We start from the raw sequence: 144,179 nt of genomic DNA, 5'->3' as shown, positions 1-144,179 counted from the left end.
AGTCCAAGATCAAGGTGTCCGCAGGGTTGGTTTCTTCTGAGGCCTCTCTTTGGGCCGATGGGCGGCCACTTCCTGTGTTGTCACGTGGTCTTCCTCTGTGTGAGTCTGTCCTAATCTTTTCCTATAAGGACACCAGTCATGTTGGATTAGGACCAACCCATATGACCTCATTTTACCTTAATTACCACCTTAAAGATCCCATCTCCACATACAGTCACATTCTGAGGCAGTAGGGGTTAGGACTTCCACATCTGAATTCTAGGTGGATAGGATTAACAGGTGACTTGAAGTGAATCCTGGCTAGGAGGTAAGACTGCGTTCCATATTAATTTCTAGGACCCACTGGGTTCTGGCTTTGTGCCAGACACTGTTCTAAGACCTTTTCATGAAGTGACTAATTTTATCTTTGTAACAATCAATGAATTGAGATTTCCCAATAAAGTGCTTACCTCCATTACGAAACGAAGACAAAAAGCAAAACAAAGCAAAGGCCCAGATGGAGGGGGTGGTCTTGGAACAGAGCAGGAAAGATGTTGACTGACTCTTCTTTGCAACAGTCCCTATTCAGCCTGCACGTCACCGTCCTTAAAACACACTACAAAGTCATGTTCTTTCTTGCCCGATCTGTGTTACAATACCTACTAGTTAATTTCATCAACAGATATCTACTGAAGCCTTACTCAGTATTGGGCTCAGAGCAAGGCAGTTAGAAAACTTGCAGGTATGAGGCATATTCTTGTGGGGGGGAAATTTCTTGTATATGGATAAAAAAAAAAAAAAAAAAACCTCTGGAATGCTACAAAACAAACCAGTAGTAATGGTCGGCTGAGAGTGGGACTGGGAAGATAGGGACAGAAGAGTGGAGGATTGTCACTGTATGTCTTTTTGTATATTTTGATGTTTTTTAAAAGATTTATTTATTTATCGTAGTGGAGAGAGAACACGAGTGGGACAGGCAGAGGGAGAGGGAGAGAGAAATTCAAGCGGGCTCCGTGCTGAGTTTGAAGCACAACATGGGGCTCAGTCTCATGACCCCAGATCAGGACCCGTGCTGAAATCAAAATTCAGACACTTAACCAACAGTGTCACCCAGAGGCCTCTATTTTTATATTTTTTGAACCATGTATCTGTATGGCCTATTCACAAAAATTAAGTTTAAAAAAACTCAGACATGAACCACTCCTGCGCCCTGCCAAGGGGACCTGTCATTCATCAGGTTCATATCAGACTTTAATTTAAAAACAAGGTAAATGGAAAATTATCCCACCTTTACCTAACCTCCTCTAAGAATATGTGGGACTGGAAACACTACCGTTGCTCTGCAAGTGAAAAACAGAGGCCAAGAGAGAGTTTGTGGACTGATCACTCAACACACTAAGCCTGAATTGAGGGCCCGGTTCTCTGATTTCTAGTTGGAGGCCGTCATCACTACATACATGGTTGGGCCTTGGAGTCTGCAGATAATGGAAGTCACTATAGCATTCATTCTGCCCACCAACAGAAACCTCTTAATGGACAATGTAGGGAGACTACCATGCAGTCGGTGGGACCACAGCCCCAGAAGATGGGCTGAGGACAGGCATCTGATCTAGCTGCTGACATTACCCAACTACAAGCCTACAGAACCCCAGACTGGCCCCCTAACATCACAGGGACCAAACCCTGCCCATCAGGCCTACCAAAGGCAAGATAGGCCATTGAAAGTATTGGACTGAAGGCAAATGTGGCTACAACAGTAGTGTGCACTCAACCCACACAGGAGACACCCCTGAAGCATGCTGGTCTGTGACCAGGTGATAGTATGCTACAAGGGACAGGATCTCTTCTTCATAAGGCCACTACTTACAAGATCAAGAGACACAGCTGATTTTCCTAAAACATAGAAGTAAATACAAAAATTGGACAAAATGAGGAGACAAAGGAATGTGTCCCAAATGAAAGAGGAGGACAAAACCATAGCAAAAGAGCTAAATGAAACAAAGATAGGCACCATGCCTGATTAAGAATTCAAAGTAATGGTCATAAAGATACTCACTAGAAAGAAAAAAAAAAAGACACTCACTGGACTTGAGTAGAGAACCTCTGTAAGACTTAAACAAAGAAATAGAAAATACAAAAAGTGGGGCTCCTGGATGGCTCTGTAGGGTTAAGTGTCTGACTCATGATTTCAGCTCAGGTCATGATCTCAGTATCGTGAGATCAAGCTCCACCTTGGGCTCCATGTTGGGCAAGGAGCCTGCTTAAGATTCTCTCTCCCTCTCCCTCTGGCCTTCCCACCCCCAACTCATGCTTTCTTTCTCTCCCTCCCTCTCTCTCTCTAAAAAAAAAAAAAGAAAGAAAGAAAGAAAGAGAAAGAAAATATTAAAAAGAACAAATCAAAGATGGAAAAACTCAGAGACAAAACTAAAAATACATTAGAGAGAATCAAGCAGATTAGAGTAGGTGTAAGAACACATCAGTGAGCTGGAAGATAGGATAATGGAAAGAAAACAAGCTGAAGAGCAAAAAGAGAAAAGAATAACAATAAAAAATGAGAATAGGTTGAGAGAACTCAGTGGCATCATCATGCGTAATAACATTTGGATTGTAAGGATCCCAGGAGAAGAGAGAAAAGGGTGCAGAAAATTTATTTGAAGAAATAATAACTGAAAACTTCCTGAATCTGGCAAGGAAACAGACATCCAGATCCAGGACACACAGAGAACCCCCAACAAAATCAACCCAAGTGGATCCACACCAAGACACATAGTAATTAAAATGATGAGAAGTAGTGGTAGAGTTTCAAAAGCAGTAGGAAAAAAGAAAACAAATTACATAAAGGGAAACCCCATAAAGCTATCAGCAGAGTTTCAGCAGAAACTTTGCATGCTAGAAGAAAGTAGCATGATATATTCAAAGTGCTGAAAGAAAAGGAAAAAAAAAAAAAAAAACACAAACCCTGCAACCAAGAGTGCTCTATCTATAGCAAGGCAATTATTCAGAATAGAAAGAAAGACGAAGAGTTCTCCAGACAAACAAAAGTTAAAGGAGTTCATGACTACTATGCCAGCCATACAAAATGTTAAAGGGAATTCTTTGTGTGGACAAAAAAAAGACCATAATCAGGAGTAATAAAGTTAGGATAGGATAGGAAAAAATTCACAGATAAATGCAAACATAATAAAAGAGGTAGATGAATCATTTACAATACCACTTCAAAGGATGAAACACGAACGCAGTAAAACCAATTGTATCTATAAAATCAGTCAAGGGATTCACAGAATAAAAGAATGTAAAGTATGATACCATAAAAACATAAGAAGGGGAGTAAAAATGTAATGCTTTAAGAATGCGTTCGAACTTAAGTGACCATCAATGTCATATAGACTGTTAAATGCACAAGATGTTATATATGAACCTAATGGCAACCACAAACACCTGTAATATATGTACCAAAAAAATAAAGATCCTACCATATCACTGAAGAAAGCCATTAAATCACAAAGGAAAAGAATGAGAGGCGAAAGGAACAGAGAAGAACTCCAAAAACGATAGAGCAAGTTACAAAACAGCAGCAAGTACACACCAATCAACAATCACTGTGAATGTAAATGAACTAAATGCTTCAGTCCAAAGGCAGAGTGACTGAAAGTGAGACCCATCTACGTGCTGCCTACAGGAGACTCACTTCGACGTAAAGACACATGCATATTGAAAATGAAGGGATGAAAAAACCTTTATCATGAAAATGGAAGCAAAAAGAAAGCAATATTTATATCAGACAAAATAGACTTTAAAGTCGATTTGTCACAAGAGATAAAGGATGTTACATAACTACAGTCCAACAAGAAGATATAACAATTACAAAAATCTATGCACCCAACATGGGAGCACCTAAATATATAAAACAACTACTAACAGACATAAAGGAAGAAAATGATAGTAATATGTAATAACAGTAAGGGACTTTAACACCCCACTTACATCAATGGATAGATCATCCAGACTAAAAATCAGGAAGGCAAAAGTAGCTTTGCATTTGGACCAGATGGACCTAACAGATATATCCAGAATATTCCATCCAAAAATGGCAGAATACATATTCTTTTCAAGCACACATGGACCATTCTCCAGAACAGACCACATGTTAGGCAAAACAAGTCTTAATAAATTAAAAAAGATTGAAATTGCTTCTTTTCTGAACAAAATAGTATGAAACTAGAAATCAATTACAAGAAAAAAATCTGGACAGGACACCAATACATAGAGGCTAAAAAACATGCTGCTACTAAACAATTTCTTTCAACCAAGATATCAAAGAGGAAATAAAAAATACATGGAGACAGGTGCAAAAGAAAACACAACAGTCCAAAGTCTTTGGGATGCAGCAAAAACTAAGAGGGAAGATTATGGCAATACAAGCCTACCTCAAGAAGCAAGAAAAATCTCAAATAAACAACCTAACCTTACACCTAAAGGAGCTAGAAAAAGAAGAACAAACCAAACTCAAAGCCAGTAGAAGGAAAGATAAAGATTAGAGCAGAAAAAAAAATGAAATGAAGACTTAAAAAACAACACAACAGATCAATAAAACTAAGAACTAGTTCTTTGAAAAATTAAACAAAATTGATAGAACTGTAGCCAAATTCATCAAGAAAAAAAAAGAGGACTCAAATAAATAAAATCAGAAATGGAGAAATAAACACTCACACCACAGTAATACAAGATATTATAAGAATACTATGAAAAATTATATGCCAACAAATTGGACAACCTAGAAGAAAAGAATAAATTCCTAAAATCATACGACCTTCCAAATTGAGTTAGGAAGAAATAGAAAATTTAAACAGACCAATTATTAGCAAAGAAATTAAATCAGTAATCACAAAACTCCTAACAAATAAAAGTCCAGGACCCAATGGCTTCACAGGTGAATTCCACGAAACATTTAAAGAAGAGTTAATATCTATTCTTCTCAAACTATTCTGAAAACATAGAAGAAGAAAGAAAACTTTTAAATTCATTCTGAGGCCAGCATTACCCTGATAACAAACATACTACAAAAAATGATACTACAAGAAAAAGAGAACTACAAGCCAGTATCTCTGATGAACATAGATGCAAAAACCCTCAACAAAATATTAACAAACCAAACCAAGCAATACTTTTAAAAAATCACTCGATCAAGTGGAATTTATTCTAGGGATACAAGGGTGGTTCGATATTTGCAAATCAATCAACATGATACCATGTTACACCATACATGATACATCATAGTAATAAGAGAAAAGATAAAAACCATACGACTATCTCAATGGATGTAGAAAAAGCATTTGACAAAGTCCAACATCCACTCATGATAAAAACTCTTAACAAAGTAGGTTCAGAGAGACCACCTCAACATAATAAAGCCAGATATGAAAAATCCATAGCTAACTTGATATTCAATGGTGAAAAACTGAGAGCTTTCCTTCTAAGGTCAGAAACAGTCAAAGATGTCCACTTTCACATTTTATTCCTCATAACACTGGAAGCCCCAGCCACAGCAATCAGACAAGAAAAAGAAATAGGAAGCACTGGCAAGGATGTGAAGAAAAGGGAGCCTTCGTGCACTGTTGGTAGGAATGCAAATTGGTGTAGCCTCTGTGGAAGACAGTATGGAGGTTCCTCAAAAAAATTAAAAATAGAACTACCATATGACCTACTACTACTAATAAATAAGGATATTTACTGAAAGAAAATGAGAACACTAATTAGAAAGGATATATGCACCTCTGTATTTATCGCAGTGTTATTTACAATAACCAAGATATGGAAGCAACTTAAGTGTCCCTTGGTACATGAATGGATAAAGAAAAGTGGTGTTGTATACAGTGGAATATCACTCAGCCTTAGAAGAGAATGAAGTCTTGCCATTTGCAACAATATGGATGAAACTGGAAGCCTCTAGGATTCTAATACTAATGCTAAGTGAAATAAATCAGGAAGAGAAAAACAAATACATGTAATTTCATCCATGTGGAATTTAAGAAACAAAACCAATGAACAAACAAAGAAAAAAAGAGAAACAACAAAAACCAGACTCTTAAATACAAAGAACAAACAGTGGTGGCCAGAAGGGACTTGGGAGGGGCTATGGGTGAAATAGAGGAAGGGAATTAAAGGTACATTTATCTTGATTTGTCTTGATGAGCACTGAAAAATGTAGAGAATTATTCAATCAGTAAATATTGTACACCAGAAACTAATGTGACACTGGGTTAATTATACTTGAATAAAAAAAATAATTAAAAAAGAGATGCCATGAGAAAACAGCAAAGTAAATCTATGTCCAATGTAGTAATCTAGACGCAGGTCATGGTCACTGGTGAGTGGGGCATATTGATCTGTGACAACCGTTTCAAGGAAGAAACTTTTAGCATGTCAACAGACATGTGACAATTAATATGCCCGAACACCTATCTTTGGGAGACTTTTTTCCATGCAGAAAAAGTCAAAGATTTACTTTGTACTTATTAGAGATACTACAGTGGATGTAGACCCCAGCACTCTGAGACTGACCCCTATCAACACTAGAAAGAGAGGATGTTGTTACACCAGAGCCCATTTGACCAGGAGCTTATCAGGTAAACAAACACACACACACAATCAGGACTTACTGTAGGGGAAGAAAGAATTTTCTTCTACTCATCATAGACTCTCAGATGCCACTGTACAATAACAGACAGGTTTAACAAGGCAAAACAAACAAAAAAATACCCCAAAGCCCAAGTTTACTAACATACACATCTCACATCTCCATAGGAAAGAGTGATTCAAAGAGGTGGCTTAGAACTCTGGTTTATATAACTTAAAGAACAATACCTTTATAGAGAAATTAAAGAGAGAGAGACCATGAGAGGGAATAATCGAGGGTAACCCTTGAGATTGGGGTTATCAGGGAAGTCTCTGGAAGAATAACATTTCTGCTCTAAGAGGGTCTGTGAAATATGAGCATGATTGTAGGAAAGAAAGAGAAGAGTCATTCCACAAGTCAAAAATCCGTGGTCTTTGAACATGTCATTTGTGGATTTCTGTGGGACCCACTGACTATCAAGCATATAGTCATGTGCTCAGCTTGGTATCTAGTGGTTTGGATGAAAAACGAAGTAGGAAACATTCTCCTTGACCTCAAGAAATTACCGGGTGGTCAGTAACCCATGAAATAATCACAGAGTCAGAGAGACTCATGAGGTTTCGTAAGACGGAATGAGGGATGGACCTGGGTGTGATTTGTTTGGCAGATGGTAAGATCGAGAACGCCATTTGAAACAGGTGGATCTGGTTGTAAGAGAGGCAGAGCGTGGTCTTGGGGTCAGGCGTGGTTTTGGATACCCAGTTGCATAATATCTGGTGAGTCCTTTTTTTCTCTGACCCTCAGTTTCCTAAGCTGGAAATGAAATTTTATGTTTTCTGCTCCTTTTGTGGTTGTGAATATTAAATGAAATAAGATCTGTGTAGGACTTTGGAGAATGAAATGCCTCTGCCCATAGCCATCCAGGACATGGAAGTGGACCATCTCCCCAGGACAGCACTTGGTGAATCTCCAGTGTTTTTTTGCTCCTCCTGGTTAATAACCAGGTTGGGGGCTATAGACAGCAGTTCAGATCTTGCCCCCTAATTAAGAGTCTTGACTAAATGATAGGTGGATTTTGTGGAAACTCCTCACAACCTCTAAGGAAACCATCTGTGTTTGTAAAAGGAAATCTCCCTGTCTCTTTCTGTTTCTCTGTCTCTCCTTTCCATCCCAGCAGTGGCTCTGGCCAGACCTCTCATTCAGTAGCACCATCTTTCAAGAGCTCTGAGCAGGTTCTATCCCACCCAGATGAATCAAAAACATCATTTACCCCCAACTCATAACATAAGAAAATAGTTTAAACCAAGAGTGCAACTAAAGTTCCTTCTTTTTTTTAAAGATTTTATTTATTTATTTGACAGACAGAGATCACAAGTAGGCAGAGAGGCAGAGAGAGAGGAGGAAGCAGGCTCCCTGCTGAGGAGAGAGCCTGATCCGGGGCTCGATCCCAGGACCCTGAGATCATGACCTGAGTCAAAAGCAGAGTCTTAACGACTGAGCCACCCAGGCGCCCCAAGAAGCACTTTGAATAAATTGGGCATTTATATCAGTAACAGTAGTGGAGAAGCAAGGGATGGTGATGAGCACGTGAAGAAATCCTGCGACCACCTGCCCCAGGAGAGGATTCCGCCGTCACTCTGAAGCTCGGAAAATGTGGACCAGTTTAATCTCAAAAGTGTTGAACAATCTCTAACTGCAAATATTCTCCTCTTTCTGAGTTTCAGAGTTGAAACAGACCTAAATATCCCTTCCTTGGCCACATGGAGGAGGCTCTTGGGCATTATGAGATCATGTGGCCTAACGTGCCAGACCTAAAAGAAAACAGGACTCAAGGGCCCTGCGGGAGGCAAGATCTCTTTCAGCTGGACCTCGTGTGAGCTCGTTTGAATCAGCAAGCTCTTGTGCGCTGTTGCCAGGAGGTGAGCAGAGCCCCCTCCCCGGCCTGGGGGAGGACAGAGCAACACCACTGCCGTCCACACACTGTGAGCTCTTCTTCCAGAACGTACAGCGGGAAGCAGGAGAGGAGCTCCCGTCAGATGCCGAACTTCATTATTGCGGTGTGGTTCTATAGTACCAGCTATATTCCTCAGTTGGGTTGTTCGTAAAATGTCTGTCTACCCTCATCCAGGATTGTAACCCTTACTCTTTTTATTTTCCTAGGACCACAGAGTGACTGCATCCATTTCCCATCAGCATCTTGTCCCTGGACCTCCCAGGTCTCTCAGTTGTAAGAACGTGTGGGAAGGGACAGGAATTTTGAGGGCCTGGCTTTCAGTCCTAACTTTACTTCTTAATGATTCTGAGATCTCCATCAAGACATCAATCTACTTTCTGGAGCTGCTTACATTTATTAAAATATTGTCCAACTATAAGAGATATAAAGAGAGCAAGCAAGATAGATCCCAGCCCTCCAGGAAACTGCCCCTGTGGTAGGAAATAGGGAGCCACACAAACAATTACAACATTATGTTCTAAAATAGAACAACTACACGTATGCAGATGAACCAGTAGCCTGGTTCTCCAACACTGGAACTATGAATAGTTCTATACTGCAGACTTTAAAGGGCGACAGTGAGGATACTCTTAGAGATCACTGAGAGCCAGATTAGAAAGAGCATTTGATATCTAACTAAGGAGGTTAGACTTTATCCTGTCAATTCAGGCCACGCTTGTAGACTCGAGCCAGGATCCAATTTCCCTGTTAGAAAGATCATATCGGCTGGCAGGGCAGGTCCAGAGCAGGATAACCAGACAGGTGGTTCTGGGAGGGGAGGGGAGTTCCTGAGCCAGGATGGGGAGAAACCAGAAGAAAAGATCCAAGAGGGCAGAGGAAAGCCTGGAGAGAGGGCATTATAGGAATTTTGGAAGAGATTAGAAAAAAACAGGATTGTCCAATGCTGCAGACCAGGAGTAACAAGATCAGGTAGCAGCCCATGACACTGGGCCACAGGATGTGTGGACAGCCCCAGGCACCAGTTCCCTGGCAGTCATGGGCAGAAGCCAGATTGCAAGGGTTGAGTGAAAATGGGAAAGGCCAAGAGGGAAGGAAGAAAGTCTCAGTTTCTCTATCTGACCATTAGGACAGGAGTCAAATGTGGGATGAGAAATCCATTCACAATCACTTGAGAGGGATTGGATGAAAACGTCCTGGAGGTTGGGTTGGGAGGTGGCATCTGCTCGGAAGCCGCCCGGCTGTTCTCGCTCACGGACAGGCATGCGCAGTCTACTTCATGGCAGCTGTGACTCAAAGCTGCCTTGAAAGTAAGATAAAATGCATTTCTTTAAAAAATTTATATTGCTGTAACAGACACCTCAGTGAACACATCTGTATCTTTAAAGCGGGTCCTCAGGCTGGAATTCCAGCCTCCAGGGTTTCGGTCTCTCTGGGGAGTGGGCAGGGAGGGATTAGCATGAACTCCTGGAAGCTAAGTGCGTTTTTTCATGCATCAGACTGTTTGACAAGGGAACATGATCTTTTTTTCAACAAGTGCAAAAATGCTTTGAAATATATTTTGACTCCGTATTGAGTGATATTACAGAAGAGGGAGAGAAGGCAGAACCACGTGCACACAGGGCACAGAGAGGCCCTGCAACCATCCGGTCCCTCCGCCTGCGTGAGCCTCTCCTGGTGCTGGGGCGCACACGCACGCCTGCCAGACGGCGTTACAGGCCGGGAACGCTAGATCGCCTGCCTCCACCGGAAGCTGGGAGAGGCAAAAACGGTTCCTCCCTTAGGAGCGTGGCTGTGGACACCCTGATTTAAGATTTTCGGCCTCCAGACCACATCCCTGGCAAACTTACACACGGAGCACTTTTCCTCGCTTTCTTTCTTCACTTCTAACTAGAGCACGAGCTCTCCCCTGAAACACTTGTCACGTTTGTACTTTATGTATCAGTTTATGTATCATTTAACTGACCTCTGCCTTCCCCCTGCACCCCCGTTAGGCTATAAGCTCCATGAAGGCAGGGGCATCTTTCCCTCCCCAGGGCCTGGGGTGTAACACTGGAATCGTTGGGAATGAATCGGTCATGGGGCAGGTATCCTGGACCTGGCTACGGGCATGTGACGCAGGAAGCCCTGAACACTCGGCCATGTCACTGCTTTGGTGACAGTGACACCATCGGACATTCCTGATTCAGTCTTGGCGGGGTACCAGCTCCTCTGCTTAGCGCTTGGCCGGTATTGTTGCATTTACTCCTCCCGACAGCTCCATCGAGGTGGTCCCGGATAGTTTCCGCTCCACAGAAGCAGAAGCTGAGTCTTGGCGGAGGTGGCACAGCTAGAAAATAGCAAAGCCAGAACTCGAGCTTGGATTTGTCTGACCCCAAATCCCAGCATGAACACCAAGCACCTCCCAGAGTTCTTGCTTCATTCTGCGGACCGAGCAGGTCCTAACCTCTGGGGTTACCCTCTCTGGTTAGACTTGAAATTCAAATATACGAAAGAAATGTGCAAGTGGGGTTGTACCCAGGCTGGGTCATTTGTCCTCCATCCTGTGTCTAGGGTGTAGAGCCATATAAATCAAATCCCTTCATATCAACCACCTGCTTAAAGTCCCACAGCCCTTGGGGTACAATCCCTCGGTTCTGTGCCCATCACCGACTTCTCCTCTGTTCTCAACTCACATATCTGCCCTAGTACACGCGGGCCCTGTTCTAGCTACCCGGAGCCATCCGCAGTCCCTAAAGGGTCACCCTTGACACCTCCCCGCGGCCTCTCTCTTGGTTCCATCACCGTCAGCAGACTCAGGAGGTTTCAAGGAGCTGTCCCTAACCCAATTGGAGCTGGATGCTGTTTCATGGTGTCCCCACATTGGCCTTGAGCAATCTTACCATGCTTGCTTGTCTCCCACCAGACATCCAGGACATCTGCTAGGGGCACCTGGGCAGTTCAGTCAGTTAAGCCTCTTTCTTCAGCTCAGGTCATGATCTCAGGGTCCCAGGATCAAGATCAAGCCCTGGGAGTTTGCTCCCCGCCCTTTGACCCTCCCCAACACCCACCACCCCCATCCCCCGGCATTCGCTCTCACTCTCTATCAAACAAATAAATAAAATATTAAAAATAAAATAAAATGAAGCTGCTAAAATACCTTGGAATTACATATGTGGCCTACCTTTGTGGCTCGAATTATTTTTATTATTTCTACTTGACAGGGTTACCCTGGACTCACAGAGAAAACCTGGAAGGTTACATCAATTCATTTACTCTGTGTGTGTGTGTGTGTGTGTGTGTGTATTAAGTTTCACAACTGGCCACAGATAAGGGAACAATCAAACTGTAGCCATGGTTGCCCTGAGCAGGATAAGCCTGGAGGGACATCAGTCAGAGAAGAGGCTTTAGTTAAAAAGAAAAAAAAAGAAAGAAAGAAAGAAAGAAAGAAAGAAAGAAAGAAAGAAAGAAAGAAAGAAAGAAAAGAAAATGAAAAAGAAAAAGAAAAAAACTCAAATTCGCGCGCTCTAACATTTGGCTCTAGCCCTTTGGGCTTTCCACATGTCCAGTCCAGGGTCCACGTCCTGAGACACAGCCTTGATCCTGAGACACAGTCCTGAGAGAAGCCTTGGCTTCTCTCACAGCCTCTGGCTCAGATTCATTCACTCACATGAGATCCAACGTGCCGAGGGTCTATCGGTCACGGCTGGAAGGGCTTCAGGTTTTTCATGATGTTTTCGATAATAGTCATCTAGTGAGTTAAGCAAACATCTACTCAGCAGATAGAAACACTGAGCCCCAGAGAGCAAAACCTTTGTGTTAGATAATACTATACACTCTGTATGAAAAACTCTTACTTCAGCCGACATCAAGCAAGGAAAAAAATTATTCTGATTCCAGGAATTGTGGCTTTGAGGAATTATGATTCACCCTTGGAGATTTCTGAGAAAATTAGTTGGCAGAGACCAAAGAGCAAATGTGAGAAGAATATAATGAAGATGCCTACTGATTGGGATAAAAATGCTTATTTACCTCAAGAGTCTTTCAAAGACAAAGTCAAAGAATCTAAGCAGCCACTTGAACATTAAAAGAGAGAGAGAAAGTCAAAGAAAAACGAGCATATTAAGGTAATCATACACATCAAAAAGTCAGAAAGATACTTAAAGATGAGAATCTAGTCGCAGAGCACATAGATGTAGACTAATGATCAAGAGTCTGCAAACGCACTCGGAAGGAGGAAAGAGAACGTCAGATTTGGAAGTCCAACTAATTCAGGGACTTAATTTCTTTGGAACTCAGTTTCCTCATTGTAAAGATCTATAAGCTCCTTTCAAATCTAAATTTAAGATTTCATAAAATAAATCGATTCAGCTATTATAAATAGTAGCTACAATATTATACAATGATAATATTATAAATAGATTGAGCTAATTATTTTATGAAATCTTAAATTTACACAGGCAATATTTGTAGAAAAAGTAAAAACGTCTGAGCAAGAAAAATCAAAATCATCGACCTTACCATCTAGAGAAACCTACCGCAAGTATTTTAGTGTATGTGCTCTCAGATTCACTTATATACATGCGGAGATAATTCTGTACAAATCTGGTTATGACATGTTTCCAGTCAACGAAACATTCCGTGGGCGTTTTCTTGTCCCAGTTTTGTTTCCATCCCATCATTTGTGACGGCTGCCATGTATTACCGTTTAAACGGAGGCATCAGAGTACAATGAGTTGTAGGATGTATCACAGGGCAAATGTGAGTGTGTCCAGATTAGGAGGGCTGCAGAAAGTTGAGAAAAAGATACCAATGTGTGACGCCTTCCAATTTATAAAGGACTTTTGCACAAAAGCCTACAAGGCATTTTTACATCTTATGACTGCCCAGCTAACACAATGTCTAGCAGATAGGAAACCTCAATAAACATTATTGAATAAGCGAAAAAATATATATGATGTATTATCTTATGTATTCGTCATAAAACCAGGATGAGACACACATCATCATCATTTTACAAATTTTACAGGTTACTTCTGCACCTTGATGAAATCCATTATGATTTATGTAGCATTTTACACAAATCCATCTCATTAGAGCATGGGATTTCACTCCCATTAAAGAAAGATGGAAACTGAGCCTAGGGTCAGATGGTCATCATGTGGGAGAGCTTGACCTTGAATGCAAACCTGCAACACTCTCCATTGCTTCCCAGCCTTGAAATGTCCTGTCCCCTTTCACTGAAAGAGTTTGTGTTGTGAGACATATCATCCGTGTGCTGGTGAATGATTAACACTCACCTCTGGGGGACGGGGAGTCCTAACTTGTTAGCTGGCTCTAAGGTACTCCTGGACATGATAATCTTTCCTTCCACGGAGTTATTAATTCCTGGGGACTAGATCTCTTTTCCGTTTTCACAATGCCACATACCTAGACAGTCATTAATAGATGTTTAGGCTTAGGGTACCAGGGTGGCTCAGTCAGTTAAGCGTCTGACTTGATTTCAGCTCAGGTCATGATCTCTGGGTCGTGGGATCAAGCCCTGCACCGGGCTCTGCCCACAGGGGAGATTCTGTTTGAGGACTCCTTCTCTCCCTCAACCCCTCCCCCTCAACTTGGTTGCTCATTTCTCTCTCTCTTTCTTTCTAAAATAAATATATACATCTTTTTAAAAAAATAGATGTCTAGGCTTGGCATTGGGTGCCTGGGTGGCTCAGTGGGTTAAAGCCTCTGTCTTCGGCTCAGGTCATGATCCCGTCCTGGGATCGAGCCCCGCATCAGGCTCTCTGCTCAGCGGGGAGCCTGCTTCCTCCTCTCTCTCTCTCTCTCAAGCCTACTTGTGATCTCTGTCTGTCAAATAAATAAATAAAAATCTTTAAAAAAAAATAGGTGTTTAGGCTTGGCGTAAATGTTTAGCCTACCTTTGCAATTTCAGTTTCCCATTCTCTTTGATTTCCCCACCTCTACAGTCCTTTTCCCCAGACTTGGGAGAAGGCATAGAGACAATTCTGTCACTTAGATGGTTTCCCTTTCTTTAATCCCGACTTGTGTCTTTGTCATGGCCTGGGACACAGTCATGACCCTAAAGAGAGAAGCAGCAGCCATGGGAGTTCAGAATCTCCAGGTTTCTATTTCCAGTCTTTTAATACCGAGTTTAGAGTCTCATTCTGCCCTGGGGTCCCAGTCCCTCACGTTAACGAAAACACCTTGTTTGTTGCTTCAAAGAGAGCCGTGGGAGGTGGTGGTGGCAAACAGGAAGTGAGGCTGACCTCGCTGGTATATTGGTATATTTCTTCGAACCAAAATTGGTACAAAATCCATAAACAATTCAGAATCAGAATTCAGGATCCTGGACGTTGTTAATTACACCAACCAAGGCTACAGCTCTTGGGCTATTTCTTCCCCCTCAACATCTTACTGGTAATGTTTTGTTGTGCATCTTAACCGGGGTTGGTCTGTGCTGATACAGAAACTTAATTTTCTGAGAGTGAAACGTGCAGACTCTGGAAACACCAAGAATGAGGAGTGAAGTGGAGAAAAGACACATGTTAGCACCACCTTCTGGAAGCTTCTGGTTCTTACATGCCGTGTGTGAATTTAATAAAAATGAGATAGATATTTTGTACTCTGTTCTCTGATACACGGTCAATTTTGAAATTTTCTTAAAAGAAGAAATGTGGAAAACAAGTTTAATAAAACATTACTTAAATACTAACTTCTCCCGTACTAAAATATTTATCAAATCTGCTGTTAGACTAAATTTTAACTCTACGTTTTTTAATATTTTATTTTTAAGTAATCTCTGGGGTTTTTTTTACTTTTTTTTTTACTATATTACTACATTATTACTGGGGCTTGAACTCGCAATCCTGAGATCAAGAGTCATGTGCTCCACCAACTGAGCCAGACAGGTGTCCTCAATTTTTTAATTTAAATTTAATTGATGAACATACAATGTATTATTAGTTTCAGGAGTACAGATCTGTGATTCATCAGTCTTATATGATTACATCACGTGCCCTCCTTAATGTCCATCATCCAGTTACTCCATTCCCCAATGACCCTCCCCTCCAGCAACCCTCAGTTTGTTTCCTATGATTAAGAGTCTCTTATGGCTTGTCTCCCTCTCTAGTTTTGTCTTGTTATACTTTTCTCTCTCTTCTCCTATGATCCTCTGTTTTGTTTCTTAGATTCCACATATGAATGCGATCATATGATAATTGTCTTTCTCTGATTGACTTATTTTGCTTAGCATACTACCCTCTAGGTCCATCCATGTCTTTGCAAACAGCTAGATTTCATTTCTGATGGCTGAGTAGTATTCCCGTATATGTACACCACATCTCCTTTAGGCATTCATTTGTCGATGGACATCTGGGTTCTTTCCATAGTTTGGCTATTGTGGACATTACTGCTATAATATTGGGGTGTAGGTACCCCTTTGGATCACTACTCATATCTTTGGGGTAAATCCTTAGTAGTGCAATTGCTGAGTCATAGGGTAGCTCTATTTTCAACTTTTTGAGGAACCTCCATACTGTTCTCCACAGTGACTGACCAGCTTATATCCCCATCAGCAGTGTAAGAGGGTTCCCCTTTCTCCGCATCCTTGCCAACATCTGTCATTTCCTGACTTGTTAATGTTAGCCATTCTGACTGTGAGGAGGTATATCATCATGGGTTTTTCAAAAAGAATTTATTTATTTATTTGACAGAGAGAGACAGCAAGAGAGGGAGCACAGCAGGAGGAGTGTGAGAGGGAGAAGCAAGCTTCTGGTTGAGCAGGGAGCCCAATGCAGGGTTCATCTTGACGTGAGCCAACAGCAGACACTTAACTGCTGAGCCAACCGGGAACCCCTCATCATGGTTTGATTTGTATTTCCCTGATGCCAAGAGATGTTGAGTGCTTTTTTCAAGTCTATTGGCCATTTGTATGTCTTCTTGGAGAAATGTCTGTTCATGTCTTCTGTCCATTTCATGATTGGATTATTTGTTCTTTGGGTGTTGAGTTTGATAAGTTCTTGATAGATTTTGGATACTAGCCCTTTATCTGATATGTCATTTGCAAATATCTTCTCCCATACTGTTGGTTGTTTTTAGTTTTGTTTTTTTTTTAAAGTTGTTTTTTTTTTTTTTTTTTTTTAAAGAGAGGTCACTAGTAGGCAGAGAGGCAGGCAGAGAGAGAGGGGAAAGCAGGCTCCCTGCTGAGCAGTTAACCCGATGCGATCCCAGGACCCTGGGATCATGACCTGAGCCATCCAGGTGCCCCAGTTGCTTTTAGTTTTGTCTACTATTTCCTTCGCTGTGCAAAAGCATTTTATCTTGATGAAGTCCCAATAGTTCATTTTGCCTTTGTTTCCCTTGCCTTTGGAAACCTGTCTAACAAGAAGTTCTTGCAGACGAGATCATAGGGTTGCTGCCTGTGTTCTCCTTTAGGATTTTGATGGACTACCATCTCACATTTAGCTCTTACATCCATTTCTTTTTTTTTTTTAATTTTTAAAAAAAATTTTTTTAAAATTTATTTGACAGAGAGAGATCACAAGTAGACAGAGAGACAGGCAGAGAGAGAGAGAGGGAAGCAGGCTTAACCCCTGAGCAGAGAGCCCGATGCGGGACTCGATCCCAGGACCCTGAGATCATGACCTGAGCCGAAGGCAGTGGCTTAACCCACTGAGCCATCCAGGCGCCCCTCTTACATCCATTTCTTGAGTCCATTTTTGTGTATGGTGTAAGAAAATGGTCCAGCTTCATTCTCCTGCATGTGGCAGCCCAGTGTTCCCAACACCATTTATTGAAGAGGCTGTCTTTTTTCCATTGGATATTCTTTCCTGCTTCGTTGAAGATTAGTTGACCATAGAGTTGAGGGTCCATATCTGTGTCTCTACTCTGTTCCATTGATCTGTGTGTCTGTTTTTTTGCCAGTACCGTACTGTCTTGATGACTACAGCTTTGTAATAGAGCTTGAAGTCTGGAATCCTAATGCCACCAGTTTTTGTTTTCTTTTTTTCAACATTCCTTCAGCTATTTAGGGTCTTTTCTGGTGCCATACAAATTTTAGGATTCTTTGTTCCAGGTCTGTGAAAAAAGTTGATGATATTTTGATAGGGGTTTCACTGAATGTATAGATTGCTCTAGGGAGCATAGACATTTTAATAAGATTTGTTCTTCTAATCCATGAGCATGGAACGTTTTTCCATTTCTTTGTATCTTTCTTAATTTCTTTTATGAGCATTCTATCGTTTTCTCAGTACAGATACTTTGCTTCATTGCTTAGGTTTATTCCTTGGTATTGTATGGTTTTGGGTGCAGTTGTAAATGGGATCAACTCCTTAATTTCTCTTTCTTCTGTCTCATTGTTAGTGCCAGAAATGCAACTGCTTTCAGTGCATTGATTTTCTATCCTGCCATGTTGCTGAATTCCTGTGTGAATTCTAGCAATTTTGAGGTGGAGTCTTTTGGGTTCTCCTCATAGAGTATCATGTCATCTGCAAAGAGTGAGAGCTTGACTTCTCCTTTGCTGATTCAGATGCCTTTTTTTTTCTTTTTGTTGTCTGGTTGCTGAGGTTAAGACTTCTAGTACTATGTTGAACAGCAGTGGTGATAGTGGACATCCCTGTCATGTTCCTGACTTTAAGGGAAAGCTCTCAGCTTTTCCCCAGTTGAGAATGATATCTGCTGTGGGCTTTTGTATATGGATTTTACGATATTGAGGTATGTTCCCTCTATCCCTATACTCTGAAGAGTTTTAATCAAGAAAGGATGCTGTACTTTGTCAAATGCTTTTTCTACATCTATTGAAAGGATCTTATGGTTCTTGTCCCTTCTTTTATTAATGTACTGTATCACATTGATTTGGGGATGTTGAACCACCCTTGCAGCCCAGGAATAAATCCCACTCGGTCGTGGTGAACAATCCTTTTAATGTACCATTGCATCCTATTGGCTAGTATCTTGGTAAGAACTTTAGCATCCATGATCATCAGGGATATTGGTCTGTAATCCTCCTTTTTGGTGGGGTTTTTGTCTGGTTGGGGAGCAAGGTAATGCCAGCCTCACAGAAAGACTCTGGAAGTTTTCATTCCATTTCTATTTTTTGAAATAGTTTCTGAAGAATAGGTATTCATTCTTCTTTAAATGTTTGGTAGAATTCCCTGGGAAGCCAACCAGCCCTGGACTCTTGTTTGTTGGAAGATTTTGGATTACTGCTTCAATTTCCTGGCTGGTGTTGGGTCTGTTCAGGTTTTCTATTTCCTCCTGTTTCAGTTTTGGTAGTGGATACATCCCTAGGAATGCATCCATTTCTTCCAGATTGCCTAATTTGTTGGCATATAGTTGCTCATAATAAGTTCTTGTATTGTTGGTGTTCAGTGTTGGTTGTGATCTCTCATCTTTCATTCATGATTTTATTTATTTGGGTCCTTTCTCTTTTCTTTTTGATAAGTCTCACTAGGAGTTTCTTGATCTTGTTAATTCTTTCAAAGAACCAGCTGCTAGTTTCATTGGTCTGCTCTAATCTTTATGAATTCTCCTCTCCTGCTGGGTTTAGGCTTTATCTGCTGTTTTTTCTCCAGCTCCTTTAGGTAGAAGGTTAGGTTGTATATTTGAGACCTTTCTTGTTTCTTGAAAAGGCTTGTGGTACCTTATACTTCCCTTCTAGGACTGCCTTTGCTGCATCCCAAAGGTTTTGAGCAGTTGTGTTTTCATTTTCATTTGTTTCCATGATTTTTTAAATTCTTCTTTAATTTCCTGATTGACCCATTCATTCTGTAGTAGGACGCTTTTTAGCCTCCATGTATTTGAGTTCTTTCCAAATTTCCTCTTGTGATTGAGTTCCAGTTTCAAAGCACTGTGGTCTAAAACTGTAGAGGGAATGATCCTATTCTTTTGATACCAGTTGAGACCTGATTTGTAAACCAGCACGTGATCTGTTCTGGAGAATGTTCCATGCACACTCAAGTAGAATGTGTATTCTGCTGCTTTAGGATGATCTGATCCAGTGTGTCATTCAAAGCCCTTGTTTCCTTGTTGCTCTTCTGCTTAGATGATCTGTCCATTGCAGTGAGATGGGTGTTAAAGTCTCCTACTATTATTGTATTATTATTATTAATGTGCTTATTTAATTTTGTTATTAATTGGTATATATAATTGGCTACTGCCATGTTAGGGGCATAAATATTTATAATTGTGAGATCTTGTTGGATAAACCCTTTAGTTATGATATAGTATCCTTCCTCATCTTCTATTACAGTCTTTGGTTTAAAATCAATTTGTCTGATATAAGGATTGACAACCCAGCTTTCTTTTGATGTCCATTAGAATGATAAATGGTTTTCCATCCCCTCACTTTCAATCTAGAGGTGTCTATGGGTCTAAAATGAGTCTCTTGCAGACAGCATATCAATGGGTCTTATTTTTTTAATCCAATATGATACCCCATGTCTTTTGATTAGGGCATTTAGCCCATTTACATTCAGAGTAACTAGGGAAAGATATGAATTTAGTGCCATTGTATTATCTGTAAAGTCACTGTTTCTGTATATTGTCTCTGTTCCTTTCTGTTCTATGTTACTTTGGGCTCTCTCTTTGCTTTAGGATCCCCTTTAGTATTTCTTACAGGGCTGATTTAGTGATCACAAATTCTTTCATTTCTGCTTGTCCTGGAAGCTTTTTATCTCTCCTGCTTTGAATGACATCATAGCTGGATAAAGTGTTCTTGGTTGCATATTTTTCTTATTTAGCACCCTGAATATACTATACAGTATTTTCTGGCCTGCCAGGTCTCTGTGGATAGGTCTTTTGCCAATCTAATGTTTCTACCCTTGTATGTTTGGCTCCCTTGTTCTGAGCTAATTTCAAGATTTTCTATTTGTCTCTGAGATTTGCAAGCTTCACTATTGTATGTGAAGGTGATAACCTATCTTTATGGATTTCGAGGTGGGTTCTCTGTGCTTCCTGAACTTGGATGCCTTTCCTTTCCAGATTAGAACAGTTCTCCACTAAAATGTTCTCCAATATACCTCTGCCCTCTCTCTTTCCCCTCTTCTTATGAAATCCTAATTGTTTTAATATTGTTTCACTTTATGGTATCACTTATCTCTTGAATTCTCCCCTCATGATACAGTGGTTGTTTGTCTCTCTCAGCTCCTTTATTCTCTATCATTTTGTCTTCTACATCACTAATTCTCTCTTCTGCCTCATTTATCCTAGCAGTTAGAACTTCCATTTTTAATTTCTTTTTTTTTCTGGTTTTTTTTATTTCATCTCATTAATAGCCTTTTTGATTTTGATTGATTAGATCTCAGTTCTTTTATTTCTCCAGAAAGGGATTCTCTGGTGTCTTCTTCAAGTCAAGCTAGTGTCTTCGTAATCATTATTCTGAACTCTAGTACTGACATCTTACTCATTTCCACACTGATTAGGTCTCTGGCAGTCAGCATTGCCTCTTGTTCTCTTCTTTGAGATGAGTTTTTCCATCTTGTCGTTTGTGCAGAAAGTGGTTGCTTTTCTATTTGTAGAGTTGCAGCTATTGTTTTCTTAGATCTCCTACTGAATTCGCAGGTGTTCAGAATAATTTAATGGCTATCTAGCTGAATCCCTGGGATCAGACAAAACTAAGGTTTCCTACTCCTCTGCCACCTGGGACTACTCAGATTTCCTGAATTTTGACTGTACTTACTTTCCCCTTCCAATCTACTCTCCCTTCAAATACTAACATCTTGTAGAACAGCCAAAGGCTAGCGAAGGGAAAATAAGAAAAGCAAAGTCCACTGATCTGAAGAAATTGAGAGGTGATTCTACATGCAATTCAGGACAACCCTCTCCCTCAGGAGAGAAATGTACCTCCAGCAACTACTAAAATCAGATAACCACAGCAAAATGAAAACAAGAAAAGACATGCCAGCTGCATGCAGCAACAAGCCACACACCTAGCAGCAGCCCTGCTGGAAAGCTTCTTCCCACTGTAGTCTGGGCCTCCTGGGTTGGGGACAGAAGCCTTCGCAATTGCCCTGGGCAAGTTACACCTGTGGAGCCTGATTTGCCAACGCCAAGCCCCACAGCTTCATTTCCACCACACGGAGCAGCTTCAGAAAGGCTCAGAATACCTTCTCCTCTTCCTCTTTTGCGTTTTACTTCATTCACATTCATTTTTAATGGCTATTTGTAGGACACAGATAACAGTTTTCTCTCCCCAGAAAGACCAGACGTGTTTTCATAGCGGTATTCCTTGGTATTTGTACATCACTTTGTGCTTTTTGAAGGCCATCGTGGCTGTCAGCTCCCAACACGCTGTGAGGTGGGTAGAAAGGTGCCCCTCCTCATGCCACCAATGAGAAACTGAGGCTCCAGGAGAGCTGAGGTGCTGTTCAGAACCCAGACACCAGCACCTCTGGCCCCCAGGTTGTGCCTTCAGTCACTCTGTGGTGACTTGTAGGGACCCAGGGGCCAGGTGGGGCTTACACTGTGTGGAGTGGCAACAGAGTCCGCTGGGACAAAGCCTGGGTGAGCTGCCTGAGAGGTGCTCTGTGGAGCTGAAGGGAGGGATGAGGGAGAGAAAGCTCTCCAAGGACATACTAAAGGACACCTTGAGCTGAGCATGGGATTGGTTCAGATGTCATGAAATACTTGTCAAATACCCACTATGTGCTAAGAACGCTAAGCCAGACTGGCTCCTGTAGGCTCCTCAGGGGCCTTTCAGTCAGGTCAGTACAACTAATGACTACCGTACAACCGAGAAATAGTCATTATCATAAAGAAAGTGCGCTATGAGATGGCTCGGGTGGTTTTTCACAGGCCTCAGATGAGATAGCAGATGTGAGGAATGGTTTGAGATCAGAAATAGTTCATAACCACACACACACACACACACACACACACACACACACACACTGACAGAGACTCCCAGACCCTCTTTACCCCTCAGGCTTCGCAGGGCTGCCCCAGAGGCCTGCACCACCTAAAACCCTGAGGAGCAAGTCACACAGGTACTAAAGATGCCAAGATTCATGAAGGTTTTCTCCAAACCTGAGGGTTCCCAAAGGACTGTCTCTTCCCACTTTTGCACACTCTAAACTTGGTTTTAGCTTTGCTGGGACCAAGCTGTGGGAAGCCAGGGGCTGTACAGTGTCATTGGCTTGGGCCAGTGTGTCAACTTTCCCTGGTTTCTGGAACCATACCTAATGGTTAATTATCATCCTGGGAGCTAGTTCTGTTTTGTAGGGTCTCCCAGCCTTCCTGGAGATAGGACGGTGGTCACTGAAATTGTTCCATGTTAACGGCAGAAACTCTTCAACTGGCTCAGCTTAGAAGACACCCCGCCTGCGACCCACACTGTCCTCTCACATGCCCTTCTTTGTCCTCCGCCAATAATGACTGCTTAACAAGTCCCGTGGAGGTGCTCTGTGGAGCTGAAGGGAGAAGGGACAGAAGCCTTCCCGCAAATACCAATGAGTAATTCCTTTTGGTTTTCAGAACATGAGAACTAAGAAAGTAATTTCAAGGGTTTGGAAGTAAGCTATAGTTCCCATTTTTATGTTACAGGCTTCACTGAGTTTAATAAAATGTTCTATATAGGAGAAAGCAAAATCCTACCCGTCCATGGTCTGTGAACGTTCTATCAATTGGCATCATGATCACAATAATTTTATCTGGGCCTTAAGCCAGGGCCCTCTAAATAGATTATGGAGTCCACTGCTGCCCGCGGAGTGCTGGTTCCGAAAGTGTGCTTTGGGGTTTTGTAATTCTCTGAGGATGTTAGTTGGAAAGCAAGAGGTCGGGCTCTTGAGAGAGATTTTATCCTCACTCCTCGCTTCTAGTGTCAATCCAAAAATTAGACGAGAAGCAGAATTGAAGTTCATTCATTCACTTGACAAACATTTATTTTACACTTTACCTTATATTAGGCATGTGTGATTAGATGTGATTAGAACCTGGTCCCTGCCCTATGAGAAAAGATACATAATAATAAAAGTGCACTTAATGCGAGCTCAGAGCTCTTCAATGCATGGTTCCCTGTCTTACTATTTTCCATCCCTTGCACTTAGCACAGTATCTGAGATTTAAGAGAAGGAGCTCAGTAAGTGTTTGTTGAATGAGTAAGAGTCAATGATGAATCACCTGCTTGCAACAATGGCAACGTGTCCACTTCAGAACAACAACGGTATGTTGTCAGCAAGGACTCTATGGTAACATGCAAGTAAAGGAATTATTGCTACCGCTTATTAAAGAAATAAAAAAAGTAACACAGGCACAGAGGAAAGAACATTCAATTCTGCCTAAGAGGGCTGCAATGTTGAAAGGGGAAAACTCATCGTTTCTCTTTTATTGACCACTCTACTCTCAACATTTCTAGCAACAAATGTTGGAGGGAGGAGAGGGGTGGTTCGCACACCAAGCAACTGTCCAGCACCAGCTGGGTGTCCCACAACTCAACTCAATGCTGACACTGTCTACCTGGAGATAGTATCAGACCCCACAGGTTAAGGGCTCCGTCCCCCAGGACTGCCCTCACATCGGACATCGGTGGAAGCCCTCCTCATCAGCTGTACTACTGATCAACCATAAAATCAGAAGTTCCCACCGCCCCCTTCTCAAGTTTGATCATTTGCTAGGATAGCTTGAAGAATAGGAAAACTGGTCGCCTGTTATATTACTGCTTTATTATAATAGAATTCAACTCAGGAACAGCCAGATGAAAGAGAGGCACAGCACAAGGTATGGAAGAAGGGACACGGAGCTTCCAGGCCCTCTCTGAAAAGGCCACCCTCCCAACACCTCCAGCCCAGAAGCTCTCTAAATGCCTAATATAAGGCATGTTAAGGGCAAGTATTAAATAAACGTTTGTCAGATGAATGAAGGAACACTAATTTAGAAATTTTTAGGGAGGCTTCATTATGTTGACATGATTGATTAAATCACTGGCCACTGGTAATTAATTCAACCTCTAGCCCCACTCCCATCCCCAGAGGCCTGAAGTGGGGAGTGAAAGTTCCAGCTGTAGTTATAGTTGGTTGCCCTAGCATCCAGCCCCCAATCTAAGGTGCTTTCAAAAAGTCACTTTATTAACATAAACTCAGTGGAGTTCAGAGGAATTTATTATGACTAACAAAAGAGATCTTTATGGCTCTATCACCTAGGAAATTCCCAGGGTTTTAGGAGCTCTGTGCCAGGAACTGGACTTTTTCTGTGCCAGGAAAAGACCAAATCATATTTCTTATTATAAATCACAGCATCACAGATGTCTTCATAGGGAAGTTGCCATTTGAGGTGAATTTTAAGGGACAAGTAGAATTCACAAATGTCTAAGGTGGAAAGGCCAGTCCCCATTAAAGAACCACATGGACAAAGTCCCTAAGAAATGAAAGTTCATGACCCATCATGGGAGAGATGGATACAGGACACGTGTGCGCAAGCAGGGAGGTGATAGCAAGAATCTGGACGTAGGGTTTGGTTTTCCCTTTGCCATGCTTAGGAGGTTCGGCTTTCTCCTACAAACGATACCAAGCCATTGAACAGTTTTCAAACTCACTGTGCTAGCAACATGAAGATGCGGGCTAGAAGCCACAGACAGGAAGAGGGGGTAGCATTCGTCCATGTGAGAAATGACACAGTACCAAAAAGGCCAGTCCAGGACAGGGGGCTGGAAAGATGCAGAAGGGAGGAGTGTTTAAGACGTAGGATCAAAGGTGGCACTCAAAGAACTCAAGCTTTAGAATTTAACAGATCCAAGGTCCAGTTCCGCTATCTATTCACATATGATCTCGAGCAAGCAACATGGGCCTCGGTTTCTACATCTATAATCTATAAAACACTGCTAAGGGTACCTACCTCACACAGTTGTACATGAAATTAAAATATTAGGGATTAGTATAACGTCTGGCACATAGGACCTTCTAAACAAATGTTAGCTGTAATTACTACTACTGATTAGGCATGGGGTGGGGGAAGATGGAAAAAGGAGTCCGAGACGACTTGGGTTTCTAAACAAAGCAAGTAGGGAAAGTTGGTTTCATGGACATAGATAAGGAAGCAGGCGGAAGAGCACACGTGCAGGAAAGAATTTCGATTTCCCGTTTTGGAAATGCTGGATTTAAGATGTCTATGAGGGGCACCTGGGTGGCTTGGTGGGTTAGCATCTGCCTCAGCTTGGGTCATGATCCTGGGGTCCTGAGATTGAGCCCTGCATCAGGCTCCCCACTCAGCAGGAGGTCTGCTTCGTCTCTCTTTGCCCGTACCCCTGCTCTGCTGTCTCTCCCTCACTGTCTCTCAGGTAAATAAAATCTTAAAAAAAAAAAAAATGTCTATGGGACAGCAGTGGAAATGTCTATTGGGCACTCAGTAGAGGGATCTGGGCTGGAACTGGAGATTTGGGGGATTCACGGCACAAACAAGGACATTGAAACCAGTAGAGGACATGAAATCATTTGTAGGGAGAGGAAGAGAGAAGAGGAGAGACTCATTCGTAGGAAGAGGAGAGAACTCAGAGGATACCAGCAAGCAGAGGGGATACTAAGAAAAGCACCCGAAAAGGATCCTGGGGACTTTAGCAGATGGCAGAGGGAGGCTGTCCACTAACAAGGCTCCCACCAGAGGGAAGCGTTCATGCAGAACCCACTGGGTGCCTGCTTTCTGCGGAGGAGCTCACAAAGGTAAGTGAGATACCAGCTTGGCCCTCATGGAACTTACAAGAGAGCTCCAGGAGCTTCAAAACACAACCTGCAATGGACTACAATTCTGTCTTAGTGACCTCTTTCCTTTCTTCTTCTTTATGAATAAATAATTTTCACTTGTAATTCTTCTGCCCACCCCTGTCTTTGCTTACAGGGTAGAGGCTGTGCGCTCCCAGGGTTTCAAGCCCTGTGTAGACACAGGCCTGCTGAAACCGTTATTTTGGCCAGGCCAGGTCAGACCAGATGTCCTGTGTCGCAGTCCAGCGCTGCGGGGCTTCCTCCCAGGCTGCTGGGGCACCTCACTTGGGCCAGCCGGTCCTTTAAGACGTGAGTCAAACCCTCTGGCCAGGAAGGAAGGAAGTGTTGGAGGTTGCGGCTACTTTAACAATCTTGGGCCTTGCAAAAGATATGTGGATTTCAAGTTAACTTTAAAGCATGTCTTGTTTTGCAACAATGTGCTGTACACGTCAGGGTACACAAGAAGCTGTATCTGTGAAATTCCACGGATCAAACAGCGCCACATGTTGGAAGACTGAGTGGGAACTAGTGGACCGGAACACAGTATTTGTCCACACTCTCAGCTCAGGGTAGAGCTCTACCTCCACTGCCAAATCCTCCCCCGCTGTGATGAAAGGGCACAACCGTGCAAATCTGCAAACAATGCTCCCAACAGCTCCCTCTATGGATTAAACAACTTTGTCCCAGAATCAAAGGCCGGGGTAGTTGCCCTAGGATAGCTCTTCTCCCGGATTCTCCTGAGGCTACCTACTCTGTACATAATCAGGGCAGTTATTTTTGGCACTGGGCAAGAAAATCCGAGTGCCAGTGAAATCCAGTTTAGTTAACTTATAGGTACACAGTAATGAGCGATGGAGATGATTGTGAAGGGAGAGCAAACACAACCCAATACTCAACGGAGCGGGCATGGTTTTAAGTAGCTTACCTGCAGTAACTCAATCCTTGCAAAAACCACGGAAGGTAAGTGTTATTAGCCAACTTAACAAATGAGGAAACTGAGACAAAGAGGCTGAGTGGAAGACTGGATTGACTGTGGGAAAAAACCCCACAAAGGATCTTTTGGGAGTGTTGGAAATGGAAATATTCCGCAGCATCATTGTGATAGTGGTTACATGATTGTGTCCATTTGTTAAAATCTGCCAAATCGCATACTTAGGGTCGGTGAATTGTGCTGTATATAATATGTCAATAAAGTTAATGAAGAGGAGGAAAAATGAGGCACGCTTCCAAGAAGAGGCAGCAAAGAGAGGGGAACGAGGCCGTACTAGCTAGGTGAACTCAACAAAGCAGAGAAGAGCTCTACGCCTCTATTTCCGTACATGTAAGGTAAGAATGATAATACCTAATCTGCAATAAATACTGGGTTTCTTCTTTCTTTCTTTTGTCCCTGTTCCATACTCTCCGACTGAGCCAGCTATAAATGAAGCTTATCATTTATGGGTGAGACAGGGGTTCTTGCTACAACCCTTCTCCCGGAGGCTGTCAGACGGAAATTGTTTTCCCTACAAAGGAGAGTTTTCTCCTCTGTAGATAAGAAGACTGTCATACATGATTGAGGAAGCCCAAATGGACACAATGTTTCCAGAGTGGAATTTTATAGTATGTAACGAAGTTTAAACCCACCTGTCTTTCCTTAACAACTCACTTCTACAAACCTGTGTTACAGAAGCGTTGGCAAAAAATTGCAAACGTATCTCCATAGAAGCATGCACATGGAAGCTTTGTAAGAGCAAAAGCAAAAGCAATCTCAGGTTTCCTTCGGTGAGTTGTGAGACCTCCTTTCCCTGGAATACGAGGTGCTGACAGGCAATGTAAATGAGCTGTGTGTGTACTGACATAGGGCCACCTGCCCCACATGTTGCCCAGAGAAAGATCTCCGTGTAAAACAATATGCATGAAATGATACCATTAAAAAAAGAAAGTGTGAGGACGAGCTTGCCAGTTGTTTTTCAGTATCCCTGCTTTATTTCATTTGGTGATAGAATTCTGGCCTCCTGCCACTCCTGTCCATTCTAAGTGGGCACCTAACGACTACATTAGCTGGGGGGGGGGGTATGAAGACCCCAAGGGGCAACGTAGCTCAATCCTACATGTACATGGACAGCCAAAAGCTCCTTTGGCGAGCGTCCAAATTCTGGCCAATGGGATGTGAGCAGAAGCTACACATGCAACTAAATGGTCACATCCTTCAGAAGGAAGTTTGTTGTCATTCGCGTCCCCTGTTCCCTTCCTGCGCTGGACCCCAGAGATAACATTTTAATGCAGACAAGGACCCCTTCTAGGAAATGAAACTTTGTGGAACGAAGGTTACCTACCCAGTCCTCTCACTGCTTCTAGAAAAAGGAAGAAACTTCTATGCTGCTTGCGCCATTGTAGTCTGGAGTTCCTATTACAGCAGCTAATTCTAGATCCTAAGTAACACAGTATGGGCATATTGTCTTACCACTACTGATAATCATAATTATCACACATCTAGTGCTTATTATGTGCCAGTCACTGTTCCAGACACTTCACGTGCCATAACTCATTTAATCCTCACAACGACCCTATAACGTGAGTTCCATAATTGTCCCTATTAAGACACAGGAGGTCAAGGAACTTGCCCAAGGTCTTCCAATGAAAAGAGCAGAGTTGGGACGTGCACTCCAGAGGCTACGTTCCTAATGTGAATCCCAGATTACCTCTGGATATGGAATATACATATGGGGAAGGAGAAAGTTTCCTTTTTATATTATACATTTCTGAATGTTTGAAGTTTTTATAACAGTCAAGCATTATTTTTCTAACTTATAAAAGAAAGGATTTTTCCTAAATCTAGATATTTTGGTGAAAAATAACCACAATGAAGAGTGGCATCATTAACTTAAAGCACAACTTTAAAAAAAAAACAAAAAATTTGCACTTTTCAGGTCTAATTGCTCAGCCTCAGAGAGAGCCGGAAAGCTGCCTTGTGGTGAGCCCTACCATTGCAAGACAGGGGTAAAGAATGGGTCTGATGCAAAGATAGCAGAATAAGTCTGAAAATACTCTGCAGATGGGCCAAACTAGCCAGCTGACGCTGCTGTCCAAAAACCAGCTGGACACATTTCTCATTTTTCATCATTTGTTTTGCCGTAATATATCTTCAGTGTAAACCTAGAAAGGAAAAAAGACCCTCTCCTTCAACCACTCCTCCCTTGAGAGGGTCTCAGGCATATAGTCTCTCTTTACACTTGTAAATATTTAGCCCTCTATGTGCTGGAAGAAAATGAGTCTTGGCTTTCGTTAACCTTCCTGTGCTGCATAACAACCCTGTGGGGGGTTGTGCGCTGAGCCAAAATGTACCATGTTTGAACTGAAATGAGCAGGGTGCTGACTGTTTCAGTTTCCACTCTTGTAACTGGAATGAAGGGTATCAGGTCCACGCAATACAGGGTTTGCAAGACTAAAAGGACTCAGGAGTTTCTGTCCATTTATTTAACTGCAGAGATGCCAGGCTTAAAGGAAATGTGTGTGCATTACACAGAACCCCATGTAAGCCCCAAAGTCAGCAGATTTTAAGTGAAAAGTGCATTTTGCCCCTCAGGCCACTTATAGAAAAGTATTTTCTTCCATATTAGGTTAAAAAAAATTACCCCAAATCCAGCATCCGTTCCTGATTAAAACGCTTCAAAGCATAGGGATAGAGGGAACATTCCTGAACTTCATAAAATCTATCTATGAAAGACCCACAGCAAATATCATCCTCAATGGGAAAAAGCTTTCAGCCTTCCTGTTGAGATCAGGAACACAAGGATGCCCACTCCCACCACTCTTGTTCAACATAGTATTAGAAGTCCTAGCAACAGCAATCAGACAACAAAGAGAAATAAAAGGTATCCAAATTTGCAATGAAGACGTCAAACTCTCTCTCTTTGCAGATGACATGATTCTTTATATGGAAAACCCCAAAGACTCCACCCCCAAACTACTAGAACTCATACAGCAATTCAGTAATGTGGCAGGATACAAAGTCAATGTACAGGAATCAGTGGCTTTCTTATACACTAACAATGAAAATACAGAAAGGGAAATTAGAGAATCGATTCCATTTACTATAGCACCAAGAACCATAAGATACCTGGGAATAAACCTAACCAAAGAGGTAAAGGACCTGTACTCGAGGAACTACAGAACACTCATGAAAGAAATCGAAGAAGACACAAAAAGATGGAAGACTGTTCCATGCTCTTGGATTGGAAGAATAAACATTTTTAAAATGTCTATACTGCCTAGAGCAATCTATACTTTTAATGCCATTCCGATCAAAATTCCACTGGTATTTTTCAAATAATCCTCAAATTTGTATGGACTCAGAAGAGACCCCGAATTGCTAAGGAAATGTTGAAAAACAAAAACAAAACTGGCGGCATCACATTACCTGATTTCAAGCTTTACTGCAAAGCTGTGATCACCAAGACAGCATGGTACTGGCATAAAAACAGACACATAGACCAGTGGAACAGAGTAGAGGGCCCAGATATGGATCCTCAACTCTATGGTCAAATAATCTTCGACAAAACAGGAAAAAATATACAGTGGAAAAAATAAATGGTGCTGGGAAAACTGGACAGCGATATGTAGAAGAATGAAACTCAACCATTCTCTTACACCATACACAAAGATAAACTCGAAATGGATAGAAGACCTCAACATGAGACAGGAATCCATCAGAATCCTAGAGCAGAACATAGGCAGTAACCTCTTCGATATCAGCCACAGCAACTTCTTTCAAGATATGTCTCCAAAGGCAAAGGAAACAAAAGCGAAAATGAACTTTTGGGACTTAATCAAGATCAAAAGCTTCTGCACAGCAAAGGAAACAGTCAACAAAACAAAGAGGCAACCCACAGAATGGGAGAAGATATTTGCAAATGACAGTACAGACAAAAGGTTGATATCCAGGATCTATGAAGAACTCCTCAAACTCAACACACACAAAACAGATAATCATATCAAAAAATGGGCAGAAGATATGAACAGACACTTTTCCAATGAAGACATACAAATGGCTATCAGACACATGAAAAAATGTTCATCATCACTAGCCATCAGGGAGATTCAAATTAAAACCACATTGAAATATCACCTTACACCAGTTAGAATGGCCAAAATTAGCAAGACAGGAAACAACATGTGTTGGAGAGGATGTGGAGAAAGGGGAACACTCTTACACTGTTGGTGGGAATGCAAGTTGGTGCAGCCACTGTGGAGAACAGTGTGGAGATTCCTCAAAAAATTAAAAATAGAGCTTCCCTATGACCCTGCAATTGCACTACTGGGTATTTACCCCAAAGATACAGATGTAGTGAAAAGAAGGGACATCTGTACCCCAATGTTTATAGTAGCAATGGCCATGGTTGCCAAACTGTGGAAAGAACCAAGATGCCCTTCAGTGGACGAATGGATAAGGAAGATGTGGTCCATATACACGATGGAGGATTATGCCTCCCTCAGAAAGGATGAATACCCAACTTTTGTAGCAACATGGACGGGACTGGAAGAGATTATGCTGAGTGAAATAAGTCAAGCAGAGAGAGTCAAGTATCATATGGTTTCACTTATTTGTGGAGCATAACAAAGAACATGGAGGACATGGGGAGATGGAGAGGAGAAGGGAGTTGAGGGAAATTGGAAGGGGAGGTGAACCATGAGAGACTATGGACTCTGAAAAACAACCTGAGGGTTTTGAAGGGGGGAGGGTGGGAGGTTGGGGAACCAGGTAGTGGGTAGTAGGGGGGGCATGTATTGCATGGAGCACTGAGTGTGGTGCAAAAACAATGAATACTCTTAGGCTGAAAAGAAATTTTTTAAAAAGTGAAAAAAAAAGAAAAATAGAACAAAAATATCAGCAAATTAAAAAAATAAATAAAATAAAATAGCTGCAAAAAACAAATCTACCCATAATAGATTATGTCCCATTTTTATTTTTTCCATTTTTAAAGATAATATGTTATTAACAGTTTCATAACCTCAATATTTTACTCATTTGCTTTTTTTTTTCCTTTTAACAATATGACAATCAGCTGTGTTTTTTTCTTAGTATTATCTGTGGAATAATGTCTTCTGAATGAATGAAGACTCCATTTTGTGGGCAACCATGAAAAATTGTGCTTGTTTTAAACATGTGTCTGTAGCTATCATTTCCCTCCCAGGACCTTTCTGAAAACTGAGAATAATGATGTGATCTCCCATGTGGTATTTGATGCTAATATCCCAGGTTCTGTTATCTAGTTGGCTCATGTTCTCATTAAGGAGACTTTGCTTTGAACAGGATACCCTTTGCTCAGAATTGGCTAGTTTTCTAAGAATTTCACGAGCACCTACTATGTGCTTTGTTCTGTGGTAGGACCTAGAAGTAAACCAGGAATAGTGAGTCTAGTAAGGAAGAAGGACTCTCTTATTTTATCAACACAATGACGAAGATATAAAAGTGATACTATTCCAGGGCATGAGTGATAAAATCTATCTTTTCCCCCCATCTTTTAATTAGTTTATTCATATAATTTAAAATAGACATTGGGTTAAAGCCTCTGCCTTTGGCTCAGGTGATGACCCAGGGTCCTGGGATCAAGCCCCACATCGGGATCTCTGCTCAGTGGGGAGGCTGCTTCCTCCTCTCTCTGTGCCTACCTCTCTGCTTAGTTGTGATCTCTGTCTGTCAAATAAATAAATAAAATCTTAAAAAAAAAATAAAATAAAATAGACATTGATGGTTTCCAACTACTATCAAATTCAGATTTCTCTCATTACTTTTCAAAGAGTCATGTAACATTTTAGAATGCCAACACTTATGATACTCTGGATGTTACAAACTTTGTTACTATATACATTTGTTATCAAAGCTTTATGGTTTTTTCCTTTTGTTTTTACAGAGAAGATAAATTCGTATTTTATTTTGCCCAAAAGGGGAACAAGAATCACCTTAATATAACATTGCCTTTCCTGTCGTTGGAGTCACCGTCCATCAGCAGGCCAGAAAAGTCATCCCGCTCATGTGGTAGGCCCTTGTGAATGGGGAAAAGGGGCCAATCTTGTGGCCATAGCATCGAACAGCCTCTCTGATGTGGCAGGGCTGGATGACACCGCTGTTCAGCCTCGACACCATAGGCCACAGTGCTCTTTTTTCTTTTCCTTTGGTTGGTTTTAGCGGACTCTTGTCCAGTACTCCCATTCCCTAGGGATCCTGATGTGATTTTTTTTTTCTGAGTGCTGTGACCTGATGATGGAGCTGTTGGTGTAGGAGGAGGTATGTTCTCAGGAGACTCTAGGTAGGACTTCATACAAGACCCCTCAGCAGAGTTGTGATACTAAATGAGGGTTGCAGAATGGCATGTAAAGGAGTCTCCTGCCTTGGTTACCATGCACTGCCTCACAAGAATAGACAAGCCCACTTATTGTGCCACTGTTTCATTTGCAAAATACACCAAAAAAATGTGCAATGAGGTATGCAGTTTTGTATAATTGTTTTTTGAAGTATGCAGGCATACCATTACTTCCAGGTTGTGAAACACAATAGGTTCCAAACATGTATTTTTTTTTTAAGATTTTATTTATTTATTTGACAGAGAGAGATAGAGAGATCAGAAGTAGGTAGAGAAGCAGGCAGAGGCGGGGCGGGGGGCGGGGAAGCAGGCTCCCCGCTGAGCAGAGAGAAGCCTTTGGGGCTCTATCCCAGGACCCTGAGATCATGACCTGAGCCGAAGGCAGAGGCTTAACCCACTGAGCCACCCAGGCGCCCCGAAACATGCATATTTTAGATGATAAAGAAATGATACACGAAAACTCATCATATGGTTAAAAAAAAAAAAAGCTCTTTGTCCTAACATCTTAGAATAATGTTATACTCATATAAAAGTCTTAATGCCTGACTTAGACATAGGTTTCCACCCCTGGTTACACCTCGAGGTGTTCAAAAGCAGGAGGACAAACGTGGGAGGTGAGGAGTAGCCTTGTGTAGTCTTCAGCGGTTCCTCAGTTGATTTAAGGGTGTCAGGCTACTTTTCGTCCTCATTCGTATAAAACCTGCCAATGCCCACTTCACAGGGTTGTACCGCTAATGACAGAAGTTCACTCTGCGTTCTGCTTAAGGGTTTACTGTAAACTGTTCCCAAACTTCCGGCTGAAGGCAATGCTGATGAAGATCAAAATAGCTGTCCTTCTGGGGCACCTGGGTGGCTCAGTGGGTTAAGTCTTTGCCTTCGGCTCGGGTCATGATTTCAGGGTCCTGGGATCGAGCCCCGCATCGGGCTCTCTGCTCAGCGGGGAGCCTGCTTCCCCCTCTCTCTGCCTGCTTTTCTGCCTACTTGTGATCTTTCTCTGTTAAATGAATGAGTAAAATCTTTAAAAAAGAGAGAGAGAGAGACAAGAGGGAATCGGATTGTCCTTTCTGGAAGTTCACACTGGCAGTAGTTTGGAGGATGGGAGGTAGTAGGCCCACTGGAGAGAACTGGGGATCAAGACAGGACTTAAGGAGGCCTGCCTCCCAAAGTCAATTTCTATTTCTATTTCAGCACAGAATGCACCCTCTGCAGCCTGAATTTTGGCAATCCAAGTCACAGCTGACCTGGATATGCCTGAGGGTACCCTAGAACAGAGTCACCTGCATTCCCTTCCTCTTGATACGCACTGTTTGGGGAGGGTGGGGAGGAAGTGCTTTTTTTCCCTTCCTTTCCCAGGAAGTGCTTTATTTTCCCTCCTCCGGTAGAGATCCTGAAAACAACCATCCCAAACATCCAGCCCTTTCTGATGTGGTCCTTTCAAAGCCGGAACCATTCAACTCTAACAGGAAAGCCTTTATTTTTTTCCTTCATTTTAAATCTGAGAGGTTACCCAAATGTTCTAGCGGAGTTTTCAGTTCTCCTTAGAACCAAGGCCCTGAGCTGCTTATCAGCCTGTCACAGCAGTGACAGACAGACAGACAGCAGTGGCAGGCCAAGAATCAGGTGGAATGACTCTGGACAGGGGCTGATATCAGATCCTTTCTGGTTTTATTGGGAGGAACAGAATGGAATCAGGCTCAGGACATGAGACAAAGTTCAGGGACCAGGTGATGCCCCTGAACATTCCTTAGCAACAGCTGCTGCTTCCTCATATCCCAAGCACCACACAAGAGCACATACACATGCATATGTGCAACGTATAAGTACACACTGACTTATACAACATATAAGTACACATACCTACGACTCCCCTCTCTCACTGTCTGTAACCCCACTGGCCACTTCACATACAGGCATATTCTGACCTCAGGACCTTTGCACTCACTGACTGTTCCCTCTGCCTAGAATACTCTTCCTCTGTGCAGCGTCAGAGGAAGTCTTTTAGTCTTTCTCTTTCTTTTAGTCTTTGCTCAATTGACATCTTTTTCATCGATGCTTTCCCTTACCACTCCTCCTTCCCTCCCACCATGTCCCCACTTTCTTACATTTCCCCCACAACACTAAGCCTTTCTTACATATCATATAATTATATGTATTTTCTGTCTCCCTCAACCACAGTGTAAGTTCCATGACAGAAGGAATGTACATCTATTCCATTCAGTGCTGTATGCCCAATGCCTAAAACCAGGAGTCAGCAGACAATAGCCCAGGGCCAAATCCAGCTCAACCTTAGTATTCATACAGCCAACAAGCTAAGACTGTTTTGTACATTTTAAAATGTGAAAAAGCACCCAAAACCCAAAAATCATTGCTAGCTCTATGGTGAGAGAAGCTGCTTTAAGAGTTGAGGACCTTTCTAGGGCGCCTGGCTGGCTCAGTGGATACAGCATGTGACTTTTGATCTCGGGAACTGTAAATTCAAGCCCCACACTGGGTATAGAGATTACTTAAAAATAAAAATATTTTTTACAAAAAGAGTTGAGAACATTACTTCTTGGCCTACAAAGCCTAAAATATTTACTATTTGGCCCTTTACAGAAAGATTTTACCTATCCCTGCTCGAAACAATGTCCAGCACATGGTAGCTCCTGAAGGAATAAAGGAATGACAGAGTGGATGATCACTTTACTTTCAGTTGGAAGAACTCAAGTAGGAACTATGTGTCTGTGTTTAGGAAGAATTTAATTGTCAGTGTTACGTGGACTGAAGGGGAAGTACATGGGTTTTCTCTGGTTTATTACAGGATATAGGAGGAAAGAGAAGGTGTACACAGGACAAAGTAAAAGGAAAAATAAAATAGGGAATAAATAATAGTGATATTATCATTTATTGGCAAGAGGGCAAGGAAAAGTGAGAAGAAAGTATGAAACCAAGGCTTCACTATTCCTCATGGGGGCTGGGGTGAACAATTCCAGCAAAGAGAAGCATCTACTCTATTTGATCTAAAGACATTCATTCATCAACTAATGTGTGCAAGGCCCTACCCCAGGCTCTAGAGGAGAATTTAGAAATGATCGTCCAAACGCCATTTGACCAGAGTCTTATGGACATATGTAGGGGGTCTCGGACTCTGGCCAGCATCAGAATCCCTTGAGGGCTTGTTAAAACACAGATATGGGGCCCATTCCTAGGGTGTCTGTTTTGGTAGATCTGGGGTAGTCATGAGAATGTACATTTCAACAAGTTCCTAAATGCTGCTGATGCTGCTGGTCCCACATTTTCAGAGCCACTGGGCTAGTTTCCTGTCATTAGAGAGGTCTTCCTCAAGAGGTTATTATTATCATTTGGATGCAGAATGGGGCATCACAAGCAAATGAGGTAAATGAGAGTTATGTAACTGGTAGGGACTCCAACGGGAGTTTGTGTTGGCTATACCCTGCAATGGCCACACAAACTTGGATAGTTTCAAAGGAATCCATTTCTAGATCCTTAAGGTCTACTGCATTCCTTCTTTTTTTTCTTTTTAAGATTTTATTTATTATTTAGCAGAGAGAGAGAGATACAGTGAGAGAGGGACACAGCAGGGGGAGTGGGAGAGGGAGAAGCAGACTCCCCACTGTGCAGGGACCACCCCCCCCCAATGCGGGGCTAGATCCCAGGACCCTGGTATCATGACCCAATCCGAAGGCAGACACTTAATGCCTGAGCCACCCAGACGCCCCTATTGCATTCCTTCTTTAAAATGATCCACCTAGGAGGGCCTGGGTGGCTCAGTTAAGCACCCAACTCTGGGTTTCAGCTCAGGTTGTGATCTCATGCATCATGATCTCATGGGTCACATGGGGTGTGAGATCGAGCCCCGTGTCCGGCTTCACGCTTAGTGGGGAGTCTGCTAGATGATTTTCTCCCTCTGCCCCTCCTCCCACTCGATCTCTCTCACTCTCTCTCCAAAATAAATAAATACATCTTTTAAAAATAAATAAATAAAATAATCCACTTATTTCTTGTGTCTCACCTATTTCAAATAAAAGTTATTTTAAAAATGGGAAAAAGAATAGACCTATGTCACATTCTTAAAATAGAGGATACAAAAGTCATTTATGATAGAATCATCCTAATGCATGTATCGTTAGCATGTTGCTGAATTCCTTCCAGTCTTTTTTTGCCTGGGTGTATGTTCCTACAGAGTCATAAACATGATGCACAGACTTAAAAAGAAAAATGTGGCTGAGAAAACTCAGAAATCTGAGGCGTCCCACTGTGCCTTGGTCTGCTAGGGCTACGATAACAAAGTACCACACACTGGGCGGCCTAAACAGCAGACGTTTATGTCTCACAGCACTGGAGCCTGGATGCCCAAGTTCATGGCATCAGCGGGGCTTAGTTCCCCCGGAAGGTTTTCTCCTTGGCTCAAAGATGGCTGCTGCCCTGATGCCTTCCAACTTGGTCGTTTTTCCAGTGCATGTGCACCCCTGGTATTTCCTGTGTGTCCGGATTTCCCCCTCTTATAATGGTCTGTCCTAATGGCTACACTTCAGCTTATTTCTTTAAAGGTCCTGTTTCCAAATATAGTCACATCTGATGTACTGGGGCTTAGGACTTCAACACGTGATGTTCCGGGAAGATACATTTCAGTCCACACACACTGTTTTCCTTTTCTAGCAATCTTTTCAAAATTACCCCCCTCACACTTTACAAAAGAAATGCATTCCCCTCATCCAAACCAAACCCTGTTTTGGTGCATTGACTTGGAGCGTGAACACCTTCTGGGCACACCAGTGTGGTGTGGAGAAAGCCTGCAGCTTCCGCTACAGACAACAAACCCATTTGCCCACAAAACGGTTTCTGATTCTTCGGTAGAGGACGCGTTTCTGTGGTTCCCATGACATCTTTCTTCCTTCCCCTCCCATCACCGAAAAATACCTCTCTGCCCTCCGAACATCCTTAAGGCTCCCTTGTCTTTACGATTTTTTTTTTCTTTCAAAACTGCCCTTGAATTTCATATTAATCTGATTCAGTCTGTAGTCAGACAACGAAAAGAGGGCTCACAGATATGATTTGAGGAGCTTTACAATTAAAATTGTAACACATTTTAAAATGGGGAATGAGAACAATATAGACAGAAGCAGAGCATCTAAGAACGTCAGAGACTTGCTTTCCACTCCACTGCCTCCAACAAACTGGGGGAAATCAACCAGCGGTGACCTTTTCAAATGACTTACGTTTATACAAACATTGTTCAGGGCAAAAATTATCTAAAGTAGAATTATTTACTCTATCTAGGCTAGACATTTCAATTAATATACATATCACACCCATAAAATTCCTTGGGGTGTAAGTTAAAAGTCCATGCTACCCACTACTGAGTATTTACCCCAAAGATACAGATGTAGTGAAAAGAAGGGCCATCTGTACCCCAATGTTCATAGCAGCAATGGCCACGGTCGCCAAACCGTGGAAAGAACCAAGATGCCCTTCAACGGACGAATGGATAAGGAAGATGTGGTCCATATACACGATGGAGTATTATGCCTCCATCAGAAAGGATGAATACCCAACTTTTGTAGCAACATGGACGGGACTGGAAGAGATTATGCTGAGCGAAATAAGTCAAGCAGAGAGAGTCAAGTATCATATGGTTTCACTTATTTGTGGAGCATAACAAAGAACATGGAGGACATGGGGAGATGGAGAGGAGAGGGAGTTGAGGGAAACTGGAAGGGATATGAACCATGAGAGACTATGGACTCTGAAAAACAACCAGAGGGTTATGAAGGGGCGGGGATGGGAGGATGGGGAACCAGGTGGTGGGTAATAGGGAGGGCACGTACTGCATGGAGCACTGGGTATGGTGCAAAAACAATGAACACTGTTACGCTGAAAAGAAAAAAGAAAAAAAAGAGAAAAAAAATGAAATCTTACATTTGCAATGACATGGATGGAACTGGAGGGTATTATGCTAAGTGAAATAAGTCAATCAGAGAAAGGCAATTATCATATGATTTCACTGATGTGTGGAATTTCAGAAACAAGGCAGAGGATCATAGGGGAAGAGAGAGGAAAATGAAACAAGACGAAAACAGAGAGGGAGACAAACCATAAGAGACTCTTAATCTTAGGAAACAAACTGAGGGTTGTTTGGGTAGTTGGGGGGTTGAGGGATGAGGTAACTTGGTGATGCACATTGGGGAGGGTATATGTTGTAATGAGCAGTGGGTATTATATAAGACTCATGAATCACAGACCTGTACCCCTGAAACAAATAAAACATTTTATGCTAATTAATTAAATTTAAATTTAAAAAAATAAAATAAAACACATAAACACACACACACACACACACACACACACACACACACACACACTCTCACACACTTGAAGTTCTGTAGATAGGAAATCCCTATCCTGAATGGAAATTATCCTGAATGGAACCAGGAACCAGATGAGCAAACATGATCGCAGGAACAGTTGGCAAATCTTAAATTTTGATCAATGATTCTTTCTACCTAGGCAGTTTACCAGATTATCTTTTAAATTGCAAGCTGTACTTGCCTCCCCACCCCCTTCCCAGATACACACACACACACACACACACACACACACACACACCCCAGGGCTTATCAGAATCTGTGGAAGGCAATTCTGACTCTCCTTCCCTCCTCCCTGCCTCCCACCTCTAAGTCCTTCCTGTTGGGAATCACTGTTCTTGACCCTGTGGAGTTTCTGAAAGCTGAAGAGGCTGCCGGCCACTTAGGGAGGCTGTGCAAGAAAATCAGCATGATTTCAAAAGCCAAAATATATGCTGAGCGAAATAAGTCAAGCAGAGAGAGTCAAGTATCATATGGTCTCACTTATTTGTGGAGCATAACAAAGAACATGGAGGACATGGGGAGATGGAGAGGAGAGGGAGTTGAGGGAAACTGGAAGGGGAGATGAACTATGAGAGACTATGGACTCTGAAAAACAACCAGAGGGTTATGAAGGGGCGGCAGGGGGGTGGGGGGGGTTGGGAGGTTGAGGAACCAGGTGGTGGGTAATAGGGAGGGCACGTACTGCATGGAGCACTGGGTGTGATGCCAAAACAATGAACACTGTTATGCTGTAAATAAACAAATAAAAATTAAAAAAAAAAAGCCAAAATAAAAGGTTCACCATTGATGGGAGCTGTCCTTTTATATCTCTGTAACGGAGAGGACCCGTGTTTAAATACCTGGTCTTGCCTCCTGCTCTTTCAGTGTCCTTGGGCGAGGCATTTACTCTAAGTCTCAGTTTCCTTGTCTATAAAATGGGGATAAAAAATACCGCAGAATAAATGAGATTGTACATACACTTTGCAAACCAGACTTCTCAGTCTAGATGAGATGTTGTTAAAATCACTGACAAATTGGGTATAGGAAAGAGATGAGTTCTGCTGGGGGCATCTGGGAAGGATTTTTGTAGAAAGTCCATCAAAGCTGGATCTGTAGAAAGGTGAAAAGACGTGCATCTTATTCCTCCAGTCCTGGTGATTTTTGTCCACATCCTACCTCTCATCTCCCTTTGCCCTCACTCCCAACACTGACATACCAAGGACCATGAAAATGTTCACATCCTTATTACAGCTTATTACTTATAAAGTAATAATAATAAATTACATTTTAATAAATGTAATTCACATTTTAATAAAATTGATTTTTTAAAAATATTTTTATTTATTTGACAGAGAGAAATCACAACTAGGCAGAGAGGCAGGCAGAGAGAGAGGAGGAAGCAGGCTCCCCGCGGAACAGAGAGCCCGATGTGGGGCTCGATCCCGGGACCCTGGGATCATGACCTGAGCGGAAGGCAGAGACTTTAACACATTGAGCCACCCAGGCGCCCCAATAAAGTTGATTTTTAAAACAAAAGTTCATATCCTTTGACCCAGTGATCCCACTTTGGGGAAGAGGATTTCAGGAAATAATCCCCAGAGAGAAAGAGCAATATTTATTGCAGATGTGCAAATAGCCAAAAAAAATTTAGAAACAACCTAAAGGCTAACATTTGGGAAATGGTCAGATTAATTATGCTCTAACAGATGCGGTGCATAGGAAATAATTATGAAAGCTACGTCACAACATGGAAAATCATTATACTGGAAGGACCTATTTAGCAAGAGGCTTCTATTAAGGTTAAGCAATAACCTTGTTGTTTAACCCTTAAACTGTCCCTGCTCCCCTTCCCCCAGGGGACTTACTTAAAAACAAGTCCCGGAAACCAGCCCCAGATAACAAGCCCAGATACAAGGATGGGTCAGGCTAGGTAGACACATCCGATCAGTGGGGGGTTGCGTACTGTCTCCCTAGCTACCAAGGAGTATGGGCCCCGCCCTCTGGGAGCCCTTTGGGCGCCAATTCTGACCAAGGTGATAGGCTGGTTCGAATGTCTACTACAGGGTAAATTGTAACTCATTTGGTCACCTAGCATGACTGTGCAGCTTTCTCTGAGTGTTACAATTTCATTGGCTCCCTGTGCGTGGCCAGGCCCAACCGCATGGCCTTTGCCCTTAAAAGCTAGTCTGGGAAACAGGGAAGGGTCGCCCTCTCTGTAAGAGGCACGGCCCTGGCCGGTCAGTTTGATTCTTGATGCTTGGCTCAAAATAAACCTTTGCTTGACCTTCGCCTTATCTCAGTCTCGCTCCTTTATCACGGACCGCTTTTGGGGGGGCCATAACACTACCATAGCATCAACTGGAAAAAGGTGAATACAAAACAGTGTATGCGTACTTTAGGGGCAACACTGTATAGAAATTTGCATATTATAACAGCTTAGCGCATGTTAAATGCTGAGAAAGCACGTGCACCACAGCGTCTGTGGCACCTGCCCTTGAAAAACATCTGAAACGTCTGTGGGAGTGTGTGCCCTGCTCCCAGGCCCACTGCCAGGGTGTGAGAACACGAGAACAAAAAAGAGAAAAATGAAAGAAACTAGATAAAGGGAGGAAAAAAACAAAACAGAGAACAGAGGGAAAATACAAAGGAGGCCAGGTGGGAATTAAAGAGAGGATCACCGGACCAGAGGGCTAGGTCAGCCCTCGCGGAAGGGGCTGTTTGCAGGTTAGTGTAAGGGGCGGAAGAAGTATGTGAAATTGGACAGAAAGTCGTGTGAAACCTCGGACGGGGAAGGGCGCGGCCCATCGTCTGGGCGAGGGCTGAGCTTCTGTGCATCCTCCACATTCCTACGTGGCTCAGCTCAAGTGGGTGCAGTGCTTTGGGTTCATCTCGTGTTTCTCGAAGACAAAATTTTGCATGTGCAAATGCAAAACCGCGTTATGCTGAAATTGTTCGCTAATATTTCATGTTGGACAGTTCTGCGTTTTCGAAACAAGCATTACAGCAAAAGTGAGCATACCTAATTCGATGAGAAGACAACAGAATTTTTCTCTTTGTACTTATACCTTTCCAATGATGATATCTCATTTAGTCCCACACAGGAATCATTTTCCTTCTTGGCTCTCTTGTACTAGATTCATTGCATTTTCAATGTTTTCCAAAACCAGAGGCAAACTTCTAGTTCAATGATGGAAATATTCTGTTAATTTAGTTGGTTCCTTCCGGTTCTGATGAGCCTTCTGAATGACTTTCAGGTGCTTGCTAACTGTCAAAAGTACTTACTCTGGTCAGTAGGGGCAACAGGTCTACCCCTGCTCAGCCAGCTCTACCCACCCGACCCTGCTGGTCTTAAACAGAAGGAGCCCATTCTTGCTGAGGAACTTTATATCTTTGGTCCCCACACCCTGAATGCAGCCCCAGGGTTGACCAGACCTCTACTTATAATGCTCTTCTTCCTGTCCACATATGGTTCCCTCACTTCTTCAGGCCTCTGTTCCAGGGGAAAAGGCACTGATGAGGACTTCCCTGATCTTCTATAATAAATAGAATTATTAGGGTGCCTGGGTGGCTCAGTGGGATAAAGCCTCTGCTTTATCCTGCTTTATCCTGACCTTCAGCTCAGTTCATGATCCCAGGGTCCTGGGATCCAGCCCCGCATGAGGATCTCTGCTCAGCAGGGAGCCTGCTTCCCTTCCTCTCTCTGTGCCTGCCTACTTGTGATCTCTGTCTGTCAAAAAAATAAATAAAATCTTTTAAAAAAAATAAATAGAATTATTCTCACACCCATCCACATCACTCTACTCTTAAGTTTTTTCCTTTTTATTTTTATTCATTGCACTTTTACCCATCACCACTTCACACAATATCTAATTGCTATTCATTCCTTTATTGTCCATCTCCCCCCACTAGAAGATTTTGTTCTTGGGTGTGTCCCAATGCCTAGAACAGTGTCACGTACATAGTAGGTACTCAATAAATAGCAATTGATGAATGCATGATCAGTATAGGGTTACTGAAGGTATACATATAAATGACAGACAAAATTATTCAGGGGTCAATTAACCCACCAAAAAAGTCAAGCACCAGATATGTGCCCTGGCTTGGATACTTGAATGGGTGACCCCAGAGGGATTGTGAAGTGGACCAATTGTGTCTTAAGTATCCTGGTTTTCCCAATCTCTTGTAATTTTTCAGTCTTTAGTTGTATCCTTCTACCTCTTCTGTCTCCTGAAATTCTCTGCTACAGCAAAACATGCTTCTACGTAACTCACAAACTTAGGTGCCCTCTGATTTTAATTGGAAGAAAAACCTGAAGTTAAACAAAATTAAAACCAATGGGTAAATCAGGACTTGAAGAAGTCTTTTGTAACCTCTAAAATAACCCTCTAGAGGCAGTTGTCTAATCCACTTTACTGAAAGTTAAAGTATCCAGAGACACTATCTAATGCAACCTAGCCCCAGAAGGTACAGATTCTAAGCACAGCATTTAAGCACTAAGAGGTGACATGCAGCCTATTCCTCTGGCCTAGATTGTCTGAAAATGTTTTAGTTCAACATATTCACTTACTTTACCCTGCTAAGCCCACTTGATCTCAGAAAGATCTTGTAAGTAAATGTGTTACAATTTTTTTCTTAATTTTGGAAGATCTGGTCCTACCCACTTTGTTAAGTGGCTAGTGCATCTCAGCATCAAACAGAACCAGAAGCCAAATGAGGACTATTGCTCAATCACAGAACAACAACGAAATTTTTACAAATACAGTTTTGTAGATACTTGTGATCTAAGACAAAGTAATGAGTCATCATGGTCTAACAACCTTCTTGCTCTATGACTAAGTGCATTCAGTTATAGTAGTGTACATTACAATCAATCAGTTACCACAATTTATGCTGAATTTATTTATTTATGCAAATTTGACGTGTTCAAGTTTGGTTACACTGAATTTGCCATGTGGGAATAAGACTTGATGAAGATTTAATAACAAAATAAAATTAAGAAGGGTGCCTGGGTGACTCAGTCGGGGAAGCGTCCAACACTTGATCTCAGCTCAGGTCTTCATCTCAAGGTTGTGAGTTCAAGCCCTGTGTTGAGCTCCATGCTCGATGTGGAGCCTACTTAAAAAGAAAATTAAGAAGAAATAATACCTTTATTTACACTTGACTCAGATTGAATGCTATTTGACAATCTTAGGCCATGTGTATGACCCATCACAAATCTCTACTATTTTCCATTTATTTATTTGTTTGTTTATTGAGTATAGTTGACACACAATATTACATTTGTTTCAGGTGTACAGCTTAGTGATTTGACAAATTTATGCGTTATGCTGTGTTCATCACAAGTGCAGCTACCATCTGTCCTGTTAAATCACTATTACATATCATTGACTATGTTCCTTATATTATGCCTTTTATTTCCATGACTTATTCATTCCATAGACAGAAGCTGGTATCTCCCTCTTCTCTTCGCCCATTTTTCCCAACTCCCCATCCCTCTTCCCTCTGGCAACCATCAGTTTGTTTTCTGTACTTCTAGGTCTGATTCTGCTTTTGTTTGTTTATTCATTTGGTTTTTTTTTTTTTTTTAAGATACTACTTATATGCAGAATCATATGGTACTTGTCTTTCTCAGTCTGGCTTATTTCAGTTAGTATAACATCCTCTAAGTCCACCCATGTTGGCTCAAATGGCAGGATCTTGTCCTTTTTTATGACCATATAATATTCCAGCACATGCATGGGTGTTACAATTTCCTTATCCATTTGCCTATTGATGGACACTTGGGTTGCTTCCATATCTTGGCTATTATAAATAAGGCTGTATTAAACATAGGGGTACATATATCTTTTCAAATTAGTGTTTTTGTTTTCTTTGGATAAGTAGCCAGTAGTGGAATTACTAGATCATATGATAATTCTATGTTTAATTATTTGAGGAAACTCCATACTGTTTTCCACAGTGACTGTACCAGTTTACATTCCTATCAACAGTACACAAGGGTTTCTTTTTCTCCATATTTTCACCAACACTTGTTATTTCTTGTCATTTTGATATTAGCTTTTCTAACTGGCATAAGATGATATCTCATTGTGGTTTTATTTGCATTTCTCTCATGACTGGTGGTATCGAGCATCTTTTCACATGTCTTGACCATCTGTATGTCTTTGGAAAAGTGTCTATTCAGATTTTCTGCCCATTTTTAAATCAGTTGTTGTTGTGTTTTTGGTTTTTTTTTTGGTGTTGAGTTGTGTATGTTCTTTATGTACTTTGGATATTAACCCCTTTTCCAATATGACATTTGCAAGTATCTTTTCCTATTCAGTAGCTTGTCTTTTTGTTTTGTTGATTTTTCCTTTTGATGTGCAAAAGGCAAAAGCTTTTTATTCTGGTGTAGTCTTGACAGTTTAATTTTGCTTTTGTTTCCCTTGCTTTAGAAGACATATCTAGAAAAATATTGCCATGACTGATGTCAGAAATTGCTGCTTGTGTTCTCTTCCAGAGTTTTTATAGTTTCAGGTCTCACATTTAGATCTTTAATTCATCTTGAGTTTATTTTTGTGTGTGGTGTTTAGAAAGTGTTTCTATTTCATTCTTTTACACATAGCTATCCAGTTTTCCCAGCCCTATTTATCGAAGAGATTATATTTTCTCCGTTCTATATTCTTGACTCATTTGTCATAGATTAATTGTGATAATAATCACATAATTGTGGGATTTATTTCTGGGCTTTCTGTTCTGTCCCATTGATCTATACATCTATATTTGTGTCCACACCATCTTGTTTTCATTACTACAGCTTTGTAGTGTATGTTGAAACCTGGTATTGTGATACCTCCAGTTTCGTTTTTCTTTCTGAGGTGTTCTTGACTACTCAGGGTTTTTTGTGGTTCCATACAGGTTTAGGATTTTTTGTTGTTGTTGTTCTAATTCTGTGAAAAATGCTGTTGGTATTTTGATAGGGGTTGCTTTGAATCTGTAGATCACTTTGAGTAATATGGTCATTTTAACATTATTGAGTCTCCAGTCCACGAGTATGGAATATTTTTCCATTGTTTGTGTCATCTTCAATTTCTTTCATCAGTGTTTTATAATTTTCAGCATATAGGTCTTTCACCTCTGGGTAAGTTTATTCCTAGCTATTTTAATCCTTTTGGTGCAATTGTAAATGACATTGTTTTTAAATTCTTCTTTCTGCTACTGCATTATTAGTGTATAAAAATGCAACAGATTTCTGTATATTTATTTTATATCCTGTGACTTTACTGAATTAATTTATCAGTTCTAGTAGTTTTTTGGTGGAGTCTTCATGATCTTCTATATATAGTATCATGTTGTCTGCAAATAGTGGCAGTTTAACTTCCTTACCAATATGGATGCCTCTAATTTGTTTTTCTTGTCTGATTGCTGTGGCTAAATCAGTATTATTTTCAATGAAAATTCATGTGAGACCTCTAAAATGAATATGGGTACAATATAAAAAATCTTTGCTATTCTTTCATACAGGGAGAGTAGAATGGTGGTTGCCAAGGGCTGGAGAGTGGAGGAAATGGGAAAGTATTGGTCAAAAGGCACAAAATTTCAGTTTATAAGATAAATTCTGGGGATATAATGTACCGTATGGTGACAGGAGTTAATAATGCTGTATTGTATATGTGTGTGTGTGTGTGTGTGTGTAAGTAGGCTTCATGCTCGGCATGAAGGAGGCGTGAACTCAAGATGCTGAGACCAAGAGTCAGATGCTTAACCAACTGCCATCCAGGCAACTCACTAAGATAGTAGATTTTAAAAATTTTTTTTTTTAAGATTTTATTTATTTATTTGACAGACAGAGATCACAAGCAGGCAGAGAGGCAGGCAGAGAGAGAGGAGGAAGCAGGCTGTCCGCAGAGCAGAGAGCCCGACGCGGGGCTCGATCCCAGAACCCTGGGATCATGACCCGAGCCGAAGGCAGAGGCTTTAACCCACTGAGCCACCCAGGTGCCCCAAGATAGTAGATTTTAAGTGTTCTCATTGCACACACAAAAAAGGGTAACTGTGAAATGATAGATGTGTTAATTACCTCAGTTCAGGTAATCATTTCCCATATGTATGTCAAATCATTACATTGTACACCTTAAATGTATACAATTTTTATTTTCCAATTTTACCTCAATAAAGGTTGGGGAAAAGTGATTATCATATGAAAATCCATTGTTAGAAAGTGATAATTAAGAATCGGAGCTGAGAAGCCATAAATATAAACTTTTTGGATCAATCTCCTAATAGTTTCCTATGATATTGCCTTGCAATGTACATTGTTTTGGAACCTGATATAGTTACAGAAATATTCTCCCAAATAATTGTCTTCCTTTGTTAGAGGATGGTTATTTCATTTATATCGTCTTTATCTGAGATAAGAATTGAAGTTAAATTGTTTAAAATAGTGATCATCTTACTCACAAATTAGGTGAATTTCCCTGGAATTGGAACACTAACAAATTTATTTCTCCATAACATCTAGTAAATAAAGGAATCCTCCATGACCATATGTGGTCAGTGGCCAAACCTCACAGGAGAATGAGATTACAACAGATGTCTTTTTTAGTGAAATAGCTAATTGAGCTATTTCCCCACTCAGTTGCCTGGACTTTTGTCTGAATAAACCACATAGAAAGTTTAACTGGTTTCTTATAGATATGGCCTGCTTCCTGAATTTTGTCTTCCTGTCTCATCCGGAAGATAGTACTCAGTGAAAAAGTACAAGTCTCTAAAGTGCTGGGTTTAATAAAAGATAATTTAAAAAACCCTGGCATATTATGTCCTTGTGGGTACATATGCTATGCCAGATATCAAATGTCTCTTGAAAGTACTCCTGAGCTTTCAAACTATTAACTTTTATCGGTGTGAACACAGCATTAGATGAGGTTCTGCGAACTCTGGAAAAGAACAGAACACGTGAGCCTTCCCCCAAAGAGTTTATGGGGGGGGGGAGAACATGAAACAACTAGAGAAAAACATATAATTATTATATACACTTAGAAAATAACCAGGACACGACATAAAATTAAGTATTCTGTGATGAAGATTTTGTATTTAAGTGTATTTAAAACTAGAAATCCTAAAGGAGTGGCTGGCATCCAGCCCACATCGTCCCAGTCAGAGGCACAGTGTAGATGTCACATTCCGCAGTCCCCAGGGACTTGCAATGAGTGCAGGCTATAAATAGGAAAAGGCAGACAGTTTACAGTATCTACTAGACTTAGTGGAGCAAGACCATTCTGATGAAATAAACGAACATGTAAACGGAGCATGAACATAATGTAGAAACAACAAAGTCGATATAGCTTTGGATGGAAACTGAGGGAGAAACCTCTCCTTTTCTAGAAAGTCAGAAGGGCATAGCAGAAAGACTATTAGCTTTGGTTTCAGGTACAGTGAAATTTGAAAACTTTCAAATCCGGGCTCTTGCACTAACTACAAAACTGGGCGCATCATCTAACTTCTGCAAATCTCATCTCCCCACATCGGCTTGAGGCTACTAACCTCAGCAGCTGATCGAGCATGAATTCTGTTAAAACGAGTTAACATCTCACCGTGTTACTGTTAGTCTGTCTTCTTCAATAGACTGGGAGCTGCTCTCAAAAGGGATTTTGTCTTAATGGGCTTGGTGCCTTGAACAGGACACTGGAGAACCGCTCTCGCTCTTGCATGAACCGAGGAAAATTCCATGAGCCAATAGGAGCTTCGGAAGCTGTCTGAGCACCAAAAACGGAGAGAATTTGTGAGAGGGGTGAGAGCATTCCAGGCCCAAACAGCTTCTGCTTAGGCAGCTCTGAAGTGAGACAGAAGGTTGGGGTTTGAAGGAGGAGAGTCTGAGGCCCAGGACAGTAAAGGCTGGTGGGCTGTTCTGGGCCCGCTGTGTGCAGGTGAGCACAGAGGACGAGAGGAACCTCCAGACAGAGTCCTTGGCAATTTCAATGAGCGGTGCTGGGGCCTGGAAGCCCAGAAATGCAGCAGTTGAAGCTCAGGATGGCGTGGAGTACAGTCAGGAAGTGCTTCTGGGGCGGGCGACAGGGGCTCCCAACGCTACAGTTCCGGGAGGGAGTCAGGAGTAGAAGGAAACAGATTGTGAGCGGCATTAGTCACTTTTTAATGAGAGGAAAAAATGCAATACAAAAGCCATTGAATGTGGTGGTTAAGGTGGTCCTGGAGCTGAACCCTGTGGGTCACCCGCAGGCTTCAGCTGTGTGACCTTAGCAAAATGATTTAAACCTCTCTGAATCTCTATGCCCCTCTTCAGTCAAATGGGGATGGTCTCTGTCTCCTAAGGTTATTAAGGTTGCAAAACAAATTGATACCTGCAGAAACTTAATGTTTTCTGTACCGGCTAATGAATTTAAAAGAAAAAGACGTCCAGAGTCGATCAAAGACTTTATGTTTCAAGGGTGGATTTCATTTGCTTTTTATGTTTTGTTGTTGTTGTTGTTGTTTTGTTGTTTTGTTTTTTTTTTACTGGTTCGGGACTCATGCTCCTTAAGTATTATATTGAATTTGCTGTTTATTGGGAGACTTCTTTCAAATTGGGTCCTAGGTCCTTAATTTTAGATGGTGACAGGCAGCAAAAGTGTCCTGTTGACCTCTCCAGGTTAAGAGGTCTGGCAGCAAACGAATATCCAACTCCCACTGTTCCTGGTCATCCACCCTGACTTCAGAAGACAGGCCGGTGTTGCAATCCCGCAGGCTTAAAACCTTACACCCAATTCTAACTTCTCTCCCTAACCCCAATATCAAAATCATAATCAGGTCTCAGTCTTCCTTTCATTGTAATGGCCGTTAGGTTCAATATTTCTCAATTTCCACCTTTTCCTTTCTCAGTGCCCCCCACCACTGTTTCCCTTTCAACAGCCCTCTGATGACTTCCCAAAACCAAATTAATGATCTACCCATTAGTTAGGACACCACTGACAAGCCTTATCTCCCTTTGTCGGGAATTCTCCATAGTGGCTCTCTGAGTGTTAGAGCCAGTTCAGATTGCCAGGTTTGGTATTAAGGCTTCCCTTCCGACAGCCATTCTCCAAATTCTCAGATGGGGGATGGTGCCGTGAGTCAAGGCAAGCCACCCACAGCTCCACTTTCCAGAACGCCCCTTCCCCAGTCTTCTGATGAAATTTCACCCTTTCCAGAAGACCTGGTTTGATCCCCACATCCCTCAGGAAGCTCTCCTTGGCCCATTATTCCAGTCCTAATATCCCTTATTATTTGGGGACCCCACCCCACCTCACACCACATCATCTTACACACGCGTGACTTGGTCTCGGAGGGTGGGGCCCCATGTTTTGGCCGAACTTCCACGTCACCAAGCAGCGGTCTGGCGCTCGATAACGTTGAGAAACGGGATGAATAAAGGAACACGCTCCTGGTCCCGTCCCTCCTCACTCACTCCGGCACCTACTCCCTCTGCCCACCAGAGTCTGACCCAGCGAGTCCGACCTCCGGACGCCGCCAGCAGCACCGGGGGCGGCGGTGTTCCTGAATCCGGAGCATTTCCACGCAGCCCGCCGTCTGCCTTATCCCCGACCCGAGGACCGTGGCGCAAAGCCCCGCGCCCTGCTCTTCCGTGGCAACCGGGTAGGTTTCGGGAATCGCGGCCACCAGCGCCCGTGACCTCGGGGGGTGGAGGGCTACGCCACCCGAGCCGCAGGGGGATTCGGCGGCGCCCCTCGCCCTCCCCCTCGCGGCCATTGGGCAGCCTCGGCGGCGCGCCCTGTGGACGGGGCGGGGCGCGCCCCATCGCCCCTCGCTCCCCTCCCCTAGTTCCCGGGGTGGGGACTCTGGGAGGAGGGAGGCGCGTAGGGGCTGCCGAGGGGCGTCCTGTTACGTCTCCGCCTTCCTCAGACTGGCCCGCGGAGCCGCCAGGTTTGCAGGACTTCGGTTCGGGAACACGCTGGCCGCGATGCGCCGGAGCGGGGCTGCGTGGACGCGGGCGCTGCTCCTGCAGCTGCTGCTGGCGGGGCCCGGGAGCTGCCTGAGCCGCCAGGAGCTCTTCCCGTTCGGCCCGGGACACGGGGACCGGGAGCTGGAGGCGGGGGACGACCGCGTCTCCCCAGCCCTGGAGCTGAGGTGGCCGCTCCGCTTCTTCGACAAATCCGGCATCGACTCGGTCTATGTGAGTGCGACCTCGGGGCCGGCGGCGGGGGCGGCGGGGGAGGAAAGCGCAGGGCCGAGCCGCGGTCTGAAGGGAGCCGGGGGCCGACTGGGACGCCCGCGGGCCGGACGGTCGTGGGCGGGGGCGCGGGGTCTCCGGGCCCTCGCGGGCTCCCCGCCTCCCCGGGGCGGCCGACGTCTCCGCGCCGCTGTCGCCGGAGGAGCACGCGGGTGTGGGGAGCCCCGTCTGCGCGGCCTCGCGCGCGCCATGCCCGACCGGGAAGCGCAGGCATCGCGGGACCCCGGGACCCCGGGCGGAGTCTCCCCTCGGGCAGCTGTGGGCGGCACCGCCGCCGGGAAGTCGGGCCTCGTCTCGCCGCCGTCCTGGGCCTGCGGGGACCGGACGCGGTCCGGGGGGAGCCCGGCGCGGGCGCGGAGCCTTCGCAAGGCAGAGGCCGGAGCGGGGTCCCGGGCGCCGCGCGGGCCCGGGGACTTGCGTGGGTGCCGGGGCAGGGAAGGACCGCGGGAGCCGGCGTCTGCGCGCCGACCCCGAACCTGTCCTGGCAGTGAGTCTGCTCCCGGCTGAGCTCGTTTCCGTCCAGGGTTTCGGGCTGGGAAAGCAGGGCGACCCGGGGGTCCAGTCTCCTGTAGCAGAGTGTTGTCACCATGGGGGGCCCCGCCGGGGAGCGGGCCCGGGTGGCCTTTGGCTCTTTGGAGCCCTCTCGGGACTGGCCGGGCCCGGGGACGCTGTCACCTCGGTGAAGTCCTTCCGTGCCGCCGCCTTCCCCAGCCGCGCGCCATGTGGATTTCATAGAACGCGGTGCGCATTCCAGAGGGGGGCGCGGGGGGGCACAGACAGCGGCTGGAGTCTGTCCTGCCATTACATTTTTAATTACATAAACTAAAATCTGCAGGATTGCCCAGGAAGTCATTATGTTGAAATCCAGATAAAAATATTAAAACAAAAAGTGCCTGGAGTAATAATATATATGCTTACTTTAAAAAAAAGATTTTACTTTTTATTTGAGAGAATGAGCAAGACAGAGAGAGAGAGAGAGAGCGAGCGGGCAGTCAGGAGCGGAGGAGGAGCAAAGGGAGAACCAGCCTCCGCGCTGAGCAGGGAGCTAGACGCGGGACTCCATCCCAGGACTCCCAAGATCATGCCCCGGGCCCAAGGCAGACCCTTAACCAACTGTGCCACCCACGCACCCCATATGTGCTTATTTCTAACGTTATTAAATAGTTAGGTGTAACAAAGTGTCCAGTGGGGGGTCAGATAATTACTGAATTTTCAACATTGTCTGGACAGTAAACAATATTTGAAGACAACTGCTGTGACTAAAACGTGCCATGTGAATATCTGGGATTTCTCTTTGTGGTGAGGTCATTAAGAGTTACTGCTATACTTTGTTCCCTGCATTCATAATGGAAGGAAATGCTAAATACCAGTTAGGGGTTACTGAAAATAAAAATAATTTTTGGGGGGGCGCCTGGGTGGCTCAGTGGGTTAAAGCCTCTGCCTTCAGCTCAGGTCATGATCCCAGGGTCCTGGGATCAAGCCCCGCATCTGGCTTTCTGCTCATTGGGGAGCCTGCTTCTCCCTCTCTCTCTGCCTACTTGTGATCTCTGTCAAATAAATAAAATAAAATCTAAAAAAAAAAATAAAATTTTTTCCTTCATAACAGACTCACTGAATTCTTTTGTTAAATTTGGGACCTCCTCCCCCTTTATTTGTGGCATCAGACTAACCACATCCCATTCTAAAAACCTAGAAAAATCTATTGCTAAAAAAGGCTTTCTGGTCAAACCGTACCCTCCCAGTCCCGGTAGGTTTAATCTGCATTTCAATGAGAAAGAATCCCAGAGCTCTGTTGGATGTTGTCTGCCACAGGTTGGGTTGCCAGGAAACTGAGTCTGAAGTGGAGATCAGCAGGCAGGTTATTTCACTGGGAGGGGTGAGCACTTCACATCACACCTCTGGAGGGGAGGGAGGTGCAGAGGGACTGAGTAGAGGCTGACGCTGAGTGGCTGGCAGTCTAGGCACAGGGCTCAGCCAACCCCTGGGAGCTCTGAAGTGGGATGGCTTCCCCAAGCTTTTAGGTCTTAGAAGACTCACGGTGCCTCACAGTGATCGGTCGGTTGATCAGTTAGTCCTTGGGTAAGGGCTGCCCTGGAACAAAGTGTGGCCCCGGGTGAGGCAGTCCTCAAAGAGGGCTGACAAGGGAGGGCTGCATGTCCAAGAGTCCAGGGGGACCCAGTGTGATGGCCAGAGTGAACAGGGGAATGGATGGGAATGTGCACAGGAGCTATGTGGTCTGTGCCATCCCCGGCACCTGGCTGAGGGAATGAACGGTCCCCGAGAAGGAAAACAATTATTGGGTGAATGTATCTCCGTGTGTCAGGGACTTGCTAGTTTTAGGTTACTTACTCCTGAAAACAACCCTCCCTTCTTTTCAGATGAAGAAATAATTAATAAACACTGGTCCCAGAATTCCAAAACCCTACCAGATGTTTTCACCCAAATGCCTGTCTGGTCACTTGAGGTTCCACGTGGCAAACGGAGAAGTACTCACGTCCCTCCTCCCCTCAGCTACTTTCACTGCCACTTGCTTTTCCTTGCTTGTGGTGCCTTGTGAGGGTTCTTACATGGCTCGAGGCTACCTTATGCCATCCCTTTATCCATTGATTCTGCAAATACTTATCAAGAGCCAGGCACTATTTTAGGCATTTAAAATACAAGTGACCAAAACAAAGAATCCTATCCTCAAGTAGCTTACATTCTAGCAAGGGAATGGGACCAAGAAAATAACGAGCAAACACAATAAAGTAAATTATATAGGTGATATACCACAAATGTCAGGGGTCTGGGATGGAGTGGATAGTTGGGTAGGAGTCTGGAATTTAGAGGAGAATCCTAGACTTTGACTGTAAACTTGGAAGTCCTTGGCAGATAGATGGTATCTAAAACAAGAGAACTAAATGAACCCCACCACGGGAGTATATGTAGATAGAGGAGGTCCCAGGGGGCCTCCAACAGATCAGGGAGAAGAGGAGACAGCAATGGAGGCTGACAGGGCTACACAACGAGGAGGAGTCCTGGAAGCCAAGTGAGGAAAGTGTATCCAGGGGGAGAGAGTGAACCGTCATGTTAAATGGGCCCCAAAGGTGAAGACTGTGAGTTGCCCATTGGCTTGAATAACAAACATGGTGCTCGGTTCCCCGTGATGCCTTCACGTTCATGGCAGGCCCTCCCATCCGTATCTTTCTTGTCGTGTCGGCAGTGAAGCTTGCCAGCTTCTTTTCAGCTTCTTTAGTACCCTCCCCATGCCACTGTGGGCTCTTTGGCTTGGGTTCAGAGCCTCAGCCTACCATTGTGGCTTCATTTCTAGCTTTGTCTTAACTCTTTGCAGAGAGTAAATTATGCCTTACTTTTGCCCTTTGCTTATTCTTTAATTCTTCCACTTAATGTACCTCTTACCTCTCAGATTCTCTGCCCTTCTCTCAGAATCAACGTTAAGTCCTTCTTTCTTTCTACCTGACTCGTGCCAGCGACTGCATTCATCTCTCAGTCCTTAAACTCTCTGAACGCTGGCGCTGTCTGATTTGGAGCTTACCTCTTGACAGATGTTCGTCTGTCTTCATTTTCATTTTAGCTGTTCACCTGGACTATCAGTAAGTGATGCAGAAAAAGGGAGGTCTTTGCAGCCCGATATGTGTGGTCTGGACTCTCCCTTCTGCCACTGACTTGTGGATCCTGGATAAGTTACCCAACCTCTGAAAGTCGTGGTTTGTTCATCTGGAAAGCAGAGACATCACTGCCTTTCTCGTGGAGTTTTGAATATCCCTGAATTAACGTACTTAAACTGCTTATTGTGTGGTAATGTGCTCTCAAACTACGGGCTTTCTTCTTCATTGATAGCTGAGAGAGAGAGAGAGAGTGTGTGTGTGTTTAAAGTCAAAACCTTCATTCTCTATTTTATTCTTGTAGTACTTCGGTGCTATATATATATATATATATTTAAAGATTTTATTTATTTATTTGACAGACAGAGATCACAAGCAGGCAGAGAGGCAGGCAGAGAGGGAGGGGGAAGCAGGCTCCCCGCGGAGCAGAGAGCCCGATGCGGGGCTGGATCCCAGGACCCTGAGATCATGACCCGAGTGGAAGGCAGAGGCCTTAACCCACTGAGCCACCCAGGTGCCCCTCGGTGCTATATTTTTGATGTAACTTTTGAGAAGGACGTTTCATATGTAACAGGCTCATGCTAGCTCTGTCAGAGGCTTCTATGAAAACATGTCTTTTGTACTTTTACACACAAATGTGCAGAACCATAAAATCTGTGAAGGTGAATACTCCCTGGATTTTTTGGTTAAGATTTTATTTATTTATTTATTTATTTGAGAACTTGCCCGTGTGGGTGCCTGAAAGAGAGCACAAACATGGGGAGGGGCAGAGGCAGAAGGGGAAGCAGCCTCCCACTGAGCAAGGAGCCTGACATGGGACTCCATCGTAGGACCCTGAGCAGAGGCAGAGGCTTAACCAACTGAGCCCCCAGGCATCCCAGCTCCCTGGAATTTCTTAATGTATGGGGACGTAGAGCAAGGCAAGAGAAAGCATCCTGTACAAATAGTGTTTCAGCTTTCAGGCCATACGCTGTGTTCCTAGTGTAACTGGAGTGCAACTTACCTATATAAACACAGACCAGAAGCATCAGCTCTTTCAATTATTCTCGATCTCATAAATGAGCCAATCTGTTCCATGGAGGTAACGCCTTGAACCCCCAACCCCGAGATCAGGAGTCATGTGCTCTACCACCTGAGCCAGCCAGGCACCCCGTTGTTCAGCTTATAATTGAGGCCAAATCCCTTCATTTCTCACCCTCTTGTTGTTTCTGGCCTTGTTACTTATAAAATGAAGAGGCTTGACAAGATTAGCTCTGAGCCCCATCTAATTCTGGATTTTTAAAAAACATTTTACTTATTTTTTTGACAGCAAGAGGGGGAGCAGAAGCAGGGAGGGGGCACCTGAGTGGCTCAATGGGTTAAGCCTCTGTCTTCTCCTCAGGTCATGATCTCAGGGTCCTGGGATCAAGCCCACATGGGTTCTCTGCTCAGCGGGGAGCCTGCTTCCTCCTCTCTCTCTGGCTGCCTCTCTGCCTGCTTATGATCTCTGTCTGTCAAATGAATAAATAAAATCTTTTTTTTTTTAAGATTTTATTTATTTATTTGACAGACAGAGATTATAAGTAGGCAGAAGAGGCAGGCAGAGTGAGAGAAGGAAGCAGGCTCTCTGCTGAGCAGAGAGCCTGATGCAGGGCTCGATCCCAGGACCCTGAGATCATGACCTGAGCCAAAGGCAGAGGCTTTAACCCATGGAGCCACCCAGGCGCCCCGAATAAATAAAATCTTAAAAAAAAAAAAATAGAAGCAGGGGGATTTGGAGAGGGAAAAGCAGGCTTCCTGCTGAGCAGGGAGCCCAGTGCCAGGCTCCATCCCAGGATCTGGGATCATTCCGCTCAGGTCATGACCTTCCGCTCAGGTCAGGCAGATGCTTAATGACTGAGACACCCAGGTGCCCCAGATTTTGGATTTTTAATATTCTTTGAGTGACCCGGTGTTGAATAGTTACAGGCACTATTTCAGACACTGGATATTATTTCTCGGAAGATGCGGTGCGGTGTTAGGTAGGATAGGCTCTCTATTCATGCAGCAAGCACTCCATCTGCTGCCTGCTGTTCCAGGCACCATGCGAGGCTTCAGAGATACAGACCGAAACAACATCAGCTTGTTTCTGCGCTCACGGAGTTTTCAGCCCGCTGGGGAAGACGGACATTAAACCGATAATTGGCCAATTGCCCCTGTGAGGTGTGCTACAAGGGAGACGTCTGTCCTTATGTTGTGGTGGTACCTGAGCTAGCTGGAGGGAAGAACTTTCCCAGCCCAGCTGGAACTACAGGATGAGTAAAGCTGAGCCCTGGGAAGAAGGCAGGCCCAGGACTGTGGTTCAAACGGAGGAAACGTAACCGTGTATGAGATTGTGAGTGTCGAGAGAAGGCGCTTGTGACATCACAGGAATGACACAAAGTCCAGAATGTGAGAGGGCGGTCCTGCAGAAGGACCCGGCAGAGCTAAATGAGACTTTGTCACCCCGGTCGGAGCCCTCCCCCAGGGGCACTGCGCAGGGCAGGGCTTCCGAACTTCCCACCGCGCCCCCAGAGCTTCACGTGGCCCCACCCAGCTGGTGTCCGGCCCCCACCCCTCTTGGTTCTCCACACCAGCCAGGCTCCAGTTGCACCCGCTTGCCTTCTCTGCCCCCACCACGCAGCCAGCTTGTCCCATCGGGGTCTTGGTACTCGGCTTCCCTCTGCCTGGGACAGATGGCCCTGATGTCCCGTGGCCGCACCTTCCTCTTGTGTGGGCTCTGCTCACACGCAGATCCCCTTTGTGATTGTTTTCCCGTCCTGCCTTATTTTCATCATGGCTTGCATCCCTGTCTAACAACCAGGCCGTTCATTTATTCGCTTACCTGTTTGTTGGCTCTCTTTCCCCCTAGAGCTTAAGCCCTGGGAAAGCAGGGTTTGGCGTGCCTTATTCGCCCCTGTCCCCTGGTTTGCTAGCAACCCGTGGCACCCAGTGGGCGCTCTGTTATGATTTATTGAATGAATGAGTGAATGAATTCTAGGCATTTTTCATCTTATTCTGTTAAGCAGGAGGTTGCCATTAGAGCTTACTAAGTAGAGGAGAGACATGATTTATTTTGAGAAGATTCCCACTTTCTTCAACAAAAAGAAATGGCACGGGAGAAAAAGGAGGGAGAACCCCTATAGATTAAAAGAGATTTAAGAATTATGTTAACCAAGTGGCCCTTGTTGGGTCCTGATTGAAACAAAGTAGCCATGAAAGGACATCTTTGAGACCCATTGCTTTTTAGAAGAGATGCCTAGGGAAAGATTGACAAGTGAAATGATTTGATGTTTGAGATTTTATTAAATAAAATAAAATTTATTTTTTAAATAAAATCTAAAATACTTCAAAAAAGAAAAAATAAACATGCACACGTGTGGGGCGGGTTGGGTGAATCCAGAACGGGAGGCTGTTGGTAATCTCAGGAGCTCATGGATGAGTGTCCGGGTGTTCGGCTGCTGGTCTCCTGTGTGTGTTGAAATTTGCCCATGTTTGTCGTCTGGTTATAAAAAGTTTTAGAAATTTATGCTGTCTCCCAGGCGGAGCATTTGGGGGGACAGGGTGGAGGAGGAAGAGAGAATTCCAGATGAGAGGTGGTGGCCGTGGTAGGGTCCAGACCTCTCTGGAAGGTGGGAGCAAGGGGTCTTGCTCGCATGTTATCTCATCTGAGACACACAGCAGCCCTGCGAGGTAGCTCAGGCGGGTCATGGGATGAGCTTCCTATTGTGGAGCAGCAGAGTGACCTGCACAGCTTTGGGACTTGTCAGAATTCACTTACCTAGTTAGTATGGGCTGGCGCTCCAACTCTGATCCTGGGGCTGCCAGTTCTGTGGTCTTTTACTGTGCCACATTGGATAACACTTTCTTCTTTTCCTTTCTTTTTCTTTCCATTCATTTATTTACTTGACGGTATCTTAAGAGCCCCTGTTCTGTACAGACTTCGGGGTAGGATTGTGGGGTTGCAGTGCTGCGGGGCATTGCGCAATGGTCTCTGAAGGTCACGTGTGCATCCACGGCTCACGACACACGAGAGGACCCACCAGTGCATCAAACCCCTCCCCACGGCATGACCCCTGCTCACCTCTGCATTGCGTGTGAGGGAAGCTGGTTCTTAGCCCCTTGGGAGCAGGTTCCATAACTGCTTTTGTCCTCAAGTAAATTTTTTTCTTCCATTTAGTTTTTAATTATAAATGTTTCGAACACACACATAAAGGGGAGAAAATAATACCATGGGCACCCACAGGCACATTACCTAATAGCAGTTGCTTGCAGTTTCCATATTTGTTTCACTAATTTCCCTTTGCTGGTGTATCCAAGGTAAATTACAGTCTTCGTGATTTACATCGCTGAATGTTTTAGTGCGTGGTCCTAAAATAATAAGCATTTCTCTATATAACCAGCCTAACACTATCACACATAACAAAATCAATAATAATTCCCTATTATCAGTTTATGTCCCTTCCATATCAGAGTTCTCCAGTATTCCCGAAGCTGCCCTTTACAGCTAGACTTACTCAGATGGGTCGAAAGAAAGACAAGCATTCCACGTGACTATGTCTCTTTAGTCTGTTTTTTGTTTTTTGGTTTTTTAAAAGATTTTATTTATTTGAAAGAGACAGAGAGCATGGACACTCATGCACACAAGGGGGAGGGCAGCAGGGGAGGGAGGAAGAATCTGAGGCAGATTCTGCACTGAGCGCAGAGCCCGACAGAGGCTCCATCTCACGACCCTGAGATCACGACCTGAGTGGAAACCAAAAGGAGGCTCAACTGACTGTGCCACCCAGGGGTCCCTCTTTAGTCTCTTTTAATCTTGAGCCTCCCATTTGATTCATCAGTTTATTTAAGAATCACTGCCTGTTGTCCTGTAGGATGCCTCACCCTCTGCATTCCACTGTTCTCTGCAACGGGGTTTGGCTTCTTAATTCCATCTCTGTATTTTCTGAAAACTGGCCATCTTGAAAAGATTCAGGTTAAAGTCTTTTTTTCCTTTAGAAAACACTTACAATTTTATTTTATTTTATTTGTTTAAAGATTTTATTTATTTATTTGACAGAGATAACAAGTAGGCAGAGGCAGGGGCAGAGAGAGAGAGAGAGGAGGAAGCAGGCTCCCCGCTGAGCAGAGAGCCCGATGCAGGGCTCGATCCCAGGACCCTGAGATCATGACCTGAGCCGAAGGCAGAGGCTTTAACTCACTGAGCCACCCAGGTGCCCTACAATTTTATTTTTGAATTAATTTTTGAACTAGATGCAAATGGTTAAAAAAAAAACAAAACACCAACAACTTGTAAAAACAGGGAAAAGAGAAATTTCCGTCTCACCCTGGCCTTGAGCCCCATACTTCCCTCCCTAGAGGCAGTCACTGTTGATGATTTTTTTTCATCTCCTTGCAAAGAGATTCTCAAATGCACAAACAGAGGTACATGCATAGCCACCCCTGGTTTTATATATCTCCTTGACATTTTAAATGCCAGCTTTAGTGACATAGGATTCACACACTGTAAAATTCACCCCTTGAAAGTATACAATTCAGTGATTTTTCATATATTCAGAAAGTTGTACAATCACCACCACTGTCTAGCTATGGAATATCTTGATTGCCCTCAAAACAAACCTCATATCCTTTAGCGGTCACAACCCCATACCCCCCTCAATCTCCTGTCCATCTCTATGGATTTGCCTGTTCTGGACATTTCACATAAATGAAGTCATACAATATGTGATCTTTCACTACTGGCTTCTTTCACTTAGCATAACATTTTGAAGGTTCGTCCATGTTGTAGCATGGATCAGTAATTTATTCTTTTATGGCTGAATAATATTGCTGTTTTGTCTCTTCATGAGTTAATGGATATCCGGATTATTTCTCTTCTTTGGCGATTTATGAGTGATACCACCATGAATATCTGTGCACAAGTTTGTGTGTGGACATCTGCTTACAGTTCTCCTGGGTCTGTACTAAGGAGCGGAATTGCAAGTGGTGGGGTTCAAAACAAGTCTCCCTAAAAGTGTGCGCTTTAGGACGTGGGTTATTTTGAGCAGAAAGCTGTCAAGATCAAATGGGCTCAAGAAAAGCGTTTGTCCCTGCCTTAACGACCTAGAAGAAAGTAAGTTGGCAGTCTTTCCCAGAATGAGAGTTTTTATCAGAGATAAGTTTTTTTCTGAGTGACTCATCTACATGGAAGACAAACGTCCAATGATCAAACCTCTGCTGTCATTGTCCTGTGAATGTCCTTACTCTCCTATCGCATTCCTTACAGCAGAATGGCATGTATGCCTCATTGTACCCTCCTGTCTGGGAACATGACCCCCACATATGGTGCTCCTGTTCATTCGAAATTAATTTTATCCTGTTAATGTGTCTTGTGTCAATTTTATTCTTAGACCAGTCAGAAGAAATTTTGAGGGTGGAGGTCGATTTCTCTTCTCCAAACTAGGTCATATTGATGCGGGAACAGAAGGCTGGCTGAGGACAAAGCAAAAGCTGACACCTGCAGGTCTCCCCCACCCCCACTCCTGGGTGGGACACAAGTCACATTCTTTAGGAATCTCCCAACTACCTTAATGTTAATAGCTTGCTAAAAAGGGCAAAAGACCTTGGCAATGGCCAGGGCTCTGGTGTCTTGTAGGTCTTCTTTAGCATATGAAAGTTCTGTTGAAACCTCCCTTTTCCTTACCTCCCCCAACTCCATGGTACATAACTGCCACCCTTCACAACCCCGGGGCAGCAGCTCTTTCTGCCCATGGGTCCTGTCCCCGTGCTTTAATAAACCACCATTTTGCACCAAAGGTGTCTCAAGAATTCTTTCTTGGTCGTCAGCTCTGGACTCCACCCCACCGAACCTCACCTATATTCTCAAACTTCATCAATATGGTAACTCTGTTTAACATTTTGGGGGCTATCAAGCTGTTTTCCAAAGTGGCTGCACCATTTTACGTTCCCACTAACAATGTATGAGGGTTCCAATTTATCTGCGCCTTCTGTTGAACTTATCACTTGACCTTTTGATCCTGGTCAACTTAATGGGTGTGAAGTGGTATCTCACTATGGTTGGTTTTTTTTTTTTTAAGATTTTATTTTTTTATTTGACAGACAGAGACCACAAGTAGTCAGAGCGGCAGGCAGAGAGAGAGGAGGAAGCAGGCTCCCCGCCGAGCAGAGAGCCCGATGTGGGGTTCGATCCCAGGACCCCAAGACCATGACCTGAGCCGAAGACAGAGGCTTAACCCACTGAGCCACCCAGGTGCCCCCTCACTATGGTTTTGATTTGCATTTCCCTGATGGCTGGTGAGGTTGAGCATCTTTTCATGTGCTTATTGGCCATTTATATATCTTTGGAGAACATTTTCAAGTCCTTTGCTTATTTTTTATTTGGGATATTAGTATTTTTAATACAGAGTAGGTTAAACTACTTAGGCTACTTTATGAGTGAAGTCACGTATGTTATAACATCAGGAAACAAGTGATGTCTGGTTTACTAGCTGCTCCTGCTAGTGTGATGACGGCCGGATCATGTCTGTCATGTTTTCCCCCTTGCCAACACCGAGCAAGCTGTGGGATGAAACTTCAGCCTTACGTAGCTGCCTCTTTCCCTCCAACCTTTCGATTAATCTTAGTATCCATTGATGATTTTTGCTTGAATCAGTTATTAAATTAAGTGCTGCCAAGTGGTGTTTTAGTTTGTTTTGTTGTTGGCTTTTCTGTTTCTGTCATGCTTTCTACATTTATTAGTTGCTGTACTTCTGTAAAGGGAAGCTTGCCCTCATCGGCTGGGGCTTTGGGGTGATACTGACATACGGCTCATTCTGGAAACTCAGATGGAAACTTAATTCTTTCTCTGTAATTTCTAATGTTCAAATGAAGGGACTGGTGTTCAATTTAAGTAGTGGTGTAATCCACATTAGGGGAGTTTCTGGGGCTCCACTCGGTCAACTTCGAATATCTACCTCCAAAGTGTCAAAGAGGAGCCTGCTTCTCCCCAGCGACTGAGAGTTTAGACAAGCCCTTCCTCCCTTTCCCTGACGGTCTTCTGTTCTGGAATCCTGAGGGACATTTCTCCCCCCTTTTTGATAGACACACTAGAAGACTCCAACCATTTTTAGATGTTGGAAGGTACCTCAGGTAATTTCGTACAGAAGAGATGGGTGAGCCATCCAAAGTCTCTCATTAGATGTTAACTGGATTAAGTTAAAAACACTGACACATCTCTTAACTATTACCCCTAGGTTGTCCCTTGTTTTTATACGCTAAGACTTTTGTTTTTATTTCTAATTCAAGCCAGAGCCATTTCTCTGGCTCTGTGGGGTTAACGGAAAAAATTTGCAATTTGGACTCAAGAGTTTTGTTCTGGCATTTCTAGTGTATGATCTTAGGCAAGACCTGTAAACTGAAACTCAGTTTTTCTGAAATGGAGAGTGAAGATGATATTAATGCCTACTTTACTAGATTGACTCCAATAACTGGAATAAAGGTGCTTCATAACCTGTAAAGTACCTCGAAAGTAGGTCAGGCCCCAGGTCCCTTAGCTGTCCTAGGCTTGCCCTTAGTTGTCCTAGGCTTGAAATCAGTCAACTCCTTCCTTTCTTTCTTTTAAAAAGATTTTATTGATTTACTTGATAGAGATCACAAGTAGGTAGAGAGAAGGAGAAGCAGGCTCCCTGCTGAGCAGAGAGCCTGATGTGGGGCTCAATCCCAGGACCCTGAGATCATGGCCTGAGCCGACCCAGAGGCTTAACCCAACTGAGCCACCCAGGCACCGCAGTCAGCCTCTTTCTTGATGGTATAATGGACCTGACTGTTTCCTGGGCTTCTTTCTCAAGCTTTTCTTTCCTGAGGCCCTTTTGGTTTTTTCACTGTTTCTAGCTACCCAGGCTTTCCAACAAAACTTTGCAACTTCCATGACTTTGGCTCAAGAATCTTCTGCACTAGCAGCCAAATATAACAGAAAGAGCAGGAGTGGGTTCAAATCTTGGTTGCATGGCTTGCTGGCTATATGACATTAAACTAAAGTGAGTTTCATTTCTTTGTCTTTTTTACATATGTGAAAAGAAGGATGCTTGTATTACATTTTGAAGAAGGCGGACGGCTTTAGTAAAGGACCTCAGACTCAGCAGACACTCCATTAATGTTGCCTTTCCATTCTTTACCCCAACTAATTTTACCTTAAATTCCTGCTTCCTCCCACCCGTGGGGTTTGCTTTTGCAACAGCAGGCGATTTCATTGTCTTCTCCGTAGAGCCGTTTGCATTTGTAAAAACGACCCCATTTGTTTCTTATTTGTGCCTGCCTCAAGTATTCTGAACCACATCTGTTTTGAAGAATCCCCCACTCTTGCTGGCTGCTTTCTGCCCTGGGCACAGCTACTAGACTCACTGAAGCCTACAAAGAGGGTCATTTCAAGTCTGCAGTGTGCACGTGACATGTAGAGTCTAACGTGCAATTTACTGAATGACTCCCCCCCCCCCCCCCGCCCGTTATCCCTGCCGTCTTTAAGGATGATCACGAAACACTCCCCGTCACCAATTAGTTGCTCTGTCCTCCCTCCTCACCATGTCAGCTGAGTTCAAACAATCATAGTAAGTGGCTCCAGCTGTCAGCCCTGTGGGCTGGCATTTTCCCCCGGGTGTTTTGTGATAGAAGTGGATGCACGGGGCGCCTGGGTGACTGGCTGGGTTAAAGCCTCTGCCTTCGTTCAGCTCAGGTCATGATCCCAGGACTGAGCCCCGCATCGGGCTCTCTGCTCCGCAGGGAGCCTGCTTCCTCCTCTCTCTCTCTGCCTGCCTCTCTGCCTACTTGTGATTTCTCTCTGTCAAATAAATATTTAAAAAAAAAAAAAAAGAAGTGGATGCATGGCCTATTGTCTGGTGTGTTCCTTGCAGTGAGAGAATAGGTATGTGTCTTCTTTCTTTTATTTATTGGAAGTAAGCTCTACACCCAACATGGGGCTTGAACGCACGACCCTGAGATCAAGAGTCGCCAGCCCCACTGACTGAGCCAGTCAGGGGCCCCTCGATATGTTCTGTAAAGGGCGCATTAAGCTGTGCTACGAGCACACTGAACTGAAGTGTAATTTTGCCAAAGGAGCATCTTTTTCCCCAGTGTAAACTCTAAGTAGGATTTCAGGGCAATATTTAAATTGGTCAGTGGACTGGAAGTAGCTGTTTTTGGTAAAGAAGTGGTGTAGACAATAATATAACATTATTATTATTATTATTATTCTCATCTCAATATTTCATAAAGGCTTTCTCAGGAATACATTCAATCCATAACAGTTCTGTGGTGTCATCTACACAGAGAGTGTGCGGGACCACTGGGAGTCAGGACGCCTGAGTCCGGGCTCCAACATACTAATCGCAAACTGTTGTTAAAATATAAATTGAGGCTTATTAAGAACTTTAAGAGTTTACTCCAACAAAAATCAATTCTATTTGGGCAGTATCCAAAGTAGCAGGTAGAAATGAGCTCTGAGAAGCTGTACAACATGGGACAGGAACGAGGAAGTTATAGGGGGATTGGTCGTTGCAAGGTCGCTTTCCTTGAGAGCATGGGAAGGGTCTGTCCAGCCCATCTGGCTAGTGCTGGTCAGGCAAGTCCTGATTGGTTTCACATTCCATTTTTGGGAAAGCCCAAACTGTAATTTAGTTAAATCTTGGTTCATAAGAGACTCTTAACTGTAGGAAACAAACTGAGGGTTGCACGAGGGGTGATGGGTAGGGGGATGGGGTAACCGGTGAGCACAGGGTATGATACGAGACTGATGAATCACTAATGTCTGCCTCTGAAGCTAAAAAAAAAGGTAAGTCTTGGTTTTGGTGATGTGGAGGCTGGCATAAGCGACTCCATTTGGTCGTGTTATCTTGTGGGGATTTGTTTTGTTTTCAGCAATTCTCCCCTTTTGATCAGCTCTCAGTGTAAGAGATGTGATCAAAACTTAAGGCATTAGTCCTTTTCCCAGCTCTGGAGTTCTTGGTTGTTTTTTTCCTCATCCTCTGTATGGTATTCACAGATTATTATGTCTTTTTGCTAAATCTTTCCAGAGTATTTGCAGGTCATGACCTTGAGTTTACATTCTTTAAGTCAGCTGTTCCTTTTCTTTCTTTTCTGATGAGTTAGTCTTTTTTTTTTAAGATTTTATTTATTTATTTGACAGAGAGAGAGAGAGAGAGAGACTGTGAAAGAGGGAACACAGCAGGGGGAGTGGGAGAGGGAGAAGCAGGCTTCCCGCTGAGCAGGGAACCGGATGCGGACGCTGGGCCAGGACCCTGGGATCATGACCTGAGTGGAAGACACACGGCTAACGAATGAGCCACCCGAGTGCCCCTCTGATGAATCAGTCTTAAGAAGATCATTTGCTTGGTGGTTAGTGGCTACAAACATACATTAAAAACTTTAGAGAGGGGCGCCTGGGTGGCTCAGTGGGTTAAAGCCTCTGCTTTCTGCTCAGGTCATGATCCCAAGGGTCCTGGGAACGAGCCCCACATCAGGCTCTCTGCTCTGCAGGGAGCCTGCTTCCTCCTCTCTCTGCCTGCCTCTCTGCCTACTTGTGACCTTTGTCTGTTGAATAAATAAATAAAATCTTTAAAAAAAAAAAAAAGAAAAACTTTAGAGAGAACACCACAGTGTTTCAGGGAGACCACCAGGATTATTACAAGCGGGATAATTTCCAGTGTCTAGAGGGCACTTCGGGGCAATGGCATCCAAGAAGCAAACCAATCAGCATCAAGTAAGTCAAAGAAAGACCCCCTTGAAGGAGCCACTTTCTTAAGCCAAGTGCTGTAAGTGGTGTTGGCCAGGCACAGACACCTGCTTGCTCAGCTAAAAGATAATCAAGGGCTGTCCTCTTATCAAGAACAATTTGGGGGAGGGAGTCTAAGGGTTTTGTTGGGTAGGTGCTACTTTAACAACACATTCAGAGATAGGCACCACACTTCGGAGGCTTCGTCTTCCCATGTGTTCAGAGAGAAGACAAAAGTGATGAAAAGGAAAAAGGAATAAAGACTTCATATTGGCGATGAAAATCTTTTTTTTTTTTTTTTAAATGGACTCCACACCTAGCATGGAGCCTGGTGCAGGGCTTGATCTCATGACCCTGAGATTCAGACCTGAGCTGAAATTAAGAGTCAGATGCTTAATTGACTAAGACAAAAAGGCCCCCAGGAGGTGAAGATCTTGATCCATGACCTTGGGAGGTCTGTCCACCTCAAGATGCCATCTGTGTATGGGGAGGAGCCTCCCTTGTTGATACTAATTTTATATCTCCAGGTGGGGTGCATTTCCAAGGGTCTGGAGGAACCCTTTTTAACTGGGAGACCCGTGGTTCAAGTCCCTGAACTTTAACTGCCCTCTTGGCAGTATGGAGGACCTGGTATGGTCCCTTACAGGGATATTCAAAGGCAGTCTTTGTTCGTAGTGATTCCAAATCAGAAGGGGGAGAGAAGATTGAAAACGTTAGTCTGGAAGTGTAGCCAGACATTTGAAGAAACACAAAGAATCGAGGATTCAGTTCAGTGTACAGGGATGTAACAAATTCTCAGACACGATGAACAAGAGTAGAATGTGACATCCGCAAGGTTGTGTTACTAGTTTCTCTGAACCAGTCACCCGTATTTCTATCAAAGGTAATCATGCAAACTAAACTGTTTGCAAAATGAGTTGAAAAGTTAAATTTGACCGGATTATTTGTGGAAAGCGCAGCAAGATGAGTGATTGACTATATCGGCTCCTTTTAAATCTGCTTTGCTGGAACTTTTTATTGTTGTTGTTGTTGTTTTAAGATTTATTTATTTATCTGAGAGAGAAAGCTCGCTGCAATGAGTTGTCAGGGGCGGGGAGGCATAGGGAGAGGGAATCTCAAGCAAAGTCTACACTGAGCACAGAGCTCAAGGCAGGGCCTGATCGCACGACCCTGAAATCATGACCTGAGCCTAAACCAAGATTCAGACACTTACTTAAGTAAGTAGCCACCCAGGCACCTCTGCTGGAACTTTTCATAAGGAATCTTAGGTTGGACTTTTAAAAGCCTTTCCAGACTCAGAAGCCAGGCTAAGGACTCACCGTCAGACTTAGCCTGAAAATACCCATGGATTTGGGTGAATTTCTCTCTTCATGAGGCCCCCAGGACATCTTGAGTTTCCTGGGGCTGCTAGCAAGTGGCTGTCCTTAACCACCTGGTTGGGCTGTCACCTATTTGACAATGAACCCCATGTACTTGAGCATACCAAGTAAACCTAAGCAATTTAACCTCTCTCTTTTACAAGGGGAGAGTCCCTTTGAGATCTGGAAGGGACCCTCTGGGAAATCTTAAAATTACTTTGGGGTCAAAAAAACTCCATTAAGAATTTGGTTTTTAGGGGCACCTGGGTGGCTCAGTGGGCTAAAGCCTCTGCCTTTGGCTCGGGTCATGATCTCAGGGTCCTGGGATCAAGCCCCACATCAGGCTCTCTGCTCAGCAGGGAGCCTGCTTCCTCCTCTCTCTCTGCCTGCCTCTGCCTACTTGTGATCTCTGTCAAATAAATAAATAAAATCTTTTAAAGAATTTGACTTTAGAAGATGTCAAAAGGCTTGAACATCTGATTAAGTAGGATCACAGATCGTTATGATTTAATACTTCATTATTTAGTCAAAGTGACAATAGACAATGTTAAGGGCAAATATAGAAGGTTACATAGTTGTGAACAAAACTTCAGTCTCTTACTATTGAAAAGACTATATTTTCTTAAGTAATCAAAGTCATGAGAAAGATAACATTAAGCACAGTGAGTTATTTTAGCAAGACAAAAATCTTTGCTTTCCAGGTAGATTACTTAAAAGGTAAAGAAAAACCATTCACAATCTCTTGTCAAGAGCAGAATACGTTGATATTGTAGCATGCTTTAAAAACTCTTATTATTTCTAGTAGTCTTAATTACATATATTAATTTGAATTCTTAATTATTGGAATCCTTAATTCCTATTGAAAACTAAGAAGTAAGAAATTGTAGACTGACAAATTTATAAATACATTTTATAATTTCCAGATATTCTTCCTAATAGTAAATGCTCCTTTTTTTTTTTTTTAAGATTGTATTTATTTATTTGAGAGAGAGAGAGAGAGACAGCATGAGAGAGTGAGCACAAGCAGGGGAGAAGGGCAGAGGGAGAGGGAGAAGCAGGCTTCCCACTCAGCAGGGAGCCCAATGTGGGGCTCAATACTAAGACCCCAGGATCATGACCTGAGCTGAAGGCACATGCTTCATGGACTAAGCCATCCAGATGCCCCATAAATTTTCCAGTGTGGCCTGGAACATATTTACAAATAGACCCAAATATCTTGAGTTCCTCTGTAAAAGAAAACCACAGGTAAATAAACTTGGGTTCAGTAATTAGTTTCAGTATTTCCTTTTATTTGAAAGTGATCTAGAGAGTCAATGAATATCCAGTATTTAGCTCTTCTCGGTATAACTCAGGTTTCCAGTTATCGAAAAGATTTTAGGAGCTTTTTTTTAATTAGAGAGAGAGGGTGTGTGCACCCATCCCAGGAGGGAGTGGGAGGGAGATTAAGAGGGGGGTGAGCAGAGGGAGGGAGAGAACCCCAAGCAGGCTCCATGTTCAGTGCAGAGCTCCATGCAGGGCCTAATTTCTCTCTCTCTTTTTTAAATCTTTGACATTGTATTTATTTTTCTAATCTAACTTCAATTGATTAACATACAATGTATTATTAGTTTCAGAAGTAGAGTTCAGTGATTCGTCAGTCTTATATAACACCCAGTACTGATTACATTGTGTGCCCTCCCTAATGTCCCTCACCCAGTTACCCCATCCTCCCACCCTCTCCCCTCCAGCAACCCTCAGTTTGTTTCCTATGATTAAGAGTCTCTCATGCATCTTCTCCCACCCTGGTCTCATCTTGTTTTATTTTTCTCCTCCCTTCCCCTATGATCTTCTGTTTTGTTTCTTAAATTCTGTATATGAGTGAGATCATATGATAATTGTCTTTCTCTGACTGACTTATTTCATTTTGCATAATACCCTCTAGTTCCATCCACGTCGTTGCAAATGGCAAGATTTCTTTCTTTCTTTTTTTTTTATAGTTGAGTAGTATTCCGTTGTATACGTATACCACATCTTCTTTATCCATTCACCTGTCGATGGACATCTGGGTTCTTTCCATAGTTTGGCTATTGTGGACATTTCTTTTTGTTGTCTGGTTGTTGAGGCTAAGATTTCTAGTACTATGTTGAATAGCAGTGGCGACAGTGGACATCCCTGTCATGTTCCTGACCTTAGCGGGGAAAGCTCACAATTTTCCCCCCACTGAGAATGATATTTGCTGTGGGTTTTTCATAGATGGCTTTTATGATATTGAGGTATGTTCCCTCTACCCCTGTACTGTGAAGAGTTTTAATCAAGAAAGTATGCTGTACTTTATCAAATGCTTTTTCTGCATCTATTGAAAGGATCTTATGGTTCTTGTCCCTTCTTTTATTAATGTACTGTATCACATTGATTTGGGGATGTTGAGCCACCCTTGCAGCCCAGGAAAAATCCCACTTGGTTGTGGTGAACAATCCTTTCAATGGACTCTTGTATCCTGTTGGCTAGTATCTTGATGAGAATTTTGGCACCTGTGTTCATCAGGGATATTGGTCTGTAATCGTCCTTTTCGGTGGGGTTTTTGTCTGGTTGGGGAGCAAGGTAATGCCAGCCTCACAGAAAGACTCTGGAAGTTTTCATTCCATTTCTATTTTTTGAAACAGTTTCTGAAGAATAGGTATTCATTCTTCTTTAAATGTTTGGTAGAATTCCCCTGGTAAGGCAACCAGCCCTGGGCTCTTGTTTGTTGGAAGATTTTGGATTACTGCTTCAATTTCCTGGCTGATGATGGGTCTGTTCAGGTTTTCTGTTTCCTCCTGTTTCAGTTTTGGTAGTTGACACATCTCTACGAATGCATCCATTTCTTCCAGATTGCCTAATTTGTTGGCATATAATTGCTCATAATACGTTCTTATAATTGTTGATATTTCTTTGGTATTGGTTGTGATCTCTCGTCTTTCATTCATGATTTTTTTAATTTGGGTCCATTCTCTTTTCTTTTTGAAAGTCTCGTGATCTTGTTAATTCTTTCAAAGAACCAGCTCCTAGTTTCGTTGATCTGTTCTACTGTTCTTTTGGTTTCTGTTTCATTGATTTCTTTACAAGCTTTAAAAACATTTGGGTTAGGGGCACCTGGGTGGCTCAGTGGGTTAAATCCTCTGCCTTTGCCTCAGGTCATGATCTCAGGGTCCTGGGATCGAGTCCCGCATCGGGCTCTCTGCTCAGCAGGGAGCCTGCTTCCTCCTCCCTCTGCCTGCCTCTCTGCCTACTTGTGATCTCTGTCTGTCAAATAAATAAATAAATAAATAAATAAACAAAAAAAAATCTTAAAAAAAATATTTGTTAGTTTCTGTATTTATGAGAGTACACTTGATTGATATAATGCATGTTTGTCTTTAACCAATTAAATAGAGCTCTTTACACATTCATTTTGGCATTACCATCTGGAGGAAGAAGACAAATCACACACTTACAGTATACATACGTCAACATGCAGACAAATGCACACAGAGATCTCCTAGCTTTCATTTTAAAATCTGAGCTGTGGGACTGGTATGATACTGCGAAAGTCACTAGTTTATGGAAGGACAGTTGGATCCACATTTTGTTTCTGGCAGATGGAAAGTTTATCTGGTCAGACGGCAGGTGGCTAACGCTTTTTAGTAATATTTGTGGAAGAGACTGCAAAACTTGTATTTGTCCTTGGCAAGTAATCTTATGGAGGCTGTGGGCTAGATTTGGGGTGAGTGAGATTTTTTAAGTGTTTATATTTTGAAAAAGCCTCCTTCTCCCCACCTTTTTTCCTTCAGTCTCAGGTGAATGTGGGCTGTGTTTTATATTTCAAGGATGAGGTAATATTTTCATCTTCTTGGGACAGAGAAGAAATGCAAGTTTTCTTCTAGGAGTTTTAGGGTATATTTTTCTGTTATCAGAAGTGTAGGGCCTTTGCTATTTAAATTTTTCCTTCATTTTCTCTAAAGCAGGCGAGTTCTTTTTCCAAAGTTCTGATCTTTTACAATATCTGCAGGCATTCAGAGATGAATAGGGAGTTTTGGGGGAAGATAGTAATAGGTAGACTTGGATTGTTTCTAGAGTGTGTTGCTGGTTTTGCAAAGATTTGTGAGATAAGGACAGTTGCTCTTAATTCCGCAAACAATTGGGATCTAGCCTTAAAGATATCAAGGGGTGGAACCTCCCATCTCCATACATTATCTTCAGTTTGCTTCTTTATATCAGGGTGAAGGTCTTCTACCGAGGTGAAAATCAAAAGGTTCTCGTGTTCTAGATTTGGATCTGCAGTAAATCCTTCCACAAAAGACTTCAGAATGTTTTTCTTTTCCTCTGGGTCTATAGTTTGATTTTAGCTTAGGTGAGAAATCCTAAAAACATATTCCTATCATCTCTGGCTATCAGCTCTCACTAGGCCAACTTTTGACCGTAGAGCTACTTAAAAAAATTCCTTCCAGTATCTCATCAGGTTTCAACCGGCAGAAACAATATTCCCAGCAGAACTGAACAACCCCTTGGATGCAAGAGGCATCCCCCCAAGGGGGTACAAAGAATACTGCCGCACCAAAGTAATTCCCCTAGCCACTCCCAAAGATAACCAAAAGAAAGGAAGACTTAGACAATTCTCCAGAGAGTTGGCAATAGTTGATAGGACCCTAGCCGCAAATGGAGGGCAACACACATCTCTGTCTGGCCAGCTTTGGGGGGCCCCCACCTGACACAAAACCAGATAAATAAGAAGGCAGTAGATATTCCTTAGAGAGACAAAGCATCAACAACCAATGGGTACCCAAAAGTAAATCTGCAAGTCACAATTCAAAGACCTAATTGTTACACATGTTTTTGTCTGCCAATCTGAATCTGGAAAGGACAGGAAAACATGAAATTTGACCTTCCTCTCTCAAGCAGGCTGTGCAGATAGAGATCTGGGAGAGCTGACTTTGGCAAGAATTCTCACCCTTTGCCGACTTTTGCCAGTTTTGCCAGGATCCCATCTGCATGCTCTGGAGCGAGTGGGGTGTCCTGGCAGGTCACATCCCAGTCACCAGAGGCGGGAGGGCAGGAGAAATCATTTTCTCTCTACTTTTTATGGTGAGTGCTTGGCTGAGACCTCTTTTTCTCTAGGGTACCTCATAAATGGCTAAGCTTATCGAGGTTAAAAGGTCTGCACTGTGGCCTTTATTTCAAGATTATCTTTGGTAGGGTTAACCTGTTTGTTCAGCCTTAAAACGAAATTTTATTCATTCAAAGCCTCCTACTGGACCCAGCCCAGCTTAAGTCGGGTCCAGTCTGACCTTGGACCCAGATCTGGCAGATAGTTTTCTTTCTTTCTTTTCTGTTTTTTTTTTTTTTTTTTAAGATTATTTATTTATTTACTTGACAGAGATCACAAGTAGGCAGAGAGAGAGGAGGAAGCAGGCTCCCTGCCGCGCAGAGAGCTCGATGCGGGGGTTGATCCCAGGACCCCGGATCATGACCCGAGCCAAAGGCAGAGGTTTAACCCACTGAGACACCCAGGCGCCCCTGGCAGGTAGTTTTCTTAGGACTTCTTAAACCTACAGGTCCCCCTCACCACCTTCTTTTCTGGAATCTGTTTATTGAAGAAACTGTGTATTTGTCCTTCACCATGTCCCGTGTTCTGGGTTTGGCTGGTCATGTCCCTATAGTATCACTGAACAAGTCCTTCTGTCCCCTCTTTTACTTGTAAACTGGGAGTTAGATCTGGAGACTTGCTTGGCTTTGAGTCATCGGGTCATTATGCCGACTCTGTTTTAGTGATCGGCGTGGTGCTCCAGTGGGAAGGAGCCGTGATACATAATGCTGGCATCTTCCATGAGGGTCTTGAATGGAATTCACACATGTTCAGGCACTATTTCTCACACAGCCTTGGTATTTGGGCCTTATTCTGTCTGAACCTCCCCACCCTCACCGTCTGGAGGAGGTCAGGAAGGGAGGGGACTAACGCACACCAGGTGGTGTAGAGGCTTTGCAGCTCCAGCAGTGACTAAGGTGGACATGGTCCCAGCCAGGAAGGGACATACCGCCTCGGGGCAAAAGTAGCAGAGCCAGCAGACGAGTCAATAAGGTCATTACACATGGTGGTCCGCGCTCGGAGGGCAACACACAGGAAGTGGAGACAGAAATGGGGGCTCAAGGAGTGAGGGAAGGGAGGAGGGGTGAGCAGGCGGAGCCACACTGGGTAGATGAGAAGGCTCTCTTAGAGGCCGTGCTTCACTGGGCCCAGGAGGGCGTGAAAGCGTGAGGCCTGGGGAGCAGGTGCCGCTGGCCGTGGGGATGGAGCAAGTGCCGGGGACCCCAGGTGGGACACACAGGACATGGGGGACAAAGGGAGTCCGTCCTCGTGGCCTCCTAAGTACTTAACAGGCCCTTCCCTCCGTGTTCCCCATGCTTCTGTTGATTTGCTCAACTTTGAGAAGATGGAGAAAAAGAGCAAGACGACGGGAGCATCACATGCTCGACAGATTAGTGTGGTGCGATTGGCTCCCAAGGGTAAGAGAGTATTATTCAAGTCAGCCGTGCTTTTGTTCGATCTCAAACAAACAAATGAACACTGACTGGGGAAAAGTTTAAAGCTCAGAGTCAAATGAACCTTCCGGGTGTTCTGTCTCTGACATCTGTCTCTGCCGTCCTCTTTCTTTATCACCAACGGCTGAGTTGCAAATGCCATAAAAAAGGGCTGAAAAATGATTTTGCAGCACTAATACTAATGAGGGTTATGTGGTCTGTGTCCAAAGCATTGGTTTCTCGATACTTGTCTCAAACCTCGATTCCCAGAGCATTCCTGTGATAAGAGACACGGTCCTGTGCCCAGATTCGAAATACTAAAAGACACCCGTGTTTTCAGAACTGTTGAACCGACTTCAACCTCACTGGAAAACAGCTTGTTTAAAACCGAGTTTTCCATCTGTGGCCTCCGTGTACTCGCTTCCCATCAGCGGCGGGAACAGCCAGCTTCTGCCGGCTTGGGAAACGAGCTGTTTCCCACGCCCCCGCACGGCAGCCCCACTGGGATGTCCCCGCAGCCGGGAGAGGTGTGGACAGGCTGGCGGGACCGGGGTTGTGGGGGGGAGCAGGCCGAGCTCCTTCCCTGACTCCAGAAAATCGCCGCCGGCCCGTGGTGCTGGGAGCTGTGCCCCTGCACTGTTAACAGCCCAGGAAGACGGGTAAGAAGGGAGCAGGGCTTCTGCCAAGTCCCCACACCAACTCCGCAACTCCCTGGACTCTCTTCCTTTCCCTTCCCTGGGCCCAGATCCACGCCACCCCTTCGATCCTTGCCACCCAGTTCTTGGCCTGTCATGGTTCCTCCTCTCTGTGTCCCCCCCCACCCCCTCCTCTAAGGGTGAGGTCTGAAGGCAGGAGGGGAGAAGGCTGTGTGGGAGGGGCAGGGAGGGAAGTAAGTGACTTGGAAAACCCACAGGCTTTCCAGTCAACCCCTGCCCAGGAACGAGCCCCTTTTCTGCTTTCACGTTCTTCTGATCCCCCCGCCTCTTAAAAGTGCAGACCAGGGGCCATTTGCAAAGTCTCTCCCATTTGATTTGGGCTTTTTTTTTTTTTTTTAAATTCACAGATTCTCAAATAAAAGGGGCACTGAAGTGGTGTTCCGTGTCTTCAGCTTAGTGTTGAGCACAACTTTAGTGTTGTGCACTAAAAAGAAAGGGGGGGCTCAGAGCCTCATTCTTAGCATGGCTTTGTAGGGAACCCAAGTAACCCCACCCCTGAGTACCCTCCAACAATCAAGGGGGTCTTTGTCCCCTTCCCTTTTTCCCAGCAGTGTGGGGTTAGCTGGGTAAGAACGCCAATCTCTTTTATAGGCCGTTAGAACTGATTTCAAGAAGGTTGTGTGTAGTGATTAAGAGGCCAGCTTTGGAGTCCGGCTCCCTGGGTGTGAATCCCAGTACTGACAGTTACTGGTAACTTTGGACAGATTTAACTTACCTAATTTTCTCCATCAGGAAAATGTGGATCATAGTAGTTTCTAGTCTTACGGAGTTCTTCTGAGAATTCAATGCTAATAAGATGCCTGCAACTTGATGAACATTCAGTGTTAGCTCTTACTCTGACACATTAAACTCTCCACAGTAACTACTGATACCCCAAGGCCCCATTCAAATCTACTTCCTCCTTTTAACAGATGCCCTTTCAATTTATATACTTATTTATTGTTGTTATTTTAAGTAAGATCTACACCCAAAGTGGGGTTTGAATTCACGACTCTGAGATCAAGGGCTTCATGCTCTACCGGCCGAGCCAGCCACGTGCCCCCAAAGTGACTTCCTGACCCCATGACTCATTATATCATCATCTGTGTGTGTCAGTCCTTTCCCATATTCTTCTGGATCGTGGGTTCCTTGAAACGAGAGACCGTGTACTATACATCGTGGGACCCACACCACTTAGCTCAGCTCTGGTTTGTAACGGTTATCAGTTTGTCGGGTAAATTAGTGAAGGCTCTATTTATATGTATTTTTTAAAAGATTTTACTTATTTATTTGACAGAGAGAGAGACAGCGAGAGGGGGAACACAAGCATAGGGAGTGGGAAAGGGAGGAAGCAGGCTTCCAGCTGAGCGGGGAGACCGATGCGGGGCTCGATCCCAGGACCCTGGGATCATGATCTGAGCCGAAGGCAGAGGCTTTAACCCACTGAGCCACCCAGGTGCTGCTAGTGAAGCCTTCAGTAATGGCTTAGGTTTGAGTGGTGCTTCGCGTGCAAAGCAGGCACACATGGGAAACCCAAGACTCGAAGTTCGAGACACATATCCAAGGTCCAGTGATGGCTGTGTATGGGCCAGAGTCAGGTCCTGTGACTGTTGCCCCACGCCCCCTCCACCAGCCCATCCTGCCTAGGAGACGAGCTGAATTTCATAATTCGCAGTCATGTCCTTCTCCAGTTCTATTGTATCTGACAGACTGGGGGGTCCTGTGACAGTATTCTGTGCGTGGGAGCTCAGAGTCCCCAAGAAAGACGTTTTTTTCCCACTCTCCTCTTAACTCTGCTTTGTTTTATATAGGTCACCACAAATGGCATCATTGCCATGAGTGAACCCCCAGCCAAAGAATCCTCTCCGGGGTTCTTCCCACCGACCTTCGGAGTGGTCGCACCTTTCCTGGCGGACTTGGACACGACAGATGGCCTCGGGAAGGTTTATTATCGGGAAGACTTATCCCCGTCCGTCACTCAGCTGGCTGCAGAGTGTGTCCAGAGAGGGTTCCCAGAAGTCCCTTTCCAGCCCAGTAGCGCGGTGGTTGTCACTTGGGAATCTGTGGCTCCCTACCAGGGACCCAGCAAGGACCCCGACCAGGAAGGCAAGGTAAGGCTCTCCCAGGTACAAGGGCAAATATTCAACAGGTTGGTTTCTCACACTTTGGTCTTCCTTGAAGGAAGGGAGACACTTGAGTAGGTCAAAAAGTCATCTCTAGGTCTAAGGTAACTTTCTGGGACATGCCTCTCTTTCTCCTTAGAAAAAGCAATTTCACCCCACCATTATTTAGTTTTTATAGTATTACAGAGTAGAGAGAAACTGGAAAGGGCCAAAAGCACGCCATTTAAATAGAGATGTTTCAGGTTTGGGACAGGGGATGTGTCAAAGTGGGTACCACAGATCACCAGTCCTACAAGATCGTCCTTGAAAAAAAGTCCTCCCACGCTCAGATAAGTTCCGGAAATGCAAAACTTGATCTCCCCCTTGATGACTCACTCTGAAAAGCCCTGCAATAAAGAAACCTGCTTAATTTTAAAGAAAAAAAAAATTCAGCCGTCCCCAAACCTTTTGGCCATACTCTTTTTTCCCTCCCAAATAAGATACATTACGTCCCGCAGAACACCCTTTGGGAAAGCCTGTTATGGGCCTGCAAGACACATCTTGCTTTTTTTATCTGAGTGCTCTATTTGAAAACTGCTTAAAACCTTCAATTTCCCAAGTGTGTGTCCCTTCTACTTAAGTAGTGAGGACCCAGCCCCGTGTACAGAGCCCTTGCCCCCCTCTTGGGCCTCATCTCCCCTTACCCTTCCTTTTCTGCACACCCTTTGCCATAGCTGTGTCAAATTGTCTGCAGCTCTCTGATCAGGAATCCTGCCCCCCCAACCCCCCGCCCCTCCCGGCCCCAGGATCCTGTATTTCCTGTCCTCTCTGCTTGCAGCGTCTTCTCCCTGACCCCCACTACTGGTGTCCAACCCATACTTGATCCTCTAGACTCGCACAGCCTCCTCTGCTCCCCCCCACCAGCTTCGGGCACTTACTGTATGTTGCTTGGGCTCAATAAATGTATGACGAATGGTGAGTGTTGTTAATATGTTTAATGGCCACGGAAACAAATCCTAAGGGTAAGAATTTGCTAAGTGGCATGAGATTTAGGCCACCATCCAGAGGTACCATCTCTAGAATTTTTGGCTACCCTTCATGCAGAAGGTGATTCATTAACTGACTGGAAATTTTCATGTTGACAAAGCCTTAGAGATATTTAAGTGGAGCCGTCCTGGAGTACCTGGTTCTTGCTACAAAAATACTTCTTCTAGAATGAGGTGAGACAACGGCCGGCTCTGGGCTTTCTCTGTATAGTCTGATGAATCGAATAATTTAAATGTATCGATATATACCTGAGTAACTGAATCTCAACTCATCTTCACAGAGAAATACATTCCAGGCTGTTCTGGCCTCCTCTGACTCCAGCTCCTATGCCATCTTCCTCTATCCTGAAGACGGTCTACAGTTCTATACGACGTTCTCGAAGAAGGACGAGAGCCAGGTTCCCGCTGTGCTTGCATTCAGTCAAGGTGTACAGGGATTATTCTGGAAGAGTGAAGGAGCTTATAATATATTTGCTAACGACAGAGAATCAATTGGAAATTTGGCCAAGTATGCTTTCTTTGTTCTCCCCTTGATGATCATTTGATAGTGAAGACGATCATTTTCTTACTAAGGATGATATGGTGGGCACTAAAGAACATTACCTAACAATGTTCTCAGAGATTTAAATGTATACAGTTTTTATATTATGTAGTGCTTTTTTCCTGATGAACTCAAAGTAATGCACTCTCAGAACGAACAGACATTCCCTTTTTCAGATACCATGCTCATCTGGAAGTTTCTACCAGCTCCTCTGTGAGTCTACAGTTAGAAATAAACGCTAATCAAAGCCTGTCTCCTGCTGTGAACCCAGGCTGAGAAAAACCTTCTCCCTCCACATGGACGAGGGAAGAAATTCTTACAACAGAATTAGGGTTCTCGGGGCGCCTGGGTGGCTCAGTGGGTTAAAGCCTCTGCCTTCGGCTCAGGTCATGATCTCAGAGTCCTGGGATCAAGCCCTGCATCGGCTCTCTGCTCAGCAGGGAGCCTGCTTCCCTCTCTCTCTCTGCCTGCCTCTCTGCCTACTAATAAACAAACAAACAAATAAACAAATAAATAAAATCTTAAACAAACGAATGAATAAATAAACAAATAAATAGCAAATAAATAAAATCTTAAAAAACAAATAAAACAAATAAATAAAATAAACAAATAAAATCTTAAAAAAAAAGAATTAGGGTTCTCTTGGACTATTTTGCAGAATCTGGGAAAAGTGGGGAAAGCAGGACTGCTTTCTTCTAAAACTAGAATCTTTCCCCTCCCATTCATTGTGCCTTAAAAAGTGAAGAGAACACCCTCCCTCCCAATTTCATATTAGTCCAACTAAATCTAAATAAAGCCTGCCTGCCCTTGGCTTAATGGTATGCTTAGCAAGGGGCTCTGTGCGGTGGGGAGAGCCCTCGTTTCTGGGGCTTGCCTGTTTCACTGGTGTGATCACTTCTCGCCTGGCCAGGTGCCAGCTTCATGTGTTATCTAGCTCCACAGGAAGCTGAGAAGAGAACCGTTCTTCACACCACACAGATGCAGTAGACTTAACTAACTTCCAGAACACAGATCATAGTAAAATAATTCAGTGTGATGAGTTTCAAGTGTTTATGGCCTTCGTTTTTATAATCATTTATGGGATTGTAAGTTTCTGTGATTTTAATTTTTTGCAGTGACTTTGTTTAATAACTGGCTTGCAAAATTACTAAAACGTAACCGTTGGATCTCTTGAGCAGGCTAGTGGGTCCCTGCACACCGCTGCCTTTCCCGGAGTCCTTGGACAGGCAGACTAAGCACACACCACCCTCCTTCTGCAGGCTTTCTCGATTCCTCCTCCCCTATCCCACCCCCAATGTTTTACTCAGGATTCTCCACCAGGTAATGTCTGTCCCCTCTTTTCCCATGTAGAAGCTGGTCATTTTCCATAGTTGCGGGAGGAGAGCTTCCAGTCATAGACACAGACGCACAGTAAAAATGGTGGAGAAGGAAGGAGTGATTAGGGTCATTCTACTGTGGCTTTTAATTGCACAAGGCCTTTCGGATCTGAATCTCCTTTGCACTTCACTAGAGGGACAGGAAAAGGTAAACTGAGACTTGTCCAAGATTCCACAGCTGATAGAGCTGGCATTTCCGATAATCCAAGTCTGTACTATGTTCACTCACAACACTCTGACACCACGTGGATGGGGTTTTTTTCCCCCAATACCTACCGATTCTCTCGCTCTCCCGGCATCCCTTTGCTGTCCTACAATTCAGCTGGGTTCTGATGCAGACAGCCCAGGCTGAGCACAGACCCCACGAGACTGGCCCCACTTCGGAAGCCAGCCCTAAGCTCCAGGTGCTGTACTTCCTGCACATCTGGTCTGCCAGCTGTAAGTTAGGGGTTTCTGGAACACCCCCCACCCCAGGTTCCATAACTTTGCTGGCGTGGCTCACACAACTCAGGAAAGCACTTTTCTTACTATCACCAGTTTATTTTAAAGGATACAACTCAGGAACAGGCAAATAGAAGGAATGCACGTGACAAGGTATTGAGGGGAGAAGAGGCTTAAATCTTCTATGCCAGCTCTGGGCACACCATCCTCCTGTGCTCTCTAATCCCAGAGCTCTCCCAACCTCATCGTTTAGGGGTTTTTATTACATAAACGTGTTTGATGGACTCCTTGGCCATTGGCTGTTAACTCCGTCTCCAACCCCTCTCCCATCTCTGGAAGTCAGGTCATGGGCTGAAAGTTCCAACCCTCTCATCGTGTCCCGCTGGATGGAAGCGGCCATCCAGCCTCCATCCTGAAGCTCCCTAGGGTCCCTGCCACCTGTCATCTCATTAGCATGCGAGAGACGGAGATGACGAGGATTTTAGGAACTTATCTGCCAGAACCAGAGACCAAGACAAAGCAGGCAGTGGGTTTCAGGCTGACACCCAGATCCCTGGGACTCCTCCTGCTTGCGTAGTGGGGGCGGCTTGTGGGTTGCTGGCCCGTTTCTAAGAAACCTGTCCTTACTCCAGGAGCAGCAACTCAGGGCAGCAGGGCGTCTGGGTGTTTGAGATTGGGAGCCCCGCCACAGCCAGCGGCGTGGTGCCCTCCGACGTGAGCCTCGGACTGGACGACGGAGCGGAGTACGATGACGAGGACTATGAGTCGGCGACACAGCTGGACCTGGAGGACGCGAGCACGACCCCTTTCCCCCACGAGGCTCGGGGGAGGGGAGACCCAGACACGCACAGCACGCCCCGTGTCCTTGCCCCCCGCCGCCTGCCCACCGAGAGAGTCCCCAGGCCTCCCACGGAGAGGACCAGGTCGTTCCAGCCGCCCGCGGAGACATTTCCCCGGCAGCCCGCGCAGGTCATAGACGTGGACGAAGTCGAGGAGACGGGAGTGGGTGAGGCCATTTGCCGCCCAGTGGGTGGGTCTGTCCAGGGGCAGTTGGGTCTCCCGACGCGAGTTCTGCTGGAGGGTGTCTGTCGCGTACCTTATATGACGCTTTGGGAGGTTGAGAGCTGAGGACAGAGGGGCGGCCCTCGCGGCTGTGGGCTTCACTGGACGGGCCTGATGGCTTCAAAGACTCCGAGGGATCTTTGGGGATTAGGACTGCGGCTACCAGGCTGCTGAGCTGGCGTCCTTTCAAGTTTCTCCTGACTCCCTTTTGGTCCTGTTTTAAAGAGAAAATTGCTTTGGAGTTACTTTGAAAGTCAGATTTTCTTGTTTGTGACTTGTGGGATCAGAAATAGATTCCCCCACCTGAAAAAACAGTTTAGAAATTTCTTTGGCTATTTACCCCGTTTTTATCTTTGACATTTGTTTCCTCTTGGTTTTGGAATGAGGATGGTTGATTATTTTTTCCTCCAGGTCCTGTCAGCTTCGGAGTTGGTTTGTGAAGATGTAAAAATACAAAACCAATGGAGTTACCCTTTTAGAGATGCCTTTTTCTGAAAGATACTTTTAAAATACAATCTTTTCTTGTCAACCATATTCTGTCGGATTTTTGTTACATTTTTGAGGGAAAAACCATTGGCACGCCAGCGTGCTTTGATTTGTCTCATACCAGATGTTCAAACTGAGCTGAAGGACTGATTCGGCTTCAGGCTGACCTGTAACCTCTGACATCCACGTACATGAGATGGTCCAAGCCTCCACATGATGCTTTGATTCTAGTACGAGGTTATAAGGCCCCCAGGGGACTCAACTCCATCCACAAGATTCACTCAATTTTTACTTCTCTTTACTTCTTCTGATTTGCTTCAGAGCAGTCATTCTAACTGTCTGTTCTTCTTTGAGTATCCCAAAGCTCAGACAGGATCTGGTGGCCCCAGGAACTGTGCTTGCTCAACTTCCAAGGCACAGACATGGAGAAGTTACCCTTTATGGCATGAGGAGGACATGGGTTCATGGTTCAGAGCTCCCCTCCACAACCCGGATTTCCTGGGGTGACGCTAACAGCTCTCAGCACACAGTTCTCTGCCCTTAAATAGCTCGTTCCAGACTAATCCCCCCAGACATGGGGGTATGTTGACTCGCCCATGTGGATCCATCTGGAGTCTTACTCTGCTCTTCGCCTATCTAGGTGTCTGTGGGATTCTTATCTGTGACGCTATCGCTTTGACATGAGATCAGAGCTAGCACTAACGACTTAGGGAGGAATAAAGATAGTACTTGGTCCTGCTAAAAGCCTAGATTTGAACCCCCGATGTGTCTAAAACAGATGTTTTTCTGTTCCTCTGTCCCATGGCTTTCTTTCACTATTTTTATGAGAAAATAAAGTTTTCTGTAGGCAGCCATACATTCCTGGTGTTACTTGAAAAGTCACCCACAGATTCGCAGGCCGTGAGGGACCCGCTGGGAGCCAGGCCGCAGCTGGAGCCGAAGTCGTCAGTCACGTCGTGTGCTCAGCTTAGGGCCCAAGTGTTCCCAGCGCCAAACGCCTCCTTTATACGCACTGGAAATTCCCACCTGTGTAGACGAATCTCCGCCTGTGTAGATGAATCCCATCTACCTAGGTTAAACTTTACTTTTTTCTTCCCTCATAACACTCAATTATAAATTGGATCATTATCCCCTCGAAAAGCCCATTTCCCCCCTCTGGCTCCTTGTGCTTTTGAACTTCATTCTAAGTTAATTTGCTCTGGATTATTAAATTTATTGAGACGATTCATAATTCTAACACAATGAAGCCAGGAGGTAGGCATTTGAAATAGAAATTCTTTTTGTTTCTTGGGTCAAAGAGCTTTAGACCAAGTGTGACTAGGGAATTATTTCTAATCAGCTTCTGCGTGTAAGAGCTTCTGAATTTTCTCCTGGGGGAGAAAAAGGGGAAAGTTTTAAAATATTTTCAGGTCATTAAAATGACAAATTTTAAGATATATGTGTATGTGTGTATATATATATATATATATATACACACATATATATATAATTATTTTTAACCACAATTAAAAGATAGTAAAAAAAAAAAAAATTTGAGTTGTGTCCCAAGATGTGAAGCTAATCTGACCACATTACACGGATACCATATTAAGGTTGATATTGGGTGGCACTGACCTAGTATTGATAGTGATAATATGGATTCGGTGATCCAATCCATTGGATTATAGCATTTTTAAATAATACCACTGTGATTTCTCGGACTCCTTCTGGATCCATTTGCCTTGGTGGTTGGACTACAGGAGCCACCGCAGGAACTAGGTGGCTATCGGCGGCGAGCCTGGCCCAGAATCCCCCTCGCAGATGGGAACTCCTGCAAGGCTTGACACGCACAGGACAGGGAAGCCTGGCCCGCCGCCGTGCAAAGTGCTGACGGTGCGCTGTGTTTTCTCCCAACAGTGTTCAGCTACAACACGGACTCCCGCCAGACGTGCGCCAACAACAGACACCAGTGCTCCGTGCACGCCGAGTGCAGGGACTTCGCCACGGGCTTCTGCTGCAGCTGCGTGGCCGGCTACACCGGCAACGGCCGGCAGTGTGTTGCGGAAGGTAATTGGCTTTGGGGGCGCCTGGGGGGCTCAGTCCGCTAACAGTCCCACTCCTGGTTTCGACTCAGGTCAGGATCTCAGGGTTGTGAAATTAGGCCCAGTGTTGGCTTCCACACTGGGCGTGGAGCCTGCTTTGGATTCCCTCTCTCCTTCTCCCTCTGCTCACGCTCAATCTCTCTCTCTCTCTCTCTCAGGAAGGAAAAGAAGGCATTTGGCTTTTATGTGTTCCATTTGTGTGGGGAGAAGGAGGGAGTGGAGTTTTTGTTTTGAGGTTTGTTTTGAAATGTTGACCTTTACCCAGCTCTCCAAAGGGGGAGGAGTGTTTTTCGTAGATACTAGATTTTAATATTTAATCTCTCTTCTGTTCTTTCTCATCCTTCTCTAAAGCCCGTTTCTCAGGGAATGCCCTCTTTTGCACTGTGGTGAGGTCTTTCCTGTGCTCTGTCCTTCACCGTCTTGGAAATGACTACCTGTGGGAGCCCAGCGTCACAGCTGCCCCTCGTGTGGGACGAAGGCTGAAGTCTTAAAAGAATGCAGCCCGCACCAGGCATGGTTAATGCCTCTCATTTTCCTCTGTTTCTTTCCAACCTCTTCCGTAGCATTGTTCACAGACCCAAGGGCTTGTGAAACCCCAGCGGGACCACAGTGGGCAGGCGTGGACCAAAGCTCGTAGTGGGGAAAGTGTATCCAGCACCCTTCCCCTCAGGCTGTCCTCTGGTCGTGCCCCTGAAGTCACAGCATGCTGATGGCGGGGCATAAGGGGTGCGCCGGTTAATTCTGGAGCACCAGACCCATTGTGGGGCTGATGCCAAAACCCACTCAGCTGTAGGTCGGCATCATTCCGCGCTTTGCCCCCAAGAGGACCAACCGGTGTTGAGCCTCTCGGGTGAGCAGGAGAATCTCGGTGAAAACCTAGAGGGTCAGGATAATGATACTCAGAGAGGGGACCTCTGGGAGCCTGGGGCTATAAACTAAAATTAAAACAAGAGCAACAAAAACCCGACCCTACTGAACCTTTTTGTCCCCTCAGACACCAAGTCACCTCACTTGTCACTCACTGGGTCATTTTCCTCGTGTTGAATGAGGAACCTCAACGGTTCTGCAAAATTCGACTAAATAAAACTCAGTCGGAGGAATGGTTTCTGTTTTTCACATCGCCAGCCGTAGCTGTAGTTAAATCAGTTATTTCAGTTTGCTAAAAAAAGTTTCCTTCTGGGTCACAGTGAGATAAAGTCAGTTTTGCTAAATACCATCTGAAGAAATGAAAGCAAATGATGTCTACTTTTCATGTAAATTCGGGGGGATGTTCCGAACTTCTGTAAATATGTTCTGTTTTCTTTTAAATCCCACCACCCCAGGTTTGATGTGCTTTTGCTTCTTTGTTTCAGCCTTGGCTTTTGTACTTCTCTCACCCTGAGAGAAGCTTCCAGAATCTGCAAGGAGAGCTCATTCTCAAGGAACAACCTCCTTAGCTCTTCCCACGCCAGTATCAGAGCTGGAAATGCCGAGCTGTTTGTTTGGTGGCAAGCTCAGCTCTAACAGACTGTCCAGCTGCATATTTTGACATTATATACACGCCCTGTAATAGTTCTGTGGTTTAAATATTTGTTAGATTCTTGCTACTTTTAAAACTTTTTTCTGGCTCAAGGTTTGGTGGAAAAAATATGTTTGGTTTCCTTCGCTTGGCTTTCCTGCTTGTTTCTGTAATTGTTTGGGGGATGCATTTTTTCGATATTAGTCTTCCAACTGCATAGCACTCCCCAGGGTAATGACACGATCTGTGTGCAGAAGTACTGTGTGTATCGAGTATGTCTTGTCTGGTCAGTGACCCTGCTTAATGGCTTGGGTGTACTGAACACAGCAAAAGTTCTGCACACGGGTGATGGTGCTCAGAGGTGAGCCCATCTGTCCAGGGTTACTCAGCAGACTTTACTGGGAACTTCCTGCATTCCGAAAACTCTGCTGAGTCCCAAAGGAAGGAGCCGGGCATGAACGCCCTGTCCCTGGTAATCTAGGAAGAGAACCAATGTATGGGCAATTGATAACTGATCGAACTTGATTCTGCATCAAACCTAAACAGCCCAAGGTGACTTACTGACCTCTTCCTACAGTTTTTTTTTTTATTACCTTTTTTTTAAACTAATATATAATGTATTATTAGCCCCAGGGGTACAGGTCTGTGAGTCGTCAGGCTTACACACTTCACAGCACTCACCATAGCACATGCCCTCCCCAATGTCCATAACCCCACCGCCCTCTTCCTCCCCTCCCCCCGCCTCCGCCACCCTCAGTTTGTTTTGTGAGATTAAGAGTCTCTTATGGTTTGTCTCCCTCCCGATCCCATCTTGTTTCATTTTTTCCCTTCCCTACCCTCCAAACCCCCAACTTTGCCTCTAAATTCTTCATATCAGGGAGATCATATGATAATTGTCTTTCTCTGATTGACTTATTTCGCTCAGCCTAATACCCTCTAGTTCCATCCATATCATTGCAAATGGCAAGATTTCATTTCTTTTGATGGCTGCATAGTATTCCATTGTATATATATACTACCTCTTCTTTATTCATTCATCTGTTGATGGACATCTAGGTTCTTTCCATAGTTTGGCTATTGTGAACATCACAAAAACAGACATATAGACCAGTGGAACAGAATAGAGAGCCCAGAAATAGACCCTCAATTCTATGGTCCTTCAGTTTTCTTAAAGATATAATTAACACCCTTGTTTAAAGCATAGATTTTGGTGGGTTTCCGGCTCTTCACTCATTTGGGCAACTATCCTCTCTGTTTGGTTGTAGAATATTTTTATCAGTCCAGAAAGAAACGCTGTATCCACTAGCCATCTTCCCCATTTCCCCCAGGTCCCCCGCCCCTGTCTGCAACTGATCCACACCCTCTCATGATGGGTTGTCTTCTTCAGAAAACTTTCCATTTCATTCCACGGAATCATACAATATGTGACCTTCTGAGTCTGACTTCTTTCACTTAGCGGGTGTATCCAGGGTCCATCCGTGTTTTGGCACCTGTCAGTATTTGGTTCCTTTCTTCTAGCTATGTGTTCTGTTGCGGGGTCATACAAAGCGATAGGCATTCTGGCCATGATGAACAAGGCTACTAACAACATTTGTGTACAGGTTTTTGTGTGGACCTAGCTTTCCTGTTCTTTGGGGAATATATCTAGGAGTTGGAATTTCTGGATCATATGGTAACCTTCAGTTTTCTTATTTTTTTAAATTTTGGGGGAAGATTTTATTTATTTATTTGACATAGAAAGAGATCACAAGTAGGCAGAGAGCAGGCAGAGAGAGGAGAGAGAGGAAGAAGCAGGCTCCCTGCTGAGCAGAGAGCCCGATGCGGGGCTCGATCCCAGGACCCTGAGATCATGACCTGAGCTGATGGCAGAGGTTTAAACCACTGAGCCCCCAGGCCCCCCAAGTTTTCTTATTGGAATGCAAGAACAACTTCATTTCTTTAGATCTGACATTTTCCTGATTAAACAGGAACATATGCAACTCCTAGATCTTCACGAAACATAGAGGCAAATGAAAGTTTACTGTATTGCCCTGAGTTAACCCCTGCTGGCAGTTTTGTGTATATCTCTTCCGGTATTTTCCCCCAGGTATATGCTGACATTTATTATTAATGTGTTTTTTAAAACAAAAATGTTATTCTTTATATATTATTTGGTAATTTATGACGAAAGCTTTTAAATTTCCATAGTAGGTTGCATATCTTTCCCAATTGTCTGAATGGAACAATCAGCCATGAACACACCCCAGCCTACAAGCTGGTCCTGGGCCATGGGCCACATCTGTGTGGTGCACATCTGCGGTGCCTTTGGCTGTTGGTGCTTGGGCTGACGGACAGTCCTCACGCTCTGCGAGAGGACCATAATTGAGCCCGAGCTGTGTGTTAAGATGTGTGACAGATCAGGCCGCCCAATGTCCCAGGTCCCCAGGACTATCCATTGTGGCCCTCTGTCCCACCCACATTACTCATTCTGTCCCTTAGACGCTCAAAAGGGATCAGTGATGGGATCACCTAGTTCTCCATCATCCGTGACACAGTTCTTCTGAGATTATTTCATTTGCCCCCGAAGTTCCTCCATCACACAGCGGCTCCTGTTGGAGCTCCTTCCATGCTGTTACCCATCAGCATGGGAGAAAGGCAAGATGCTGGAATTTCTAAGGCTCACAGATGGTTGTATGTACTGTCCTCTTGAGGACAACTACTTTGACTTAACCCAAAGCCCTTTACCCCAATGCTGTTCTGCCTCTTTGCTTTACAGGTACAGGTCCCGGACGCCCGGGTGGCTCAGTTGGTTAAGCGTCTGCCTTCAGCTAAGGTCATGATCCCAGGGTCCTGGGATTGACTCCCACGTCAGGCTCCTTGCTCAGTGGGGAGCCTGCTGCTTCCTCCTCCTCTGCCTGCCACTCTGCCTGCTGGTGCTCTCTCACTCTCTCTCTGTGACAAATAAATAAAATCTTTAAAAAAAAATTTTTTAAATATAGGTATAGGTCCTACCAGGCATGTTATTCTTTTTGAAAAGGCTGGCCTCTTTTGTTTCCTGCTCAGGTTCCCCCCAGCGAGTTAACGGCAAGGTGAAAGGAAGGATCTTCGTGGGGAACAGCCCGGTCCCCATCGTCTTTGAGAACACCGACCTCCACTCTTACGTGGTGATGAACCACGGGCGCTCCTACACGGCCATCAGCACCATTCCCGAGACTGTTGGCTACTCTCTGCTTCCCCTGGCCCCTGTCGGAGGCATCATTGGATGGATGTTTGCGGTGGAACAGGATGGATTCAAAAATGGGTTCAGCATCACAGGTAAACTATCTCAGACATTCCAGTCAGTGGGCCACCCGGGGGTGCCTGGGGAGCCTGGGGAGCCTGGGTGTGAATAGAAGAGGAATTCCAGGTCTGCAGAAACTTACTGATGAGCGTGTGGGGCTCCAGAAACCATCATTAATTTTTTCATTAGTATGTACTCACTCAGGCCATCTAGAATTGCATTTTAATCAGGGAGTGATTTCATGGTGGAGATTTTAGAAGTCTCCAGCGGGGCACATGCGGTCATCTCATCCAGCCTCCCACCCCGCGGTGTTACTCAACCCCCTGCCCCTCACTCTGTTTCTCAAGCCTCCAAATTCCCAGCCAACCCAATCTGATATTTGACATTGCTTCAGTATCTGCTTGGAGAACAGGAACTTTTCATTTCTAGCTGGAAAATTAAACCTGAGAAACAATCCTCATAAGTCTTAGAAAACCTGACTTTCCTTGGAGCTTTTTAGGGGCTCGGCCCTGTCAGGGACAGTTCAGTCTTGAGTAGATACGTGGACAGATGGTCAGGTCAGGGGGCCATTTCCATAGTGTGGCCGTGGCCTCTCCCACCATCTGCTGGGCAGCTCCCCTGCACATGCTGGAGGCCCTTCCTGGAACAGCTTGGATACGAGAGACTGTGTCCTTCCTCTCTGGCCGCTCCCGGGCCCTGCAGCCTGCTCTGGGTCACAGGTCCTCATCGCTGCCTGAGCCCCTCAGTCTGTTGTCTCCCCACCGCCTCACCTGGCAAGAGCCTCAGCCTTGCTTTATCGCAGAGACACCGTGAGGCAGGGTCTCTAGGCTTTGCAAGGGTGACCCTCCAACAGCTACAGAGGCTTCTGGAAATGTGACCATTTAAGAAGGGAGAGGATATATATTTGGAAAGATAAGATATCATAAGATATCTTAATATCTTAATCTTATATCATAAGATAAGATATCATAAGATACCCATAAGATATCAAATGCATGGCCTAATATTTTTTCCCTCTCTCCCCCAGGCACATATATCCTGAGTATTATTACTGAGTTCCTGTTCTCATGCAAACACGCTCCTTCCTTTACACACACAGCAGAGCTTTGCATCAGACCACAGATGCTGCTCCTTCCTGCGCAGCTTTTCAACGTGGTGTTGCTTTGTCTGTGGGTTCATTTAAACTGGAGATATTTCGTAACAACTATCATCAGCCAAGCTGAGGGATACTTGACAAATTCCCTGCCACAGCAAATCTCTGTTACGACAGTGGCTCTTAACAGCCCGGGGACCTGGATTAGCACTTGGATATCTGCCTGGGACTTGGGTCCTTACTATAAAGCAGGGGTTGTCCCATTCTCTGCCAAGGGGCAGATCGTAAATATTTGCTTTGCCTAAATATTCTTGTCTATAGGTCTCCGTTGCAACTCGGGAACAAAATCACCGTAGCTAGTATGTAAATAAGTTAGTGTGGCTGTGTTCTGGAGAAACTTCGCTAGTGGGCACGAAAACTTAATATTCATATAATTTTCACATATTATATATGTGAAGTATGTATGATAATATATGTACTCTGAAATGTTATTCTTTTGGCTTTTTAATAACCCATTTAAAAACGTAAAGAGCATTTTTGGCCCCAGGGCTGCCGGCCAGAGTTCATGCTGGGGCCGTAGTTTGCCGGCATCCCCACCGTCCTGGGAGTCTGCACATGTGGAAAAGGGAAGAAGCCGGTAGAAGGGCAAGGGTTTCTTGTGCTGTCTGGGGCTGCACAGGCTGAGGGGAGTTGCTGGGCCAACCCCGTCGTGAGTGCTCCCTGGGCGGTTTTGGGGACTGGTGATGGTGTGCAGCGCACTGAGCTGTTCCAACAGCTATCACCACCACTTGGCATCTTGGAGCCCTTGACATTTGACAGAGCACTTTTGTAACATGCCTTACCTCATCTAGTCTCCACGAGGTAGCCTGTATCCGTCTTTATCATCAGGACACGGAGGCTCGGCGGTTGGGTAACTTGTTCCAGTTCGCTCAGTCAGTAGCCAGCACAGCTGGGATTCAGACTCCTGTCCTCTGTGTCTCCCAGCTCTGTTCCTGAGCCCGCCGCGTCCCAGAGGCTGGTGTGGGGCTGGGAAGCAGCTTCTCTCCTCTGTGCATGTTCAGCGGGCCGCGTGGAGGTCCCGGCTCTGCCCTCAGCGTCACCAGCTCTGTGTCTCCCGACCCAACTAAAGCACTCATGGAGGAGATGCGAGTCTCCTGCACGGGCAGCACCCCCAAGCCTGGGGCTGGCCTGAGGGGGACTTCCCAGATGGTAGAATGACGGGTCTTGCTTTCCAGGAGGCGAGTTCACCCGGCAGGCTGAGGTGACCTTCGTGGGGTCCCCGGGGAGGCTGATCATCAAGCAGCAGTTCAGCGGCATTGACGAGCATGGACACCTGACCATCGACACGGAGCTGGAGGGCCACGTGCCCCACATCCCATTCGGCTCCTCCGTGCACATCGAGCCCTACACGGAGCTCTACCACTACTCCCGAGGGGGTGAGCCGCCAGCGCTGCATGGGGGGCGGGGGGCGCGGAGGTAAGGAGATGGGGGCGGGGGGCGGCGGGGAGGGTTGTGGGGACAACCCCAGCTCCCCACTGACTCCAGACCCACCCACCACTCCAGCGGCCCTACGCCAGGGCGGTCCCCTGGGCTTCCTAGAGGGAAACAGACGGGCGCTAGCTTATTAAAATCACCTTTTCCTCTAATTACAGACATAATACACAGACATAATACGGGCATAGAAAAATAGTGCAAAAAAAAAAAAAAGAAATTATGTATAATGGTAAAACTGGGACATAATTATTATTAGGTTTAAATTATTTCCTTTCAGCCTTTTCTCCATTTATATATAAAATACCCCAGCAGAGACTCCTGGCTGTCTGGGTGGGAGGTGGGGGGTGGAAGTGTGGGACTCTTGATCTTAGAGTGCGGATTGGAAGAGTTGAGCCCCACCTTGGGTGTAAAGATTATTTAAAAATAAAAATCTTTTAAAAAATACCGCATTATAAATAAATATATAAATAATATTTCATTATAGGTCTCGTAAGTCCTAGGGATGTAACGAACAGCATGGCTATTGTATCCGTATGTAATTACGTGTACTTATGTATATATGTATACACCTACATTTTAATTTAGTATTTCAGATAATTTCACACTTACATAAGAGTTGAAAGTAACACAATTACCACCTGCTGTTTAGCCAGTTTCACCAACTGTTAAGATTTTGCCATATTTATTTTATCATTCTCTTACCTATATATATATATATATATATATATATATTTGCAAATAATACATTTTTTGGAAAGTAAGTTGTAGTCATTGTGATCGTCCACCCCCTGAATAAGTCCCCCGTTTTCCTTAAGAACAAGAATATTCTCTTATGTGGACACAGCACAGTGATCACCGTCAGGAAACTTGACATTGATGCAGTATTATCATGTCTCTACAGTTGGGTGTGTAGTGTTTTATTTAAATAGAATCGCAGTGGTACCCCATTATTCTGTCTTCATTTTCCAGTTAGTTTCAAATCCTGAATACTTTATAGTTCATTCAGTAGGCACTACTTTCTTAGATGGCCATTAATTTAAACGACTCTCTTCTCTAAAGCTTACGTTAGTTCCAAATTTCCCATCCCATAATGAGTTCCAAGGACCATCTTCATCATAAATCTTGACCAAATTTCCGATTCTTTCCTAAGATTCAATTCCTAGAAGTAGAGTTGCTGAGCCAAACAATAAGAACTTTTTGAAGTCTCATTAAATTGCCATCCGGCGAGGTTGTACTAATTACCACGGCTTGTGGCCTGATCGGGCTCCCCTGGAGACCACGCGGCTTGGTAAATGGGACCTGGAAGGAGCAGCAGGACCCCGTCTGCAGTCAGCCTGCGACCAGATGGTGTTTCTGGCAGCGTAGCACGTGGGAGCTGGACAAGAGGCAGCTTATACTAATCTTTTATTTATCCTCTGGCTTTGTTATGAACTACAGCAGAGCACACAAATATAAAGAGCCTTTTATTCTTTCTTTTTTTTTTAAATAGGAAGTTGAGAGTTTCATCGTATGGTTGAAAACCAGGGTCTCTCCTGAGCGGGGAAGACTGTCTCTCTTCTCCTCTCTTGAGGTTTGCTCGCAGCATTTTAGTAATTTTCCAGAAGTTGGCTACATGAAACCCACTTAGTGTCTTCTTTTTATTTTTTTTTTTTGTATCAGAGAACTGCTTCATCTAGCGTGATACATAGCGGCCACTATTTGTTGAATCCCAGATGAGATAACCTATAGAAAGCCGCCAGCTCTCTGCTAGTCACGAGGTCAATGCTCCATAAATGGTAGTTTATCTTAGTAGTGTTAGCCTGCATGGGTCCAGAAATTTGACACACATTATCTCATTCTCACCCCAACCCACTTGTAAAAGAAATGGGGGCTAAAGAGGTTGTAACTGGCCCGCGATTGCACAGCTTGCGTGTGCTGGTGTAGATTCAGACGAACCTGCTTTCCCATGTGTGCCCTTTCCACCAGACTCGATCTCTGGGCTGATTCTGGGTAGCTTCAGAAGCTACAAAGAGCCCTTGAGGAGAGAAAGTGGGAAATATTACCAGTGCCAACAAGACCATAACAGTACGGGAGACCTAGGTAGCACAAGGAGTCCCAACACAGAAATAAACCGTCTTAGGTACCTGTTCCCTCCGACGGCTCATCTGGGCAGGGGCTGCTGCCGGCGGTTTGGAAGCCGTCGACTAAACCTCTTGCCCCGTTTGTCGCCCTGCCTTGTCTCCCCTCTCTGGCCGCTGCATCGCAGTGATCACGTCCTCCTCGTCCCGGGAGTACACCGTGACCGGCCCGGAGCAGGAGGGCGCCGCCCCCTCCGACATCCACGCTTACCAGTGGCGCCAGACCATCACCTTCCAGGAGTGCGTCCACGACCCCTCCCGGCCGGGCCTGCCCAGCACCCAGCAGCTGTCCGTGGACAGCGTGTTTGTCCTGTACAACCGCGAGGAGAAGATCTTGCGCTACGCACTGAGCAACTCCATCGGTCCCGTGAGGGGTAGGAGTGGCAGCCTGGACCTAACCTCTCTTCCTTCCGTGTGGGGCGGAGCAGGCTATTCAAGGCCACGGCCGGCTTTGACAGGCCATTCGAGCGCGCTCATGCTCGGCCATGAAAGGAGCGTGTGCTCAGGGTCCGAGGCCCCAGGTAAAGCCGGGGCAGGTCCAGCACGGAGCCTCCGCACCCCCGGCCAGTGGCAGCGCGTCACTGGCTCCAAGTCCGGTCTGGGGTGCTCTGGGCTGCGTGCGGGGAGCTGGCATTCAGAGAGCATGCCGTCTGCATGTCACAGCTCACATCACCCAAATCTCCCAGCCCAGGTTATATGCTTGGGGTCCGGCATTAGGCCTTTCTCTTTTTTAATTCTTTCTGGTGCTCCCTGCATACCCAGGCCCCCTCCCCAGCCGGCCATGCTCGTCCTTGCTTAGCTCTATGAAGCAGGAGGACAGGTGTCTTTCTCCCTCCTGTGACAGCTGGACCCCGGGCATTGGCGGTGGTACTTTCTTTTTTCTTAAAAGGCTCCACATTAAGCATTCTAGGCTTTGCCAGCCCTGTAGTGTCTGCAGATCTCAGTTCTGCCATGGTGGCACGAAAGCAGCCATAGACTATTTGCAAGTGAATGGATGCGGGCGGTTTCCGATAAAACTTTATTTACAAAAACAGGCATGGATCTGGAGGGACGTGCTTTGCTGATCCCGCCCGAGGGTGACATGGGAATCAGCTGGTTTCTGGTTCCAGGACCCTCTGCCGTTCTCTGGGTCACCCGCTGGGCCTTGCTCCCTGAGGAAGGAGGAAACCCGCAGGCATCCATGGATCCCTCACTTGGCTTCCGTGTCTCTCCCTCACAGATGGCTCCCCAGATGCCCTGCAGAACCCTTGCTACATCGGCACTCACGGATGTGACATCAACGCCGCCTGTCGCCCTGGCCCTGCGGTTCAGTTCACCTGCGAGTGTTCCATAGGCTTCCGAGGGGACGGAAGGACATGCTCGGGTACAGCCTTCCCTTCTGACTTGTGGGGACTGGGGAAGAGGCCAAAGTCTGCAGACCAGAGGGCTGGGCGAAGAGACGGAGGGGCGAGGGGAGCAGCAGGGCGTGTGCCAGGCCCCACACCTGGAGTTCTTGTGCTCGTCTTGCAGAACTGAAACTCTGTCCCCATTAAACAACTCCCCATTCCGTTGTCCCCCCAATCCCCTGGCCACCGCCATCCTACTTTCCATGAATGTGACTCCTTGCATACCTCATAGCGCGGCCTTACACAGTCCCATCCTTCCGTGACTGGCTCAGTTCCCTGAGCGTAGTGTCCTCAGGGCTCACCACGTGGTAGCCGGGGTCCGAATCACTTCCTGCTGAAGGTGGAATCGATCCCGTTGCCGGCACACACTGCCATCTCTAACTCCTTTGTCTGTCTGTGGACTCTCGGGTTGCTTTGGTTTTTGGCTGGTGCGAGTGATGCCGCCGTGAACCTGAGTGTATGAAATACCTGTTTGAGTCCCTGCTTTCAAGCCTCCGGGGCCACACTCAGAAGTGGAGTTGCTGGGCCACGGGGTGATTCCCGGTTTGGCTCTTCGAGCGCCTCCACACTTCTCCCCTCAGCAGCTGTACCATCTCACATTCCCAGCAGCAGCGCACGGGGGCTGCCCTTGGCCACGTCCTTGCCAACACTTGCTATTGCGGTTTATTTATATATTTGCTTTGATAGTGGTTGTTCCACTGGTGGCAGGTTCGTTCCTATTTCTATAGCCGAGAAGTGCTGCGGCTCCTCCGAGCGAGCCGGTGACACCAGAACGCTGGACCGGGACTGACTCACGCGCGAGCCTTACGCTCAATGCCTCTCACCAAACTTACTTGGCGTAATTTAACTGTGAATACTTACCCGTGACAGCTGGATACTTCTGTGTTCTTTTTTTAAGATTTTTATTTTTTTAAAGATTTTATTTATTTATTTGATAGAGAATGAGAGAGAGCATGAGAGCGAGGTCAGAGGGACAAGCGGGCTCCCCATGGAGCTGGGAGCCTAATGCGGGACTCGATCCCGAGGCTCCAGGATCATGACCTGAGCCGAAGTCAGTCGCCCAACCAACTGAGCCACCCAGGCACCCGTTTTTTTAAAGATTTTTTTTTTACTAAAGATTTTATTTATTTATTTGACAGACAGAGATCACAAGTAGGCAGAGAGGCAGGCAGAGAGAGAGATTGGAGAAAGCAGGCTCCCTGCTGAGCAGAGAGCCCGATGCGGGGCTCGATCCCAGGACCCTGGGATCATGACCTGAGCCGAAGGCAGAGGCTTTAACCCACTGAGCCAACCAGGCACCCCCTGTTTTTTTAAAGATTTTTTTAAAAAGATTTTATTTATTTGTCAGAGAGAGAGCACAAGCAGGGGGAGCAGCAGGCAGAGGGAGAAGCAGGCTCTCTGCTGAACAGGGACCCTGAGATCATGACCTGAACCGAAGGCAGACACTTAACTGACTGAGCCCCTTAGGCGCTCCTGATTATAATATAATTTTGCATACTTACATGTATCTGTGACTAGTTTCAGGGCACTGCCGAGGGTCCGTTAGTTGATTCCTAACTCCGTGGCGAGTCCATCCAGCAGAAGCGAGCAGTGCAGGAGCGTCACGCACTTCAGTCAGAGCGGCCTAAGTCTGTAGCCCAGGGCTCGCGAGCAGGTGTCGCAGTTGCTAGGATGTTCCCCCAGTGAAAGAGTGGCATGCACCTGTATGTTTGGCCAGAAAGATGACCAGCCCCCTTGAAGGACTGGGGTCTGAGAGTCCGGGGAGCCATGAAATTGAGGGGTCATGCCTGGGGTCTGGCCCTCTGATGAGTGGCAGATTTCGTGTGCTGATTTAACGTCAAGGTTGGCAGGTCCTACTGCCAGTATGTTCCTGTATTTGGCTCAGAGTGAGGTTCTCACTGGGGCATCTGAAACAATGGGGAGCGGGGACACGTCCTTACAGGAACAGGCCAGGTAACTGTTTAGCCTGCCTGCTGACGGCTTTGTACAGGTGGTAGAATCCAGTCCGACGCTCTCCTTCCTTGTAACGTACAACTGGGAAGGGGACAGAGTTCCTACTTGCCTCTAATCATCAGAGTGTTCCAGAATTTCCCCCACATAGCCTAACAGTCCTACATGGCTGAGCTGGCTCAGGCCAGTTTGAAGCAGCGTGGTAGTTGGGGAGGGGGTGCAGAGCCCTGCCAGGGCCAGGAAGATGGTTTCAGACACCATGCAGTGAGGGGGCTCCCTCTCTTCTCTGGTGGAAGCATATTCCTCCTTGGTCTTTCCATGGCCCTACCTCGACTTCGTAAGACGAACACATGTGAGTAAAGCATGGAGACACCCCAACTCGCTGCTGTTGAGCCATGACCTCTGGCTGATTCGTCCACTCCCGGCACCTGAGCGGATCGTAGTGGGAGAGTTTGCTTCACCTCCCAGCGCACGACCCGGCCATACCTTCCTACTCTGTTGCTGTCACAGAGAACTCTCTGATGTGCTCGCTCAGGAAGACCGGTGGTCGTGTGTGGACTTGCTTTTGTTCTCTGGTTAGTCCTTGTTCGGGAGGATTAGCACGATGGAATGTGAGTATATTCTCAGTCAGGCTACTGTTTTGTTCGGGGTCACTAGAACATGCCTCGGAGTGTTAATGCATCGAGACGTGAGGCTGTTGGTAGGAAATTGCATTAGGCAAACCACGTCGTGTGTTATTTTGACCTGGAAAGTGACTTAGAAGAGAATGAGAATGAGCCTTTGTAACTCAGTTTGTGTAACACTGATGTGATGATAGATGACATCCCCAGCAAGCCCAGCGTTGGCTACACGTTGCATAGTGTCCCTCCAGCATAGCTTGGAGAAGGTTTCCAGATGAATCGCAGAGTTCTGCTGCCTGGCAGGATGACTCCCATACATTCCTCAGCCGGGAGTTTGTAGAGATCATTTTGGATGACCTCTCTTCGGGTAATGTTGGGCACACACACGTAACAAATCAGTCATGGGACTCTTCTCAGAGAGCCTGGCCCTCAGAAAAGGGGCAAATTTAGATTTGCTGAAAATATGTGAAAAGTAGCCACTCTGAAAAAAGTTAGGGAGCAATAATTACACTAATTACCCAGGGCTTTCCTGTTGGGCTAGAGACTGATCTATCTGCAAGGAGATCTGTTCCCAGAAAGAAAAACAACAAACTCGAAGGAGATTTCATGATATTTTACGAGGGGGCGGTTAGCACCCAGTTTACTGTTTCGACTAAAAGAAGGTTTAAAGTCCCATCCTTGGTTTACAGAAGGGAAGTTTTAGATTAGGCATTCAGAAGAATTTCACTGTAAGGACAAAACTCCAGGAGTCTTGCTCTACGGAAAAGGTGTCACCCTGTATAGAGAGAGAGGGACCTTTGCGTGCCAGGGGACCATCCCCTCCTTCATCCCACGGGCCGGCAGGTCCTACTGGGCAGCAGTAGGTTGGGGCTAAGTGAGGGCTCACCCTCCTAATCACCCAAGCAGCTTTTTGGAAACACACAGCATCCCTGTCCACAAACCGCTCGGGGAGGACTAGAACTTGGAACACTTCCCTGGGTGATTTTGCTCTGTCCCTTTGACTGAAAATTGTTGCTCTGGGCTCTTGGGCTTTGGCAGTGGAGTCCGAGCTCCGGAGCCCTGCAGTCTGAACAGGGCGTGCAGACATCTGTGCAGGGAGTGTCCTCTGAGAGTCAGGGCACAGAGACCGCGGAAGCCGGACCGATTTTTTTTTCTCCTGTGTTGTTGGAGCAGCAGCTGGCGGATGGGGCCGTGCTGAGTATCCCGCAGCCGCACACCAGCTCCAGTTGGTGGAAGAGGCCGCTTCAGTAGGGGCTGTATGTTGTGACCTCCCTCCTGTGCACGGAGCGGTCCTCTGGTGTGAGATCTCATATCGTAAACATTGCACAGGAACGTGACATTGGCAGTACATATTTAAAAAGCTGAATACCATTTGGTTTGGGGGTTTGCACGGGTAGAGGTCAGGCTCTGGGACAGGTGTGGCAGAAATGCCTCTCTTGGGCAACGTGGTCCGATTGGCCAGAGGGTATATGTCTCACCAGGGAAGAGACAGGCGAGGCTGGCCATTGGAGGTGGACGCATGAGGCTTTGTCTTCCAAGTGTGAAAGGTTCCCGTGAAGGCATTGGAGGAGGGTGAGAAGAGGACGGGACTTGTGTGATCTCGGCCCACCGTGAAATGACGTTCCCATGTCTCAGGGTTCTAGAAATGCCAGCAGTGACACTATACACTCTGAGGATGCGGCTGGCACGGGAAAGACCTCGTGCAATTGTGTTTATTTCAGCCCATTAGTGGGCAGGTAATCAGGGCGATGACGAGTTAGCTCAGCTTCTCGTCTGGGCCAACCAGCCTTGCTGTGGGGTTAGCTGCAGGTTGGATCCCGATGCCTGGTGGCCATCTGAGGCCCTTGCCCCTAGATTGGCCCAATCCATCCCTGCGGCTATAGGATGAACCCCTGAAAATTATAATAATAGCTACATTTCTTGAGCATCCTAGGCATTCCTCTGGCTTACATCCAACTCCTGTAGTCCTCAGAACTCCTCAAGGTCAATCATACTGTGCTTCACTTGCCAACGGGGAAACTGAGGCTGAGTAGTTAGTAGCTTGCCCAAGACCACGCAAGCTGGTAACTAAAGGAGGCAGATTGGAGCCTAGCTATGTCCAGCTCCAAAGGATATGGTTTTTTGTGATAGCTTTGGTGTTTGTTGTCATGAGAGGACATCACCCTACCGGTTCATGGACAAGCTTCCTTTTAGTGCATTAAAGCTCTAGACAACATTCATAAATTCACAATTAGGCTTGACACTGTTCAGCTTTGCTTTGTACCTGTAAGTGGGAAAGGTAGTATTTTTGAGTAGCGCACTTAAATACGTTCTGTGGCCTCAGGAGCTGTGTTCACAGTCTGAACGCGTGTGCACCCAGCTTTCTGACATGTGTGGGCCAGTCTGGTGTTACCGAGCCCCAGGCTCAGCGGCTGCCTCCAGGACAGGCAGGGGAAGCACGTGGTTACGTAGAAGGGCCTTTGGGTCACTCTCGAAAGTGACACGCAGGAAAAAAACTCTTACTGGGGCGCCTGGGTGGCTCAGTCAGGGAAGCATCCAACCCTTCGTTTCAGGTCAGCTTATAATCTGAGGGTCATGAGGCTGAGCTTTGCGTCCCGCGTGGCGTCTGCTTGAGGTTCTCTCTCCCTCTGCTCTCCTCCCGATGACGAAATAAAAAAAATAAATGGGAAAAAAATCGTATCCATGTAACTTTTGGACTATAGAAAATTTTGTCTTAGAATTGATCCACGTGCAGGCCAAAATACTTTGTATTTTATTGTATTTACCGATATTTGAAGTGTGTTTTTTTTTTTAAGTGTGGATTTTTAAAAAAATTTGTTGTAGATATTGATGAATGTTCAGAACAGCCCTCGGTGTGCGGGAGCCACGCCATCTGCAATAATCAGCCCGGAACCTTCCGCTGCGAGTGTGTGGATGGCTATCGGTTCTCGGAGGCGGGAGCGTGTGTGGGTAAGTTCTGCGGACGACTTGTCAAACCGCTCGTGCATGCGGGGTGTGTTGCCCGCGGTCTGAGTGCAGGAGCCGCCCCGTCGTCATCTGGCTGACATGGGGGGCGCCGCCTTCTGTTGTCCGGGGAAGCCGTTTACGAAGACGAACCAGACATCATCCCTTCCCTCCACATACCCGAGGGTCCCGCACCTAAGGCAGAAGCAGTGCTAGAATAAGCCACGAGCCGTAGCAGAACTTCTTGGCCTTGTCAGAGGAGGTGAGAAGCTCTTGGTGAGGCCAAACGTGCGGGAGGCCGGTGGCACTTGGAGGCCAGCCCCAAGGGCCAGACTGTTTAGATGTTTCCACTTTTTTCCTGCTGCCACCTTTTGACCTGGCGGGGGGCCAAGAAGTTTAAGTTCAAAGATTCTTGGAGATGTCCGGGTCTGGCGGGCAGCACGCTGAACGGGCCTCCGAGCTCAACTTGTCCTCCCAGTTTTGTTTTTTTTTTTAATTTAAAGATTTTATTTATTTATTTGACAGAGAGAGATCACAATTAGGCAGAGAGGCAGGCAGGGGGGGTGGGGAAGCAGGCTCCCTGCTGGGCAGAGAGCCCGATGCGGGGGCTCGATCCCAGGACCCAGAGATCATGACCTGAGCCGAAGGCAGCGGCTTAACCCACTGAGCCACCAGGCGCCCCCCCCTTGTCATCCCAGTTTTAAAACAGATTCTTCTTGTGTCCCGTCGGGGAGCCACCCCCTTCCTGCTGTCTTGCTGCTGGCTGAAGCTGAGCCGCTCCGTTAGCTCAGCCCTGATGCTCAGGCGAGGCTGCGAGGTCCCAGGGCGAGGTGAGGGCCCGAGGGCGGAAAGGAACAGGCCGTTCTCAGGTTTTGAACGTGACCCAAACATCTGCGCGTTTTGGGAAGCCGGTCCCCTTGCACGGAGTGCATATCCCAGCCCTGCTAAGGTCACTTATTTCTCTCTCAGCAGAGAGCAACCATTTCTGTGTGTTTGGCCCAACTTCCTTCCCTGCTTTTCTGAGATGGAGGCGACTTGAACGTTTATTTTTCATGACGGCGCCGTTTCCATTATGTCTGGACTCAGCCCTGGCGGGTGGGGGGATGCGGCTCCAGGGTCGGTGGCCATGAGGCTCCACGTCCCCTGCTGAGCGCACCCAGCACAGGGCAGGTGGGGGGCAGATGTCTGCTCTGAGGCGTTGGATTTTGAGGAGGACACTTACATGTCTGGACCTCGGTTCCTCGGGCTGGATCGTGGGCTCACAGGGTCGCCCAGAGCCCTCGGAGGTCACCCAAAGCTGTGCCACCGGGTCCGGGCCTCGTGAGGCCTCCCAAGTCCCCCACTGCCCGCAGACCCGGCCGCCAGCCCCCATCGCCCAGGTCCTTCGAGAGCCGCTGCGTGGAGAGCGGCTCACGGGGAAAACCGTGTTGGCCTAAACGCGTTCCAGCCAGTCGCTCTGGCTTGTCACTGGGTCACCTCTGCCGAAATTCTCCATCACAACCGTATGCTGCATGGAAAGCCCGGGTTGGAAAGATTTATCCCAGGTTGCAGTGGGGAAGGAAGAGAAGAGAGTTGGGCCAGTCGAGGAGGATGGTGCCATGGTCGCCGACGGTGAAGGGCTGGGCCTCGTGCAGGGGCTGCGGGCTGGCCGGGGTCATTGCCTGTTCTACGTGAGGTTCGGTATCCCATGGGGGACTGCCTCGTGGACTTCCATGTTTGGCATTTCCTGTAAACCTGCGACCTTTCTCTTTCCCACTGCATGCCAGCTTTTACAGTTAATTAGAATGTGCAACGTATGGAAACAGCCCATAAATCACCTTTATGTGAAGACACAGACAACCCCCCTCTGCGTGGCCATAGCCCTAGGATACGCAGCTCTATGTGTGGAATGTGGGGAGATTTGAGGTTCTGTTGACCCCCTCACATGGCTGTCTTTTGTGCAGTGCACAACACCATGTACCTGCCCCTCCCACAGGCCAGACAGAGGGCTTGCTTCACCCAGTGTTCTCCCTTCCCTGCCTATCGTGTTGTTGGGAAAAATTAATGTAAAACATTCACTTTTGTGACCTTATATTCAGAACTTAAAAGTAACTAGGGAAACCACCCTCCTTAGAGCTCTTTACAACCTGTATAACTTTCCATCCTTCTAACCTGGGACTTCTTACCCTCGGTTGTCCTTCCTTCTTGGCATCTCCCCCTTCTCTCCTGTCACCTCATTTCCAGCCCAACCAGCCTGCAGGTGCTTCTGGGGGACCACTGCCAGGACAGCAGCAGTGGCTCAGGACCAGCAGCCCGCTCTGCTTCCAGGTCAGGGAAAGGTCCTTTTCCGTGCTTCTCTTCAGAAAAGGCGGCGCTAGGAAAGCACAATCCCAGCTTACAGTCTGCTCGGGATTCTAGTTAAATTTTAATTCTCATTTGAGCCTGGTTTTCTCTCCTTTCCGGATTGCACCCTCTTCCTCCCAGCATGTCGTTTCCCATTCGTGGGAGGGGTAGGATCAGAGTTGTAGAGAAATTGCCAGCTCGGCAAGGTCAGGAGCCTTTGAGGAGAGCACAGCGGGGTGTCCCAGTGTCCCAGTGTCCCCTCTGGTGGCTTAGACTCTCGGGGCAGCCGCTGTCCTCTGTGACCGTCCTGACCTCTCTCTGAATGAATGTTGCTAGCAAAGCCATCTAGAAATTCCAACTGTGTGAGAACTCAGGCACACTGCCAGGGCTGTGGGCTGTGTGCTCGTTGTCAAGAAACGTAGAAGAGACTTTCCCTCTTAACTGACATGAAACCTCACTAAAACATGCCTCACTTATTTTTGAAAATGAAACAGGTCGAACTAAACTGTTTGGAATGGTATAGCTGGCTTTTAAAACTTCTTTAAGAAGCAAATGGCTTTGGCATGGAAAAGTGGTCTTCCGTTTAAAAAAAAAGTGATGTTAAAAAAACGCAATTCTAAATTGCCTTTTTCTAGAAATGATTTGAGGATTATAGAAACGCGTGTACGACAGCGATGGCTGGGAGGGACTGTCAAGACTTACCCGTGCTTGTCCCGTACGGAGGGTCTTCTCTGTTAATTAAGGTGGAGCAAAGAAGCTCTGAGCAAATGTCACTTGTAAAATGGCCACCTATGAGGTATAAATGACATAAATATGTGTCGGAAGAGATAGAGAAAAGAAAGCTGAGTGAGACTCGTTTCCTGGTGGTTTTGTCTGCGGGTACTTTCCCGACCTCTGAGGGACCCTAATTTGTTGAAAGTCGGGCAGCTAAGCTGAAGGAGTTAGGGGGGAGGAGGGGGACCCTAGAGAAGAGAAGAGCCTTAGAGATGAGGGGACGGGAGAGAAGACAGAAGGGCCTAAGGAAGCCGAGTGTGTTCTTGGACTTGTTAGGTATCATCTGGGTGACTGTTTCCCAGAAATTTGGAGCCTTGAAGAGTACCCTCTCCTTGACCTGTCCCCTGACAGTGCTTAGAGCTCTGTCTCTCTCAAAGACAAGAAAAACTGGGATCAGTCTTGGAAAGACTCAGTGAGGAGGAGAAGGAAGAGAAGCCCTCCTTGCTTGGGACGGAGTCCAGACGCCAAGGGCCTCTTTGAAGGGAAGGAAAGGAGCATCAGTTCTGAGGGACAGAATTCTGTCGTGGGTCTTAGAGCTTTAAAACCAGAAGCTAAATGGTGCCTTGGGAACCCCAGAGAACCCCCACCCGCCACTGAAAGTACCCCCGAGACCTCAGCCCTTGACTTCCATCTTGAGGCAAGCGCACAGACGTTTTACCGGCCACCCCCTTGGTCACTCACCCGCTTCCTGAGCCCTCATTCTGTGGGTTCTGTCTTTGGGATCCTGTAAGAATGACAGCGAATCCACCGGCCTCCCCGCAGAGGAAGAATGTGAGACTCTGAGAAGTTACGTGTTCAAAGCCATGTGGTGGACACTTGTGTACCTGGTAGACACTTGGGGATGCTTACACCCCAAAACCCGCAGTATCTCTACACCTGTCTCACCGCCCTGGAAACAGTTGCTTCTCCTTCCTTCAGGGGAAATGCCTCAGCGTTTGTAGTCGGTGCTCTGCCTGCCTGGTGGGCCAAGGGTCAAACCACCATGTGGAAGTCTCAGGTCCTCGGCTCCAAGTGTCCCGGCAGCGTCCCGCAGCAAGTGTGTACATATACACCCACACATGGCCACCTCCGTGTCTTGGTGAACGGAAAGTTGGGTTTGAGGGAGTCGGCATGGAGAGTGGCCCGAGACAGAGCCCCGGGGTTTTGCCGAGGTTGAGTACCAGGTGGGATGAACAGCCATGGTGTCCATCTCTGAAGACTGATTGGAGGCAGGTGGCAGAAAGCAGAAAATCCAGGGGTACTAACGCACTGGGGGCAGAGGAGGAAGCCTGACAGGAAGTCTGGAGGTCTGGGGTCTAGGCACAGTCCCCTCAGTGGACTAAACCACTGATGTAGAGGGAACTTGCTTAGAAGGCTACCAGGACCACTTGGGGCCCCTCTTCAAACACTGTGTGTCAACCTTTCGTTTGAAGCTGTCGAGGACCAGCGCCCTATCAACTACTGCGAGACTGGCCTCCACGACTGCGACATACCCCAGCGGGCTCAGTGTGTCTACATGGGAGGGTCCTCCTACACCTGTTCCTGTCTGCCGGGCTTCTCTGGGGACGGCCGAGCCTGCCAAGGTGCGTGCTTGCTCTGATTTTTCTCTCCACGGAACCTGAAAGAAAAATCCCATCTGCCAATTACCGACTCACCCTGAAATTACGAGAATGGTTCTTTCAACTGTGTTGAGTATATGGGCTGCGTTTTGTCTCTCGGCATAGTGTGAACCCTGCGTTTTCCTTTGGGGGCTGTTGTCATTGGAGAAAAACGCTTAGCCTACCCCTACTATTTTGTTCTACGTGACTTGCTTACTCAGGCAACAATTAGACTCCTGTTGTCTACTAGGAACTGAGGAGATTTTCTTTCGGGAAAAGGCAAACAACTCTTGGATACATGGGGCTTGAGGTCCAGGTTTTTGTTCAGTAAGAGATATATAAATATATAAATGTATATATATAATTCACCTGGCCCGCTCTCACTTTCTGCTCCGAAACAAGCCCAGTCCCCTTATTGAATAAATGATCATGCAGACTTCTTTTAGAGCTGCGGTCAGTCCTTCGTTGGCTCCCAAGATGTTCTTGAAGATTATTTCAGGAAAGAGAACTATGAGAAAATTACCCCCACCCCTTGATTTGCAAAATTGCTTAAAAGTACAGCCAACAGTGTTCCTGAAAAGTCCAAGCTTTTCTAAGATTATAAATTCTGAGATACTTTCTTTTCATTACTGAACTCGTGAATTTTCTCTTATCTCTGAGGTTTTTCTCTCCGCCCTTAATGATGTCTCCGAACTCTCCGAGGTTTTTGAAGCCCTCTCATGTGATGAGAAGGCTCATTTTATAATGCAAACGAATCTTCTCTTTTTTCCTTTTGCTAGATTTTCCGTGAAAACACTAGCATCAGAGTGAAACACATTTATAGATACACTGGATTGAATTTGGAGAGTTCGTGTTTTGATGAGTCATGTTTTGTAAATTTTAAATCGCTATTCCCAGATCAGAAATAGAGTCCCCCAGAGTTGAGCAATGGTTTAAATTACTGAGTCAACAATGAATTCCAGAAGAAAATTTCACTGTCCCCTGGGCTTGGTGGCTGTTTTGCAGATGTGGATGAGTGTCAGTCAACCCGATGTCACCCCGACGCCTTCTGCTACAACACTCCAGGCTCCTTCAAGTGCCAGTGCAAACCCGGTTATCACGGAGACGGCTTCCATTGTGTGCCCGGAGGTAAGGTGTTGGAGACACTTGGAGCTGGCGGGCCTTGCCATGTTTCTGATACTGAGCACATGGCCCTGGGAGAGGCGCTAAGATGGGGAAGTCGGAGTCTGTATGGAGAGTCTCAAGGGATGTTAAGGTGGGAGATGAGAGCGCAGCTGCCGTGTATAACCGGCTGTGCACTGCACAACGCTACGGGGTACCACGCAGACCATAACTATACTGGCGACCTCGAGTCTGGGCATCCTTGTAACCTGAGCAGGCAGTTCAGGGTAAGAATGCTCTGTATCAGTCAGGGTTCTCCAGAGAAACAGAGCTAATAGGATGTGTGTGTGTGTGCACGTGTGTGTATGTGTTATAAAGAGAGTATAAGGAATTGGTTTTCCCAATTATAAAGCCTTTCGAGTCCAAAGTCTGCAGTTAGCAAACTGGAGGTGCAGGACAGCCGGTGCTTCCACCTGAGTGTGGAGGCAGAGAAGAGCTGGTGTCCCAGGTCATTGATCGTTGGGAAGGATGGATTCTCTCTTACTCAGGGAAGGGCCAGCCTTTGTGTTGTAATCTAGCCTTCCACTGATTAGATGAGGCCCATCCGCTTTACTCAGTCCATGCAGTTAAAGGGTGATCTCATCCAAAACGTCCTCATGGAAAGACCTACAGTGTTTGACCAGATATCTATCATATCTCTACCCTGTGGTCCAGCCAAGTTCACACATAAAATTAAGCCATCCCAGCTTCCTGAGAGTCATAGGGAATAGAGCTCTGGCGGGGGTGGGGAGCAGGGGTGAAGGGCCACCACTGGGGGAAGATGCTGGCTAAGGACCCAACAGAATTGTCCACATTGCTGCTTGTTACACCTGACTGTGGGGTTTCTGAAGTGACCTGGTGACCCGAGGCTTGTGTGGCATCTCATTTGACAATAAAGATAATGATCATCCTAGTTCCATATCTGGAGCCGGTCTGGGAACGTAGGAGGCACCCGCAAATGCTGCTGAATGAATACACGTAATTGGAGGCCGTTTGTGTAGGTGCTTCACCTGTACTGTTTCACATGATGTCCGTAATCATCTTTTCTTTTTCCGAGAGAGAGCAAATAGGGGAGGGGTGAGGGAAGGGGCATGGGAGAGAGAGAATCCCAAGCAGACTCCACGCCCAGCTGGAGCCTGACGAGAGGCTCGAGCTCATGACCCTGAGATCACGACAGATCCAAAATCAAGAGTCCGATGCTTAACCGATGGTGCCTCATAATCGTCTTTTTAAAATGAACACAATTACAATCTCCATTTACACTGAGGATACTGATGCTGAAAAAGATAAAGGTGTAATCAAGTTCCCACTGGTAGTAAGTGCTGGAACCAAGACCCAAACCCGGCTCTGTCGGATGGACTCCAGCCTGGATTCAGTCCCCTAAACCACACGCTGTTCTGTCATGAGATCAAGAATATGCTGGGGGGCGCCTGGGGGGCTCAGTGGGTTAAAGCCTCTGCCTTCAACTCAGGTCATGATCCCAGGGTCCTGGGATCGAGCCCCACATCGGGCTCTCTGCTCAGCAGGGAGCTGCTTCCTCCTCTCTCTCTGCCTGCCTCTCTGCCTACTTGTGATCTCTCTCTGCCAAATAAATAAAATCTTTAAAAAAAAAAAAAGAATATGCTAGATGCCTCAGTCTGGAGTCGTGTAGTTACTTATTTGTAATTATTGCCGCTGTTACTGGCCAGACGTATTTATGCCACTGTAAATATGTCCTGTATATGCACAGTGATATAATGTTTCAACAAAATATCCATTTTACCACAACCTTGTTAAGCAATTAGTAACTATTTCAATGCCTGTCTACACTAGCCTGTGAGTGTAGGCTGCATATGCATTTTACTTATTTTTTTTTAAAGATTTTATTTATTTGACAGAGATCGCAAGTAGGCAGAGAGGCAGGCAGAGAGAGAGGAGGAAGCAGGCTCCCCGCTGAGCAGAGAGCCCGATGCATGGCTCGATCCCAGGACCCTGAGATCATGACCCGAGCCGAAGGCAAAGGGTTAACCCACGGAGCCACCCAGGCACCCTGCATATGTGTTTTGTTCCTATATCCCCAATATCTGCTGAAGGACGTAGCCCATGTGGCCCATGACGGTGCTCCCCAATTTATAGTTGAAGAAACAGATGACTGCGCCAGTTTCCCCTCCTACTAGCAGTGTAGGAAAGTATATATTTTCCACCCTCTCAACAGGGCTAGGTGTGACCAGTTTTTAGGATAGTCGCCCATCAAAAAGAAAAATAATAGATTTAAGGTTAAAATTTGGACATATAATGCTATACGTTTCTCATCTACATTGTTTTCTTCTGATTAGAACAAGGATCTGCGTCCTGTCATTTGCACGTCAAAATTGGCCCAGCTCCCGTTTTCGTAAATGAAGTTTTATTGGAGAACTGCCATGCTCGTTAGCTTATTTAGAGCCAATGACTTCTTTAATTTGACACAGGCTGAGTTCGGTAGTTGTGGCCAAGACTATGAGGCATACAAAGCCTGAAATCTCTACCACTTGGCCCCTGACAGGAAATGTTTCCCAACCCCCAGCCAATCTTTTATTCTTGAAGTTGTGGGTAAAAACCATCTCGCTGCCCATAGATTCTGATAAGCAGGTTACGTAGAGAAGAATTTGTGATAATCTCAGTCAAACATTCCAGCAGCTCCTAAAAATGACTAACGTTCGTTATTTCCTTAGGCTTGCTTCATATCGCTGGTTCAAGAAGCAGCCGATGTTTCATTTTTTGGTTTTTGTTTTTTATTTTTAACTTCACTCCTTGCCCCTTCCCTAAGGCTCTGTTAACTAAACAGAAACAAATTCAGACCTGCAGGCTGGGATAGGAAGATGGGACAAGAACAGAACTGATAAGATCTATCTGCTAGGATTCCCGATGGACTCAATCCCGTTCTCTTAAGAAATTCAGCATCTAGTTATGTCATCAAGAGAGGAGTGCGCTAGAAACGTACATGAGTGTTCATTGAGTATTGGTAACAACGACAACAACAAATCAAATGATTGTCAACAGGAGGGCTGGACCAGTGAGTTTTAGTACAATTCCTACAATGAAATAATGTACAGCAGTTAAAATGAGTGAGCCAGAATCAATGGATAATTCTCAAAAACATGGTAAGCAGGAAAAAAGTGACAGAAGGATATATACAGCATGAAGCCGTTTATGTAAAATATAACACTATGAAAGTAAAGCCACGTGTGTATACATATGTAAGAAAGCTACAAAATGCACATATAGGAATGAAAAACACGAACTCAGGGCTCAAGGTTGCCTGCGCGGTGAGAGAGAGGAGGTTGGGATCGAGGAGGGCTACACAGGGGCTGCCTTTGTATTTCTTTTTTTTTTCTTCTTTTTTTTCTTTCTTTCTTTTTTTTTTTTTTTAAGATTTTATTTATTTGCCAGACAGAGATCACAAGTAGGCAGAGAGGCAGGCAGAGAAAGAGGAGGAAGCAGGCTCCCTGCTGAGCAGAGAGCACGATACGGGGCTCGATCCCAGGACCCTGGGATCATGACCTGAGCCAAAGGCAGAGGCTTTAACCCACTGAGCCACCCAGGAGCCCCTGCCTTTGTATTTCTAATTTTTTTTTCAGCTGGAAAATGAACATAGAGGTTTTCATCATATTTTTCTAAACTTTGACTAAAATATTCTGTGAAATATTAACAGAGAAAAATAATGTCTGTGTCATCCCAACTCCTTTTGCCAAGCACAGTGAGGTACAGGTAATCCAACAGTCAGCACTTAGCTGGGTACCTACTGTATACAGTGGCGACATGTTTTTTAAAAAAATCAGACTAAACTGGCTTTGAGGGTGAGTCAGCCAGTTAAGGTCACGGCTACGGCAGTGTCACCCGATGACAGGCAAGACAACAAACTCGGATTTGTGTCCCGTGCCTCTGCGCTCTTGCCCACAACCCGTGTGTGGACTGTGGAATCAGTTCAGCCGACTGCTATCATCTTTCCTTTTCAACGGAATAGAACAGCAAACAATCAGGAAAACAACCGAGTAGGTAGAGTGTACATTGTAGGAAAAAGTGCCGTTTGGTGAAATGACTCTCGTTTCTATGTGTGGAGGAATATGTGTGCACGCACATAAGTGTGTGTGTGTGTGTATCTGTATTGAGTTGCTGAGTGAAGTGTATTCCTGTGGGTCATGGGCAGAAAGTTTGAGGGCTGCCATATTACAGTTGACTCTTGAACAATGTGGGGTTAGGGGCACTGACCCGCCCCCGACTCCACCCCCCCACCCTGCAGACACTTACAGTTGAAAATCTGTGTATAACTTTTGACTGCCCCAAAACTTCACTACTGATAGCCTACTATTGACCGGAAGCCTTACTAATAACATAAACAGTCAATGAACACGTAGTTGGTATGTTATATATGTCTTATGTACTGTATTCCAACTATAAAGTAAGCTAGAGGAAAGAAAATATTATTAAGAAAATCATAAGGAAGAGAAAATACAGTAAAAAATCCACAGTTCAGGGTGCCAGCATGACTCAGTCGGTTAAGCGTCCGACTCTTGGTTTCAGGTCAGGTCATGATCTCAAGGTCGCAGGGTTGATCCCTACATCAGTCTCCACGCTTAGCTGAGACTGCTTGAGATTTTCCCTTTCCCTCTGCCCCTCTCCACCACTCATGCATTTTCTCTCTCTTCCAGTCCCTCCCCTAATCTCAACAAATCAATCTTGAAAAAAAAAAAAAAAATCCACAGTTCAGACCTGTGTTGCTCAAGGGTTAACGGTAGTTATCTATTGTATTGTAATAAAGGATCCCCAGAGTGAGCAGCTGAAGACATAAATGTTTATTATCTCACAGTTCTGAGGGTCAGGAAGTCAGGGACAGCTTAGCTGGGTGGTCTTGGTTCAGGGTCTCTCATTGGATTGTCGTCAGGGCATTTGCTGGGGCTCCGGTCTTCCCGGAGGTTCACCAGGGGCTGAGGGATCCATGTGGTTGCTGGCAAGCCCCTGTGCCTCACAGGCCTCACAGGACTGCAGGTCCTCACAGCCTGGGTCTCTCACAGGGCTGCCTCAGTGACTTCAAGACCTGGCCACTGGCTTCCTCCAGAGCAGGTGGTGAGAGAGAGCACATTCAAGGTGGAAGCCAGAGTCTTTTGTAACCTCATCTGGGAAGTGACAGGCTGTCACTTCTGATGATACTGTAGTCACAGGGCAACCCTCGCATGGTGTGAAAGGGAATTGCCTAATATAAGAATGGCAGGGGGCAGGAGATTGGGGCCATCTCGGAGGCAAGCCGCCAGCCTTGTCTGGGGGAATGCAGTTGTCTAGAGTGTTGGAAAGTAAGAGACTGGATTAGTAGCCGATCAAAGAGGCATCTACAAAGTCCTGGTTAGAGTCGTAAAGCCTGGTCCTTAAGGGAACATACCACGCCTACCGATGCTTGATTGCGTCTCTTCACGCTCGGCACCCGTCACGCTTACCAGCGTGTTGCACCGACAGACACAGTACACAGCTGTCGACACAGGAATTCAGGAGCTCAGAGAGCAGGGCTTCGAGGAAAGATGAACACATTTAGAATAATACAACTTAAGGAAAACTGAGAAACAATTTAATGGATACTTTTTGTTTATGTCTCATCTTTTCTGTTTGCCTGTGCACTTTGCTTCAAACAAACCCAGTGTTAGAAAACTTGAATTTCCCAGTGAGAGCTAGAAGGGGCTCTAGAAATTCTGTAATTCATCTCCTTTGTTGTATAAACAAAGAACATGAGGCCTGAATAATTTTTTGGTTGACAAAAAGTTCCTTGAACTTCTTATATAAGAGAATTTTCTATGGCAGTTTTTCTCAAAATTGAGTAAGACCTTTAAAAAAAGATTCCTATGGTCTCTGGTGTTAGATTATTTTTATTATAGATAAATCTGGCTGTGGGGGAGAGCCCCTAGGAGTAGCTGGCCCCTGGTGGGGCAGAGTCGACAGGAAGCCCCCCCAGAACGAGTTCCTCCACCCCGAGTGTATCAGAGGCTACACTAGTTACTTATTTTGGATTAACACGGAGAAAGAAATCTAATCAGGCAAGGAAATGAAATGCAAGTCAAGAGATTTAAAAGATGCTTTTCCCCCCCTTATTTCTCTTTATCATTTTTCTCTCATTTTCTTTGTTCCCAACCTTGAGAAAGTCACCCCAGACTTCCTGCTCGTCCCTGGATAAATATCGGGTCTTGACTGCTTTCTCAGACCCGATGAGTAAAAAGAATCTTGCCCAAGTTGTCATTTTATCAGGCAGGAATAGGGCCAGGAAATGTGTCTTTATTATCCCTCCCCATCCCGCCCGCAATGGAAAATTCCCCGCGGAGGGCTGAGACCCTCAGCAGGGGGCTCCCACGGGGGCTGCTCCTGCTAGCCAGACTGGGAAGCCATCCCAGGAAACCCAGTGACATTGCAGCTTTCTATAAACACACTTGAAATTCCATATCCTGAGTCCCGATTGGTAGTTTTCTCCTCCTCTTTATAAGTTCAAGATGGAGCAACTTAAAAGTTCCTCTGTAAATTGTAGATCACTTGAGACTCTGTATGTTGGCCAAACACCATGTCCACACAAAACTGTCAGCCACATAAAATGGAGTCACCTCTACTTACAAGTTAGGTGTCGTTGACAGCGCACGCAACACCAGGCCTGTTCTCTAGTCAGAAAGGCCGCACCGTATACAGACGCCGGTGGAAGGAAACTGAGTCTGTGGCCACAGATAACTTCAGCGTGTGTGTTAAGCTCACTTGTGTGTATCACCGATGACATAATACATCTGGTGTTTGTGAGCTGTTCTGGGCTCTGGACTTGTGGGTACAGAGGGGCCGAGCCAGGAATCCAAAGACCCAGGCTCTAGCTTGCGCTGAGCCCCTTCCTGGTGCTATGGCCTGGGAACCCCAGCCGGAGCCTTGGCTCTCTCATGTGGTCTAAAAAATGGAGTTGCCTCTTGCGTACTGTTCTGGAAGAGAATTAAATGAAACACGTGTGAATGGAGGCAGTTGATACGGGAACTTGCCAACCCTGTGTACGTGCAAGATATGGAGGAAGGAACAAATTCTACATCCAAGAGCCAATAAAACCCAATATCTTTTTCTCAAGCAGATGGTTTATTTGTATCTTCACGTGGCTCTTCCTACATCAAATACGTTGTTTGTTTGTTTGTTAGCATTAGCCCCTCGGACAAAAGGGAAAGCTCACCCACTCTCCCCTTGCCAGGTTCAGCACAGTTTCCTGGCCTCGCTCACGGCTTCTGCTCATGGGAGCAGCCCCATGAAGCAGGCTAGCGTGAGAACTGGAGCATAGACAGAAGGTACTTTAAATATTTGCTGGCAACACGCACACAATGTCACCGTGGAGGCCGTGTTGCAGTGACAAATGAACATCTGAGTGTGAAATTTCAAATTCCGTCTGTACGCGTTGTCCCGTCATATTTCCCTTCCTCCTCACAACAGCACGTGAGGTTAGTTCCTGGCGCCATCGTGGTCCGATGGTGAGGAGTGTGGTCCATCCAGCACTGCGGACGTGCCCAAGATAACACCAAAAATGGTGGAACCGAGAATCGAAAACGCTTTTCTGACACAAAGTTCAGTGAAACAGATTATTATCTATTATGTTACAATGTATCTTATTACTAATACATTATAATATTATTATGTGAATATTAATATGTGAATGAGCATATTTATATAAAATTTCTCCCTAACAACTAGTAATGCCCTAGAGTACAGGTTGATAGCTACCATCCCCACAGGCCAAATCTGGCCCACTGTCTGTTTTTGTAAATAAAGTTTTATTGGAACTCATTCATTTAAGTATTAAATTTGGTTGCTTCCATGTCACAGCTGCAGAGTTGTGGCCGCCCTTCAACCAGTGTGGAACCGGCTACAGCTCTGCGTACTGGGGGGTCGTTGATTCCAGGCCATTTTCCACAGATAGAGAAGGATTTCCTCACCTGGGGATCCTAGTTGCACAGTTAAAAGGCCATGTTTCATGCCAAACACAAGGTCATCTTTGAAAGGAAACACAGATTTGGAAAATGTGCCCTGGGATGTTTGGTCTTCCAAATCTTTGATCTCGACTCAGCGTGGATAATCAAGAAACTTGAGATGATACAAAGGGCGAATTTCAGAGAAACAAAGTTTCTTAAAACAAATTTCTGTGATGCCCACCAAGTGATGAATGAATAAACAAGATGTGGTCTAGCCATCCCGTGGAACACTGTTCAGGCATAGAAGGAAATGATACACTGCTGGATCCTACACTGTGAATGAACCCCGAAAACCTGCTGGGTGAGAGCGGCCAGGCACAACGGGTCACGCACCATATGCATGACCGTACGTGTCACATTGATAGGAAATGTCCAGGAGAGGAAACCCATGGAGGCTGAACGCAGGTTCTGGCTGCCAGGGGCGGGGAGGAGGCGGGAGTGGAGAGGATGCTGCTTCTAGGTGTGAGCTTTCCTTTGGAGCCAAGGACGGGGGATCAGAATCCTATAGAGGTAGTGGTTCAATGTCGTATCGTGACTGTACTAAATGGCACTGAAGGGCTCACTTCGAAATAATCAACGTTATGTTCCGTCCATTTTGCCTCAATGTTTACAAACTGAAAACAAATCGCATAGGAGAGAAAAGAAAATGTAAATATCATCTTCTTGACAGTGACATCCATTAAATAACATGATATTTTACATTTTAGAAAATGAACAACACAAAACCCAACATTCAGTTTTCATGGGTCTGCATCCACCATGGGCTCCCGCCCGACGACCCAGCCGACCGCCTCCCCTGTGCTTTTCTCTGTTGCAGAAATGGAGAAAACCCGATGCCAACTGGAGAGAGAACACATCCTCGGGGCAGAGGGGGAGATGGTCCCACAGCGGCCTGGGCTGTTTGTCCCTGAGTGTGACGAGCACGGGCACTACATGCCCACCCAGTGCCACGGCAGCACGGGCCAGTGCTGGTGTGTGGATCGTGACGGCCGGGAGCTGGAGGGCACCAGGACCAGGCCCGGGATGAGGCCCCCATGTAAGTCAGAGGGCAACACTGCGCCGGGCTTGGGTCTGAGAAGGGCCTCCGGGACCAGAGTCCCAGTGCCTGTGAGCATCCCTGGGGGTCTTGCCCAGGGCACAGGCGACATGTTCTGTCTACCCTAAATCCTGCAGTGCTCCATCAGCCCGGACCCTGTCCCCCCCCACCCCTTTCTGCCCTCTGCTCCTCTCTCCTCTGTTTCCCTCCATCTGTCTATCCCCCCCCACCGCCCCATCCTGTTCTCTTCCTCTCTGCACACCTGTCCTGTACGAATGCTGGCAGGACCCGCTGCAGCCATCCTGCGTGGATAGCACGGGGTATGTGTGCTGTGGGTCCCCCAGGGCACACTCCCTGCAGTGGCCGCCTGGCCTTCTGGCTGCATGCTCTGTGGCAGGCTTGGAAGAGGCCCCCCGAAGGCCTTCCCTGGGTGGTGCGGGGCCGGGAGCAGGGTCAGGGAGAGTGAGGCCAGCGGGTCTGTGCTGCTTGGGACCTCTCAGCCGCACTCTAGGATGGAGCCCAGATCTACAGTCTGGCTTCTGTCTCAGATGTAGGAGATGGTCACTGCTACACGTAATCAAAATCAAGCACAATCAGTCCTTGAATCTCCATTCTCGGTTCAGCTAGTGATCGAGGATTGGGCCTCTACCAGCTATTTTCCCAAAGCTGCTAAGAGGCCCAGTGAGTAGGAAGTGGCCCTTAATTCATGCAGCGAACATTAGCTGAGCTTCCAATGCTGGGATCAGTGCCTGGGGATCCAAAGGGGTAAGTCACAGCGCCAGCCCCCCAGAACCTGGGGGACAGGTGAACAGGGGCAGGGCAGGGAGAGGAGCTCACCGGGAAATGCAGAGGCTTATGTGGGCGGTGGGCCAGTTGGGGAAGGTGTTGCGGAGCCAGTAGGTTACCAAGCAGAGGCAAAGGCAGCAGCTCTGTGGGGGGCTGGGGTTGAGGGGCTGATTCAGGCAGCAGGTGCAGGCGAGAGGTCAGAGAGAGGAGGGGAGCCCGGGGGAGGGCCTGGGATGCCCAGCAGAGGGCCTGGGCTTGATCCCGAGGGCAACCGGGAGCCCAGAGAGGGTCTTGAGACATTGATGCAACCAGATTCAGGTTTTAGAAAAACGACGGCTGACGGGTAGAAGCTGAGTGGCCCCGGCAGGTGCCTAACAGGCGAGCAAATGACCAGCCGGTGGGCTGGCAGGGAGTTTGGGGAGGAGGGATGGATTCCAGAGAGAGAAGAGGTCAGCCAGCCTGGTTCATGTCACTGACTGGGTGCAGTGGGCAAGATAGGCAGGCAGGAGAAAGAAGGGGAAATGGCCCCAGTGAGGACCGGTCCGACGCTCTCTGGTCCGAGAACAGGAACCAGAGCCGAGCCCTGGAAGGGCCACGTCCGGGCCCCCCCACTGTAGCCAGGGCAGCCTGTCCCTTCTCAGGACATTCTCGCGTCCTGGGGGAGCGGGGAGTCATGCCAGAGCATTTAGGAGGCGAGGCTGACACTAGGGGAGAATGGGCCCCTGCCCAGGGCTCTGTTCCTGAAAGGCCAGGGGGGCTGTGTGTCTGCTCACGGGCCCCGGGGGCGAGCAGGGCCGGCTTGCTCTGAGAGCCCCTCCAGCCTGGGAAGCCCAGCACCTTCCCCCCGGGGTGTGAGCTCCCTGGGGGCAGGGGTTTTGGCTGGACCGCCGGGGGAGGGGGGGGTTGCTGTTCTTGCTGTCCTTTGGTTCATGTGTCCAAAGCAGCGCAGGAGTGGTTACAGTATTTCTGTTTCTAAGGGAAGGCAAAGCCCTTGCTTGGTTTTCCCTTTCCACGTGACTTTTAATATGAACCTCAGGCCTTGCCTTATGACCTTCACAAACGCCCTCTGTGGTCTTTCCGCTCCTTGTGTTTATAGAGGTACAGTGAGCACCGCGTGCTTGTGCCGTCTGTGGTGCCACGAAGGCGGTGTGACCCAGGGCGTGTGTGTGCGTGTGTGCGTGCATGCGTGTGTGCGCGTGCATGTGTACGCCCACACGCGTGCGCTGGTGTGTGTGTTCCTGCTGCACGCAGGCCTTGCTCGCTGACCTCTCCCGCCACCCAGGTCTGAGTACAGTGGCTCCCCCGGTTCCCCAACGACCCTCTGTTCCTACCGCTGTGATCCCGCTGCCGCCTGGGACCCACTTGCTCTTCGCTCAGACGGGGAAGATCGAGCGCCTCCCCCTGGAAGGAAGCAGCTTGCAGAAGACAGAAGCCAGGACGCTGCTGCACGCCCCGGTGAGCGCCGGCCAACCGCCCACGACAGTCGGCTTCCGGGACCTGGCCTTGTCCCCTGGACTCGGGAGCCTTGTGATTTCCATGGGTCCCCAGGTGCCATCTCTGGATGGGGCCGCTGTGTGTTTGAGCTGCCCACCCATCCAGGAGGGGATGGGGCAGAAGCAGGAAGGCCTTTCCGAGACCTCTGTGACGTCTGACCCCTTGCGTGGGGCGTCACAGGAGTTGGTGTCTCGTCTGGGTGCCTCTCCCAGGTCCCACCTTCCTGTGCCGAATTAGTGCGGTGGCTCAGGTTTGACAGATCAGCTCTAGAGCCTCGTATCTGCCCCGACGCAAAAACAGGCTTTGGCTTTGAGCTTTTCAAAGCATCAAAGATGCATTTTGTGAGCGGGGGACTTCTGTCTGTTAGAGGTTGGACACTTTTTTTTTTTTTTAAGATTTTATTTATTTATTTTTGCAAGAGAGCGGGAACAAGCATGTGCCAGAGAGGGTAGTGTAGATGGAGAAGCAGGCTCGCCGCTGGACTGGGAGCCCAATGTGGGGCTCGATCCCAGGACCCTGGGATCATGACATGAGCTAAAGGCAGATGCTTAACCCACTGAGCCCCCCAGGCTCTCCGGGGTTGGACGCTTCTGAAAAGCCATTTAGTTTCATCTGCAATCCTGACCACCCCCTCGGCAAGAAACCCAGCCTGAGACCTGGGGACTTCCGGCACAATTCGGTCAGGGTTGCCAGGGCTGAGAGGGACCCTCAAGTCCCATAAGGAGTGAAGAGGCTTTTCTCAAAACCTGTTGTCATTAGCCTTGATGGGATTCATATTCCTGCCCTACACGAAACCCTCTGATGGGTTCTCCCTTCACCCAGAATAAAATCTGGTTCTTCCCGTGGCCCCCAGCCATTTCTCACACCCCATTCCCTGTCACCGTCCACCCCAGCCCCTACCAGCTTCAGCCGTCCGGCCTTCTGTCTGGTCCAAGACACGCCACACACATCCCCATCTCTGGGCCTTTGCACTTACTATCCCCCCCGCCCGGAGTCCTCACCCTCCCGGGCACATGTGCAGTTCTGTGCCTTGCCTCATCCCACTTCTGTTGGCACGGCACCTCTCTGGGAACCTGTCCTGGCCCTGTCCGCGCTTCTGTCTCCTTGTCCTGCTTTGTCTTTACCTTAGCACTGCTGGATACATTGTACAACAACATACATGTCTGTATCTGATGAATCTGTTCCCACTAAGAAGTAAGCTCCCGAGACCAGCAACTGCTGTCTCTATCACGGACATGCCTGTTTCCCAGTGCTGGGTCTTAGAGCCAAAACAGTGCTTGGCACTCGGAGACTGTTTGCAGAGTGAATAAGTGATCATTGTGTTCTTCTGCTGCCTCTTGGAAGCATATATCTCTTCGGGGGCAATCATCATTCTTTCTTCGTGTCCTCTGGCGCACACGCTGAGGTTGCGGGAGGGGGTTGAGCCCGCTGTGATAGTCATGGTCGCCCAAGACAAAGGCAGAGTCCAGGTAGGACAGGTGGAGGGGAGGCCCTGAAACAACGGGATCAACGTTCACCGTGTTCTTTTAATGTACGTGTCTCTGGTGTATTTTTACCGTTTTCACTGCTTCACCGCGATGACGCAACCGGCACCCCCATCCACCGCTCATCCCACAGAAACACTGTACCCATTAAATAATAGCCCCATTCTTCACCTGCCCTTGGCAACCACGAGTCTACTTTTGTCTCCATGGATTTGACTCCTCTACGGTGCTTCATGCATTCGGAATCCTGTGGTATTTATCCGTTTGTAACCGGCTTACTTCACAGAATGTCCTCAAGGTCCATCCATGGTGTGGCAGGTGTCAGAATTTCCTCCTTCTTAAGCTGAATAATATTCATGGCACAGACTGAGCACATTTTGTTCATGCATTCTTCGTCAATGGACACTTGGGTCACTTCCACCCCTTGGTTTTGTGAGCAATGCTGGTGTGAACACGGGTGTACACATTTCTGTTCAAGTCCCTGCTGTGTCTCTTTTTGACCATAAACCAGGCCTGGAATTTCCGAATCATATGGTAATTCTGCAGATTTTTAAAAAACTTTTTGAGGAACTGCCATACTGTTTTCCTTAGTAGCTGCACCTTTTGACATTTCTGTCGGCAGAGTACAAAGATTCCAATTTCTCAACCTTCTTTCCAATTTCTCAACCTTCTTGTCAACACTTATTATCTTCTGGTTTTTAACAGGAGCCATCCTAATATGTGTGGAGTAGGGTCTCATTGTGGTTTTTTTTTTTTCCCCATTTTATTTATTTTTTCAGCGTAACAGTATTCATTGTTTTTGCACAACACCCAGTGCTCCATGCAAAACGTGCCCTCCCCATTACCCACCACCTGTTCCCCCAACCTCCCACCCCTGACCCTTCAAAACCCTCAGGTTGTTTTTCAGAGTCCATAGTCTCTTATGGTTCACCTCCCCTTCCAAATTTTTTTTTTTTAATAAACATATAATGTATTTTTATCCCCAGGGATACAGGTCTGTGAATCGCCAGGTTTACACACTTCACAGCACTCATGATAGCACATACCCTCCCCAATGTCCATAGCCCCCTCCCCCTCTCCCAATCCCACCTCCCCCCAGCACCCACAGTTTGTTTTGTGAGATTAAGAGTCATTTATGGTTTGTCTCCCTCCCAATCCCATCTTGTTTCATTTATTCTTCTCCTATCCCCCTACCCCCCCATGTTGCTTCTCCATGTCCTCATATCAGGGAGATCATATGATAGTTGTCTTTCTCCGATTGACTTATTTCACTAAGCATGATACGCTCTAGTTCCATCCACGTCTTCGCAAATGGCAAGATTTCATTTCTTTTGATGGCTGCATAGTATTCCATTGTGTATATATACCACTTCTTCTTTATCCATTCATCTGTTGATGGACATCTAGGTTCTTTCCATAGTTTGGCTATTGTAGACATTGCTGCTATAAACATTCGGGTGCACGTGCCCCTTCGGATCACTATGTTTGTGTCTTTAGGGTAAATACCCAGTAGTGCAATTGCTGGGTCATAGGGTAGTTCTATTTTCAACATTTTGAGGAACCTCCATGCTGTTTTCCAGAGTGGTTGCACCAGCTTGCGTTCCCACCAACAGTGGAGGAGGGTTCCCCTTTCTCCACATCCTCGCCAGCATCTGTCATTTCCTGACTTGTTCATTTTAGCCATTCTGACTGGTGTGAGGTGATATCTCATTGTGGTTTTGATTTGTATTTCCCTGATGCCGAGTGACGTGGAGCACTTTTTCATGTGTCTGTTGGCCATCTGGGTGTCTTCTTTGCAGAAATGTCTGTTCATGTCCTCTGCCCATTTCTTGATTGGATTGTTTGTTCTTTGGGTGTTGAGTTTGCTAAGTTCCTTATAGATTTTGGATACTAGCCCTTTATCTGATATGTCGTTTGCAAATATCTTCTCCCATTCTGTCAGTTGTCTTTTGGTTTTGTTAACTGTTTCCTTTGCTGTGCAAAAGCTTTTGATCTTGATGAAATCCCAAGAGTTCATTTTTGCCCTTGCTTCCCTTGCCTTTGCCGTGGTTCCTAGGAAGATGTTGCTACGGCTGAGGTCGAAGAGGTTGCTGCCTGCGTTTCTCCTCAAGGATTTTGATGGATTCCTTTCTCACATTGAGGTCCTTCATCCATTTGGAGTCTATTTTCGTGTGTGGTGTAAGGAAGTGGTCCAATTTCATTTTTCTGCATGTGGCTGTCCAATTTTCCCAGCACCATTTATTGAAGAGGCTGTCTTTTTTCCATTGGACATTCTTTCCTGCTTTGTCGAAGATTAGTTGACCATAGAGTTGAGGGTCCATTTCTGGGCTCTCTATTCTGTTCCACTGATCTATGTGTCTGTTTTTGTGCCAGTACCATGCTGTCTTGATGATGACAGCTTTGTAATAGAGCTTGAAGTCCGGAATTGTGATGCCACCAACTTTGGCTTTCTTTTTCAATATTCCTTTGGCTATTCGAGGTCTTTTCTGGTTCCATATAAATTTGAGGATTATTTGTTCCATTTCTTTGAAAAAAATGGATGGTATTTTGATAGGGATTGCATTAAATGTGTAGATTGCTTTGGGTAGCATAGACATTTTCACAATATTTATTCTTCCAATCCAGGAGCATGGAACATTTTTCCATTTCTTTGTGTCTTCCTCAATTTCTTTCATGAGTACTTTATAATTTTCTGTGTATAGATTCTTAGCCTCTTTGGTTAGGTTTATTCCTAGGTATCTTATAGTTTTGGGTACAATTGTAAATGGGATTGACTCCTTAATTTCTCTTGCTTCAGTCTTGTTGTTGGTGTACAGAAATGCAACTGATTTCTGTGCATTGATTTTATATCCTGACACTTTACTGAATTCCTGTACAAGTTCTAGCAGTTTTGGAGTGGAGTCTTTTGGGTTTTCCACATATAGTATCATATCATCTGCGAAGAGTGATAGTTTGACTTCTTCTTTACCAATTTGGATGCCTTTAATTTCTTTTTGTTGTCTGATTGCTGAGGCTAGGACTTCTAGGACTATGTTGAATAGCAGTGGTGATAATGGACATCCCTGCCGTGTTCCTGACCTTAACGGAAAAGCTTTCAGTTTTTCTCCATTGAGAATGATATTTGCGGTGGGTTTTTCATAGATGGCTTTGATAATATTGAGGTATGTGCCCTCTATCCCTACACTTTGAAGAGTTTTGATCAGGAAGGGATGCTGTACTTTGTCAAATGCTTTTTCAGCATCTATTGAGAGTATCATATGGTTCTTGTTCTTTCTTTTATTAATGTGTTCTATCACATTGATTGATTTGCGGATGTTGAACCAACCCTGCAGCCCTGGAATAAATCCCACTTGATCGTGGTGAATAATCCTTTTAATGTACTGTTGAATCCTATTGGCTAGTATTTTGGCGAGAATTTTGGCGTCTGTGTTCATCAAGGATATTGGTCTGTAGTTCTCTTTTTTGGTGGGATCCTTGTCTGGTTTTGGGATCAAGGTGATGCTGGCCTCATAAAATGAGTTTGGAAGTTTTCCTTTCATTTCTATTTTTTGGAGCAGTTTCAGGAGAATAGGAATGAGTTCTTCTTTAAATGTTTGGTAGAATTCCCCTGGGAAGCCGTCTGGCCCTGGGCTTTTGTTTGTTTGGAGATTTTTGATGACTGTTTCAATCTCCTTACTGGTTATGGGCCTGTTCAGGTTTTCTATTTCTTCCTGGTTCAGTTGTGGTAGTTTATATGTCTCTAGGAATGCATCCATTTCTTCCAGATTGTCAAATTTGTTGGCGTAGAGTTGCTCATAGTATGTTCTTATAATTGTCTGTATTTCTTTGGTGTTAGTTGTGATCTCTCCTCTTTCATTCATGATTTTATTTATTTGGGTCCTTTCTCTTTTCTTTTTGATGAGTCTGGCCAGGGGTTTATCAATCTTATTGATTCTTTCAAAGAACCAGCTCCTAGTTTCATTGATTTTTTCTATTTTTTTTTTTTTTTTGGTTTCTATTTCATTGATTTCTGCTCTGATCTTTATGATTTCTCTTCTCCTGTTGGGTTTAGGGTTTCTTTCTTGTTCTTTCTCCAGCTCCTTTACGTGTAGGGTTAGGTTGTGTACTTGAGATCTTTCTTGTTTCTTGAGAAAGGCTTGTACCGCTATATATTTTCCTCTCAGGACTGCCTTTGCTGTGTCCCACAGATTTTGAACTGTTGTGTTTTCATTATCATTTGTTTCCATGAATTTTTTCAATTCTTCTTTAATTTCCTGGTTAACCCATTCATTCTTTAGAAGGATGCTGTTTAGTCTCCATGTATTTGGGTTCTTTCCAGCTTTCCTCTTGTGATTGAGCTCTACCTTCAGAGCATTGTGGTCTGAAAATATGCAGGGAATGATCCTAATCTTTTGATACCAGTTGAGACCTGATTTGTGACCCAGGATGTGATCTATTCTGGAGAAGGTTCCATGTGCACTAGAGAAGAATGTGTATTCTGTTGCTTTGGGATGAAATGTTCTGAATATATCTGTGATGTCCATCTGGTCCAGTGTGTCATTTAAGGCCTTTATTTCCTTGTTGATCTTTTGCTTGGATGATCTGTCCATTTCAGTGAGGGGAGTGTTAAAGTCCCCTACTATTATTGTATTATTATTGATGTGTTTCTTTGATTTTGTTATTAATTGGTTGATATAGTTGGCTGCTCCCACGTTAGGGGCATAGATATTTAAAATTGTTAGATCTTCTTGTTGGACAGACCCTTTGAGTAGGATATAGTGTCCTTCCTCATCTCTTATTATAGTCTTTGGCTTAAAATCTTATTGATCTGATATAAGGATTGCCACTCCAGCTTTCTTCTGATGCCCATTAGCATGGTAAATTGTTTTCCACCCCCTCACTTTAAATCTGGAGGTGTCTTCGCGTCTAAAATGAGTTTCTTGTAGGCAACATATTGATGGGTTTTGTTTTTTTATCCATTCTGATACCCTGTGTCTTTTGATTGGGGCATTTAGCCCATTAACATTCAGGGTAACTATTGAGAGATATGAATTTAGTGCCATTATTAGTCTGTAAGGTGACTGTTACTGTATATTGTCTCTGTACCTTTCTGATCTACTACTTTTAGGCTCTCTCTTTGCTTAGAGGACCCCTTTCAATATTTCCTGGAGAGCTGGTTTGGTGTTTGCAAATTCTTTCAGTTTTTGTTTGTCCTGGAAGCTTTTTATCTCTCCTTCTATTTTCAATGATAGCCTAGCTGGATAGAGTATTCTTGGCTGCACGTTTTTCTCGTTTAGTGCTCTGAATATATCATGCCAGCTCTTCCTGGCCTGCCAGGTCTCTGTGGATAAGTCTGCTGCCAATCTAATATTTTTACCATTGTATGTTACAGACTTCTTTTCTCGGGCTGCTTTCAGGATTTTCTCTTTGTCACTAAGACTTGTCAATTTTACTATTAGGTGACGGGGTATGGACCTATTCTTGTTGACTTTGAGGGGGGGTTCTCTGCATCTCCTGGATTTTGATGCTTGTTCCCTTTGCCATATTGGGGAAATTCTCTCCAATGATTCTCTCCAATAGACCTTCTGCTCCCCTCTCTATTTCTTCTTCTTCTGGAATCCCAATTATTCTAATGTTGTTTCGTCTTATGGTGTCACTTATCTCTCGAATTCTCCCCTCATGGTCCAGCAGCTGTTTGTCCCTCTTTTGTTCGGCTTCTTTATTCTCTGTCATTTGGTCTTCTATATCACTAATTCTTTCTTCTGCCTCATTTATCCTAGCAGTGAGAGCCTCCATTTTTGATTGCACCTCATTAATAGCTTTTTTGATTTCAACTTGGTTAGATTTTAGTTCTTTAATTTCTCCAGAAAGGGCTTTAATATCTCCAGAGAGGGTTTCTCTAATATCTTCCATGCCTTTTTCGAGCCCGGCTAGAATGTTCAGAATCGTCATTCTGAACTCTTGATCTGACATATTACCAATGTCTGTGTTGATTAGGTCCCTAGCCTTCGGTACTGTCTCTTGTTCTTTTGTTTGTGGTGATTTTTTCCGCCTTGTCATTTTGTCCAGATAAGAGGATATGAAGGAGCAAATAAACTACTAAAAGGGTGGCAAAGACCCCAGAAAAATGCGCTGTAATCAAATCAGAAGAGACCCCTAATTGTGGGGGGGAGAAAGGGGATAAAAACAGGTTCGAAAAAAAAAAAAAGAAAAAAAATTAAGAAAAAAAGAAAAAAAAAGAAAAAAATTTTAAAAATAAAACAATAAAGAAAAAATATAAAAAAGAAAGAAAAAATATATATATTTAGATGAACTAGTCAAAAAACGTTAAAAAAGAAAAGGGTAAAAGTTTTAAAAAATTTAGCAGAAGAAGGAAAAAGAAAAAAGAAAAAAAAATTGAAAAAAGAAAAAAAAATTGAAGTAGCCGCAAGATTAAAGAATCATGGGGAGAAAGCCATGAGTTCCGTGCTTTGCTTTCTCCTCCTCTGGAATTGCTCTGCTGTCTTAGGAATTGAACCTACTTTCCTTGATAGATGAACTTCGTCCTGGCTGGATATTTTGTTGATCTTCTGGGGGAGGGGCCTGTTGTAGTGACTCTCAAGTGTCTTTGCCCGAGGCGGGATTGCACCACCCTTACCGGCGGCCGGACTAAGTAATCGGCTCGGGTTCGCTTTTGGGAGCTTCTGTTCCCTGAACGCTTTCCGTAGAGTTCCGGAGGATGGGAATGAAAATGGCGGCCTCCCAGTCTCCGGCCCGGAGGAGCCGAGAGCCTGGGGCCCCACTCCTCAGTGCGCCCCCAGAGGACAGCACCCAATCACTCCCGTATCCCCAGCCTCTAGCCGCGCTCCGAGCTCACCCAGCCCGCGACCAGTTCAAGGTAACCCCGAGCTGAGAGTTCAGTCCTCGGCTCTGTCTCTGCAGCCGGCTTCTCCGTTCTAATACCTGCGAGCTCTCTGACACTCCGACACCCCCGATCCTTCTGTGACCCTGCAGGGCCTGGGGCCACGCTGACCCCACGTGGGCTTCACCCTGGTTTAGCCTCTGGAGCAATGTCCCTCAGTGGAACAGACTTTTAAAAGTCCTGATTTTGTGCCCTGTTGCTCCGCCGCTTGCCAGGAGCCGGCCCCTCCCCCCGCGGTCTATCTTCCCGTCGTTTTAGATTCACTTCTCCGCCAGTCCTACCTTTCAGAGAGTGGTTGATTTTCTGTTTCTAGAGTTGCTGTTCTTCTTCTCTTCGATCTCCCGTTGGATTTGTAGGTGTTTGCAATGTTTAGATAAGCTATCGAGCTGATCTCCTGCTACCTGATGTAGTCTCAGGCTGCTACTTCTCCGCCATCTTGACTCCTCCCCCCCCATTGTGGTTTTGATTCCCGTTTCGCTAATGAGGGATAGTCTCATCTTCTCATGCACTTATGGACCATTCACGTATCTTCTTTGGAAAAATGTCTACTCATATCCTTTGCCCATTTTGTAGTTGGCTGGCTTGTTGTTATGGAGTGGTAGGATTTCTTTATATATTCACCTTGCATTTCTGTAGATATTTTAGAGTAAGCTTGTTCATAACAAAGGGTGAAAAAAAGCCTGCTGGGATTTTGATCTCGATGGCACTGAATCTCTAAATCTGTTTAGGAAAAAAATGATATCTTAGCAATATTAAACCTTACAATCCATTAGACTAATTTATCTCTTCATTTATTCGAGTCTCCTTATTTTCAGTCTGTGGTGTTTTATAATATTCAGCATAGAATTTTACATATTCAAAAATATTTGTTCTTAAATCCTTTGGTGCCTTTTTTGGTGCTATTATAAACATTACTTACTTTTTGCTACTATGTAGAAATACCATTTAATATTGACCTTGTGCCCTGCAACCTTGGACTGAATTCAACTGGTAGTTACAATAGTTTGATAGATTCCCCAGGATTTTCTACATAAACCATCAAATTATCTTAGAGTGGTCTCACCTCTTCCTTTCCAATATTTCTGTCTTTTTAAAAAGATTTTATTTATTTATTTCAGAGACAGAGAGTGTGTATGCACATGTACACAAAAGAGAGAGAGAGAGAGAGAGTGCATGAGCAGGGGAGGGGGGCACAGGGGGAAGCAGACTCCCCTATAAGCAGGGAACCCACCTCGGGGCTCAATTCAAGGACCTGGAGATCATGACCTGACCCGAAGGTGAACACTTCACCAACTGAGCCACCCAGGTGCCCTATTTGTGTCTTTTTTTAAAATGATCTTTAGGTAGGTAAAAATTTCTTAGATGATATATAAAAAGCATTAGTCATAAGAGAAACAATAATAAATCTAAATAAATATTTTAAACTTTTGTTTTTGAAGAATGCCATTAAGAAAATGAAAATAAAACAAAAACAAACAAGAAAGTGAGAAAACAAACTACATGAGTGGAAATATATATACATCTACACACACACACACATATATGTATAATGCAAGAGATTTTCATCCGAACTACATACAGAACTCCTACACCTCAATAATAAACATTTTTCAGTAGACTAAAGACTTGAAGACACTTCATTAAAAAAGGTGTCCATGGGGCACCTGGGTGGCTCAGTCAGTTGGGTGTCTGCCTTCAGCTCAGGTCATGATCCCAGGGTCCTGGGATCAAGCCCCACGTTGGGCTCCCTGCTCAGTGGAGAGACTGCTTTTCCCCCTCCTGCTGCCCCTCCTCCTTCTTGTGCTCACTCTCTCCCTCCCTGTCTCTCTCTCACTGTCTGTCAAATAAATAAATAAAATCTTAAAAAAAAAAAAAAAAGGCGCCTGGGTGGCTCACTGTGTTAAAGCCTCTGCCTTCGGCTCAGGTCATGATCTCAGGGTCCTGGGATCAAGCCCCACATTGTGCTCTCTCCTCAGCAGGGAGCCTGCTTCCTCCTCTCTCTCTGCCTGCTTCTGTGCCTATTTGTGATCTCTGTCTGTCAAATAAATAAATAAAATATTTTTAAAAAAAAAAGCTTATAAAAAAAAGTTGTCCAGATGCCTGTAAGTGCATGAAAGATTCCCACCGTCGTTGGTGACTCAGGTGCTAGTGAGTGGGCCATTCTTACACTGTCTGTACTTCCAGGATAAAGTCATCATTGGACTGGCCTTCGACTGTGTGGACCAGATGGTTTACTGGACCGACATCAGTGAGCCTTCCATCGGGAGAGCCAGTCTGCATGGTGGAGAGCCAACCACCATCATTCGACAAGGTGGGCAAGCAAACACCACTCTCCCTTCTTGGTTTGGCTTCTGGCAGCCCAAGTGACTCTTGGGGAAGAGCAGAGGGGTGGAGTGTGTGGTTGCATACAGGATATAGTGGTTTGAGTGGGGCTGGGTTCTCGGCCTCAACACCACCCTTTCCAGCCTCTGCTAAAAAGTCCTCATGGACTCATCATGAAATCGTGAGCACCTTAGCTAGGATTTGTTGCTAGCCCAAGAAGAATAAAATTAAAACTGGCTGTTGAGCCTAGAATTGATTCTCAGAATGTCTGCCTCATGGTATATGCTCCATTAGGCAGCTGCGTCATGAAGCTGGGAGGATTACAAGCATATTGGGAAACATTATCCCTGATAGTTGTCTCTTCCCAAGACAGTTTTCAAGTCAAAAGTTATCACTTAACCCTGTGACATCACAGTGGGGGGGGCCTTTTCTCCCTTACCCTCATGGCGCTCGCTCAGACTGCCTGTGACGGAGTACAGCAGAGCAGGCTGAGCTTTCCTAGGTATCCTTCCAGTTTTAGTTGCATCACTGATAACACAGCGCATAACACTTCTGCACAGCCCACTCCTCGACATTTACCCTCGATTCCTTAACTTATAGAGGTCGATTTAAGTCAAGGACTCTGTGCGTTGTTGTAATGTCTACTTGCAACAAGTCATGACTATTTTATGCGGATATGTTTTATCAAGATTATAAAGACCCAAGGACCTGCATAAATTCCCCTTTACTGAAAAGGTCAAATGTTACATACTGCTAAGTCAGTAACTCGTCTGCGGACTTGCAGGTATTTTCAATCGAAAGACGCTGTCGTGCCAGTGATAGGTCTTGTCTAACGTCATCTTGCTTCCTCTGCAGAAGACTCAGATCAAAGATGCACCTTCAAAATGTTTGAGCCTCATTTCGACTTAGGGCTGAATGTTGCTTTCCCAATTTCCAATTTAATATTCCGTAAAAATTGATATTCTGAGCGTCCCTCTGTCTGTGGAACAGCCTGTGTGGCAGTTTCTTTTGTTTTGTTCTGTTTTGGTTTTTTCCTTCCTTGGCTCCTTCACAAAAGCTGATGCGGCAGGAGCAGGAATCAAGCTGAGGTTGAGTCATACATGTCTAGCTTCGGACATCGAGCCCGCATCCTTTTCCAGAAGTCAAGGTGCCGCTTAAATAATGTCTGCCAGTTTTCATGGTTTGGCTTAATGAGCAGAATTTTGAAAATGCCCTTTTGTGTCTTCTCTCTCTCTCTGTTAAAAATGTTGCTTTATCTTTGGTTTGACTTGCGAACCCAGTGGAAGAGATAGGTCATCACTGCTATTTCCTGTTGCTTCTGGAACTGATAATCATCCAAGAAAGCTTTAAACTCAGTAAGAAACATTCCAGGCAGAAGTCCACTGGGAAAATAAAGAATGAAACTAGAATGTGACCTTTGTAGAGGAAAGATCACTGGGGATAAATTTTCTTTTTTAAAAAGAGAGAAAGAAATTTCCATGTCAGTCTTCGTCATGGTACAGGTTGGTGCCTCGCTAGTGCGTGAAGGTGGAGTGAGGAGCTCTTCTTTATTTCATGCTGCCCGAATGCTAAACATCTCTCTCCTCCCTTGAGTTAAACTAACCAAATATCTCGTAATCTGTTCCCTCTTGATGTAAGCAGTACGGAAAATACTGCCTTGCTGTCTTGCCTTCTTGCCCTGGCTGCACAGTAAAGGGTGAGGTTTTCCAGACCCTTCTTTGGCATGATCGTTCAAAAAGAAGTATTTTCGTGGGGGCATCTGGGTGGCTCAGTTGGTTAAATGACGGTCTTTGGCTCGGGCCTGGGTCCCAGGGTCCTGCGATCGAGCCCCATGTCAGGCTCCCTGCTCAGCGGGGAGTCTGCTTCTCCCTCTCCTGCTCCCCCTCTTGTGTTCTGTCTCTCACTGTATCTCTCTGTCAAATAAACAAATAAAATATAAAAAAGAAGAAGTATCTTCCTGGTTGGAGGAGGAAGTTTGATTGCTCTTGGGTTCGAAGTCGGGACCAGAGCGGTTCATAAGGAGACAAAACGACACAGGGTTTCTGGGTGCCCCTGGCTGTCTTGTGAAATAGCGCCGTTGAACAGCCTCCCCCGACTCTTCTGTGTCTGAGTGCACCAGCGTCACTGGCGAGGATGTGCTCATCCCAGACACACCCCGGAATGGTTTATTCTGGTTTTTGTCTGAAATACACAAGAGGTCTGCAGAGGTCAGACTCGCTGCCCCTTCTCCCCTAGGGATGTGGGAAATATTGTAATACCTCACAGATCTCTACTTTGGGTTTGAATAATAAAAACCTTGTTCAAGGGCTGTTTCTCATTCTTAATAAACTTGCCCTGGCAGGGGTCTTTTCCGGGGGGTGGGACTCTGGTGTATCCAACATCCGCAGTCAAGGTCATGTTAGGAGCCGGGGGAAGGCTGCTGTGAGAGAGCTGAGGGTCTGAGCCGCTCACACATTGATGAAGGAACACATGGTTCCTCAGATGCTGGGGGAAGATTTCCTCCAACCCGGAGTCCGTGGGTTAGGGTAACTTCATCCTTGACCTCTTCCTCTTGTTGGCTTCCAGCCATACTGAGTGACCTTTAGCTCTCGAATCAGTAAGAGGACAGAATCCTAAGTGACAGTAAGAGGACAGCATCCGAAGTGACAAGTGAAACCCTGGTGGGGATCTCATGTTTAATTCGCGTTTATACGTCGTCAGGGAATCAGTGCAGCCTGGAACTTGTGGTGAGGTTAGACGGGCACCGAGGGCTCGTACTGCAGCCGGCTTGTCGTGTGGCAACCCTGGCTGGAAAATCAGTCACGGACAAGCTAGTAAGGACTCTGGGCGTGTTACTTGCAGAAAAGAAATAACAGCTATGACTTCTTGCTATTACTTCCCTGAGGTGACCTTTTTCCCCCAATAACTAATGACTAAGGCAAATCTATTTTGTTCCATCTCTGGCAGTTCTCCCGTCCCCACGGACTCCAGCATCCACAATTACATACAGTCCACTTCAAGCCGTGTCCGGTCTTCCTTTATACTCATGTGCTGGTCCCTCTGTCTGGCAGCCCTCATCTAGGATCTTTGCCTGGCAGACTCCTACTGGTCCTTTGGGAGCCAGCGTCACGTGTCACCTCCCCTAGAAATCCTTCCTGGGTCTCCCCAGGCTGAGTCCGGTGTCTGCCTCCATGTTCCTGTAGAACCAGAACTCCGAGAGCTTGCAAGCTCCCGGAAGCCAGGGCCACAGCTGAGGTATGATCGTGGGCTTAGTTCCCAACATGGTTCCCAGGGTAGATGTCTGCCAAGTCAATGAGCGACATTTTTTAATTCATCACTTTGAATGTTGGTTAACTTACCACAACGAGCATTCCACATTCCCTTTTGTTTTCCCAAAGTCCAAGGATTGAACACCGCGTGAAGTAACACCGAGTAATCAGAAAAACCGAATCTCACCTGCTGAAAAAAACCAGCAGTGTCCTATGTTTGGTTCTAGATCTTGGAAGTCCAGAAGGCATCGCCCTTGACCATCTCGGCCGCAACATTTTCTGGACAGATTCTCACTTGGACAGAATAGAAGTTGCAAGGCTGGATGGCACCCAGCGCCGGGTGCTGTTTGACACCGACCTGGTGAATCCCAGAGGCATCGTGACCGACTCCGTGCAGGGGTAACGTGGTGTCAATCTGGGCGCATGTCTAGTCTGTTTGCTGCTGCCCTTTAATATAGTCTCAAGCATCAGCCTCGAACTCTGGCACTGCTCTCCTGAAATGAAGGCCTCAGAGGACAAACAAGTCCCAGTGGGCGGCTTCGAGATATGCATGGGGAAATGCCAGGACATTGATCCCAATTCCCGTGACTATGGACCTGATCCCATGCTCCACCTCTAAGTCTTTTAGGAAGGGGCTCCGTAAGTCAGCGGCTCAGAAGTTGGTTATTTCCCTTTGAGTTGAATGTGGATCAGTACCCGAGTTGTACCAACCCCGGAAGGGTATCAAGCAGCATAGATATCCCTGGGGCTCAGGCCAACACACCATGGACCCCCAGAAGATCCCTTCCCGGGTTTTGTCATCCCATCGATGCTTTCTCTCTTGCTCCCTACAGCAGCTCTGAATCTTACACACCAGGCCCTCCGTGCCTTCACACTTTGATCCCTTCCCTGCGAGGCCACATCCCTAGTTCTGTGGCCCCGTGGCCACCTCTCTAGTGGCCGGTGCTGTGCCACCCTGTGTAGGGACAGCAGACAGGAATTCCCACATGTTTGTCTCGGTGGTGGTGTTCTGTTTTGGGCTCTATTTTTGAACTGCTTTAACCAGACTGACACGAGATGGAACATGTCGGTTATGTTGAAGGGAAGAGTCCAGAGTATCCAAGTCCAAACAAAGAGCCAAATCCAAGTCTCTTTGCAAAGGACCTGTCTTACCGCCTCCAGAACATTTTCGCCATCCCGTGTTTGAACGTCTGCTAATGTCTTCATTGTGGTTTCTTTTAAACCTGCTTCCATAAACGTCTCACCGTCATTACTCCCCTGCCTCTTTCCCTTCCTTTTCCTCTTCTAGGAATCTTTACTGGACAGACTGGAACAGAGATAGCCCCAAAATTGAAACTTCGTACATGGACGGCACGAACCGGAGGGTTCTCGTGCAGGAGGACCTGGGCTTGCCCAACGGGCTGACGTTCGACGCCTACTCGTCTCAGCTCTGCTGGGTGGATGCAGGTGACCAAAAGCCCCAGGCCTGACTCCTGGGATTGGAACCATGCTTTTTTTTTTTTCTTTAAACATTTATTCTTACCCACTGTGGGCTAGTATCGTAACGGGGAAGACAGTGTGAGCGAGCTCTTTGACTCCCCACACCGGGAATTGCTCCCCATCTTTGCTCTGCCACGTATTGTTTCTCTAGGCTCGACGCTCAGTCTCGGGCGGGTTCTCAGTCTTCTCCGGCCAGGGTTAGCACCTCCAGCCCGCAGGCCGGGTCCAGCCCGCCACCTGCTTTGGTACCACCCGGGTCTTATAAATGGTTTTTACATTTTTCAGTGTTACAATGTTACATTTTAAGACGTTACGTAAGTTACATAAGTGCCTCCACCGTGTCCTCAATTTTGCCTCTTGGCCCACAAAACCTCACTTAATTACCATCTGGCCCTTGGAGAAAAAGTGTGCTGATTCTGGAGCCTGTCCTCACCCTAATGTCATCTATTACGCAATTCATGACTCACATTCCTCTCGCTCGCATCTGTCCCCCGGCGCTCAGGCAGGACTTGGAGCCAAGGAAGAGGAAAGCGTACGGTCCTGCTGGTGCCCCGGCCCTGGGGTGTCCCTCAGGCAAGGGATGTGGGCGGGTGCTCCATAGGGGCGCAAGATCAGCCGTCCCCCGCATGTCTGTGGAGCTCCTGCGCTCTTCGCAGCACTGTCAGCTGCCATGGGGTGGGGGGCTGCGAGGAGGGCATCTTGTGTCCGCTGCAGGGGCTCTGAGGGCGAGGAGGGAGGGCCTGGGAGGCTCCAGGGGGCAGGGACTTGAGCGAGAGCTGGGGGTGTCATCAGTCCTACTCTGTCCCCAGGCACTCCGGGAGTGGGTGCGAGCAAGGAAAGGCCCCTCAGCTCCAGCCCACGTCAGAATCAGGTCTGGGTGACTGCCCCCCTCCTCCCCCCGTAGAGGTGGGGATTGACCGGGGCAGAGAGAAAGCTTTCCAGTGTCGAAGAGCAGGTCACATGTGTTCTCCAGGATCTGTTATCGTCGTGCTGACTCCTCTCCCCCTTGCCCTCCTTACTCATCTTGACACAAAGGGGCTGTTTCTCGTGTACACAATGAACCCCTTGTTTTCGCTCCGCACAGGCACCAGTCGGATGGAGTGTCTGAAGCCCGGCCATTCGGGCCGACGCAAGGTTCTCGAAGGGCTCCAGTACCCTTTCGCGGTCACCAGCTATGGGAAGCATCTGTATTACACGGACTGGAAGACGTATGTCAGCGGGGGCCAGGGAGCCTGTCCTGCCACCCTGTCTCTGGGAGGCCAAGCCCTTCCTGGGGACCTCTTAGCATGACCTTCTAGCGTCCAGAGATGCCCGCCCTCTGCCTCGCCCTTCCAGCTGTCAGGAGAGGAGGGTGAAGGAGTTCGGGGGCTGAGGGCGCCTTGGGGCAGGAGGTGCCGTTTATTGTCTGTTTGCTCCTGGATGGGGACCTCCTCGGGCTTCTGGAGCGTGTCTGTTCTGTCCTTGCGAGCTGTCCGGGGTTCCCCGGCAGGTGGGCTCCATGCCCCCCTGTGCCCCTACTTCCTTTCGCTTCTTAGGCTGCAGTGTTCCCACGGCCCCTGCGCCCAGCCCTTCCTGCACAGAGGAGGGGTCAGACCACGCCAGCGGCTGCGGCCAGGGCCATCTGGAGAGAAAGCCATTTCCCCAGCTTGGAATTTGGAGCTGAGGGGAGAGCTTTGCTAACCTTTGTCCCTTTTTAAGCAGCCAGAGAGATGCAGGCTTGTCCCTCCGCAAGAGGAGGGAGGGAGGGAGGGATGGCTGGGAGGAACTCAGGCCAGCGTGTCCCGTGTGGCCTCCAGTTTGTCCCCAAACCACAGAAGACAGAAGGTTCGAGCCAGCAGATGTACCTTTACCTTCCGCCTTTTGGTGTTCCGCAGGAATTCCGTGGTCACCGTAGATCTCGCGATTTCCAAAGAGACCGATACCTTCCAGCCCCTCAAGCAGACCCGGCTCTATGGAGTCACCACGGCCCTGTCCCAGTGTCCTCAAGGTAACCCACGCGGGCCCTTCCTTCCTGTTCAGGCGCTGGGAGGGCCCTGGGCCTGCAAGCCCATCGCCCCAGCCACTACCTCTCTGGCCCCTCACAGCCCTGACCACGGGGGAGGGGAGTCCCGGTCCCTTCCATCACGAGTCTTCATTATTCAGTGGCTGAGCCATGTGGAAAATGCTAGGGGATGAGGCAGGTGGACCGGGGGAGGGAAAGCGCGCATCTCGGGCTGGTCTAAAAGTAAGTGGTCTTCGGGTTCCAAACAGGAACATCCGTGTTACCATCTCTCCTGCTTTAAAAGTCTGTCCGCGTGGCCCCCCAGCCACGGTACTCATTGCTGCTCCTAACAACCCCGAACACGCCCGGGAGCTTCGCGCCAGAGCCGGGTGCCTCATACACGGCAGCCCTGCATGCCCAGGCCGGGCACTCCTTCGTTCCCTTGTCCTCATAGCAGCCCTGTGAGGCGGGCGCCGGGCTTGTGCCCATTTCATGCACAAGGAAAGCCGAAGCCACGGGCCAGAGGCACGCGGCTCACAGAGGCACAACGGGGGCTGAGCTGGGCAGCCCCGCTCCAGAACCTGCTTTCCCCGAGCTCGTCCTCGTCGGCTTCCCACCGCTGCACCCCTCCACCCCAGCCCGGTGCAAAGCCGAGGGGACAAGAGAGACACGGCGCACTTTGTGCCTGGAAGTCCCAGCTCTGCGTTACAATCTGAACCGGAGAAGCCTTCCCGGGCCCCGTTCAGCAGCTCCGGTGGTAAATCTGCACGGTCCCCGGCTCAGGACCCGAGAAATGATAGTCTTGCCCACCTGGCAAATCCTAGCGAGGAAGGGTCCCTATTCCTGCAGCAGCCACATGCTCGGCCCCCTGGAAACCAAAAAGGGGGCTCATAGGGAAGCTGCTCTCTCAGGGGGCAGTTGAGCTGATTTCTGCCTTTTCCAGGTCACAACTACTGCTCAGTGAACAATGGTGGCTGCACCCACCTCTGCTTGGCCACCCCCGGAAGCAGGACCTGCCGTTGCCCCGACAACACGCTGGGGGTCGACTGTATCGAGCGGAAATGAAGACAAGAGTGCCTCATTCCCTCTGGACGTATTCAGCAACACCCTGCTTGAAAGGGTCCAGACTGAAAACTGGCTGAGCTGGTGGCCACCACGCCCAGGTCCTACCCAGCCTGAGCCCCAACAGTGTTCCCCTCAGTGTCCCCCTAAACATATGCCCTGGGCTTCCGGAATGGGAAAGCCTCTTCCCCTGCACACAGACAGAAAACCCTCCCAAGGGAGAACTATATGCCCGTCCCAGTGCTCTGGAGCCTTTCCCCAACTTAGCACCCCAGTGGTGAGTGGAGCCTCCCCAGGCGTGAATGGCCCTCTCCGTGGCCTTATGAGCTCAGCCTCACTCTGACACACCTGCCATCCTGTTATCTCTCTGACACACCAGCCAGGGCCACCCAGGCGAGGCTGTGGAAGAAGGAGGGAGTTAACCCTCCCCCTCTCTGCTCTTGGTGCTCTGATTTCCCTCCCCACACCCCTGGCTTTTCCCTGAGTTCTGTACCACCTGCCTCCTGCCCAAGGCCTCCATCACAGTGAGCAAAACTTGCCCCTCGTTCAAAAACCCCCTGTCTTAGGGCTGCATGGACACTTGTGGGCCATGAGGAGCAGCCCCTCCCAGATAAGTGACAGGCATTTCAGCAGTAGCCTCTGGTAAGCAAAGCCTTCAGTCAAAAGAGGATCTGGTGGTAGGAATTTCAAGGTGTAGAGTCAGGTGTTTGAGGGTAAGGATTGTTTGGAAGTGCTTACTTAAGTCACACCAACAGTGACCAACGTATTCCTCTTTGCACAAAGCACTTGGATCCCAGCATCTGGTCTCTTGAGTGGCCTGGCCCCACGGCTGGCACCGATGGCCCCCCTCCCTCACGTCAGGCATAGCTGGGGGGCTGGAACCAGTGATGACCTACCCCCAGACCTTCCCCACCCTTACCCCCTGGTGAGAGCTGACCTCCAGTCACCATGAGCTCACTTCTCCTTTGTCTCTCCCTCTGCTCATGGTCTTGCTGGCGGTCTTCTCATCGAAGAGGACCAGATCGTGTATTTACACCCCTGACCGAGACCCTTGATTGCTCACTGGTGTCATTAAAGGGATCACTGCCATCTGTCATGATGATGTGTTTTAAAACATCTCCAGGCCAGATAAGTAGCTAATGTTACCTTTTATCAGCTGTTTCCCAGAGTTGCAAAATAACAGGAATTTTCAATTGAAAGCTGGACATCAGGTGTCAGTCAGGAAAGATTAGGGTAAGGGAGTAGAGAAGGCACAGCGGAAAGGTCTCACAAAGAGATTGGTCAAGAGGAAAGGGTAGAAAGGGCTATTTCACAACAGCAATGAGAAAAGCTCCTTAATAATCCCAAAGAGAAAATGGTACCTTTTGCCAAAGAACACTAACACTTGAGGACATGGAAGAATTTGCTTGTTTTTCTCCTTGGGGCAGGGATCCTTCCCCTTATCTGCAAAGCTCAGTGAGCTCATTCCTCCCCATCCAACCCTCCTCCCCACATTGTCCTCATCGGCTTCAGCAACGCGGTGGCACCTGGATGGGGAAAGAGCGTTTCCCTGGATAATTGGAGTTTGTTGTGAGAGCCAAATATGTGCCCCCCAAGTCACATGATTTGGGGAATACATGGGTCTTTTATCCAGCCCAGCTCCCTGAATTAGTTTTGCTTTTTTTTATGTATTTATCATTCCATATCAAGCCCACTATATCAAATGTTTGTCATGATTTTGTATAGTTTTTATAACTTTTATTCATTTTACTAGATTCATTCTAAAAGTTTCAAATGATCAATTCTTAAACTGTGGAACCCACTGAAGGTGCTTATTAACTGTTCCCCCAGATTTATACAAGTATTGAATGATTCCTTAAGTTTACAGTTGTACAAATATCAGTGCAGAAAATTAAACAATTTTTTTTGTTAAAAAAAATCTTTATCTTGTTGGAATGAAAAGACTTACTGTTGGGTGATTTGTGATAAGAAGATAGCCGTTTAATAATCTGAATATAGCATTACCGTATGCAACAATTCCACTTCTAAGTCTACACCCGAGGGCATTGAAGTCAGGGGCTCAAACAGCTACTCGTCCACCAGCGTTCACGGCGGCCTTTTCTCATAACCGAAGGTAGAAACAGCCTAGGTGCCACTGATAAACAAAAGGATAAGTGTCGTACTCCTGTGATGGGACATTCGGCCATGAAAAGGAAGGAAGTCCCAGCGCGTTGCAGCATGGATGAAATCCAAAGTCGCTGTGCTGAGTGAGATGCGCCAGATGCCAGGAGCAACTATTACCTGATTCCGTATATGCGAGGTCCCTCGGTTAGCCAAGTTCACGGAAACCAAAGGTAGACTAGATGTCACCGGGGCTAGGGGCAGGAGAAGGGAGAGATATCACTTAATGGTTTCAGAGTTTTTATTTAGGGTCATTGGAAGAGTTTGGGATGTAAACGGTAATGATGGTTGCACAGCATTGTGGTACTCAATGCCATTGAAACGCACACTCAAAAATGGTTAAAATGGCAAATTTTATCATATATGTCACATATATAGACATATATGTCTATATGTGTATATATATTCTACCACAACTTTAGAAAATTAAGAAGTAATATACCAAGAACTGTGCACTTTAAATAAGTCAACTGTATGGCATGTGAGGTATACCTCAGTATAGTTCTTTTTTTTTTTTTAAATCACTGTGATTAAAAAAAGAAAAAGCTTGTGGCCGAAGATTGGCCAAGTGCTGATCGCGTGGTAGTTGGCTACATTCAAAAGATTCCAAGATTCTGGTCTGGGTACTTCTGTGAAAGGACTTTGCAGATAGAATTAAAGTTATTAGCGACCTAGAAACCGGGAGATTTTTTATCCTGCACAATGCAGGTGGGCCCTGACAGCCAGAAGAGGAAGGCAGAAGAATCAATTAAGGCAAAAACAAAGCAGGCAGGATAAGGCTGCAGGGTGGGAAGGAGCCACTGGCCATCGGGTGTCTTCAGAGAGGAGCAAGGCAGTTACGAGCCAAGGAGCAAGGTTACCTCCACTGGCTAGAACAAGTCCTGGCCGACAGTCAGCAAACAGACTTCAGTCCCACAACCACAAGGAACCAGGTCCTGCTACCACCTGAATGGGCCTGGGAGCGGGTTCTTCCCCAGAGCCTCCAGGAAGGGGCGCAGCCCTACAGACCTTGTGAGAGCCTCTGCAGAGGACCCGACTGAGCCACACTGCCCTGGGCTTCTGACTCCCCAGCTGGGAGATCGTCCGTGGTGGTGTTTTGAGGCACACACAACATGTGTGGTAACTGGTTACAGCAGCAGTAGGAACACCCGTTGCGTCTGGGTGTTGGTATATGGGATTATGACAGATCCTTTCCATTCGTTCACCTACTACTCCCCCCATCCTGATCTGAACCCCAAAAAGCCAAACCACTTAGAGAACATCTATGGCTCCCTTGCTCCCTGGCTTCCTAGCAGGCAAAGGAGGGAAAGAAGAGAGTGAGAGCAGGTCTCCACTCCCATCTCGGACTGGTGTCCCACATCCCCAGCCATAACTTTAACCCTCGCTCAAATTGTCCTCATGAGAGCACGTCTATCTTTGTTGAGACCCTCGCTGATACAGGAGTTTGTACCTCTGGTGATCTCTACCTTTGAGTATGTTTGTTTGTAGTATTGTTTAAAAAAAAAAAAAAAGGTAAAAGGCTACCTCGTAATCATCTCATATATACTTGTATCCGGTTAGGATATGTGTTACAGCATAACTGGTAGGTGTGGCTTGTACGGCTGTACACAAAGTGTACCCAAAAAGCCTTGTTTGTTCCATAGCTCATTTTGATTTGCAGACTCGGAGCCCTGCGTTGGCAGACAACTCACTCTAGGGGGATTCGAGTTCAATGCGGTCATTTCTTAGTCACTGTGGGTTCAAACTCAGTCATAGCCAGGAGTCCCGTTGAACCCCCTCCTTCCTCAGGGTTCTCCCCAGACCCCTATCTAGACTGTCTATTGCGGACCTGCCGCTTAGGACGCGCCCCGGCCAACCCGCCCCACCCCCAGTCTCAGGCTTCCACCTGAGACTTCCACCCCCGGTGTGGTGGCCGTGCTTGGCGGCTCATTTTACAGCGTCTCTCTGTGCGTCTTGGGGTGTTTGGTCCCGTGGTCCTCACGGGTCACTCTGCAGCCTCCTTACCCCGGCCCTTTGGCCGACGGGAGCTACGGTGTTTCCCTCACTGCTTGTGCAGAGGGGTAAGGTGCAGCCGTCCCTCCATGCCCCTAGGGGGACGGGGCAGTCAGTGGGCTGCCCCCTTCTTCCTTTCACCCCACCCTCTCCCTTGGCTCTGAGCCCCCCTGGGAGCTCCTCCGCCCATGGGCGTGGCCTTGCACTTCTCTTCCGGCTCACCCCTTGTTCCCCAGCACCCCAAGGACGTCCCTCCTGGGAACGCGTGGAGCCCTTGTGGCCAGTCTCTCAGGGCGGGATGGAGAGAGAAAGGACATCCCAGAGGACGATGCCTCAGATGATCAATTTACCTAACACGTACACATGCGTAATTCAAGAATCCGAAAAAGAAATAAAAGCATCACAGGGATGAGAAGTACCGTCAATAATGTGATAACTGCATTGATACACGGTGACGGCTGGCAGCTAGGCTCATCGTGGTGAGCATTTCGTGATGTATATGGTCGTCGAATCATTATGTTGTCTACCTGGAAATAATAAATAATAAGGGCATAACTGATCTAAAAAGGCTTCTTAGAGGGAACAGATGGTGGGTCTTGAAAGGCAGGCCACATAATTGCCATTGTTTCGGCCATAGTCCTAAAGTGAAGTGAATCTCACCTGTGACCTTGGCCATTTCACGTCAGTACTCACGGCAACTGGGGTTTCTTAACTGAGGAGCTGAAGTCTTGGGGGTCTGCCTAGTAATCCCAGCACAGCTTCTCCTGTTTCGTTCATCCACTCGTGGATTTAAAGACCCATGACCACGGGTGCCTGAGTGGCTCAGGTTTTGGCTGACTCTTGGCTTTGGCTCAGGTCCTGATCTCAGGGTCAGAGGAGGAATCGAGTCCCCCCTAAACCCCCACATTGGGGCTCCTTGCTCAGCATGGAGCCTGCCTGAGATTCTCTCCCTCTCCCTCCGCCCCTCCCCTGCTCACTCACACTCTCTCTAAAATAAATAAATCTTAAAAAAAAAAAAACAACCACCATGCATTGGTTCTCCTGACTCAAAAAACATAAACGGTAAATTTAGAATGTTTGACACGGAAAGAGGTGTGAAGCGGAGTCTCTGTTCCTGCCCCCTAGGGATGAGGGTGCGTGAACCGTCTGCACACATCAGTGCTGCGGACCAATGGGCAGGACCAATGGGCAATGGGCCGCAGGTGCTCCTGAAGAGCAGAAGAGCAGAAGGGGATGCTCCAGACTCTGGACTCAGTGCTCCTTTCAGACCTGACAAGCAGGCAGGGGCCGCTCCCTCATGTTAGCTCGGCAGACGCAGGGAAGGGGCTGGAGAGAGCCCCTTGACCTTCCCTACCCTGGTGCCTCCCGCCTGGGGGAGGGATGCATCAGACCTTGGGCCCTGCACCTGCCCCCATCCAGTCCAAACCGCCTGACAGGCCGCCCTGACCTTTCCGCCGGGCGCCTCACCCCACAGACCCTTCCTTGCCCTCCAGTCTGGGGGATGCATTCCAGGGTGGCCCCCGAAAGATTTCCAAGGACAGAAGCACATCCCATCACAACATTTTAGGGGAATGGGAATGACGCCGACTCACTAGGATTTCCCGGGAAGGGCTGGAATCACTCGCGTTGGGGTCCCGCCGGACACCTCTGTGTGGCGCTGCAACGGTTTGATTTCCTAAATGCCAGCACGGACCACACGCTGCAGCTTCCGTCCCTGCGGAACTAAGCAAACCTGTGACAAAGATGTTGCAAAGATAATGGATATGTTGGCAAGAAACGTGGTCTTGAAAAATTCCTTGAGTGGGAGCCGGAGCGAGCGGGCTCGGGGACCACCCGCCTGCAAGGAGGAGGCGCCGGGCCCTCCCCGCGCCGTCCCTGCCCCGCTGCGGCTCCGCAGTCCGCACTGGCCGGGGCTGCTCCGGGGTCAGGAGGTCCCGCCGCAGGCCAAGCACCTTACCGCGCGGAAGGACCGCAGCGGCCTTTGTCAAACCACAACAGCCAGAGTTGAGGGATGGAAGAGCCACGGGAGCTTCAAGAACAGGCTCTCCGGTTGGCTTCGCGGTGGCTTGAAGAGCTGGGACTCGATGCACCCCGGTGACAGCCTGAGAGATGGCCAAGCTCCCCCTCCCCGCCCCCCCCCCCGCCGGTCTTGTCACAGGCGATGCCACAGGAGACCACTAGAGGGCAGGGAAAGCCTCCCGGTGCCCGCTTGGCGGGGGCGGGGGAGGGGGAGGGGGGTGTTGGGGCGGGTGGTTAGGCTCCCAGCCCGAAGGCCCAGATAACTTCCCCAAAAGACTTTGCTTAGGCTTTCCCATCGTCCTGCTCTAGAACTTTCCTAATACTGGTTAGTTGCCTCACCTGCTACCAAAGGAAGTCGAAATGTCACAATTTCTCAGTGTCTTCAAGCCTTTTTTTTTTTTTTAAGATTTTATTTATTTACTTGACACAGAGAGAGAGGTCACAAGTAGGCAGAGAGGCAGGCAGAGAGAGGAGGAAGCAGGCTCCCTGCTGAGCAGAGAGCCCGATGTGGGGCTCGATCCCAGGACCCTGAGATCATGACCTGAGCCAAAGGCAGAGGCTTAACCCACTGAGCCACCCAGGCGCCCCAAGTCTTTTAATGGCAGATTCCCCCACAAAGCCCAGCGCGCTTCCTCCCAGGGTCCTGTCTTCCCCAGCCAACATTTGCAGACGGCCGTGGCAACCCTGCCACAGCAGCATGGTCCGTGTGGGGAGGACCACACAGAAGCATTCTAAGTGTGCTTGTGTGCACACGGACATGTATACTCACCCCTCTGGAGCCCAGGTTCCCAGTGCATCTAAGTGGAGGCTGCCACGGAATTCCAGAAAATGCGGGTGCTATGCCAGGGAGACCCAGTGAGCGTGTATCTAGTTGCTTAGGAGATATTAATGCCTGGTGGTGCAAGACGATCGGCTCAAATATTAAGTAAGGACCCTCC

General features: G+C 46.2%; 1 protein-coding gene across 1 annotated transcript; it reads left to right on the top strand.

Annotated features, from left to right (window-relative positions):
• Positions 1–51,724: 51,724 nt before the first annotated feature.
• Positions 51,725–138,988, top strand: NID1 (nidogen 1). Its single transcript, XM_046027260.1, has 20 exons — positions 51,725–52,047; positions 77,824–78,123; positions 79,442–79,668; positions 82,151–82,524; positions 84,963–85,112; positions 89,688–89,939; positions 92,233–92,433; positions 94,737–94,982; positions 95,828–95,971; positions 101,387–101,512; positions 106,015–106,164; positions 107,185–107,307; positions 116,116–116,334; positions 118,403–118,575; positions 129,163–129,289; positions 132,776–132,947; positions 133,837–133,994; positions 135,112–135,235; positions 135,902–136,014; positions 136,952–138,988. The coding sequence occupies exons 1-20, from the start codon at positions 51,835–51,837 to the stop codon at positions 137,071–137,073; spliced, it is 3,714 nt and encodes a 1,237-aa protein (XP_045883216.1). The 5' UTR covers positions 51,725–51,834; the 3' UTR covers positions 137,074–138,988.
• Positions 138,989–144,179: the final 5,191 nt, after the last annotated feature.

The sequence above is a fragment of the Meles meles genome, chromosome 13, assembly GCF_922984935.1.
Source record: "Meles meles chromosome 13, mMelMel3.1 paternal haplotype, whole genome shotgun sequence".
Lineage (NCBI taxonomy): Eukaryota > Metazoa > Chordata > Mammalia > Carnivora > Mustelidae > Meles > Meles meles.
The sequence above is the reverse complement of the archived record's forward strand: the minus strand, read 5'-3'. Positions and strand labels throughout refer to the sequence as shown.

Bases quoted from the DNA above. Each gene is read 5' to 3' on its own strand.
- NID1 (XM_046027260.1), top strand. From the start codon at position 51,835: ATGCGCCGGAGCGGGGCTGCGTGGACGCGGGCGCTGCTCCTGCAGCTG. The intron at 101,513-106,014 runs GTAAGTTCTGCG...TTTCGTTTGAAG, and splicing joins GGAGGCGGGAGCGTGTGTGG to CTGTCGAGGACCAGCGCCCT. The intron at 106,165-107,184 runs GTGCGTGCTTGC...GCTGTTTTGCAG, and splicing joins GGACGGCCGAGCCTGCCAAG to ATGTGGATGAGTGTCAGTCA.